Source organism: Pristis pectinata, chromosome 1, assembly GCF_009764475.1.
Source record: "Pristis pectinata isolate sPriPec2 chromosome 1, sPriPec2.1.pri, whole genome shotgun sequence".
Taxonomy (NCBI): Eukaryota; Metazoa; Chordata; class Chondrichthyes; order Rhinopristiformes; family Pristidae; genus Pristis; species Pristis pectinata.
The window spans coordinates 101,104,116-101,248,294 of NC_067405.1; the positions used below are offsets into that span (position 1 = coordinate 101,104,116).

General features: G+C 40.0%; 2 protein-coding genes across 6 annotated transcripts in view; one reads left to right on the forward strand and one right to left on the reverse strand.

Annotated features, from left to right (window-relative positions):
* The first annotated feature begins 12,376 nt into the window (after positions 1-12,376).
* meis2a (Meis homeobox 2a) lies at positions 12,377-118,147 on the forward strand. 5 transcript variants are annotated; one of them, XM_052024936.1, is made up of 13 exons: positions 12,377-12,968; positions 13,258-13,487; positions 14,116-14,257; positions 14,584-14,634; positions 15,315-15,365; positions 16,300-16,449; positions 26,645-26,762; positions 52,349-52,494; positions 79,530-79,606; positions 112,999-113,138; positions 115,109-115,219; positions 115,523-115,618; positions 117,861-117,996. In XM_052024936.1, exons 1-12 carry the CDS (start codon positions 12,957-12,959, stop codon positions 115,579-115,581), a joined length of 1,287 nt encoding a protein of 428 aa, XP_051880896.1. In that variant the 5' UTR covers positions 12,377-12,956; the 3' UTR covers positions 115,582-115,618; positions 117,861-117,996. The 5 variants fall into 5 exon arrangements, with proteins under 5 accessions (XP_051880896.1, XP_051880905.1, XP_051880872.1 ...); XM_052024945.1 differs by having other exon boundaries at positions 115,130-115,219; XM_052024912.1 differs by lacking the exon at positions 115,523-115,618 and having other exon boundaries at positions 117,861-118,147.
* Positions 118,148-143,568: 25,421 nt separating this feature from the next.
* cdin1 (CDAN1 interacting nuclease 1) overlaps positions 143,569-144,179 on the reverse strand; it is a 142,368-nt gene continuing 141,757 nt past the window's right edge. The window contains exon 11 of the mRNA XM_052018255.1: positions 143,569-144,179. This exon is cut by the window's right edge and continues 2,465 nt beyond it. The gene's annotated coding sequence lies outside the window, so the exon portion shown is untranslated.

Sequence of the window (144,179 nt, forward strand, 5' to 3'; positions counted from 1 at the left end):
ACCTAAAATGCATAGGTTTATCCATGCAAAAAAAAACCTTCACTGTCAAATCCATCCTTAATAATTGGCTTAACTGGTACCTCAGTCAACTCAGACTAACCAATGATAGCTAGGTTATGTCACATAGAATATGTAATAATTACTTTCACTATTAAATTCCCATTATGATAGGATGATGAAATAGCATTAAAACATAAACCAAGAAATATAGCTCCCAAATGGACCACTTTTAATGTTTTCCCATCCATGGTCTGTATCCCTAAATCCAATATTTTGAAAAAGTGATGGGGTGGGTAGGTTGTCGACCCTTAACAACTTTATATTGCAAAATGTGACCAAGATTGATTTCAAAACCTATAACATCTTTATCTGAATATGATCCTGACATTTTCTCAACTCATTTTATTAACAGCAAAAATGCTAATCAGATGTTTGTGCGTCTTTAAATCTGATCTACTCATTACCTCCAAAAATTGTTACATTGTGCTTGGAATAGACATGCTGTGGCTATCAATACTGTTTGCAGAGAAAACTATATGGCAAATTGCTACTACATTGATATTTTGCATTTGCTTTAGACTGAAACTTCTCATTATACATTAATGTATGTAAGAGTAATTATCTATATATGCTATCTTATACATACAACACTTCTAAAGATCTAGCTCAAAATTAACAACAACCATTATAAAAACCCTAGTTATGAGAGAAAATTAGTACACTTTATGGTACAATATATCCTGAAAAATTATTGCGTAATTCAAATTGTCTATTGTGAATCATCTAATATGAGGCTATTCTTATGATATTTACCCATTATCATCCAGCCCCAAACTCAATCCTCATTTGATTTGCAGAATACATGGGGAGCTGGCTGCAATTTTATTTCCTTAATGGCATATCCTAGCTGATATTACACATTTTAGTAGACTTGAGTTTATGAAATTAGAAGGAGCAACTAAGAGGCGACTTTCCAAAATTGATATAGAGGTTAATAGTCAGTTCAAGCTGAACAGATTAAAGTTTCCATCCTCTCACTCTCTTTCTTGCAATGCCAGGTGCAGGTCTTCTTTGTGACATATACCTAGCTTATAATAGAAATACAATTGAATCACAAAATGTCTCTTAACTCAGTGCATAATTGAGAATCTCACTTGCAAGGTGCCATAGGAAGCTAGTGCAAAAATCAAAGGAGGCATACTAGTGCAGTCATGAACATTATTCTGATGTGAGGCAAGATGAAAGCATAGGGGTGTTACTGCATTTAATTTTATTGTATTATGTGCTGGGTAAAAGGTACTGAAGATTGAGAAACCATTGTACCCTTCAGCACAGATACCCTTTAGCTGATTGCTACAAATAATTCTTTAATATTGCCACTTTAAAAACACAGGCTGCAATACAATCCTTCCTTTTCAGAACATTTCACATTTATTCCAGCCATTATTTGGATAATGCAGCGACAAAATTTTTTGATGTTAGTTTTTCCATAAATTCCAATATCCCCAATATCCAAGGTTACATGAATCTTCCAAAGATGAATACAAACACGATTTTCAGTATTTTTACTATTTTCATTTCAAACACCATTAATTTGGTATCCCATCCAGTTTTACCACTATAAATTGACAAAAATAAACCATATTTCTCCAATAACAGGATAAGGGGATCATAGTTAGACATTAACTCATTTAGGCAATTAAACACTGTTTCTACAGCAATGCAGAGCTTACTGTACATTGAAAGAAGTTTACCTTAAACAAAATACAAGTTAAATCTGTGCAAGTTACTTTATTTTCCTATAAATGAACAACTGATATTTCTCGTGGTTTATTGATATCCTGTGAATTAATTCTGTGTCTTTTCATATTCTTATCAAATATTGGTTTTGATCTGAAGATGCCTACAAGTTGTTGACAATACAGTACCTTAGTCTGAGCTTTCAGAAAACATTGATTGGAACAGCACCATCTTCTTGCCAGAGGACTTTGCAGGAATTACTAAAATAGATGTGAAAACCACGGACAAGATTTACTAAATGGGGAGAGATGTCATATTATCATCTAACAATGAAAAATCTTTAATTATCAAAGATGCAGCATGGAATCTTCACAACATAAAAAGTCTTTGAAACAGGGACGAGCAAGCTACCACCATTCAATGATGATTGAATAGCTCCACTATGTTGTAGACCAACAGTCACCAATAACTTTAATGTCTAACAAACTAAAGCAATACACAGATACCTTATATTTTTCTTTTAATTATTGCTGCAGCTTTAGCAAAAATACACAAGCACAGAGACATGCACTGTAAATACATTTACCTTAAGAACCACACCCATCCCCATTTAAATTTACTTCATGTTTAGATAGCTGAACTATAGTGCTGGCTCCACCCAAGCCCATTCTAAGTTTAAATGGCTGTAGAAATTTCATAGTGTCATGTGTGGAATGGTGTTAGAACTTTTCTGAAAGGAGCAGTTGGATATATTTTGACCAACTATAATTTTTTTTCTTAAGGTGTAACAGCCATCTTTGGTTAACTTATTTTGGGTTTCTCAGTAAGTTGCAGCTCTACCTTTTGTAGAGCAGAGCAAGGCTACAGTCTTACCTGTGTTGAAGACAGGGCCCCCCTTATTTGCACATGAAACCCCAAAATGTCTGGACTTCATCTGCTCCATCACTGGCATCAATCTGTGCGGACACATAAACTGCTTAGTTGCACCGCTGATGCTATTTTGTGAATGCACAATTGCGCTAAACTGACAGTGTGAATTTGGAATTGGTCTGATCCGAGTGTGAATGTAAGAAGGGCGAGCAGCACTCTGCTGAGGTTTGACACCACATAGAGTAAAGCTCCGGTCCAACGTCAAATCGTTGGATCCTACTGAAGAATATATTAACATCTAGTTGAAATTCTGCGATGTGGTTAGTAAGAACAATTTCTCTCGTACCAGTCTCTGGAAACAGTTATTTTGTAAGCCACAGGCAGCTTTGCGTATGCATGTGACCATGTCGTTCTCAAGAAAATCGGACACTATCAAAATGGTAATACTTGGTTGCCACCGATAACCGCAGCAAAATAAAAACATGGGTAGTAACTAAGTCAGGTGTTAAGGAAAGGCTCACACAACACATCGGATCTCCCTCCAGCATCCGCTCATGTAAAGATGCAGCACTGGAATACCCGGTGGCATCGCATATCATGGCCCCTTGCCTTGGACCCATCCCAAGCCTTGCTAATCCATCATAAACCCAGTGTACGGCAACGCGCCCATGCGGTGCAAAACACCTGCTTCATTGCCCCGGTTGCACGGGGACGTCCGCCCGCTCCATCGGCCGCGCGCCCCCCTCGCCGGCCCCTGCACGCGGCTCATTGAGCTCGCGGGGGCCGCGGCCCTTTGTCATTGGGCGCCCGGGCCGCGCGCGGACGCGTGACGTCCTGCACCGCCCTGGGCTACACGTGCGCTCGAGGTGTCCGCCTCGCCTGCGCTTGCGTGGCTGTTGCAGCCGCCGCTCTCGGCCCTTGCCTTTCTCCCTCATCGTCAGTGTGGGGGTGGTTCTTGTTTTTGCACTTGTGGATGCGCCAAGTGCTATTGGCTTTGGTAGGAAGAAACAGAACCAAGCACGGGACGGGGACATTGGGGGTGGGTGGAATGCTTTGCAAATTAGGATCAGATGGCAACACCTAACTCTCCCCCCACCCAGCCAAAAGTGACGGCATCCTCTGATAAGGATGGCTGTGGAGATGCATAAAATGCACCTGGGTGGATGTATATCGGCAGTGGCTTTCTATATTCCGAGCAGGTTAAACTCAAGTCCATTGCATCGCCTTCTGCTTTTCCCATGTGTGATGCGAACTCAACGCATATTCAGGTTGCAACCAGGTATTACCCATACACGATTGCCATTTATTTGACCGTACTTTATCGAACTAATGAAGCTTCTCCTCGATGTACGATGATCTTAATTTACGAACAACATTGTGGATACAAACAGTTGCTTCAAGGAGTGACCATTCAGAAAAGGAATGCATTTGCAAACAACCAGAGCTTAGATAAGAAGCCTGGTAAAATGGCCTCTCGATACGCAAAAGGCGAGGGAAAGGCAGACGCTCATTTGTGTAGATGGACGGAGCACTTACTCCGCCGCAGCACGTCGCAAGAGGCCATATTGTACCACACATCTCGTCAAAGTGGAAGCACACGATACCCTCCCTGCGCAAGTCTTAACGCTATGTTTAAACTCAAATTTACATAACGACTGGAAGGGCACAAATGGAAAAAACACAATTAGTTATAAACCTGCCGCTTTATCTTATTCTCAATAACTAATAAAATCAAAATAGTCTTGGTTTCTTTTCAATGAGCATTGTTATTTTTGCTATTAGATACCACGGGAAAATTATGTGAACAGCTTAAGTAATAACTTTCATATATAATTCCCTTTTCATTTATACTGTTGTGCACTGCATTCAAATCCTTAATTGTAGAATGAAAGGACAGAACCTTGTGTTTAATAATGTCTCATGTTTGATCAATTATGTGCACTGGACCACAATGGTTTCCTTGAATCTTTAAAACCTAATGAAGCCTATTGAACTTATGAAATGCAATTTAACCCTTGTATCCCTTTCCAATTGCACCAAAATACATTTTCGAAGCATGCAGATGCCGTTGTTCTGTTTTGTAATCCGCTTGGCGATATTTTTAAAAATATCTTTAACAACTGTAAAAGAAACATGCCAGAGTTCGCGGTGGGCAGATATTTCATGCTCGAACGAACTACACGTTAAAAAGATCGTCTTTTGACAAAATGTAATCAGATTTAATACACTGCTTTTCTTCGCAATTCATGAGCTCCCCCCCCCCTCCCGTTTACTTAACTCAATAAAAATGAGAAGGCAACATAAGTTTCGTGATGGCCAGCGCAGACACCAATTGATTGGCTAAGTTTTTTTATTCATTTAGTAATTAGATCGATATTCTATGTCAATCTGCATTTGGGAAAATGACACTCAGTTTATATTTCTCAAAGTACCATACAGGATTCGAATAGCAAGTACTTCACTCAGGAATGTTTTTATTTTAAATAGTTTAACTTAGTGTGTGTTGTAATGAAGTCCAATGCGCTTTGAAAACATGCATTGTAATTCAATGAATCAATATTATATTTACCGCTGAAGTACACGTTTATTTTGATTGATTCACAATGGAACTCAGATTAAATGTTATCTACTTTTCTTACATCACATTAAAGAGCAAACAAAAAATATGATGGGATTTCCCGCAATGCCATTACTGGGGTTGTCTCCTGAAATACCTCTGGAAAGCTAGAGTGGGAATTGCTTTCAAATCGGCCTGGCAACGATGAATAATGTTGGACAGGGCAGCCGCAAGAAGGTCATTGCTATTAACTTAAGTACAGGCATCCCAAGTCCACTTAAACTTACCCAATTACACCTAATGATCTGCGGGAGAAAAGCTCGCCCGTGACCTGACCTTCACGAAACAACAGATCATCCACCGCCTTGTTGCTTACTCAACAACCTGGCATTCCTTTGCTTTTTTAAAACGATTTTTTGCTTTTTTTTCTCAGTCGAGGAGTGATGGGTTGCATTCTCGCTTTAAGGCGAAGACTTTCGAAGTAGATCACGGACTATAGATCTGCCTCTGCTCTTAAGGTCTTCCCTTTGCACCAGGGAGTGGTAGTTATTATCCTCCTTTGGATCACCTAGGAAAATGTGAATATCAATTTTAAAGAGCCAATCTCCGCATACTTACGCACAAAAAACTTTTAAAAATACAGTGAAGTGGAAAAAAAGTATTTTTTACAATGCCACGTTGGCCTTGTAAAATTTATGACGGACCTAATTAAATGACATTATGATTTCGAACTGTATGGGCAAGTTGGAATAAACAAAATTACCAAATTGTACAAATTTTTTGTTATCATTCTCCTCGGTTTAGGTCAAAACCTCCACATGGTGTCTAAAACCTGCACATTTTTGCATGTTTTGTATACAATAACATAATCAAGTGATATTTCATTGCTCAAAGTCACATTAACAGCTAAATTGAAGTTAACAAGTGAATAATTATCATTAATGCAAAATTAATATTCATCACTGCTTCAAAAGATCAAGCACTTCCAATTGAAGTCATCCTTTTACGTTTAAATAATATAATCGCTGGATGTTCCAAATGTGCCAAAACATATTGTCCATATAAAAATGCCAAGATAATGCAAAAAGTGTACAGATAGGATTAGAAAATTTAGTGAATTGGCTTCCCCCGAAATGCCCCGATAGTGTTCCATGTAAACATTATTTTATTTTTTTCCGATAAATAATACGCGCGCTTTATATGAGTTGTTGTGCTGATCTTAATAATAAAAATTTAAAACTGCCCCATCAATTAAAGTCTTACCTCCTGGATGGCTGCGCAAAAGAGAAAGAAGGATTTCTGATTTTAATAACCGTCATTTGTAAGCAATTTTCAGCGCAACCCAAAAGAGCTTACAGACAAGAAGTTACATTTAATTAGGTCAAACCATCGAGAACAAAATCGGTTAAAATAGCTTTGTTGAAGATAAGAACATAAAACATGCACGTTCGTGCCACAGAAAGAGGGAAAATCACAAACCAGCTGCTGTAATATGTTAATGTTAAGCATTGTATGAAAGTAAATTAGCGTTCCTTTTTGTATGAGATTAAAAGGGCTATATGCACAAGATATCGAAAGGGCGGAATTTATCGCAAGACTATTACAAAAAGTCTATAAAGATTTGCCCGTTGCTTTGTTACAGTAGGCGCTAATTGCTTTTTTTTTCAAATTAACCTGGTTTGGTGGTTCTAATCCAGGGATAATTGCAATGGAAACACGCTTTAATGACACTCATTAAATGATCCCACTACTTATAAACACGACAAGCTTGTGTTTAAGAAGCAGAGAAGCATAGTCTATTAACATCCAAAATAACTACCTAAATCGGCCTGTTTTGTTTTTGCCATTATTTGGTTAATGTAAGACATTGCTAAAAAGAAATACTGCTTGCCCTGGGAATGATAAATAAACAACATGTAAACGGGAAAGGGCTTTATATCTCTCTGATTGAATGGTTGTAAACATTCTGCTAAGGGGAAAAAAATCCGGCAAACTGTCTCTAGTAAGGTCCATTCTCCAACCCCCTACCCCCGAAATTAACACCCTCTCGAAACAGGTAACAACTCTTTAAAATGCTTTCATGCGTAATTCGCGTGCGGAAGGTGCTCTGTGTGGGCGAGGTATTGTGGTATTATCATTTCCACAACAGCGCTAGCGATTAAAAAGTTCTCGGTATAGTGACCTCCAAATTTCCAGCCATGCATGCTTGATCTCCCTCGCAAGCAGTCAGGCATTGTGCGATCAAAATAATTAGTCTTATGTGTGGTATCTTTTAAAAATGCACTTAAGGAGGAAAGATAATGTCGGCAATCAGTTGTGACAATTTAGAATTACGGCCCTTAGCTCCCAAAACAAAAATGTATTAATTTTGAAATCAATTACATTGAGAGGCGAGGCGAAGATAAAAGTACGTGGAACAACGAATAGACGGCAATAGCAAAAGCACACGCATTTCGCCATTCCAGGCGGCATGGTATTATGGTCATTGAAAAGTTTACTCTCTTGATAATGAAAACGAAATGAGATCATTGGCGTGTTGGAAGCGACGTTATCAAATTGAGCTGTGTTTGAATTAGATTCAATGCGTACAATATAATCTGCTCATTTAAAAACAGATCACTGACCCAGTCTTGCTGGCAAATAAACTTTGTGCGGCTACAAGGTTTTCTGATATATTTCGGGAATACAGTTGAGTATTTATTAGCAACTGGATTACTACAGCTAGCCCCGCCAGATAGCGCTAAAGGGCTGTCTAAAAGAAGTGCCTTCGGATGAACTTCTCGCCCACCAAGGCAGAGCATTTTCCAAAAGTTCACATCGCTTGGTTTAGTTGATTGTGACGAGATTGGGGCAGAATAAGGGAATCCGATGAGTTTAATACGCGGCGGTTTTCAGGTAACGACTACACACCAGGTCCAGTGCGAAGGGCTTGCTTAAAGCCGAATTTGCATTGGGGTCAACAGAAGTTCAACGTAATCGCCCTCCATCTTCTCCTACCCCTGTTTTGGGTGGATTAGAATGAGGTTTATGATTCTTAAAACAACTAAGCAAGCTATAATTCTAATATTACAACGATTTAGAAAATACAGACGATTTAGAAAATACAGTTCTTGGACTAAAGTGGAATAGCCACAAAATGCAAACGGTTAGTTTTAATGCCGTTCCTACCTCTTTACCCACACAAGTGAAGACTCCAAAGTTTTGCTGAGAAGAAATGAAGAAATTTACACAATCCAGGGGCAAAACAATGTACGCCCGAAACGGTAATAAAGACACACTCACATAAGCTTAGAATGAAAGGCAATCAAAATTAAACAAAAGGAAGCGTTAACTCTGGTTAGTGTCGGGGACATTCAAACCTGTCCCTTTTGAGAACGAGATCACGAAAATAATTGCAGATCCGTAATGTTATCGTCTTCCTTTACGTTTCCCTTCCTTGTTATGAGTTTCTGTCATATATTGTACTTCTCAACACTCCATTGACGGTTCATGATACCTTAAGTTAAAACATATTTTATCGTTATTGGCGCATAACATATAAAGATCAAATTTAGTTTAGTCGATTTTATAAGGGATATATCTATGCACTTCTGTATTTAGGAATAAATAATTAAGCAAACGTCTACACACGGATATAAAATTAGTTTAGAAGAATGTTATTGCACTTTTTTCACCTCTTGATGATTTTCAAATAAATTTGGAAGTGCACCTCCTTTTTGCGACACAGGCAAATTGCTCAATAACGTACTGTGGACGTGTTCTGATCAATAACAAGATTTTGCATCAGTAAATCAGAATGTAGTCCCATCAATGTTTTAAACCACTGTTGGCTTAATAAGAGACAATGGAAGGAGGGGGTTGTTGGGGTTTGGGTGGGTGTGGGCAAAGCGCGTTTCTGGCCGCATTCGTGGGGAATTTAAGGAAGTTTTGATACATTTACCATTTCGTTCGGCGCACTTGTAGTTTTAACAACAGCGGGATCCTTCCCCCTCTGATTGTCTTAGTTCTGTTTTTCTTGAAACAGATACTGTACTCTTAATGAATCTCAACACAGCTGGACTACTCAGACTGAACAGTGATAGCTCTAACCCCAAGTTGACCCCAATGTGACACCAGAAGATGAAATTTTACCGGCTGTTAAAGCAATCTTCTTCTATCCCCTACTATCTGCTTGTTGATGGAGATGTACTCCATAACCGGACACAGATTTACATTATCTGAACGGTAGCTACTTAATTCCATCTCCTAATGAAATCACATACAAAATCCTTTTTTTCAGTATTAAATTCCCGTTGAGACATATCGATAAGCAAAACCTATAAAACTACAAAACATAGTTAATATATATTGCATTGGACATCTAAAAAATTTTCCTAAACAGAAACCAATCCAAAAGTTTTATTGGAGGAAAGACTCAAACAAGTTTTAATATATTCGGGAATAAATCGTCACAAAAACTAACTGGTAAACCAGGAATTGAGTTGGTGTCTTATTGAAACCCAACGAAGCAATTTACACAAACGTTCATCGCGATTTGATAGTCTGTAATTGAATTCTATTACTTATTAGTTGTCCGTTGTGAATCTTTAATAAACGTGAAGCCACAGTTTACGTTAAAGTCCTTCTGTTCTATACACAAGAAGAAATTTAACCATCATATAAATAGATTTCCATCGATAAAATGCCGGGTGAAAACCATTTATTACATGGAGGAACCCGCGCCTTGCTTATTGCCGCCCTGTATAAATGGTGCTTTGGAAGTCAATTGTTTCTTATAATACTGGTTAGAAATTAAGGAAATAATTTAAAACTTTTTTTTGATCACACAAATCCGAGTGTGTACCTTTGCTCATACTAGAAAATAAAACATTGTTATTTTGATAAATATCATATGCATTGCTAATTATTTGGGAGTTTTTAAAAGAAATTTCCGATGTTTGAAAGAAATGCCTATTTCTGAATATAGTTTATAGATCTGTGCGTGAGGACAGTTGGAATATTTAATCTACGAGTTACAACATATTCAACAGATATAAATGGTTACGGTACGTATGCCGCAGTCAAACCCTTTACAAAAATGAGTCGGAACAAATGCATTTTGCAATAGTCACCGATGACTGTCACACAACATTTACTTTTATTTATCACTTGAGAAGCCCCTACTCATCGCTGCTACCAGCTCATCGCTTTACTGCTTTATAAAGATTTCATAGTTTACAAACGGCTTGTACCCTGTTTCGGGTTCCGCTCAGAGACGCTTGCAACCGTTAGCAATGAGGTGAAAATTTGTGGCTGGTTGAATTAAAACCCGAGCGTTTCGCGGATTAGCCCACCGCTCTATCTACACCTATCTTCCACTACGTTGGCTTGCTACATTATACGCAGATTAAAACAGAGCAATTATAAATGTGTGGTTGCACGTTTAAGCAAAACCATGACAACGTTGTCATTTGTATCTAAGAATAAATGCTTATTAGTGAAACACTTACTAAAGACTCGGCTTGCACTTACCATGCTGTATAGAAGGACAAGTCGCTAGCACATTATACCAGAAGAGTACTATTTGACGAACGTCTCGGAAGGCAGCTGGATCTTCAGTAGCTGTACGTCTTTTTCTTTTAGGGGGAAAAAGAGGGGGAACAATGCGTAAAAGTATTTTGGGAGCGGATTTTCGACGGTGTCCTGCATTGTCAACACTCCCCGGTAAACTCAGGCAGAAGCGTGTTGGAATGCCCACTGGCGTTTGTCAACCGCTGCACTATCTTACTTTTTATATGAGGGGTGTTTTCACAAACATCATTGTTGTTATGATGCCTCGTTTAATCAAACTGCTTAATTGCAGTGGTTATCACTATCATCATCATCATCCTAATCATTCATCTTTTTTTTTGCTTTATTGACCTCTGAAGTTGCATTGTTATTATGCCCCGTGTCCGTAAAAATAAAGTGCACATATTCTGTCTTGACAAAGTCGTGATTCATGTTTAATTTTGGAAATCAAATATCCCGTAGACAATGTATTTTGCCATTTTTGTGAAACCGTCGATATGTGATGTCACATGCACAAAAGACAGCATGTCTATTGATGAAGCCAAATATTAAACGGAATAGTCCGCTTTGGCCTTTGTGCGCAGGGGACCGTGAACGAGAGGGAAAAAAGACAAAACTCCTGCAATCGATGGGTCGACCAATGCTCCGCCCCTTAACTTCTAGCATCTCCTGTGATTGATGATCAGATGAAGCTATGATAATTGACTGCCATGATGTACGGCTGGGTGCATGAATTTGGATTCAGCAAAAGGATTGGACGAGACGCACAAAATTACTTTCCCTGCAAAAGCTTTTTTTTTGGTTGGAAAAGTTCATTTGTGCTCAAGGGGGTGCGGGAGCACACTTAATTTTCTAAATAACACCACACAATTAGGCACACCATTATCAGGGATTACTGTGATAAATGTCTTAACCTACACTGCAAACCACAATAAAGCTCGGAAAAAGTAAACCGGGGGAAAACAAGCTCGCGCACAGAATGTCTGGGAGCAAAATAATTTTAAAGCCTGTTGAACTTCGCAACTAACCACTTACTCAAATAAAACCAATGCTGTCCTTCTGAAGCACCTCCGTCCCAACCTATACGCTCGCGTCCTGGTCATTCGTAAATGGGATGAGTTAACGGGTTCCCTACGTTATACTTGTAAGTGTGGCAAGTGTGGAAATTCTTTAATCGCTGGATCCCACTAGTGTCTGCGAATTACAAGAAGGTTGGTTTTAAGAAAGGATGCCGCAGTGTTGTAGTCATTAGCTTACTTTGGGAAGTTTTGAAATATTTTAACAAGCCAACAACTTTTTTTTGTTGTCACAAAGATCGTGCCTGATATGAAAAGAAAAGCCGGACAGTGAACCTTGTTAGGATAACATAATGCTGATTGATTTAGAGATCTTGTCTTTTAATCTTATTTGGGGGGGGGGGGTGAGGTGGGGGGGAGTGTGTGTGTGTGTGTGTTGGGGGGGGGGCGGGATGCGGTGAGCGATTTTTGTTTGGCTCCCCCCATGACTTGCAGCAGTCCGGATTGCATACTCTGCATATCAGAGACTGGTTGGCGTACGACTGGCTATGGCCACCACTACTTCCGGGTTCCGTCATTCTCCCGCTGCCGCCGCTCAGCGCTGCCAGCGCATTATTACTGACAACACACTCACTCTGTAACCAACCAACCTGCCACCTCCTCAATACTTACTGACAGCCACTTATTCAAACAAACAACAAAAAAAAAGCCACGAAAGAAGCCGAGGCTGCTTTTCACCCCATTCTCTCTCTTATTTTTTTGTTGTTAACTCCTCGTGAACGTTTTCATCGCCGTTTCTTCTTACAGTAAGATAGCGGTCCAAGGCAGCCGGAGTTGTTGCAACGGCAGATCATCATTCATTCAATACCTTGACAACCCTGCTTTGATTGACAGCTGGAGTGGCAAAAAGCCATGAGAGACGACAGTTTTGTTACAAGCGGGCTGTTGACGGGCCGATCGTAACCTTCAGTATTTTTTTTTGGCTTGACATTTTTTTTCGCCTCTTCTTCTGGAAAAGAAAACAAGGGGAGACAGAGAGAGAGAGAGAGAGAAAAAAAAGGCAAAGTTCCCTTTCCTGGGTCCGCTTTAAACTGCGGTAGTGGAGGATAAGCAGAAGTCGAAAACTGGATTGGGAAAATAAAGGGATCTCGTTCAATCACAACTAAGCCGGACTGGGGGATATTACAGAGACGGCACATCCACGAGTGTGGGAGCGCAGACTGATGGCGCAAAGGGTAGGTTCAATCTGCAACACTCACCTATCGGATATTCCTGTATCGGTGGGGCCTGTCCGATTCTTCTCATCTACTGATGATGGCGGCCCATGTACAACAACAACAAAAAAAAAGATCGGTTTAAATGCAAACTCTTATATGCACGAGCGGGTGTTATGCTTATCGTAGGTCTGCTGTTTTGCAAACAATTCTGTTACAATATTTCTCCCTTCTTCTCCCCTTTCCCGACCTCCCGACCATCCACCCACCCACCACCTTTCCTGATCCTATGTTGCTCTCTTCGATGCAGTACGATGAACTTCCTCATTACGGTGGGATGGATGGAGTTGGGGTCCCGGCGTCCATGTACGGAGACCCTCACGCCCCCCGGCCGATCCCTCCAGTTCACCACCTCAACCACGGACCACCGCTCCACAGCCAACACTACGGGCCACATACACCTCATCCTAATGTCATGCCCACGAGCATGGGCTCTGCTGTCAACGATGCCCTAAAGAGAGATAAAGATGCAATTTATGGGTAGGTAATAAAATATAAAAGAACATTGACACACTCCTCGGAGAGAGTAAAACAAAACAGTTCGTAAGCAACTCAATAGAAAGCAAAATAAAAAAGCAAGTTCAGGAGGGGAGAAAGTATCTAGTTGTTTTGAAAAGTTTTAGCATGCACGCACGGGGCACTGAACTTTGTGTCACTATTTTGCAGACACGTAGTGCAGTCGGATCCGCCGGAATATTGTTTTACATGCATGTGAAGGTTTTTTTTTGCCATTCACAAACGTTAATGATTATAGCTTTCTGAAATGACCGGAAGCTGCAAGTTTTTTTTTGCACTGTTTCTGTTCTGTTAAGTTATGTTTTACTTCAAAATGGCTGCTGCCTTGTTGCTTAACTTGGAGGGGGTGAATAACTATATAAAATTGTTAAAATACACTTCACAATATTAACCACTTCTTGTTAGCAGCAGTCCAGTTCCCCAATCGTAAATTTTCAGTTTGTGAGTCAGTTGCGGGATTTTTCTTAAATAAATACAGATAGCAGGGCAGGGTAACTATCTTCATTGCAAAAAAATAAATCATAAATACTTTTAAGGGGTTCATGTACCACAGGACCGAAAAGAATTGACCGAAATCCTCCTTGTCTTGCAGGCATCCTTTATTTCCTCTGTTAGCGTTGGTTTTTGAGAAATGCGAGTTAGCGACCTGCACTCCCCGGGAACCCGGCGTAGCAGGCGGTGACGTCTGCTCGTCTGACTCCTTCAACGAGGACATAGCCGTATTCGCAAAGCAGGTCTACAATTCATCTTCTTCCTTACAAATCGGGATTGACCATTCTAGCACTTAAGATAACCGTCTCGCAGCAGTTTTGTTTTCTTAAATGTTAACAGTAAATTGTTTAGGTGTCCACTCGTGGAACATTGAAATATTTTAATAAATGTCTCAAATTACAAGTAATTACATATCATTTATACACTAATTGTGTTTCACATTCTGTTTATTTAGTAAGTACACCTTGCCTTTTGAGACGCAAAGACTTTCATTGAGTGCTTAAAGATAAGTTTTCAAACTCTTAGTACATTGATTGCATTAAGCTAATTTATTTCCCCTATTGTTCAGGTTCGCGCAGAAAAGCCATTATTCTCTTCAAATCCAGAACTGGATAACTTGGTAAGACGTTCAATATTTTATTATCTTTATAACATAATTCAGATTTATATGTACAGTGCACGTGGATTGTTGTTTGTAGAGAAAACAACTGCCTCTTGTAACTATTAGAACTAGGATGATCCTTTTGCTGGATTTTAATCAGCGTGGCCCTAAAATAACTCCCATTTATTTCGGTAGCGTTTCACATGAGGTGAAATGTAACCCGGTGAAACACTTGCATTACAACTCCGCTCGCCAGCTGCAGGAGGTTGGGGGGTGTTCAGGAAACAACTGCTTAGCAAGAAAGAGCCACTTCAGCATTTCCCGCACTTTCGACACGATCGTTTTGCAAATTCCCAAAGATTTCGGTTTTAAACGACCCGAAAGCCGACTTCAAACACGCATTGAGATTTGTGGTCCCCGTCTGAGACAGCCTCTTAGTTCCAAGAGCATTTTTAAAGAAACCGGCTAACTTTTTTTTGGCCCGATCAAGATTACATTGGGAACACGAAAACATTTCATAACAGAACTGAAAGCTATAACGTCGATTTTTGAAACATTAAAAAAACTAATATAATCTGCATGGTTGAAACTGTTTGCTATGTTTAAAGTTTTACTTTCGCCACACAACCTTTTGCCAAAGAATTAAAGGCGATTAGTATTTCTGCTTGGCATGTCTAACATGTGTGATAAATTTGCAGATGATCCAAGCTATACAAGTATTAAGGTTCCATCTCTTGGAGTTAGAAAAGGTAAAGTCAGTGTACTTTTTTTGCACTTTTCGATCTCTTACATTTCCAAATGCTTTTGTGCAGTAGGATCGTGCACTGTTTAAAGTACTGCGCAAAACGTGCTTAATTGCAAATCAAACATATAAACCAAACATCTACTTTGTTGAATCGTTTGAAGAAACATTGCCAAAATACAAATTGACGACGTTGTTAAAGAAAGGGGTATTGGTTGTCTTTTACTGACGGCGCTTGATTTTTCTAAGATAAATAAAATCGAAACAAAATGTACGGGACAGGTTCATGGAGCTATCTTCTACTTTAAGACACTGGTCTTTTTAGTAAAAGAGGGCGTTTGGTTTATAAGTGCCCGGCTTCAAGTTGCAGATCGCTGTGTTTCTTTGATGTGGCTTTGAGTTTGAATGCAACATTCATTTTACAGTGTTGTAAAGTCATTTCCATAGTCGGAGCTGAAGTATTTAACTTACTGGGTCAAACAATACACAATGCTGTAGCTTCTTCACAATTATCACTGGTTACAATTAATAAATCAGTTTATTAATAAGTATTTTTTAGCAAAGTATCCGGTGAAACACTGTCAACAATTGTACGACATGCTAGGCCGTTACAATACCAGCGATAATGTAGAGATAGATGCCCCGTCTTAATACAACCCTCAGATATGAAAAAAAGATTTCATTTATAACGAGGGTATGAACGAGGAGTAAGATGATATGGGTCGTTTCATGCGGAGGGTTATTTGCTAATGTTAACTGCATATTTTTGTCCTGTTTCAAATACTTGTTGCTCCAGTCTCTGGAGAATAATAAGAGCACGAACAATTTCAGTATTGTTTCCTTGCCTTTAAATATAACGCCTGTAACCACAACCTCTCCACACGCACACCGGTTTCTGAAATCTCGCCATCTGATTATTTGTGTTTTTTTTTTGTTTTCAGGTCCACGAGCTGTGTGATAACTTCTGCCATCGGTACATTAGTTGTTTAAAAGGAAAAATGCCAATAGATTTAGTCATCGACGAACGGGATGGAAGTTCAAAATCTGACCACGAAGAGCTATCCGGATCGTCGACAAATTTAGCAGAACATGTAAGTGAAGTTTCCATTTGGTTACAGCAATGGGTTGCTCTCTGCTTATTTGTTAATTGTCGCGACTGTTTACCTGTGGCGGACCTTCTCCTGAGTTTTGCCTCGTCTCTTGACACAAGAGACTTGCGCAAGCGTTTCTGCTTGAATTTGACATTTTCGCGTCCGCCCCTGAAAAGTTCCACAGGGGCTGGTTGGCGGTCCCGGCTTTTTAAAGATGCATCTAATCCGAAGTTTTAAGGCCTGTTGGGTTGGAGTGAGCGCTGTTAACTTTTGCATTCCAAGTTTTCCAGATGTAGTGATTGCAGTGTTTATTACCGCCCCGAGAACCGTGGCGGGGTCAGAGTCTCAAACTGATGCAAGTCACAAGAGGGAATTCTTTATATTTTGTGCGGTTGTGCAAGCAGAGGGTTTGCATACTTAAAATAAAATCCGCAATTTGGCACCGAGCAATGTGGCAAATATCTGTTATTACGGAGACATTGCTAGCGTTACATCGTTTCTAATGCACTGGTTAAGGTTGTGTTCGGCTGCGGTTAGGGAGAACGGTCCTTTCAAGCATTTACACGTGCATTAAAATGCTTCATGTGTTCATTTATTCAAACCGATCGATACCTGGCCAATGTGTTTAGGACGCCCTGATTAAATTGACACAGTCGCCTTATAAGGATTTGTCAGTGATTCGCTTTAACGATACCGTGAAGTTAACTGTAGCAGAGACTTCGGTTTGACGTTTGTTTTGTTGCATAGTCTTTTCGGTGTTTTTTTGTTGGACGAAATGTGCTGGTGTTTAATGGGGCTCCGTGTCTGTGTGAACAGCCAGCAGGTGCGGTGAAGGCTGGGGTGAGGGGTGAAATGGGGAACACCGAAGTTTTCAGCTGGCCGACAGTCAGTAGAGTGCGCGAACAAATGCTGCAGATGTGTAAGAACATATTTAGAGCAAATACCTAGCGAGAGATTGCCAGCTGGACGCACAGAGGGACACCACTGATAGTCGCGTTCAACGCACTAAAGTGGAGACACACTCCCGAGAGAATCAGAAAAGTGCTGCAATTTCTAGAAATCTCACTGTCTCCCTGAAGCATTTGAAGGGTTACCTGGGGAAGGACTATAGGTGTGGAAATCGCATTATTGTACTTAGAAAACCCCCTCGGTCACAGGGGAGACCGCAATATAGGATCTGCTTCTCAAATTCACCAGTATCTTATAACTGAGGGGAACACATTGTGGTGTAGTTTTAAATAACCGCAGTAGGTATTTTTCCACTATAAAAGAAACAATAGATTTGTGAAGCCTTCTTGGCAGGGGAAGACAAAAACCAACAAGAAACTCTGCGGAACAATTGGATGACATTTTAATACATTTTATATTCTTTTATCAGGACCTCGTTTGCAAAACTTGATCAGATTATTAAACATTTTATCTTGCATTTCAATCACAATTGTAGTTTGATTTTAATGGAAAATGTTACCATATTTCCCGTGCAGAATAATTATGAGGGAGTTTATATTTGACTATCGATACAAAATGGAATTTGCTTTTTTAAAAAAAGGGAATGTACTTCAATTCGTATTGATGTGTAGAAATGTAGCACACTAGTGTTTATACTGAAGAGATTAGATAAACTAGCCTGTTTAAGTTACTGGCAGATGGCAGATGCTATAGCCAATTTACCGTGTTCCATTAAAAAATTCTAATTTACACACTATAATGGGAAGAGGTTGGGAGGTTAACATTTTGATAATATGATAACTGTAGTTTTAGTTACAGTAGTGCAACATTCTGAACACAAAACAGACCAAATATAACAACCCATTTATCTCGCACCCGTTAGGCTTTACCACTTCATTAAGTATTATAATTTAGAGCCTTTATTTCCTGGTGATTTCAACTATGAAAATTTTTACATCAAACCCCCTGCCATTTGTTTTCAAAGGGGCACTAATTTGAGCAACCAGAACACCAGCAGGGAGATGAAGAGCTGTATGAAAATTATTCACAACTAGTCTTGGTATCTTGTGAAATGGATTATAGTCATGCATTGCTCATTTCACTTGATGTTGTTAAATTCTGTTTGTGTGCATTTGCATCTTTAAGCATTTGGATTAAATACTTTTTATAATCTGGTATCAAAAAGATGTTTCGTTTGTTTGTAATTTGTATTTGCCTTTCTGGTGAGAGTATATTGTACATTAATTTCTGGTCAATCTCTGATAGATTGGAGGAGGGAGGGTAGAATAGGATCGGGAACCTGATAAAGGTAGAGATAATAACAAATAAAAGATGAGAATCTTTCTTTCATGCCTTTGTTACAATTACTTATGTCTTTTTGGATACAGGAAGGGTTACTGTATGTTCTAAGTGATAGTTGAATATCTTAGTTAATTTTGTTTGACTTCTTTTTCCTTTGATATGGATTTTCAGTAATAGGCCAAAGCTAGATCTCAGTTGGTGAAAGTTAGTGCATTGATAGTGATGAAGTATTTCAAAGGATCTGAAGCAGCTTGTAGTCTTCTCTGTTTACCTGGTGTGTAGCCATTCTCATCCATGCATGTACTGTATTGTTTTATTTGCACATGAAATGGCTAGAGTGTTTGAACTGATTTAGATCTTGAATAGCACCGATTGAAAGGAAATGTGTTTTAATTTGTTGTGAGCCAGGATTGCCTTCATTATAGAAGTGACAGATCTGTGACAGCTGCTTGACACCCCGAAAGCACACACCTCTCCTTGCCTATTCAGTGGTGACAATCTGCCACATGGGGAGAAAGATACAACTGCTTGATGACTACTAAATCCTTATGAAGATATTTTGTGTGGGGATAGGGATAGTTACGAGCAAGCATATGCATACAGTATTATCGTTCAGACGTAAAGCGGGGTATTGTGCAACCATGCCCTTTAGACTCTGCGAAGTTGTATTTATCATTCATTCATTCACAGTTTTTAGTGTCATGATTTGACTATCTTTTTTCATTATATTTTACTAGACTTGAAATATAAACCACATTCAGTTTGCTTTTAACTCATTTCAACTTTAACATCCTCATATGTCTTTGCTGTATCTTAGATGATGAAAAGATTTTCCTAAAGAGTTGTAGAAACTTTGGTGGATTTTTAATGCATTGGTTGTATTTTCCTTTCTGTTCTATTTAATTGGATTCTTTTTTTGAATTTTACTTTTTGGGTAGGAGTGTTGAAATTTAATCACAAAAGAAAACTTTGTATAGTGTACAGACTCAACAGTTTATAATCAATTCATTCTTGAGAATCCAACTTAGATATATTAGTGAAAATTGTAATTATTCACAAACTCCCAGGATGGTGAGTTTATGTCTTTTTTATATTGTGCAAGTGATATCTTCCGGCTGTATCACACTCAACACAAAATACACACACTCTAAGCTTTTACATTTGTACAAGCATGAGCAACATGGGTGGGACCTGATCAGCAAACCATTTTCTAAAAGTATTCTTAAAGTAACTGCTTGTAATTCTAATTCTCTGCTCCCACATTGTGCATAGACTCATCCACGAACTCCCTGACAAAAGGCACACAAGCTGGCATTTCTAAGTTAGAAATACTGACCTTCCCTCCCTTCTCAAGTATCCTTTCACAACATACTTCCATCAAATAAATAAGAATTTAAATTAAAACTCTGTTTTACAAGCACCTTGCTTAAATTTAATTTTGTTTACTGTTCCTTAAAACAATATCTGCTTCACAATTCCAGTCACATCATTTATGGTTAAGCAACCCTCCTCTTAAGTGTGGGAACATTAGCCATAGCTCAGTTGAAAAGTGCATGAGATTTGCAGGTTATAGTTTTGATACCAACAGTCATCACAGAATTTTTTTTAATAACTGTATGGATTGATATTGCATAGTACTACCTTAACTTCATTATTTTTACATGGGATGTTGTTCAGATGGTACACTAATGCATCTTACGCATATGCCGATTTATCTTTTAACAATTGGTTTGGTGGACTTAGCATTTTAAAGACCTAATTTTTAGTCTGCTGCCGCAGAATGGCAATTATTCATCAATGTGATTTGATATTATTCCACATTCAAAATTTTAAATGTATATGAATCTGTTCTATGGATTTCTGGGTTTTGATAGATTATTTATTGTTATAATGGCAATCTCTGTAGTTTTTCTCTTCTATTCTACTAATTACCTTCCTCCTCTCTCAACTGAAGATATTATATCCTTGTAAGGATATAGTTCCATTGACACAAGAACCCCTTGGCATCTCATGTAAATGATAGTTCTTGCTCAGACTGCTCAGATATTGTGAAATCGTATGCTTCCCAGTCATGGTAGACATCACAGCTGAGGTCAGTCCTGACCTTCTCCAGAGGTTTCCAGCAGAGGTCCCTGGTTCCAGATCAGGCTCTGGAACCTTAGCTGAATTTTCTTTTGTTGCCTACCTAGCGCAGCGATGTGGGGTAAATTTTATCAACCAGATTGACTGACTGCAAACAGCCAGTGATAGAACTTGTGGGAGAGGGGAGTTCTGAGCTGTACCACTCAGCCACTCACCTTTTGAGCCAAAGAAATAAATATCTTCAGTGCTAAGCGAAATATTAATTCTTTTATTGTTCTCACAAACAATGTTCTCCCATTGCTTTCCAATGCTTTCATTGTTCTATGTCTTGTAATAAGTTGCTTAGCAGGTGAGATTAATACTGACTCATCCAAAATGACTCTCAGTACTGCATTATGAATAGTGGGAGGGACGTGTTATTTGGGTGGACTGCATTAAGGTAGCTGCATGCTTTTCCCTTTGATGTAACCATTTACTGAATTATATAATACCCCATCTAGTGGTCTGGTTACAGAGTGACAAAAATCATCCAACAACGGGAGTTCAAATACTATGGAGCCTTTATAGTTGAGCTTACAACCTTTCAATTGGGTAGCAAATGCTTGTAGTGATGCGCTATTACTGAAATACAATTTATATTTCTCTATCAGGCCGCAATGTGGTTTAAAGTTGTACAGTGAATTACTTAAAAAGCATTACAATACATTTTAAATACTTGGAAATTGAAAAGTGAACTCAATTCAATATTTCCTAGAAACTCACTTAAGTAAAGAAGCCATAAGTCTTAAATCATTTTGAGAAATGCATTGGTACTCATTGTTATCAGTTTAAAATGACCAAAGAAAGGGAAATAGTAAAATGGTAGTTTCCTTACATCTTGTACACACATGCCATGTTAAACCAAAATTCTCAGAATGTAATAAGGTATTTGTTTATTTTACCATTAATGAAGAGCATTTGGAAAAATAAGTTCCAATAATTTCATCCTTTTGGCAAAACTGCTCATGGTTAACACTAGAAAATGTTTTCAACAGTGAAAAGTTGATGATCATTTCTTTGTGTTATATATGATGATTGCGCTTATGTCGACACGTTTAATTTGTTTTGCATGAAATCATTTGTTGCTTGGTAGCATTCCTTTGAACATTTGCCAGTGAATATTCTTCCTAAGTTAAATTGCCTTGCACTCTTGACAGGGATACTGTTGGCAGAGATAGAAATAGCAAACCTGCCCGGCTCTGCTGTTGCTCATGAAATGACAGAATGCTAGAAAAATAGTTGCAGAGCCATTTTTAAGGAGACCATTTTGCTCTGCCTACTAGTGTAGCAGCTGTCTATATTGCAAAGGATTTTGAGTTAACACCAGTTTTAAGCGGTGGGAGTTCAGGATTGGCAATGCTTAAACTATTGCTGCTGTTTCACTCTGTAGACAAAGGAGAAGCAAATGTTTTTTATATATGCTTTTAAAGTGTGAAAATAATAGCATTCTTTGCCCAGTTTGATCATGAGTACAAACTATTCACTTGTGAGTACTGCTTAGCATAACTTTGATAAATAGGTGACAGCTAATGAATTACCCATAAAAGAAGGTTTATAACCTGATTATGGATGTGTGTTAATTGTAATGAAATGTAAAATAAAGGTGCAGGTAATGCATTTTGATGCTATGTTTTGAATTCCTGTGGTTGGTAAAGTATATTAATGTGAAGTATTTCAGGGCAAGTCATAGAATAGATATTCCAAAGCAGAATTTATAATAATGTAGTTTAACTTCCTTTTGCAAGCTATGAAGTCCAAGCCAATCAGGTTGTGCTTCAGATTTGTTGCTATAGTTTTGGGTAAGGTAAAACAGGTTTGCATTCAAGGGCTAGGGCAGAAATATTTAGCAGTCAGCAAATAGTACTCTGTAGGAGGGGCAGCTGCATGTTCTGGAGACCATTTTTAAGTACAGCTGTGAATCTACCTACTTCGCAGAAATCCCCATTTTATGCTTTAGTACTTCATTGTGGGTGTTGGGGGAAGGTAGGTATTGTAATGTATATGCCAAAAAGGTAAATAACTGCATTAACATTTTTAGTTGGTAGTTTGAGAGGTTAGATTACATATACACTTTTGCTTTATACCTTTTTTAAAACCCTTGATACTAACAACTGCCAAAGTAATTATTTATTGGCCAAAAGGAATGTTGCTATTTTCATTGTATGTTTTTAAAATTAGAATTGATTTCACATTAAACCTTATACCTGCCTTGTTCTTGAACTATTAAAATTGCCAGTTAGTTAAATTTGCAAAAACAAACAGTAGAACACAGTTTCAAAGGGATATAGATTTGTAAACTAGAAATTCCAGTATTGTGATTTTTGCCACACTATTAATTTTGATTGTATTTTAGGAAAGGAAAGCACATGAAAAATCAGAACTGTTATTTACTAATTACAATTTCACCCATCCCCCAAAACAAAATAAAGACAGGATAGTAAATTGCTGGCGCAGAGATATAAAGCAGTAATTCTATCACACAGTTATGATGATGTCATAAACACAAGAGCAAAGCTTGAGCAGTTCACGAGTATTAGGAACCCAGGATTGAATTACTACCTTAAAGTCATTGCCAGCAAATCATTCTTTGTAATTGTGCATACCCACATTCAGTTTTAACTTTCTTTACTATTATTAATGGATTCATTAGCTACTGTCCAGGCATTGCATTTTAAATGATACAGGGATATAGTAAAAATAGTACTGTAGTAGAAATGTTTGTATTGCTGCATTGAACTATTAATGTTTTATTGACAGGACATTACAATTATAAATATCTACTTCTAACAATAATATAGCTATTTTTAATTCAAATAAGGACTATCTGTATTGCAAAGATTCATTATTAAGAAGCTCACATGAGATTGAGTGATTTAGAGATAGATGTCTTTTTTTTAACGATTGGTTTCTATACATTTATTATTATTTCCCATTTAAACACTTGATGGCATATGCAAAGTGATAAATGGTTGTGTTATATACTTTTGGAGCTAATTTCTTTTTTTATGCTGGTTTGAAATTGATATTGTTAGCAGTTAGTGAAAAAATATCACAACACTTCAATGATAGAGTCCAAAATAAATTACGTGGTACGCTTAAACACGTGGAGGTTAATTATTTTACCTAATGCAGACTGATATCTTTAAATTGTATAGTAGCTAGATAAAAATTGTATGCCTTACAAACAGCATGCCAAGTAAGAATTTGTCAAATATGGAACATAAATTATCAAAGAAAATTCTTTAAGGTACTATATAAATATTAGAAAGCAAAGTTCACAAACTTAAATGACACAATAAACAAGGTTTGAAAAAATGTGGATGAGACTATTGTGTCCCATAACAGAGGTTGACAAATGATATATCATTTTATTGTCAAAAATAGCTTTCTTTCAGAAAGTCTGGCAGGTAAAGATATTTACATTGCTTACTATGATGAATGCACCACACTGACAAAAGGCAAACATGTTAGAGTATCTTTTAATTTGTGACTAGGTTCTCTCTCTCTCTCTCTCCCCTCCCTCCCTCTGTACCTCACTCAATCTTTATGATCTTCTCTTCTTTCTCTTATTCTCTCTCTCACACACACTCACCAAGTCCCTTTGATATCCGCTCTTTCTGTCTGTCTTATTCTCATCTTTTTTAACATTTTCCATCAGCAAAATTAAGTGCCTGTGCTAAATCTGTTTTGGGCATCTAAGAGAGAAAACAGTGGCAGAATTTTGTTTGCTACGGAAGATAGCATGTGTAAATGAGAGGGACTGTATAGTGGTAAAGTGTTCTCCTGTGGCCCAGCCAGTACAAGCTTTGCCCATATTGTCTCCTGCTTTTATATTAATTACAACTTGCATTATCAGCTGTGAGTCTGTAGACCAGCAAATAGAAAATACTGCCCCTGGAGACTTAGCTTCTTGTATCTATTTTCGTGCTCCTATTATTGTGCTACATTCACTCTTCGGCAAGGTTTTCTCTCTTTAACTCTTTTTAACTCAATTAGGAATGAGTTGGGGGGTGTGATGGGGAAGGAGGGGAGTCTATTGGTAGTGGAGTGAACCATTCTAGTGTATTTTTTGCTAATGCTGGGTATCATTACACGTGTGGTGTACTCCTTTAGATTGTATATTGGGCAGAGTAGCAAGGGGGCAGGATGCACATTCATGATACGACTACCATTCAAACTAGTGTGTGAAGTTATCCATTCTGAAATCAGTATTTACAGTTACAAGAAATAATATTCTTTATGATTATTTAACTTGCATCCATTAAACTAACAAAAGAATAAGGCTGTGTTAATGACAACAAAATATTAATATGGTTTTGCTGAAATTTAGTATGGGATATAGAAGAGACGTTATCCAGTTGCAAATATAATTTTTGTGTTGGTGTTAAGGAGTGATAGCAGTGGGTAATTTAAGGGAGCTTGCAGTGCATAAAATTAACTGCACTTTGTATGTCCCTTTAAACCATCATCTAGGTGAACTCACTGCATTTGTCTTGTTTCTACATCAAGGTTCTAGCTTTGTGTTGTTACTGAACCAAATTCACGCAGAGCTATTGTTTCTCCTTTTTCATTTCATTCTCTTAGCTCTTTATCTGATTACCATCCGGCAAACAGCTGACGCTAAGAGGCTTCAGTGGGCTGAAGAGTCCCTGCCTACTGTTTGCCTTCAGCTCAAAGCTGTTTGAGTGGTTTCCTAGCTTAGAGATAAAAAGGGACACTCTTAGGCATCAGCCTTCCAGAATCCAGGCAGAGGTTGCTGCATTTCCAAATTTCGCAACAGTATTGCTTTTATTTTACGGTCTTCACTGATTTGTTGTTGTGGTATAACTGCTCTGTGTCTAGTCAACAGTCATCCTTTGCAGATTCATCTGGTTTTTATTTCCACCATCATCTGCACAATGGTAAAATTATTGATTTGAAATTTACACTTTTTTGTGCTTGGTTTGGAGCTGTTGGTATCACTCTGTGTCTTGCTTTTTTGTTTTAAAAATGAATATTTTTATTTTTATGATTTGAACTGTTATATCTATTTATTTATTCATTTTCAACCCCAATATTGTGGGATAACTGATCGACTTGTGTATATTGGGCAGTCTCACAAGTCAGACTGCCTATTGGCAATGATGATAATGTGCAGGTGTCGAGTTTTACAGATCGAGCCCAAAGGCTGATCTGTTTCACGTGTCCTTTTTCTTTTTTTTGGTCTGTGAGAGGAAATTCCATCTTTTCCCTGCCTTCATGTGGTGCTGATAAAGCTCTTCCTGTACAGTAGAAATCCTGTTTTCCTTTAAGTAGAGGCATGGCATTATGAACAGCCAGGAAAGGGGAGGGGGCCAGGAGGAGCTTACATTCTTCAGTGCAGCAGTAAGCTGTGACTTTCTGTCTTAAACATTGGGTCTGATAGCAAACTTTATATCTCTCTGTCAAAAAAGAGAAAAGAAGAGCATTAAAACAAGTAAAAGTGAATGCCTGTATGTTTTTAATATCAGACGTGCCTTTTAATGCAGCAGTAAAGACTTCATGACTTACAGTTAACTTTTATAACAAAATATTGTTATGTATAATAAGATAATACTTATCAACAATTGGCCTTAAAAAATTTGTCTAATTTTCATCTTGGTATATTGTTAATCTTCTCTGAAAAAAACTGTTGCTCAGAATCTAGGAGGATATCATTAAGAAAATGAGTTCTATTTGGAAATGATCATTCTACTTATGTTTTTGTGTTGTTAATTTATTTCCTTTCTTTGTTTTCTGTGTTCTTCACTTGCTTTGGGAATACTTACTGGAAAAATCCTTTGGTGGGTGCGGGTTCTCGTATCAGAACCCATCATCATGGAATAGAGACCACGATGATGCAACGTCAACGCACTCTGCTGGCACACCTGGACCCTCCAGTGGGGGTCACGCTTCCCAAAGTGGGGACAACAGCAGCGAGCAAGGTAAGAGGTTAATTCTCTCCTTGCTCAACAGAGGCATGACTAAACAAACCACAGGTTCCCACGATATGGCTGCATGCATCATAAAACAAACATCAGTATCAGAGGGTGGGTACATAAGAGCAGAAAAGCTGTCAGTGAAAACAATTTTTTTAAACTACTGACATAACTTGCATGAAGGAAATGATATGGCAGTTAATATGGATATAGCGGTAACAGGTTAAGTAACAAGTGTTGCTGCAGCCTTTTGTCTTTTAATATGAATAATGTTTTTTCTGGATCGTATAAATAAACCCAATCCATTCAGGAGCCAAAGGTCACAGTGTACTATATATTTTGTGACATTATCCACTTTCTAGAGAAGCACAGTTGTTTGAGTTTGCTCTGTCAGTAGTGACGGTAGTTGGTTATATGAATTATTGCGGTATTAGGGTAATGCCACTGTGATGTGGAAACTAATAAGTGCTGTATGACTGTAGCACCATTATAAAAGAAAACTGTGGTTTTAAATGAATTCAGTCTACAAGCTGGAACAAAAAAATCCTATCTAGTTGGTATTTATGGGTGCCATACATTTGTTTTCTCTGTCATTTCTGAAGATCCTGAAAACCTAATCTTTGAGAAGTATTGATTATTTTACATGCATAAGTTCAAGTGACCTGCAATCTGCTGAGCACTTATTGACTGTCTTCTGGGTTGAGTGCAGTGTTTTTCATATATGCCACAGATCATATTTTAACATGGAAAGCTAGTGAATGTCACTTATTGAAGACAGAGTGCATTTTTTTAAGTTAATTGCAATTTTTTTAATAGGTTAAAAAAATTATGGAGACAACAGAGCATGAGGCTGATTAAATGGTAAAATGAGGCCATCTTCCACAGAGCAGTGTTGTGAGAGGCTCGGGTTTGACCTTTTGCTTTGCTCAGGAGCTTGATGCTTCATTTTTCACATTCTTGCAATTACGTTAACGCTTGAAGCGTTTTGACTCCAAGTCTGCTTGCAACACAGGCATAACTCAACACTGTAGGTTTTTACCCTTATGCAGTTTCATTAACAGGTCGCTCAGGTCCCAGCTGAAATTCAAAACTGTCTGGTTGCAGTGGGTTTGCTGAGTTATGGTGGTAAGATGCAGGCTGGAGCATGAAGGAGATGGCCCTGGGGTGTGTGTGCGTGTGTGTGTATTTGTGTGTGTGTGTGTGTGTGTGTGTGTGTGTGTGTGTGTGTGTGTGTGTGTGTGTGTGTGTGTGTGTGTGTGTGTGTGAGAGGGCTCTCATGTCTGCCTGGCTGACTCAAGGGTGTGTGCATTGTGCATGTGTGCGGGCATGTGCGTAATGATTGCTCATGTTCAGGGGAATACAGCTTTAAAAGTTAAAGGCATTTCCTCAAAACTATGTCCTTCAATCAGTCAAGATTTGTTGCAAAAGTTTATTATGTGAATCACATCAGAGAATTCTGCCTGTATGAAGAATACTTCTCATATGCGCTACCACTATTGTGCCTGAGTTCAAAACAGAATTGTGGTAGCTTACAAGGAATAGATTTAAAGAGCATTTCATGTGTTTCTCATTTGAGAATCAATGAGAAATCAAAAGTTTTGGACTAATATTGGTACAGTGGTTACAAGTTATTTTAAGTCATTCTAATTGTGCTGGACTCAAATGTAAGCAAGTCTTATGAAAGCTTGTCAAGTTCTATGAAATATGTACGCAGCAGTAATCATTTGGATTTCCATGACTCTTATTTCACAGAACATTGTTTGCATATTATGTCCTGAGGGCAAGAAGTGATATACAGATTGAATGATAAACTGATATTAAGTTCAAGACAAACTTAAAAAGTCAAAAAACAACAATTTTAAGCATAAAATATTACACATTCAGTGCTGGCTTTATACTTCTTCATTCATGTGGGGGGTTTCTGTAGTCAGATGTGTGGAATAATACATGGGCTACTGTTTCATATTTATTTCAAAATATTTTTTTTAATGCAAGACATAAATCATATAGCTCCCACAAGGCATTTGTAGTGTCATGGGATTCCAGCAGCGAGCACCTTCATTCAAAGTTAAATATAGTGTGAAATTCATGAGACCCACAAAAGTATTGAACATGCATAACATTACAACATTATAGAACAACGATATAACTTCTGTGTACATGATTCACACCTGCTTATTCTATCATTCCTCTTTTCTGAGACATTTAGAGCCATAGAACTCTGTGTGTGTAAAATGGCAAAAAAATAGTAGTGAGTTCACAGGGAAGCAAAACTGGTAATAAGGGTGTAAGCAAAACAAAATTAAAATGTAAAATTGAATGTGAAAATTCTCCCAAGTACTGATAGCCAATCCATTCCCACCATCGTACTGCATGTGCCAGGTAAATCCTGACTAGTTATTTTAAATATCAACAGGCTGTGTAATTTAGAGTCTCTTGTTATCTCACAATTGAGAAATGTAATATAAAAAAAAGTGAGGATAGGATTTGAGTTTTTTCAACAGGCTAATTCATTCACAGAATTGTTCCAGTGTTGCTAACCCTCACCTCTGACCTTGTTTCACAAATACAGTATTCTATTATAAGCATATCCCTCTGTTCACATGCATCTACCCTCCTCCCTCAGAGATGCAGTTGCTTGGAAATTCATCTCTAGTGAGTTGTGGTAAACCTATTAGGGGCAATAGCACATTGTACTCTGCTACCAAAGTTCTGTTGCAGACTTTGGATGTAGAATACTACGCAGTGCTAGGACTCCAGAGCATGCCACTGATGGAGGATGGACATCTAGGCAGCCTTCTTCAGGCTGTCAGAAACCATCCCTCCTTCCACTCATCCCCAAGGTTTTCTCAATGCTATTCTATCTTCCTGCTGTTACACAGCACTGCCATTTTACCCCTGTGACACCAGGTGTGGGGTGGAAATGAAATTCATAACACCATGGATGATGGAAATCTGAAATAAAAACAGAAAATGCTGGAAACACTCAGCAGGTCAGGTAGCATCTGTGGAAAGAGAAAAAGTTAATATTTCACATCTGGGAGCCTTCATCAGGACTGGGAAAGGAAGAAAACAAGTGGGATGGAAATCACTGACTGTCTGTAAAGCCAGCAAAATTGATGGCCCCTCCAAAATTGACATCACAGAGTTTCTCATGGTGCAAAGCAGGAAACAAGGTAAGGTGCGAGCTATGAGTGAGCGGACAACTGGTGACCTGGTGTCCAATGACCTGGCAACCAGCAGAACAGCTGTTGAAGCAGAATCCTGCAGTCCATTGGCTGATCTGCTGCCCAGCAGGATCTGCAGTTATGCAAAGACCTGCCTTGCCATTGACTGTCGGAAAGCAGATTCATTGCTTTCTCCTGTTTACTCCACTTTGAGGCTTGCTCCCATGCTAAAACGCATTTTTACCCAAATGAGGCGAAGCATTTCTTCGTCACCCTGAACAAATGGCTTAATTGCCAGGAGCTGGGAAGAGAGAACATGAATAGTACTGCAACTGTTGGATTTTATCTCAGTGTTTTTAGGGGAAAACACAGTGGCAGCAAGATGATTTTTTTAGAACAACACCAACATAGCATTGAAGGTCCACTTGCCCCAATTTCCAACCAGTCCTTTACCTAGGCGTACACTGTTGATGCCCAAAGCATGCGCATCCATACTGGTGCCACCAACCCACAGAGGGCTGGTTCAACTTTTGCATCCCTCGAGGACACCACAAACTCCATGGGCAACAGCCAAAATACCAATACCACATGCCAGAAGCCCACGCAAGTTGGTGGCAGACTCCTCCATGCTCTCCAAAATGCTGTAGAAGCTCCTGGGCAGATGACCCAATCTATTGAGCACCTCCTGGTGCTTAGAGTTCATCCTTCCTTTACAGGTTGCAGTACTGGTGCCTCTACGCTCCGAGGAGCTGTTTCTGGGTCATTAATTTTCTGCTTGCACTGGTGCTCACTGAATTACCTAGTGCAGATCTGTCTGACTCTGCCGACCATATGGTGCTGATTTGCACGCTGGTTCTTGGGAAGGTAAGAGCGAACAACAATGACTCCTGAGGTGGACCCAAGATGTCTGATGGGTTCCGAAAAGGGGGGATGCAACATGATTAGCAGGCAGCAGAAAAAGAAGGCAGTAACAGATGAGTGGCAGTGTTGTGCACCAGGTTTTCATGCTGAGCAAGTAATTGAGAAAGGAGCGACTTCTGTGAGAGACCTCCAACCTTGCCATCTCCAATACTTCCTCTGCAAGCTATTAGATAAGAATGGAACAATCGTCACAATTAATGCCTTTGACCGGAACAGTACTTTTGCCAAAAACATGTGATCATGTCTTTGACAGGACTGGCTAAATTTTAATAGCTGGTTCTCTTCTTTCTAGTGTCAGAAAGGAGTATTGATAACTGCAGTGTGCAACCATCGGTGACAAATAGCTATCTGAAATAGACTGAATGGAACTCTGCAACTACTTTTTAACATAGCAGTAATTTCAGGCCCAGCTGGACGTTTGACCAGTATCACTGCCTCAGGGTCTTGTGATGTATAGTCTGTGTCCATCAGAGAAGAAGGAGTCAAAGAGTCAAACAGTATGGAAATAGAATCTTCAGCCCATCGAGTTCATGCCAACCATCAGGCATCCAATCCATCACTTAGCCCACATTACTCTCCCCACATTTCCATCAACTCCTCCCATATCTTGCCACTCACTCACCTACACCAGGAGCAATTTACAATGGCCAATAAACCTACTTCCCCACACATCTTTGGGATGTGGGAGCAAACCAGAGTTCAGGGAGGAAATCCACACAGTCACAGGGAGAATGTGCGAACTCCACACAAACAGCACTGGAGGTCAGGATTGAATTTAAATCACTGAGGATTAATTCAATGAGAAAATGTAACTCCACACTAAAAGTGTATTTTTTCCATCTTTGTTTACCACACCAAATACTAGGGTATTCCCATTATCATCCATGCAATTGATCCATTGTGTGGAAAGGCTAGTTGTCCTAATCTGTGTGGTAACCACTATTCTTTGGAAATAGGTAGTTCACTCTGAGCACAGAGTCCACATCCTGTATAGTTTAATCCTCCACCTTACACTCAGGACCAGAACAATTTGTAAATAGCTGATAGTCATATCTGAAACAAATTCCACATAAACAGGGAACTGTTTAGCAGAGATTAAAAAGTCAATGTTATTCATAATCTCATTCCATTTTTTCATCCCTTTTCTAGAGACGGGAGTGTTGTTAATGAATTCAGCATCTATCATATTCTTTACTAAAATAACAAATGTTCATTATCTCCAATTAAGAATTATTTCCCAAAAATTTGCATAATCTACTATGTGTTTTTTCTGTTTGATTACTTCATCATATGCAGAGAATATAGTGTAGAAAGAGCAAGACATTGGAAGATATGGTCCTAATGCAGGCAAATGGGATTAGTGTAGTGTAGGTGGGCTATAAGGTTGGCATGGATGTGGTGGGCTGAAGGGCCATTTTTGTGCTGTACGATTCTATGACTGAGCATAAATCATTAAGGCCTAGGTAAAGTGCATATTGTCATCTGCCTTTTTGAAATATTGAATATAGTACCTGAACTGCTGTCACATTTAGTGACAGATGCAGAATGGCTCTAAAACACTCTATGTCTCTGAGTTTTCTTCTGTACAAAATTACAGTTATACTCCATATAACCTCAAGTTGTGTTTGTTAAGTGCAGGCTACTTTCAATGCATTTTTTTTTACTTTAATCTTTTTCTTCTTTTGTGTAGTTAGGGCAAGTGGTGGCAGGAGGTTTGCCTGTTAAAGTTGTGTGTTGAGGTTTGATAGCCAGTTGATAAAAGCAGGGTGGCTAAGTGAACCGCTTCAATCCCTCTGTTATATCCAAATTTAAAGAAGTTTGTAGTGTGGCTCATCAATATCAAATCAGCGAGTCCATGATGTCTCATTTGTTCAATTAATAGACACACCCTTCATGTTCTATGTGAATGCACTTCAGTGCAGTCCAATATTGACACTGCAGGCAAAAACAAGAAAATTTGGTAATTGCACCTTCAACCAAATTTTTGTTGGGTACTTATGTTGTGGACCAGATTTCACATCTTCAGATCTCAGCGTCCAGATTATTTAAGGAAATATCATTGTGTGTGACCAGGAGTTCCTTGACTTAAACCTACATCTTGCTAGGTGGGTAATATTCTCATGCAGTGCAAATAATTTTTGCCTTCTCAAAGTACAGCTGAATCCTCTCTCATCGTGCAAGGAACAATATTCGAGAATACTGGCAGCTGCAGAAGCAATGTATATTTTAGAACACCACTTACCACTTGTAGACCCCACTTTAATAGCAGAGTATTACACTTTAAATTTCACGGTGAGGTTGTCTTGACCTTTTAAATATTTCTATTATTCAATACAATTTGAGTATGCTTCGGGAGATCTGTTACTCTTTTTAAAAATTAGTGGCATGATTATTTTTGCCCTGCTACCATTATCCAGATCACTTATAAAACATTCAGTGTCATATTTTGAGCCATCAATTTTACATGCTACGTTAACAGAGGAAGGACTTTTTAAATATATCAGATCCTACTGTTTCCTAACACACAGAATGGACAGGCTCGCTATAATTTCAGTGTTTCGCAGTATTGTTTGTGGTTCTATTTTCTGTACTTCACGTTGCTTTGTTGCAAATGAGCTGAAGGCTGGTGAAAGAAATAAAATGTCTTTATAAATATATTGAATTAAGGTAAAATACGATAGTTGCAATTATTAAAGTATCATAAGTAATTTAAGATGTGGTTCAATTTGATTTTGAATGTTAAAAATGTATATCACCTTGCGACTTCTAATCTTCTTCTTCTAATCAGGCTGCAGAGATTAGTTTATTCTTAACAGGTTAAAGATTCCAACACTGTTGATCAGTTCATGGTAAACTCATGACAATCACAGCTGTACATTTGAAGTTATTAAACAACTATTATATGTGCATCACTGGGTCTGTCAAGTTTTCTGTGATTGACAAGTGTTGCCTGAGGAACATCTTCTCTATAAACTGGGAAGACTAGAAATACCTTTTCATAACACAGAACCTTGTGGATAAATGAGTGCTTTCTTCAGGAAGCTCTTAAATTAAATCTTTTCTGCATTTTGCTACCAAATTATGCCAATTATCTTTCAGTCTTGATGCTTAAGAAGTGTTAAAAAGAATTACTATGGGTGCATTCCAATAGATTTTCTTCTAGACTTGTAGTGTATTAATAATGCAAAGTATTGCCTACCAATCTGATGTAGAGTTGTTAAGGGCAATTAAGTAAATGAACATTTCAAGTTATAAAAAGAAAAAGTCTGACAAGTAACGTTGATATTGATTTAGGCAAATTTTTAAAGTAAGGAAAACTCTCAGGATCCAAATGTTTTATCACTTAGAGAAAGAATATTAAGAATATCTCCCTTTTTTAAGTTGAGTTTTTATGAGCAGTAGTGTTTTATATCTACTTAAATGCCACAGTATATACATAATTGTATGCACACATCTAAGAATTTAATCAAATGGTGTCTGGAGAATCACTGCAGAGATATTTTGGATGGTGTAGTCTGGCTTAGTAAAATCACTTCATTTTTACTTTAGTTAGCCAACACGCTACAGTGGCAGAAAAAGGTTAAATAATTATGTCAGAGTCTGGTTAGATGTCAATGTGGCATCCCAGTTCAGTATACTAATTTAGAGATGAGGTACTTAGTCAAAATGTAAGATAAAAAGAGCTAGATAATCATTAGCTATGCATCAAAGAACAATTGATGTTGACAGAATTGGTGTATGATTGTTGTAAAGGGACATTTTGTTTCAACTCATTTTTGTTAGGCCATTTTGTACACAGCAATTGAGTAATCCTCCTACTGAGAATTGGCAGAAATTGCTGTAAAGCAGAATCTGTCATGCGAAGGATTGATAATCCAGTTTATCAACTAACACATATTAAAACAACCCATTCCTTAAAAGGTTTAGTTTGAATGCATTCAGCATCAGGCAAGAAGATTTTCCATAGTTCAAGCAGAGCTGTAATTAATCCTAAATGCTACCACCTTAGGGGAACAGAAAAAAAACATTTCACATTTGTTACTTTTTTTGTAAGTTTCTTTCCCCACCATGTATTATTGATCAAACTCACAAGTGAATAAGATGGTGTTTCTTTGATGCCATCAGTTCTCTTGGGATAATGAGCTAGTTTGAGAGCATCCTTTCTTTACTCTTTTCCACTCCTCTTCCTCTTAATCTCCTCCTGGTATTCAACTCACACTAGCGCTAAATTATGCTTCCCCCAACACCCATGCCCCTTCTGCAGTTATTTTGTCTGTGAATCTCACCTGCCTCCTTGATTCTCCTCCCCATTCACTTTCGGACTACTTGACTCCTTCTTTTGTCTCCTTTGAAAACTGGCACTCTCATTTTCCCCAGGCTCAATTCAGAGCACAATCTTTGGATCTTGGCGTTGCCTGGTGTGTTCATCCACCCTCCAATAAGGATAACGTTTTGAATATTCAGGCTAGACAAATGTACTGGGCATTTGTAGAACAAAATTTGCTAAGAGTAGTTTCAGGGCATCAATGAAATTAAGTTTTAACGCATTATTTGTCAAATGTTGAGTATTAGACAATTGGCCTCTGATAGTGAAGAAGGCAAATTCCCAGGGGCTGTAATACCCAGTAATATTTCTTGCTGGGTGTTAGTATTCTTCCCCTGGTGTCTGCTAACAAAAGGCTGGATGGGATTGAAACTTCCTGAGCTCTCCTAACCTGCAGAGCCCACCCCCTTCAACACTCTGCAGAGCATGGCAGAACAGAACTCAAGTCCATATGCTGATCTTCACTGCAATCACAGCCTTGTGAGCAGCTGGCTGTGACGGCAACCATACTTGATGTACCCAGCACATTATGTAATGCATCTCCCTGCATTGCAGGGACAGGAACTCTGTAGGAAACTCTGTCAATAACAGCTGTATGTACATGGTGCCTTTAATTTAGCAAAACTTTGGAAGGTGATTCACAAGAGCATTATTAAACAACATTTGACACTGAACCACACAATGTGATGTTAAGGTAGATGACAGGAAGCTTGTACAGAATAGAGCTCAAGAAATATCTTAAAGGTAGGATGGTAGATGGGAGGAGGGTGGGGGTGGTGGTGGGAGGTGGTAGCATAGTGGTCATGTCACTAGTCTGATAGCCAGAAATTTAGATAAATAATCTGCAGACATTAATCCAAATCGCATCATGGCAGCTAGAGTTCAGTTCATTAAATAACCCTACAACAAAAAGCTAGCATCCCTAACTCTAACCATGAAATGATCAGGTTGTTGTTAAAAATGCATCTTGCCCAACAAATGTCCTTCAGAAAAGGAAATCTGCTGTTGTTACCTGGACTATAAGTGACTCAACCATACAACAAAGTGGTTGACTCATAACTGTCTTTGGAAGTAACCTAGTAAGCCACTCACTACAGATAATAAATGCTGACAGAGTCAGTGACACCCACATCGCAGGAGGACATAAATTAAAAACAAATCACAAGAAGGGGCAAGGGGTGATAGAGAATCAAATGGAAAATCAGGATTCTTATGCTGAGTCACATGGATGTGCAGTTTACATTTGTAAGCTGACTCTTCTGTAATTACTTTGAACATTGAAAGCCACAGTTACATCTTGAAATGTTTAAGTCACGTGTACTTTGGGTTGTGATAATACAAAATGAATCCAGTCTTCCAACTACCAGAGTAAGAGTTTCCCCTGCTCAGTACTATAGCAGATGTTTAGTTTTTAGCAGTTTCCTCCCTTCCCATCTGTAGACATTGACTTTAATTGGGCTCCACATTGGATATTCTTGTCTAAAGTTAGACTGTCAGTTTCAACTGGCTATTCCGTCATAGAGGGCATCATGAGTGCCCTCACTGAGAGTCCACTGTACTGCCAATATTTTTATCTATTAACCAAAATCACCTAACAAATATCAATTGCTGTTTGTGCCACTGTGCTCTGCACAAATCGCTTTCTAAATTAAAATGCTGACATTCATCAGCTAAATATAGTTCCTTGGCTACCAGATGTTTTGGGACGTTGTGAGGTTGTGAAAGATAGTACATAAAAGCAAGTTTTTATTTTTGCTTTTGAACACGTGCTAAATATATAGGAGATTGCCAACCAGGTGAACTGTCTTGTAGTCCAAAGCAAAAGGAACAGAGCTCAAACTTTTCTCTCCTGAAACCCGATCTGAGTAAACCACTGTCCATTATTCGTACTGCCTCACTCACTACAATTCTGCTGGGAAACTGCAAAAGAAAAGTGCCTATGTTCAGAATGAGCAAGCTATAGGTTTGCTAGGTTGAACTTTACTGCAGAGTGTCTCTGATACCATATCATGGGCATTTCCTAATCATAAACCTGTATTTTATTAATATATTTCACATAAAAAGGAGTTCCACTTTGTGTCCTTCTCAAAAGACAAGTGGTTCGGGGGTGGGGCAGTTGGGGGGGGGGTGGTGTTCTGGTGAAAGCCGAGAGTAGTGACTCTGAAGAGAAGGATACTTTCATGATCCAATTAGCATAAGAGAAGTTAAATTATTCATGACATGATCCTATGGGGAGAAATAAAGTTAATGCATATAGTTTTTAACTTTCTTCCTCTCTGCTATGAGAATGAACTGCTGCATTCTGTGCTCAGCCATTTATTGAAAGCTCCAGTGGCATGTTAGAAACCAGTGGTCCTGTAAACACTGAGATTCATCTTGCTAGTGCAGCTCTCAACAGAGAGCATCTGGACGAGTTCCAAAAGGTGATTAAACAAATTGATCAGCATTAGTTGCCATGTCACATGCCCAAAACTCTGGATTAAAAGAAAAGCACATCTGACTTTGGGCCAAGATGCTAACGTCATCCTTTTTTGCAGTATTCAGATGGTCCACGACCCTCTATGTCATCTTTGTGTTCGAATGGCCCCTAATTATCAGCAAGTTGTGGAAATGGTCCTCTCAGTAGCACTGTCTGTGCACGTAGAACAGCCTATGCAGTTCACATTAACTGGGCCAACATCACACAGAGGGAAAAATGACCAAAATTAGTCCCACAACAGGCTCAGTGAATCTTTAGTACAAGATAAGTGTGGGTAGAAATTGTTGCTCAGAAAAGACTGACACATTAAATGATTTTGTTACAACAGATAGATTGAATGTATAGACAAATTAATTTGACCGAAGGTAAAATATAGAGCCCTCCCTTTTGCTGAGGGGGATGAAAAGCAAGTGAAATCAAGTCAACTATGTAGCTCATATATAAAGACTGATCATGTAATGGAGAACTTGGTTAATATCATACCCAAATATACATATTTTAGAGATGTTTAGCTGAGTATGAGATTTGTTGAAATTAGAAAAAGCTACTTTGGCTTCTGGAGACAAATACTTTTCACTGGAAGCAATTTTTAGGAAGTAGGGTTGATACCACATTATCAGAGAAATAGATTTAATGGAACTTTTGATGCTGTTAAATAACAGAAAATACTTCGCAATTACACGCTAATTATGGGCAACCCACCTTCCAGTGTCCTGGTGGGGTATCATTGGTCCCCATTAGAGATGAGAAGGCCAAATCATTCAAGGAAAGACCTGCAGGCAGACGTTAAGACCAGCCTGGCCAATCCACAACAGGCTTTGTATTTGGGAATTATCACTGGCAGCAAAGCCCCGTGTGCCTTTTAGTGTTATTGTACTAAATAATGCAAAGTGGCAGTAAGTCATAGCATAGTAAAATTCTGAGGAAATCAACTGAGGTTTTTTAACAACAAGAATGATCAGGCGAATTATTTATATTGCAAGAAAATTAACAAGTAGGCTGAGTTCCAATACAATCTTTCTTTTTGGTTACTTGATAGATAAATTCGGTCTTCTGCAAAGGAAAAGCCATCTTTGTCATCTTCTACTAGGTCAGTTATTTTATACCCAACAGTGTGATAATAATGCATGTAACAAGCAAAGATAAATGTGTAGCATATTCGTAGTTATTAAAGGTATATATAAATATTTGTGAAAACATTGATTGCTTTTTAAGTAAAACAAATGTCTACTGCATGCTCTTTCTAATGATCCTTTTCAGTTGACTTTTAGCTATACTTTTGTCAAAAATCTGTAAATATGTTTACTTCAAAATGTGCTTAGTTTTTGTGTAGCAACTTGTTTGCATGTGTTCATAGTGAGCGAAATGCATGCATCAAACAAGAGTAAATCAGGGTCATGATAAAACAATCAATGGCCTCATTTTTACTGATCTAAATCTTTGTAATGTGTGAACCATTTTAAATCTTTAGAGATGTACTGTATATTTAACCTTGGACGCAATGCTGATTCTAATGCATCCAATTTTCACAAATGGACAAAGTGAGAGGGAATCCTTATATTAGATCAGAAGCAGAATTTAAAATGTGATTTCTGTTTGATTTTCCTCTATCTCTACTGGTCCTTTTTTGCTCAGAATTTCTTCTGGTAAACACTTATAACCTCTTATGGATCTTCAGCTATAATATAATTTGTGTATTTTTCTCTCACTTTCATGTTATCTCCTTTCCTGGGTTCCCTGTTACTGTATCTTAATGAATGACATGAAAGCATGGTTTTTCAGCTCAAGATTACAGTTATTAGAGTCTGATTCCTACCTGGAAGCTAAATGTTTCTGATTCCCAGCTTGCAGCAGAATTTGAAAGCAGTGCTAAAATGAGGCAGCCTAATTGCTTATTTTACCCAATTGCTGTCCCCTCCCCTTCTCATTCAGAATACAGTGCAGAGCTGATGTGAATCCATCCCTATGGCACAACCACAACATAAACACATTTGACTTCAGTCCAGTTAATATGCCCAAAACAATTTCTGGTTCAATAATTTTTATGACTATGCATTACAAGTATTTCAACAGCCTGAATAGCAGCAGATCACACCCCTACTCTTTATTCTGCCTAACCCTCCATGCCTTTTCAAAGGACAGGCTTTCGTCTTGAGCCTTTCTTCTTGAGTGTACAGAGGAATTCCAAGTCTAGATTGTTACCACTAATGTAATTGCCAACCAGAATAGTAATATGACAATTGCATTATCTACATTGGAAAAATATTGCACTGAGATAATGTTTTCTTCTTAAAGAACTTATTTAATAAATTAACTTTATTATAAGATTGTTTGCTCTAAATGCTATATTTGCAGATAAATTTCCCAGATAGGAATAAATACAAAAGGCATCCGGCAAAGGCACTTAGTCTAATTTTATAGAATGGATACAGTTTGGTGTCCCTCAAAATTCCAACTTTCAGTGCACCAGTCCAAGAAATTGCACTGAAACTAAATTGGATTTGCAGCTACTGTTGACAGAGAAAAGTCTAAGTGTATGCTAACAGCAGTCATTTGGCCATTTCTTTGCGTATAATCAGCTTTTTAATAACCTAAGAATAAATACTGCATAATGTTAATGTTTTCACCTTATAGAAAATAATTGATTTGGTCATTCACTTTACATAAAAGTAAAATTGGATTATTTAGAATAAAGTGCCTCCACTGAAGAATCTGTTCCTCAATAAAATAATATGAATAAAAACATTGCATTCTTTTTGAAGCATAATATATTTATTACTAAAAATATGAGCCCAAACTTTCCTGTATTATAAGAGCTACTTTAGAGAAAAGAGTGTTGGGAGTTGTATTGTTCAGTATTTGCTAATGGTGCTAACCAATACAATTCAAGTGAATAAAATGGAAGTGTTGTGTTTGTTACAGGAGTGTTGCATTAATTAGCACTCTATGTATTTTTACCTTGTCTTTGAATGAATGTTTAGTCATACTTCATATTGCAATGGATGGTCTGTGTTCTCTACTTGTTAAATCATCTTGGATTACATTTCTTCTCATGAAAAATTAAAATAATACAAATAAGTATATTTATTTGCTTCTCAAAAGATACCACAGTTGAAAAAGAAGGTATTTTTCATGAGTTGGTAAAGTATTAGGATTACCACTACTTGTTGCAAATTCTTATTCTCTGTCAGCACCAGTTAAGCCTGAGGTTAAAATACCTTTCACATTAGTGTGGGCACTCCGTGTAAAACTACACACAACATCTGCATAAATTTAGTTGTTAGTAATGGTTAATTTTAAATAATATCAAACTTCTTGATTATGACTTACCATGAATTACCGATTACATGCGTGAAGTCACCCTCCAGCATTGGTTGTACATTGAGACACTCCATTAATAAATCAATAGTTATCTGTTACAAGTATTCTGAATCAAGCCTGCACATTTTCTAACAATGTTGTAACGGTGCTGGATATTGAAACAATGACCATGCAGCTTTTATTGCAAAATTTAAAATATTTTCCAGATCTTTGATGCCAGCCAGATTCAAACCTAGCTAAAGAAAATAGCTTGCAAAGTCACATTTCAGATTATCAAGATTTAATTGGCATTAATTTTCTATTTTTATAACCACAACCACTATCTGCTTCAACTCTGAAAGAACAGTACACTAATCCCTAGAGATTCTAACAAAAGGTATTTGAAAGATGTGATTAATTGCTGCACAACATTTATGAGTACCAATGTTTGCATTTTGGCTATAGAAACTATGAAATATTTTACTTAAAGACACATGCAAGAGAACTATGAATAGAATTTTCTCTTTATTCATGATGCACTGGGGCAAAATTCCAGACATTCAGTCGTTGTGGTTAACCATTTGGTGTTGAAAAGGTATCAAAGAATCACAAAATGCGGTTGAATTTACAAATGTTGGGGCTCAGTTCTTTTCAAAAATTTATACTATGTAAAGTTACAATTGAAATAGCAGTTGATCAAAACTGGTAGTAATTGTTTCTATAACCAAATGGTTAACTTACAGCAAAATTTAAAGATTAAGCTCTTAAACAGTTACACCTGATTAATAGGCGATTACAATAATTGAAGTTCAACAGTTCTTTTAGAGATGATTGTAGAATGTGGTTTGTAAAAATGATGTTATTTTTCAGTAGCGTATTTAAAGAGAGGGTATTCCATGAGCAACAGAAGTTTGCATATTATCCGGGGTACAGTCTGTAGAACAATTGGGTGCCTGGTGGAGACATCTGTGAATGTTGACCTTTTGACCTGCAAAGAATGCTCTGGAGGTGGGGGAATGTAACTGCTCTTTATGGCCTTGTGGAGATTGAAAAATGTACAGGAGGAAACAACCAAAATTCTCCAACAACCTAAAACTGAATAAATCAGGCAACAAGTTTAATAAATAGGGCATCTGTGTACCTTGTTCTGAGATGATTTCCAAGCTAATCTTGTCTCTGTGAATTGAAAGTTGTCTTTAAGTGAAAGGTTAAAGCTCAGAAAATGGCTAGGGTGAGAGGTGAACATGTGACGAGGATTACTGCAAATTTGGGCACCTGCTTTTTTTTGTCTGAAACGTTCTCTTTTGGCCAAATGTGCAGCATTTTCAGTATATTATTATGGGGCATACACAAGTTAAAACATGCACGCATTTGCACTAAATAGTTCCTGTTCTTTTGGGAATTTACATTCCTACCATACATTACTAAGTCATTACCAGCCATGTTCAAGGTTATTTTCTTGTAGCTGCTGGGAGTATTACCTCTGTGAACTCTGACATGTAAGGTCCTTTGGCTCAGATTCTGAACATTCAGGGAAGGTAGCTGGCTGCCAGCCAGCAATGTGCAGCACTTGACCTGCTATTTGATGCTGCCTTGAGATGGTGATGTGGAAGAGGTGAGCAGCAAATCAACTCTGCCCGATTGATATTTTAAGTTACAAGCTGGACTCGAGAAGCTATAGGGGCATCAGGTATTGGCCATGACAGGTTGAGGGCATGGGGATAAGGGGAGGTGGAATGATAGGTGAAGGGCCTTAACAAGGCCCCTGCAACTCTTGCATGCTTGTGTACCGATTCCAGTGCTCACTGAGTCCCCTGAGGTCTGGTTCAGTTCCAAGTTTGATCAGGGGTGGGAGTGGCAGGGGGGTGGGGGGGTCTGGGCTGGTGGTGAGGCAGTGGTGGGGGGGGGGGGTGTCAGAGTGGAGGGGGTGCAGAATGCAGCTGTGTAAAATAAAATGTAGTTTGAACGAAACACTCTTCATGTCGGTTCCGACTCAGAGAAGCAGCTGCACACTGACTTTTTATCTGACAGCACAAAGGACAGTGAAACAGAAAAGCAAGTAGGCAAAGCAAAGAGACAAAAGCAGTGATCAGCTAACACAGCTCCACACAGCCTGACTAATTTATGAGAAAAAAACTGTGCAGTTCACTCGATCAGGACTCTAAGGAGGCGGGTAGAATAGGAGGAAGTTTTCATTGACTCTTCCGAGCAACTGGGGAAACCACTGGAGATACTTCGCAGTTTGAACTTTATCAGGGTCTACGCTTAATCAATACGCTATTGGAAAAAGAATTAATTACTAAAGCAGAATAAAACAGCTGCATTTTAAACCAAGGAGCCATCAATTCTGTAATCTTTCAGTTACAGCTTAGGTGCAGCGAGGATCATTTTGGCTTCACGTAATGAGGAACTGAGGGAGTCTCCTCATGAATGGTTTGGGAATTTGCATTAGTCGGTTTCAATCTGTTTACCATCACTGCGTGTGGTTTTAACCTTTCTTCATTCTCCAGTTTTATCTGATAAATTATCAATTCGGTGCCATTTCCACACAATTTCACCATCCACTGCAGGGGAGAGAATGAGGGCTACAATCATCAGTGCCATGAGAAAGAGTCTTAACCTCCTTCCATTCCCTTTTCAGTGGGCTTAGGACTGATTGGTTTCAAGCCGGACAAACCTCTATTGTACAATTCCAGGGTCAGGGACCTGCCTGTTAAAGAAACAGTAATTTGAACACAGTCTGTAAACGTTTCATCTGTAATTTCCATAATGGTGAATTTCAAGGAGGGTTGTGGGGGTTATGGGAGATGAATTAGGTTTTTAGTGAGCTCATTAGGAAGCCAAACAGAGTTTAGACAGCAAGGCAGTGAACATAGCTGTAATCAGTTCTGCTCGCTTTGTTCCCTGCCTTCAGGACATTTTTGGAAACTTCATGGCAGGGACTGATGAGAATATGCTGAGAGAGGCTGGAATCTGGAATCTGATGGTTGACTTGTTGATTTGTAAACCCTTAATTCATTATTGCTCCAATGTAATCCCTTATTTCTTCAAGGAAATTACACGATTAATAAGCCTTAATACCAATTTACACCAATACGCTGTAAATCTACTCTGGAGTGATTTTGGTCATTTGGATGTGATATCTTGCTCACAGAAACTGAAGAGAGGGCCATTATTAACTAAAACTGAACTTGATAATTCCCATCACTGATTGGCATTTAACTGCCCAGTTACAGTTGAAACTGCATGCTGATTCAGAGCTGGCATCACAGATTGAGCCCAATTTAAGCTGACAATGTGTTTTTTTTTAATGTTTCTTGGAATGCCTACCTTTTTTGTGGTTTTCAAGAACCAAGAGCTGTTTCCAGAAAATTGATGCATTTGCTGTATTAATCTTCACGCTCACTTAAATTAATTTAACATGACCCAGATTTCCTTCCTTTGGCTTAGTTTGACTAATTAGGGCAGTAACACCTAGAATCACCTATTTTTTTTAGAAAAGCTGGCTAAATGTAGATCTAAGGGAGCTGTAAACTAAAGCAGGGTATCAAGTGACAAAACCAATATTAGACGGAAGTGCTCCATGCCGCAGCTATCTGCAAAGAGACTACCTGCTTTTAAGAGACGTGAGGCCAATTTGGAATATTGCAGTTCTAGCTGAATGCATTAGAAACAATGGTATCTTTGAGACATGGCACCTAGATAACCTCTGGGGCCAATTAGTGTAATTTCTGTTGAATTGGCAGGATTGTTCATTGCCCTCTTGGAGTGAAATGGGGTGGGGTTGTTAAACTGCAAAATCCCAGTTTTGGACTGAGGTCTTTATCAAGTGTGTACTGAGAATTTTAGACATGAGATCTATTATTCTTGGGAAACCCCCTTCTCTGTAATTTTGAACTAACACAATGCGCACACAGCTTTGCCCTTCACAAGGTGAAGAACAATATTTGTATTGTAAACAAACCTGCAGCACAGTGGCACAGCTATAGAGCTGTTGCCTCACAGTTTGAGTCACCCAGGTTCAATCCTGACCTCACATGCTGCCTGTGTGGAGTTTGCACATTCTCCCTGCGACTGCGTGCGTTTCCCCTCACATCCCAATGAACATGCAGGTTGGTAGAATAACTTGAGACTGGGTGAATTGCCCCCAGTGTGTGGGTGAGTGGTAGAATGTGGGGGGGGGGGCAGTTGATAGGAATCTGGGGTGAATAAATTGGGATTAGTGCAAATGGGCTGGTGTGACTTGGTGGGTTAAATGAGCTGTTTCTGCGCTATATGACTCTCTAAAACAGAAATGATGCCAAGCCGTTTATACCTGTGGCACTGCAGAATATTGTCTGTAATTCCTGTCCAAAAATTTAGGCGCAGTTAAGGTTTCCACTTCTTAGATAAGATATCTTTATTAGACACATGTACATCGAAACACACAGTATAATGCATCTTTGCATCGAGTGTTCTGGGGGCAGCCCGCAAGTGTAACCACGCTTCCGGCGCCAACATAGCATGCCCACAACTTCCTAACCCGTACGTCTTTGGAATGTGGGAGGAAACCGGAGAACCCAGAGGAAACCCACACAGACACATGGGGAGAACGTACAAACTCCTTACAGACAGCGGTGGGAATTGAACCCGGGTCACTGACGCTGTAATAGCATTATGCTAACTGCTACACTACCGTGGCATAAGTCACGATTTGCAAGTACCTGAGTTCCTGATGAGCTTCATGTGTATAACCAGGTAACAGATAATGTGTCTGCATGGGTTTCCTCTGGATGTTCCGGTTTCCTCCCACATTCCAGAACACTCTACGCAAAAGATGCATTTTACTGTGTGTTTCAATGTACGTGTGACTAATAAAGATATCTTAAAAAGCCTCAGCCTCCAACTTTGAGAGCACCATGGTTGTGCAGGCACACATACATGTTGAACACCTGATGGCTACTCAAATGGGGAGTGCAAGCAGATAGCAGCAATATGTCATTTCCAGCAATCAGGGGGTATTCAATTTACTGCGTGAAGCTGAGTAATACCCACTTCTTGTGTCTAATCTACACCAGTCTTGTTCGTCTGGTGAATAATATTGTTAGTAACATTGAATCATGTCATAATGTTATAAAATGGCTTCAGGAGCATTCAGTTCTGATTAAGGTGCAGTGGTGATTACTTACTGAGAACTAGGTGTCACATTGATGATGATTGCACTGTGAGTGCAACAATAAAGTCAAAATTGCCAAATTTAACCCAGGGTGCCTGGTGCGCATGGAGTAGGTGAAGTGGGCTTAAAGTGGTGGCTGGCCAGAGGTCACCACGCTCCTACAGTGCTTCTGCCAAACGCTCCCCCAGCACCACCTCCTGATACTTTCACTGGCGGGATTTCCGCATTGGACTGTGAGCAGGTGGGGGCCTAATTAAAACTTGCAAGTTATCAGTTGGTGATGTCCGTGGCATCACAACATAACTGTAACTGCACCGGCTAAAGCTGACAACAGGGTCCTGGTGCCAGTCAGCAGAGAGGACAGAATGGCCAAAGTACATACCTTTGATCTTTTCTGCACTTCTCTTTTGGTCCATGAAGAACTCTTCCCCGGGAGCCCAAATGAATCCCCATCAACATTCCTTCCAGCCCCAATGCCTCTCCCTCCCAACATCAGCATCTCTTCTGCACCCCACCACCCTCACCACCCTCCCCCCTTGCTCTCCCCAACACTAACCTTGCCAAAGGCTTCTAGGCCTCTGGTTTTTTTGGCTACCCCATACCAACTTCTGCTCATTTGCTGGCCCTGATATCCCTCTGAACGGGTTGGGTGGAAAGAGTTGCAGAAATTAAGGGAAGCCTAGAAGTTAAAAAGGGTGCAAGTGAAAATTTCCAAGTCCTTGTACCCTGTCTTACCTGAGGTTAAAGTTGCCCTGAAGTAAGGGGCTATTGATAAACTGAAACTAAGTACAGCGTCCATGTAGCTAACCAATGGGAGAGGTTGGAATAAAGAATGCAATGCTAATTTCAAAACTGAGATTGATATATTGCGTTAGGTGTGGTTGTTAAGGATATGGCGGGTAAATGGAGTTCATTTATGATCAGAAAGGGTGCAGAGGAGATTTACCAGGATACTACCTGGATTGGAGAGCATGTCTTATGTTGATCGGTTGGGTGAGCTGGGGCTTTTCTCTTTAGAGCGAAGGAGGATGAGAGGTGACCTGATGGAGGTGTACAAGGTGATAAGAGGCATAGATCGAGTGGACAGGCAGAGACTTTTTCCCAGGGCGGAAATGGCTAACACGAGGGGGCATAATTTTAAGGTGATTAGAGGAAAGTACAGGGGGGGGATAAGTTTTTTACACAGAGAGTGGTGGGTCCGTGGAATGCGCTGTCAGGGGTGCTAGTAGGGGCAGATACATTAGGGACATTTAAGAGACTCTAGATAGGCACAGGGACAATAGAAAAATGGAGGGGTAAGTGGGAGGGAATGGTTAGATTGATCTTAGAGTAGGCTAAAAGGTCAGCACAACATCGTGGGCCAAGGGGCCTATACTGTGCTGTAATGTTCAGACGTGACCTGATTAAATGGTCAAACAACTCACTCCTGGTCTTGTGTTCCAAAAGCACAGGGGCTTCTTCCAATAGAGACAAATGGAGTCGAGGAAATGAATAGCTTGTGAATTCTGAACGATTCTGTTAACAAAATAAAAATAATTCCTGCAGACAATAGGTTGACAGCAATTTTACATTGTACTGTATTTTTAATATGAAAAATGCAACAGGGTACAGATACATTGATGGAAGCTAGAGGAAAAGTCGTTGAGGGGAAGATTAAAATGGAGCACTAAAACCCTGGTGGAAACGGCGAACTGTGAGGAGGTATTTAAAGGAGAAGAAGGAGATGTGAGGAGATGCTTGGATTTAGGAGGATGATTCCAGAGATGGTGGCTGGATTTGCCACCATAAGTGGATTATGGTAGGACACTTCAAAAGACCAGAATCCTAAGAATGATATCGTTGGACAGGATCTAAGACCAGATGAGGTTACATGGACAGAGTGAACTAAACCTAGACAGTATTTTAAATATCTTAAACAATGCATTGAGCGAAGTGAAATTCAGAAAGATGATAGGTAGGTATGGGATGGGATGTAGACCGCTGTGCTTTTGATAAATTCCAAAAAAGAGGCATCATCTAGAAATAAGAAAAACAGGAGAAGAGGTTCATCAAGAACGGCAGGTCAGATTGAGGGTCCGAGTGGCCTACTGCTACTCCTGTTTTCCTATGTTCTAAGAAGTTGTGAAATCGATGGATGTGGCTGTTGGTGTAGGGGTGAAAGTGGTAGACTTGGTGATGGGATTGAAGTTCTGTACTGACATCACAAATTTTTGCTTGGCCTGCTCCAGTCTAAAAATGTTGTCAAGGGATGGGATGGAGATGAGGGCAAGGCTTTGATTTTTCCCAATGTTCATTTGGAGGAAGTTGGGACTCAACCACGACTTGGTGTCACTTGCATTCTGAGGTGGTCAAGAGGATTTGACCCCAGTGTCATCAGGATTCATATGAAAATTTTCTTGATGAGTGCTATTGATCAATTTGTATTACTTTTCCAACATAGTTTATAAAAATGAATGTTCCTCCATTAAAATACTAGTCTTTTTTCTCGTACTGATTATAATGGGAACTGAGGTCTGTTCTGTGTCTGACTTCTAATTAGTTAATACAGTTGAGTTCTTAACTCACGTCTATTGGAACTAGTAGTGACATTTTAACAGTGAAATGAAAAAAAAGCACACTAAAAGTACTCGTATTCATGATTCAAATATAAATGTGTTGGGCAACCATTGCATGCAGAAAAATATTTAGTACCAAACAGGTACAACTCACTCCCAGCTTTTTGCTTCCAGGTCACATTATTGATTGTATCTATTGCTTGTCTTGATTTCTTTTGCTGGACAAGTGAAAAGGTTCGCTGTATTTTCAAGGACAGCTTTAATATAACGGACTTTTTCTGTGTCTTTGAGTCCACAATTCTGACTCTTTCTAGATATAAATATACCCTGTGAAGAGAATCAGAAAGGAATTTGCATAAGTAAGTAGGTGAGGTATATTGCATTGCTTCATTGGAAGCTGAAGGTGAAGCTTAAAGACGGATCTAATACCTTAATCTACTTTTTTAGCCCTTGCATGTTTATATTATGATCTATCTCTGCCTAATTTGGTTTTAAGTAGCAGCCGGTACATTTTGTTTACCATTTAGCAAGAGTCTTTAGGCTCAGTGTTACTGGAGTCTTAATCCTGCCTAAGCACAGAGCAGCAATGGCTACAGCCCCATTGCCTGATGTGTTGTGAATGAAGCCGCTTTCTGTCAGTAACATGTGGTCTCTTCACTGGAGAGCCCTGTGCAAATCCTGTGTAAATAGAGGGAGGCTAACAAAAGATGAGCCCCTGCAGCTCAGAGCATTTGGAGCCATTTGGGGGTTGAATGTGCTAAATGCTGCTTATACCGCCTGAAAAGTTGAGGAGAAAGGAGCATAAAATCCCTTCTCTCTCTCTCTCTCTCTGTCTCTCTCTCTCTCTCTTTCTCTCTCTCTGTCTCTCTCGCTCTCTCGCCCTCTCGCCCCCCCCCCCCGCCCCCACCCCCTGCTGTTAGCCGGAGGGGTGGAGGAGTGTAGCAAGGGGTGGGTGGGTGTTGGTGGGAGGTTGTTCTGGGCCAGGGAAGCCTGAGGAAAGCCTATGAGGAGTGATTTTTAGTGCTCCTTTGAGTGTAAAGAAGGTGGCATGGGTCACTGTCTCCTCTTTAACATAGGAAAACCCACACAGTTCGTAAATGTTGCATGCAACAAAAGAAAGTGCAGCTGTTACACTGAACTCCAGAGCAGTAGGCCATACCGTGCTGAATATCTGGTCACTTCAAAATAAATCTTATACAAAACTTCAATTTTAACACACTGGAGTAGGCAGCACAGCAGGATAGAAAGAGAGCTTAATAATTAAGGGTTCAGGTACTGGCCATTTCAGGCAAATTAAGAGAAAAGTTAAATATTTTATGCAGAAAGAAAAAGAATATTAAACCTACAAATGAAGCAAGCCAAGAAAGTAATACCTCTTTAGAAAAAAGCACGTAACTAAATAAACAGTACACTATCTCTTCGTACCTTATGTTTGGCATGGTATTAAAATTTGAAATTTGATATATTTCCAATTATATTAAATTAATACTGTGTTACATGTATTACTTGAGGTATAGCTAATAATAATGGCAAGTATTAAATCCTGAAAATCTTTATTTTTATCAGCTCATTTTCCTTTCTTCCCCATCTCATTTTCTAATATGTGCACATACCTACTTCTGATGCCAGCTTTTTTTTTAGGCATAGAATTTTCCTCTCCCCAGGCACAGCTTTCCAAAACCGCCGTAGGCTACAGCACAGCACCTCAGATCCCTGAGGCCCAGTGCCCGACTCCTAATAGCCACTCTCCATCTGTGTCACATGGACAGATGATAAGACATTTCCACTTTCTGTTTTGGAGTATACATACGCACAGGTTAAAATGCCATAGTTGCCAAGGAACAGTCAGAAGCCATTAGCATTTGGGAAAATTTGCCCTGCAGCATTCCTTCCTGGCATCGTGGAAGAGGGTGTAAATCACCAGCACTCTGTGCTCGGCAATTGTAATGAGGCTCTGTGAATGTTTCTGGTCCAGCATCATTTTTATGATTATTTCCACCTTTTTGGCTCGCCGTCATGATTCACGTTCATGGAGAGGTAGCAAAAGTTAGTGGTAGATGAAGGGTTGTGCACTGACATTTGTGCAGATGGAGGGAGCTGCACTGCCTTGGGGCTGGGTGGCTGTAATGAAGTGGCTTGTCAGTCTGTAAATACTGGGGGTCGCCTCTCCGACGTGATGGAGGGTATCACATTGCAGTGAAAATGGAAATGTCAATAAAATTAATCTGCCAACTCTTTGCTGTGGCTTTTTTCAGCTTTTGTGGCCGCAGAGGTAAAACAAAATTGTTAACTTGCACAAAAGTTGACGTGGAAAGGATCCTTGTTTAATGTGAGTGCTCAGTGCCACCAACCCTGGTGATCACATAACTAAAAGACAGTAGTAGAATTAGCTGCTGCATTTGTAGCATTCCTTAGGAAGCTATGTGGTTCTGGCTACTCTGGGTCCTAAGTTTATTGTTTTAGGCTTTCCTGAACAAGGTTTTTACTTAGCATGGGATTTATGGCATTTACTGCTAATGAATGTCTATTCTTAAATTACAAAACCCACAGTCTCAGCGCAATTTCCAGATGTCCTTCCAGGACCTCAGCTTCTTAAACATCAGCAGGGAGCATAAACTCTACGCTTCTCTGTTTTCTTCTTTCGTGTGGCTTTAGGCTAATGATGTGCAAGAGAAAACATAGCCGTCGAATAAAAAAAATCCAATGCTGTTTCAGTATCCTTCATTTATTTTGCATTTGATTATACTTTGGGTCCCTTCTTTCTTCTTTCTTTTTAATGTTATTGGTTCAAATATTAATGGGGAAATATGATATATATAGGTGCTCTGATTGATGCCTCTCAAAAACAGGAGGACAAGCACGTATGAATTTTAAGAAAGTACGAGACCAGGATTGCCTTGGTGCAGAGTTTTTTAGATACATAATTTAGATGCCCTCTAGGCAGGCTTTCAAGGCATTTTTGCCTGAGGGTAAAGAAAAATAACTATGACTGTTAAAAGTAAATGATTTTTGCTAATGCACAATTAATGCAAGGAACGGCAGAACAGTGGTGAGAGTGGATAGAGGTAACTCCTGATTTAAAGAATGCACCCTGCCTTGATACATGTACCTAATGTACCTTATTCTCTTAAATATGAGAGTGGAAAGCAGTGATGCAGGGAGACAGAGGGTGTCATCCCATGCAAATGCAATGGGGGGAGGGTGCGATGATGAACTGTGGTCTGTTCTGTGCAGTGAACCATGACATAGTTACTTACACCTTATGCAAAATCCCTGTAATGCACAGAGCTTTTTTTTTGCTTTTAAGTCATTATATAGTTTCACTTGGAAAACCTGTGTCTAACTCATCCCATATATTTAGGAAGCAAAGTCAGATCAAAATAAAATTGTTATGGAAGCTTTAAAACTACACATAAATATATTTGACAGAGGGTTACTTCTCTCCATCAGAGGCATAGCAATAATTGAATTAATGATACATGTGTGTTCATGTGAAGTTTATCAAAACAGGATTGGGAGACATGGTGCCTTGCATTGAATATTATTTGCATAACACCCCCATATTTTAATGAGAAATGTTATCAGCTTGCCTTATCCTAAATCAGTGTGAGTCAGATTTGATTACTTTTACATGTTATCTGTAGAATGCTCATAATATGTAATTTTTTTTCCTTTTGTCCTGTGATTTCAGGTGATGGGTTAGACAACAGCGTGGCCTCACCAGGAACAGGTGATGATGACGATCCAGACAAAGATAAAAAGCGACAGAAAAAGCGAGGCATTTTCCCCAAAGTAGCTACAAATATTATGAGAGCATGGCTGTTCCAGCACCTCACGGTATGTGCAGTGTGAAGAAATTGTACAGAGGTTAATAGTACTTCCTTGACGCTGATTTAAATAGAGTTTAAAGTTCAAGAGAAAACATTTCTGTAATCTGTGAACATTGCGCTCCATTTTCTTCAGATGTTCAACTCATTAAAGTATAGCTCTGCAAAAGATTATCTGGGCCTTGCGAAACATTCTCGCTCAGATGACAAACTTCACAAGAACATTAGATAGTGAACCGTTTTTTTATATCATTCAACATTATTTCTAGTCTTGTACTTTAAAGAAATATTTTTTGAAGACTGCTTTTTGGGAGAGCATGTTTCTAAACAAGAGGGTTAGAAGTGTCATTATCTGTCAAATTTCCAATCCATTGCTTTTATTGTTGGCTTAGATGTACAGTCCCATTGTGAATGCTGCTAATTTCTGTTTCATTTTTGTTAACCCATTAAACACAGACTTTCTGGGCATCTTATCACACAGTTACTGGATAACTAACTGTGCACATTGTGGTTGGGCAATCTTAGATGTTAAGTTACATCATTGAGCCAATAGGAAAGTGCAGCTATTACCCAGCTGGGCCAGATTAATATTACGATTTGATTTTACAAGGAGTGGATCACATCAGTGATCACTTCCAGGTTAAATCGTACCAATCACAAAACTGGACTTGGCACTTAATGCACGAATGACCTTAGAGCACCTTTTGTTATCAGATACTGCAGTTGCACCCTAATCACATCATTTTTCTGTAATGCCCATTTTTGCCCAGAGTGACATAAACTGAAGCTCAAAGCCTCACATTACAACAGTTATGGGACAGTCTCACCCAACTAGGAGCGCATTGGGTTCATTTGTTGCTTTTCTTACTATTTTAAGGGAGACTTTGCCCATATCAGGAAACCTAAGCGGGCAGGTTCAAAACTGACTAAACTGGTCAGACACCTTAGAAACTCCACAGAGTGAGCTTAGACTGACAGGGTGTTTCCTCCAGCATTTAGCTACTGAGGTACTCATGCAATGAGTGACTCAGTGGTAACACTGCTAGCAACACTCTGTTGCTGGAAGCAGTGCTATGGCCATGTCTGCCCACTCGGTTGGCTGTGGGACCTCAGAGCAGGAGGCAAAGCTTCGTCCCACAGAGGCTTCAGAGACACCATTCCTACAGGAACTTTCCCATGAATGACTGGTTTTCCAAGGCTTTCACCGTGGAGATTCATAACGTTCTGCAGGATGACATTCTGCCATGCTCTTGGATCACTTCTCTCCACGGAAGTCAGGGTCGCATTGACTGAGAACTTCTTCATCATAGGATCTTTCCAAGCAGCTACAGTAGATGGCTTCCACATCCCTTGATTTGCGGCTCCCCGCTGCATTGAAGGGGTTACCCAGGCACTGCACTTGCGAAGAAATGATTTTGTTAACTTTGTTTTCAGCGAGGGACAGGCAGTATGTCAGACACTGGCACTTGCCGCATGTGTGTGCAGACTTTGCCCATGTGGGTGCCCCTGAGGGACCCAGATCTTTCATCAACAGGAAAGGTTCCCACTCCTAGTCTGCAGGTAGTCGTGAATCGAGAAGTATTTCCTGATGGGGGATGTCATATTCCTGGGAGTCACATGTGACTCTTTCATCCTGAGCAGTTTGCAATGCTCCATGTTTTCAGCAGCCAACTCTCCCCGGAGGAATGGTTTCTGGGGACAAGGATTATCCTCCACTTCTAGTGCCCTCTCTAACCACAGCAGTTGAGTGCAGAACAACAAGAGTCATGCAAGTGCCAAGGACACAGTGGAAAACAACATAGCTCTCTTGAAGATGAGACTTAGTTGCATTCATCAGTCCAGGGATGCTTTACGGTCAGAGCAAGCAGGTGTGAAGACTTCATCGTTGTGTGCTGCGTGCCGCACGACCTTGTCAATCAAAGACAGCAGCTCCACTGGAGGAAGAGGAGCAGCATGACCCAGGAGCTGAGGCCATGAGACAGAGCTTGGAGAGCAGTAGGAACAAGAGGAGCAGGAGGAAGAAGGCAAAGAGCCTCACCCTCCCCACACTCCACTCCATACCGGTTATAACACATGACTGAATTAATCCGTGACCCAGTCTCATCAAAGGCTTGCTATAACATTTCTGTCTGAGTGGCACCTCATGTAACCAACTCATCCCCCCACATAAAATAACCTTCTAACTTTCTGTATATGGAAATGGTGGTGTGCACGTCACCCTGATGTCACTTGGAAGGACATGCAATTTCTTTACTCATTACCTTACAGTGTGGAAATTCTCACTCCTGAAGGTGACTGTTGTATTCCTGTTTTGCTTGTCCCTTGTGAGTGAATGTAGGAGGACTCGACCATTCTCCCACAGCCTCTGACTCTCCTATGGCGGGCAAGTATGTAATGCGGCTTTGTGCCTGCCACAGGAAGTGTCTTTAAGGTGCGTAGTACTTCTTTGCTCTGCAGCAAATGTCTTGGAAGGTGCTCTGTATTAAGAAGAACCTGTCAGGAAAGCGATATCCTATTTAGTGCTTGTCCTTGGATGCAAACTACCCCAACAGAATTTCACACCAGGCATTGACCAATTTTGCTGTGATTTTTCTGAGAACACAACTTAGTACTTGCGTTAAACACAACAATGCTTTAGCACACCAAAAATAGGTGCAGCCCACTTCTTGGGCACAGGATCCCAAGGCATAACAAAGATAAGCATAATTTTTTTTTGAAAAAAAAGCAGAGGATTGTTTCATGTGAAATTCAACACATGTCAAATTATTATATTGATAAATCCAGCAGCAAAAAGGGTGCCATTTAACCTGGATTTGCCAGTCCCTGGTCTAACTCACCAAACTGTGCCCCAAGCAAGGCCCCCCATATTACTGAGCAAGGTTGTGGTAGGAAGGAGGATGTAAAGTGCTCTGCTGTTGCAGATATCAGCTGCTTTAATTAAGGATATTTGCCCCCATCCCATATGGTCCAATGAGACCAGCATCAAAATTTCCTTGGAGGTGCATTCTCACCCTTAATGTCAGAATTTGACTTCTGAATTTTCCTTTAGTTATTTGGTTTTTGTTGTCAATGCATTCAAAAAGGTATTGATCCCTGAGCACCTGCAAGGTGAGTTTTGACAATCACATATTAATTTTATTAAATGTACTGTTGGCTTCCTCCAAAGAGTTAACAAAAAGAACATAGAGCATAGAACAGTACAGCACAGGAACAGGCCCTTCGGCCCACGATGTCTGTGCCGAACATGATGCCAAATTAAACTAATTCTCTTTTGCTTGCACATGATCCATGTCCCTTCATTCCCTGCATATTCATTTGTCTATCTAGCAGCCTCTCAAACACCACTCTCGTATCTACTTCCACCATTACCCTGGGCAGCCCGTTCCAGGCACCTACCACTGTCTGTGTAAAAAAACTTGCCCCACACATCTCCTTTAAACTTCTCCCCTCACCTTAAATGCACGTCCTCTAGTATTTAAAAGATTATTCCAATCTGAAACCCAAAGTTTCAACTCATTTGTTTAGTCATATAGGCTTTAATGTAAACCAAGATGCAGTTGTTGAGTCACGGCAGTTTCTTTGCATATACTTAAAGATCAGAGATGCCTTGTGCTGTATATAGCTCTACAGCTGTGAAGCAGCTGCTTCCTTTGTAACAGCATGTGCGCTGAAGTGTGCAGCTCCTGTCATCACCTGAATACCTTTAATCAAAATGTATTATTTTATTCCTTCAGCAACCAAACTATGCCAACAGTATTTTCCACCTGCAAAATCAAATGTTTGGTTGGTAAACAACCTTTTATGCAAAGTTATAATTGCAATATCAAATGTTAATAAACCATTACAGATAATAAGGTGGAGAATGCAACATTAACTTGATGGGTTTGCTGAAGCATATATAAATGTAGATTCTTGGAAGTAAGCTGCTAAAAATATAAGATTTAGTCTTTGATTTGATTGTTTCCCACTAAATGACATTTAACATGGTGTCTTTGGATTTGAACAATTGCACTGAATAATTCATGGTACGTGTACAAATATTTGTGTGGTTGCCAAGGATTGATAAAATGCAAAATCGTAATAGCCAGCTGGATTAATACACCAAGTGGATATGGCAAAGAGGAGCAGTGAGCAAGTCCCAGGTTTAACCTGCAGCTGCGGTGGTTTGGTATTCAGACAGTGCAGTCAACTTCAGCATCCTAATACTGCAGGGGAGGGAGAAAAATGCCAAGGATCTCCCTCCTGATTTACTGATCTGGTAATCCCTGCTGGATAGTGCACTGTGAGGACAGAGGAAGCTTAAAGTTCCCTCACTTTCCCTCCCCCACCCATCCAGTAAAAGATCTATGTAGTGCACACAGAGTCACAAAGCATGGAAACAGCTCCTTCGACTCACTGAATCCACACTGACCATCAAGAAGCACCCATTTACATTTATCCTACACCAATCCCATTTTCTTCTCCTTCTTCTTTATCTTTATTAGTTACATGTATAGTGAAACATGCATAGCGTGTTCTGGGGGCAGCCCACAAGTGTCGCCACACTTCCGGCGCTAACATGGCATGCATACAATTTCCTAACCCGTACGTCTTTGGAACCCATACGTCTCCCCACATTCCCACCAATTCCCTCCAGATTCTACCACTCCCCTATATATTAATATTATATATTACAGTCACCAGTTAACCTGCCAACCCAGATGCTTTGAGATGTGGGAGGAAACTGGAGCATCTGGGGAAAACCCTCGTGGTCATAAGGAGAACATGCAAACTCCATACAGCCAGCACTGGAAATCAGGATTGAACCCAGCTCTGAGGCAGCAGCTCTAACTTGCTATGCCACTGTGCAGTCCTATCTGAAGAAAAGTCAGTTTGGATGAGGTACTGGAGTAATGGCCAGTGGCATTGACATCAAACTCTTATCAAGGAGACATGGCTTCAGGACAGGGTAAAAGTGACAGACGTAAAAAAAAAGCTTTTGTGCATTATTCAGTCTTTTGCACAAAATTTTGCAATTAGTGTTTCAAGAATAACCATACATGAGGTTAATGCTATCACATGGTACCTTTAGTCCATATCAATCCTCCCTGGCAAGATTTTACTATTACGCAGTTATTGTAAGGTTTGATACTTCTATTGAGATGATTGGATTGCTTAAGCAGAAGCCTGCAATGTTTTAGCAACAACTGCGACTCTTTATCCCGGGCTCCCTCAATGTGACTCGTCTTTTTAAACACCCAATACATTTTTTTTAGTACTTTATATAAGAGGTTTTACGAAGGATTCATAGATTTATCATGAGAAGTTATAGGATCAGAACTGTAAACAAAATTGGTTCTAATAACAGGTTGGAGACATGGATTTTCACTGATATTCCATGTAATTTTTATTTTTTATTGAAAATGCACACTTATTATTAATTTTATTTCTTATTATGATTGTAAATGCCCAATGACTTAATAGAGGGAGAAAGGACCTGCTGTCAGACTGGGGTAGATAGGATAAATCAGGGTAAGAGGAGACAACCTGATTTACATTGAACTCAAAGGAAATGAACAGTAGGAGAGTTCTAAAACAGCCAGCCTTCTCCCCGCCATCCATTTCACACCTTCACACAAAAACAAAATCTACTTGGGATAGTGAAATCTGACTGGGACGTGCTTAAGTTCCACCTGTTTTATTATCCCGAAATGCCACATTGGGGCCTTGCAGAGTTATGCTTCCTTACATCAACCTAGCTGCTGAGAAAAAGAAACAAATAGAAGTTCCCACAAAGCGAGCCAATGTGAAAATAAATTTGCAGTAGACATTGGCCATGCAACCTGATACTGGCAAAGCTAAGCCCAAACCGGAAGACCAGAAGCTCAGCCGAAATTTGCTCTTTGACTACCTCTTGATGATTTGGATGGGGCACTCGCCCATGGTGATTGGATTGATTTTGGGCAGCTTACCTCACCAGCAGCAAACCTCAGTCAGGTCCCTCAGAGAGACAAAAGCAAGAAAACTGACTGTAGATTGGCTATGGCTCTTGGAGTGCTATGGGGCTGCTCTTTGATTCTACAAAAGGCTCAGAAGTGTCTTCAGCTGTTTGGTGTAACCTGTACTCTATATCTGGGCAAAGCAAATCTGTCACCTGTTTCACTTGGGACACCTATTTGCCTGAGGGCTTCAGAAATGGGAATTTGGCACCTCATGCCCAAGCCAATATCAGATTGAACATGCTTCAGACATCCATCACCACTGCGATAGGATCCAATTTTTATTCCCTTTGGTACTTGTACACGCCTCCAGTGATTGGTGTAACAGCTGAGGTTGGCAGAGGCCAGTGGACAGATGAAAACCTGAGGTGGGGTGTGGTGCAAGGAGGCTGTAACAGGGAAAAGGAAGTAACAAAGTGGCTGAGGAATTTCTGACGTCTATATTACACATAAATACATTATTACAGGAATGTTGATGAGCGTTGTCATTGAGCCCCCACAATGGATGGGAAGGAGACGGGTGTGTTAAAGGAGATAAAAAAAAGACCGCACTCACTCCCCTGATAACCTGCAGTTGATGGTTTTACAGCAGTAAGTGTGAACCAGGTAGAGATGGGACAACTCACTATTGGATAAATCAGTCTCCTCCAGCACAGGTAGGAAAGTGAAACAAAAGATTTGGATTTATTTCGTGCATTTCTTGACCACAGGATATCCCAAGATGCTTTGCCATGTACAGAATACTTTCAAAGTGGAGTCTCTGTGTAATGTGGGAAACAAGGCAGATGGTTTGTGCACAGCAAGCTCCCAGCCAGAGTAATGTGATAGCTGAACGACCAGCTGTCTTGCTGTTATTGATTGTTGATAAATATTGGCCAAGAGACCAAGATAATTCCTCTCTTCTTGAAAATTGGTATTGGTATTGGTTTATTATTGTCACTTGTACCGAGGTACAGTGAAAAACTTGTCTTGCATACCGATTGTACAGGTCAATTCACTACACAGTGCAGTTACATTGAGTTAGTACAGAGTCCATTGATGTAGTACAGGTAAGAACAATAACAGTACAGAGTAAAGTGTCACAGCTACAGAGAAAGTGCAGTGCAATAAGGTGTAAGGTCACAACAAGGTAGATTGTGAGGTCATAGTCCATCTCATTGTATAAGGGAGCTGTTCAATAGTCTTATCACAGTGGGGTAGAAGCTGTCCTTAAGCCTGGTGGTACGTGCCCTCAGGCTCCTATATCTGCTACCCTATGGAAGAGGAGAGAAGAGAGAATGACCCGGGTGGGTGGGGTCTTTGATTATGCTGGCTGCTTGAATAGCTTAAATCCACCTCGGAGGGTAGGCAGCACCTGGATTTAAAGTCTCATCCTCAATACAGCTTCTTCAACAGTGCTGCATTCACTCAAGTTATCATCAATTTGTTCACTGGAGCAAATGAGAGGATGACCCAACAAGGGCCTTCTACCAACTTGCTGCCACGATACAACACAACCCTCCGAACAGCAGAGACCCATGACAAGTGTCTGGAAAACGGGAACCACCTCGGATCTCAGGACCCATCCCTCAGCATGGAAATTAATCCTCACCTTCAGAGTCCTAGCACAGCCTTAGGCGGTCTGAGGAAGAAGTTTAAATGTCAAGAGCTCAAACCTGGTGCAAAGCTAATAGTCTAATGGGCAGCAGTGATCCCTGACCTCTTGTAAGCATCTGAGACATGGACTACCTACAGCAGGCACCTCAAAGCACAGTAGAGATGCCACCAACGCTGTTTAAGCAAAATCCTCCAAAGTCACTGGAAGGATAAGAAAACCAAAGGCCTACTGGCTCTGCCAGGCTAACGTCCCCAACATTAAGCCGTCATCAGCTCCAGTGGCGAGCTAGCTCATTCTCATCTTCGATTCTAGATTCCCAAACAGACACTCTATTCTGAGCTCTGTCACAGCAAGAAGTTCCCAGGTGGACAGTGAAGGAGATTCGAGAATTTCTCAAAGCCTCCTCGGAAAAGTGTGCTGTTCCTATGACTCTTGAATCCCTGGCCCATGAGCACTCAAAATGAAGAAGGAGCACAAGAACATAAGAAATAGAAGAAGGAGGAGGCCAATCAGCCCCTCATTCCCGCTCTGCCTTTTAATCAGATCAATCCCCTTTCCTGCACTAACTTGCATCTTAAAATCTATTGATCTCTGTCTCCACAACTGAGCCTTTATAGCTCTGTTAGGTAATGAATTCCAAAGGTTCACCACACTCTCGGTGAAGAACTTTTAGTTCTGTCCTGAATAGGTGAAAATCAAAAAAAAACTGCAGATGCTGGAAATCTAAAATTAAAAAAAAACAGAAAAAAGCTAGAAGTACTTAGCAGGTCAGACATCTGTGGGAAGAGAAACAGAATTAAAGCTTTAGGTCAAAGACTGCTTATTAGAACTGGGAAGGAGGCAAAAGAAACGTGAACTGGAAGGGAGGGTGGGGAAAGATCTGAATAGGTGAGCACTTATTTTGAGACTGTCCCCCCAGTTCCAGACACCCCAGCCAGGGTAAACATCAAGTCCCAATCTAACTTGTTAAACCCTTTAAGAATTTGTGCGTGATGTTTTATAGAGAGCCTTGATCCATGCAGCGGGAGCACACATAAGCGCAGCATAAATATACAAAGGATTGCACCACCTCACAAATGAGCCGTCTGCCTGTTCTGTCAAGCACCTCATCTCCACCTATGGCATAGCTTGTGGGTCTTCACATTGGCCTCATCAGCCACCTCAGAATGCACAGAATGTAAGTGGAAGCAAGTTGCCCTCAACTGCTGAGAAGGAGACTCCCTCAGGACTCACTAGAATGTCACTGTTGAGCTTTGTGCTCAGGTGTCTGGAGTGGGACTTGAATCCTGAACTTTATGACTCAGAGGCAAGACTGCTACCCACAGAGAGCCCCATGGAACCTGACTAAGTTTGCTAGGTGCTGCTTAGGAAACTCAAGAATAAAAAAAGAGGCAGGTAGTACGGGCTGAAGAAGTTAGGTGTCGTTTACAGCATTGCCCTCGTGGACAAGAAGTCCACCTGGTCTGTCTGGCAGGACTTCAGCCAGTTGCAGTCACTCTCTTCCCCGTTGCTCCAGGCTCAGACTCCCCCACCCCCAACAAAATCCCCCACATCCTCCCTCCCAATCACTGATCTCTGACCATCTCTGATCAAGGCCACCCACCACCACCCCCCCCCCCCCCCCCCCCCCCCAGTCTCGGCCTTTCCCTCTCTCAGTTGATTCTCTCTTCCCCTCTCGTCCCTCCACAGCAGGTCCTGATTTCTTGCCATCTTCACAATTCCTATCTCTTCCCATCTCCCCAACCCATGAATCTTCCGCAATCTCTCTCCTGATTGCTTTGTTTTCCAACGCCATGTGCGATATTTGTCCTTCTCAGCCTGGTGGCCTCTTTCTCCACTTCCCTGCCAATAACACCCTCTGCCTCCCATTTATCCTGGCCCCTTTCTTATATCCCAGCCCCCCCCCCCCCTCCAGATTGCCAGGAATTTCCCAAAGCCTCCCTGACTGTGGTTTCCTCTGGCTGCATTCTCTGCCTAGAAGCCAGTTGGCCTGTCAACTCAATGACCTGCCAACCCCGGGTAAGAAGAAATGAACCAGAATGAAGAATCTGCTGTTAAATTCATCTCCACCTATGCAGAACTAGCGTATTCACTTTCCCCTGCACTTACCCCAGAAATATTGGGATTGTTATCTCTTTAGTACACACTCTCGAACTTTTATCCAGTTTCTGATTTCACAGCTACTTAAGTAGGCTCTGGTTTTACTGCAGAGCTAAGCCAGGTCCTGTGCGTGTGCATGTGCGTGTGTGTATGTGTGGACACACAGATGTGCATCAGTGTTGAATTTAATTCCTTCTTGGGCGTTAATTTCCCCACTAATTGTCTTGCATACAAACCTTAATCATCTGTATTTTCCACTAATTGCCTTTAGTGATTGAAAGGGTGGTAACTTCTCGTTACCTTGTGTTATGGTGTGGCATTGCTGCATGGAAACTGTCTTGGAATAAACATTGTTTGGAACTCTTCCTGGCATCATGTGAGGTGGACACACTCTTGTAGCATCATGCATTTGATTAGATTGGATTAATGACAGTATTCTTCATTCATTTTGCCACTGGAGTGGATAGTCATAACATCACATGAGGCACAGGTATACATTAAAAGGCATCCCTCTGAGCTGCCTCTAATCAGAGTACTAAACCAGGCTAATAGGGTTGGCCTCCAGATATTTTCCTTGTTAATGCAGGACTGTGTAAGTGTTCGGCCCTTGTATGAATGTTTGTTCTTATTGGAGAACTTTTGAAAGGAGGGAACAAGAAACACACAGGGTTGTTTACCAACCTTTCAGCTGTAAGGTTCTGAGTTTAATCCCATTTCAATGCACATGCCAACCAAGGCTGAATCACAACTCTTTAAAAGGGCAAAATGCTTTCCAGTTTCAATGATGGTTGCAATTTTACTCAGTCCATTTAAAAGTATTATCGGTACTCAAAACTTCTAAAACTTAAATCGAGAAAGATTGCGAAAGAAAAGGTGAATATTGGATCCCCGTTTCTTATCTGTCACTTTGATGTGAAGACATTATTAGTAAATGAAGGTATATTGATTGTGGCTCAGGGGTCAGGATTAACCAGAATGGTCACTGCTCTGTTGAAGCAGTGGGTATTCTGCCTTGCAGCTATGGCCTTTTTGGAGGTCAGGTGCCCTGTGCCCGTTTGCACAGAGGAATTAGACAGAACATGCGTCTGTAGGCTGATTACTTAACCAAAGACAAAATAATGAGTCCTAAGCAAATACTGACTAATTGAAAGGGCTGTAAATCCATTACATATTGGTCAGGGATAATCAGGAGTATTTAATCACTTTTATCTATTCAGGAGCACTGAAGCTGCAACAGCAAAGCCCTGAACCTTGCCATGTGCTTATTATTCTCATCATTATCAAAATTACTTCACAGCTGTTCTTTGCTACATCACCTCAGCTGGAGATTTAGTAACCTGTAAAATGTTTTTAATTTGGAATGGAGCGAGCATTGCTGAGGAAGCTGCTGGGAGGTTCCCCTCCCTGTCCTGAAGGGCATGGCTGCCTTTTAGTGTAAAAACCTTGGCAGGAATACCGAACAGAGCACTCCTTCCACACGCAAGTCAAAAGTTTTACTTTGCTTGGCTCTCGCTCAGCCTTGACATTTCCCAGTTTATTGATGAACGATTTTGTTTCTCCGCAACTGGAGTAATGTGAGAATTTTCCCATCTGGCTGTGCTAATGCAAACAAGTGTACAATTAAAGCCACCGTAGAATTCAGAGCAAGCTCACTTCAATGTCTTCCCGGTTTTAATGCATTGTTTTAAAGTGTTTTAATGTTCACCTCTTTGTAGAGGCCAAACTATTCCTGTACTACAGTAATCCTTTCCTTAAGCAGTATTGTTTTTCACATCAAAAAGACTAATTGAATTATCTCATTAATTTAATTTGTTAAGCAAATGTATTTCACCGACGCAGGATGTGCTCTTACAGGGAGGGTCCTAAGACTTTCCTTCTGAATGGGCCATTGCTGCATTCTAACATTCATGCATTCATTAGCTTTGTCGAAAGAAAGGAACATTGGTTGTTTTTTTTCAAACAACCAAGCAGCATGGAGCAACTTTTCCGTAAGCCACAGGGGTCTTTCTACATATGTTCTCAACTCTGAGCCATTGTCACCTCCTCTGAACAACTCTAAGGGACAAAAACAACAAAGGCCAGCCACAACAATTCCAAGCAGTTAGTTTAATGCAGCATAGAGGGGAAAAAAGTAGCTTGTATTCATTTTTACAGCATTTTTTTTGCTGCTTCAGAACATTTTTCAGTGTTGCATCTTATAATTGGTGAAGGGAAATGAGCGCTAATGATATATATAGGTAATTATTTAATGTGCAGATATGCAGTTTACTGAATTCTAAACATTTAAATGCATGTGATTTAAGTTTTGTTCCATTTTGTGAATGGAGTGTATCATGTAGCAATCCTTAACAAACATGCTACTTGCGGGACACTTGGAGATGCTGTTATTTTACATTTACAGCCCCTCTCAGCAATGCCATGCAAGCAAAATAAGAATGAAACATAATTGAAGCTGGTGCATTCTTTTATCCACTTTGCCCAGCAACGTTGCTGGTGAGTTAATCAGCAAACTCGTCCTGCTTTGACTCAGCTTAAACTACATTCAAATCCGAGCAGAAGAGATATCTTACCAAGGCTGATTTTTATTGGCTGGAAGGAAGAGATTCTTAAATTAGATACATTGAGAAGCCCTCAGACCACTCAATTAGCCCTTAGCTCCTTTTGCCTTTACTCTCAAGTACTCTCCTGTATGATTTGCAAAGAACATATTTGATCACAGAATGGAAACAGGAAGTGCTCAGGCACAAAGGCCTTCGTCTATAAACACTCTCATCAATTTTCAAAGGTGTCCTTACCTTTGTTACAACACACATTGAGGTGACTTTTATTTCAAGCTTTTGGGCTTCCTTAGGAAGTGTGTGATGTTATTGGAATAAAATTGTTCCCTTTTCAGGATTTTTAAAAAAATCTGCTCAAATGCCTCAATGAGTTCCTTGAAAGCAATCCTTTGAGCAAAGCTAGAAGTTTAAATTCAAATTGTTTCAAATTCAAACCCAGCCAGAATAAAATTGAAGGATCAGAGGTAAGTTGGAAGATCACCAAGATGTAAAATATAATTCAGAAAGAGAAAAGCAATTGATAGTCTGTGAACATAAATTATAACCAATTTTAGTCATGGGCACAGTTCTATTTCTGTTGCCATGGCAGTACTCTGGTGATGAAAATTATCATTAAATTTGATGCAACACACATGGCCTTTGAGCTGTTAGGCTAACAGTTAACCATGTTACACATGGCTACAGGCAGTCTTATCCAAGGAGAGGATGTTTGCTTGACACAAAGACTAGTCCACCCATTATAGCCTGGACACAGGCTTTAGCACACCCTAGTTGACAAGCTGCTCTTTTGCAGCAGTGGTTCAGTAAGGCCTCTTTTACATCCTGCCATGTTGCATTAGAATGGACAGCAGTTCGACTGGCAAGGCTGCTGCAGCCTCTGCAGCTGGAACACATCTGCTTATTGTTTGCATCAATAATTGCCAGAGTGAGGTTTTTGTACTGTTATCAGGCTTTGCCACGAAGGGAAAAAAAAGTAAATAAAAGCAGCATTGTTGACTGGGTGTTGCATTCTGCCAGGACTGTAAAAAGCAGCTGTACCTTGAGTTATTATAAATGTCTGCTTTGTTTTAACATATGCAAATTTAAATTTGGAATCAGTAGTCTCCATTTAACCCATTGATGCCCATTGGATGGTTTATAATTTAGAGGGGTGGTAGTCCCTGAGATTCAAAATGGATTGAGGCTGCTAGCCTCATTTGTCACGTACTTGTTTGCTGAAGGGACTCGATGTCAGCACTTTGGTCACCCATAGCAACCTAGGGACAGTTCACTTGTCACAGGCCGTGTCTATAGAAAACTAAATGTTCCAGAGCTCATCAGTCACAGAGCTATCAGATAATTATGGCCAAGGCCACCAAAGCCTCTGCTTTTATCAAACAAGGTTCTCTGCAGCCTTTTCAGTACAATGGAAAGGACAGAAGTCAACACTGTCTGCCATCTGTTGTCTTTGTCCTGTTCTCTCACATGAAGTAATGAAGCTATGAGATGGGGCTATTAACCCTTCCAAGAATGCAATAGTTAACCTTTTCTTCAAAAAAAAGATGCGATATAAAAAAGAACTCTGCAGTGAGTTTACAGATCTATTCGCTTTGAATCTATATGTTTCGACTGCTCCAGGGTAGCCCAGCTACGTATTTTATAGGCCCAGCAGTCATTAGGTATTTAAACTCTCTTAGCTCCAAGTTGCAGGAAATAATTTCTTGGCAATTGTGAAGACTTAGGTGACGGTAGAAGAACGTTTCCAGAAAGCTGTTATGCCAGAACTATCATTTATTTTGCACAGCAGTGCTTGGAGGACCAGTTCATCCAAAGTGTTGGTGATTACAAATGGTACTTCCCATCCCCCAGTCCATACAGCCCTCATTCTCACTCCCCAGTGTCTTTCTTTTAAACAATTGGGTTAACTTAGCCTGAAAAAACTAACAAAACTCTGAGCTTAAGTTGTCAAAGACCATTATTATTCGCTATTTTTTCAATGCATTTAGATATCAGAACTGATTCTAGTTTGCCACTGGACCGACAAAGTGCTCAGTTACGTGCCGATGACACCAATAGTGCGCACCTTTTTCCTCTTTAATTGGTGTGAAATATCTTTAGCCAGAAGAGTGAAAAAAAATTGGCCCTTATGTTGCATTTTCTCAGTATTACTTCTTAGTTTAATCCTTGTGTTCAGCTGGATGCCACAATAAAAGTATAAATATGCATTCTTGGAGAAGAGGCTGGTTTATTGCAGGTTTAGTGACAAATTTGAAATGGCTAAAGCTTTACCTTGGATTCTAATATATGATTCATTTGTACAGTGACTAGTAGAGAAGATTGGCAGAGGCTTGAATTATAATACTGCAGGAATTATTACCATGTCTTGAGCACTTCTTTCTCATCTAATAGCAAGATGTTTTTTTCATGCTTTACAGATCACTTTCTTTATAAAGTGCTACCCTAGGTAAATCCCAAATCTAGCTTAGCTACACTTCAAAGAGCATAAATATTTTTGAACTACCAGAAGTCAAACACTGTGCTTATTGATGACTTTATCTATGAAACACAAAGAGTAGACAGAAAAAGAACTGCTGAGCATTGCACGCAATTGGTTTTTCTTCAGAGAGGTTTTTGAAACTAAGGCTTGCAGTTCCCTTTACTGCAGTGAAGTACTTAAAAAGTGAGAAGTGTAATCTGTTCTTTTTGTGTCAGTCTCAAAGAGACTGGTGAATGCCTAAAAATAGAGAGTGCAGATTTATTAAAATCTCAGTTTTCCACTTATGTAATTTTCTAACCATCTGTTTGAATCATCGGTAGTTCCTGTAGGTTTCATTTTAAAGGCAGCTAAAAATTTTAAGAGATAGAATTTCAGAAGATCTTTCTAAGTTTGAATGTAAGAATATTTCTGTACAATTTAAGTAGTTTGACAGGAATACATTTTCACTTAGCACCCAAATGTGCTCTTTAATTAAGCTATCTTCACCTTCCTGCCAGTGCCTGCCACTTAATATTCCAACAATGCAAGATAAAAATGTAACAGATCGAGAAAAAGAACTCACCAACCCTCACATGAATAGCCAGAAAATCACCGTACCATGATGACCTTCCATTTTCTGGCATTGAAAACCCAGATTGTTTTGACTATACTCATTTCTCAATCACGTGTTTCCTATTGATCATTTGGAATATAATGAGCAGCTATAGTGATAGGATCCAGAGTTGGCACAGTCTGCTAGGAATGGTAGTTTAGCTCAGGAATGATCTTATGTGGTGTTTTGTGTCAGTCATCCACACGATCTGGGTCCTTTGGCAGCGCCAACCTTAGCAGAGAAGGGTTGCATACTCCTTTGCAGCCCTGCTGGAGGGCGTTGTTGACGGGCTGCTGCTTTCAATGTAGTTGCCATTAATCATTGGCTGCCATGTTGTGACGCAGGTTCTAAAAACGTACCATTGAGATGTTGTTATGCGCTGGAGGCCTACAAACAGCACAGGTCTTTGATATTCGTCTCACACCAGGATAAAGAAAATCCAGAGCAAAAGTGCAAATAGACAAAGAAGAATTCCGTGGGTTGGGGGGCAGGTTGGGAATCGAATGAAGGGGAGGAAAGTAGTAAAATCAAAAACAGACACAGGGACTTTTAATGTTTGGTTTTCCAGTGCTGCTATAAATCTTCACTGATTAACTTGAAAATTAAACACTGCCCTGTTGCATTGAGATATTTTTTGATTTGGGTGCACTCCACATCAGTTGTGATATGTCACGCGAAGCTATCGAAATAAAAGTATCCTTAAACTTAGACCTTTTTTTTCCATGGTAATATAATTTTGGATGCCTAACCATGTAACACTCCTTTTGTACATTACATATTTGTGAGCTGCTTTGCTTTACCAAATAAAATAGAAAGCAAGACAGCAACAGAGGTGGCTGGCTTATGAATATTCATTAGCACCATTGCTCCTCCTTTCTTAAGGGCTCTTGAGATTTCCTGATGTCAAAGCAAGCTTGCACAGGCTGCTTTGACACCGTTCACAGCCACCTCAGCAACCCTTCGCCAGCGAAAAGAAAAAAAGCCTGTAATTATCCACACTTTTCTGAAATTCCCCCCCCCCCCCCTTAATGTTCATTATTTAAACCAGCAGCAATTACAAGTTCAAAGGGGTTTAGGAGGCTAGCAACCTGCATAATCACTGCCAAATTAAGCAGGACTCATTCGTCACAGAACAGTTCACTCTGAGCAGTGAATCATGCATGCAGTGACAGGCACTGATTTACATGAAGACAGAAAGCCATGGCCTGCCGAGGTAGGGTTGAGCAATTCTCCATCCTCCAGTGTCCTGGTGTGTACCATATTCAGTTTACTTTTGGGGGGTGGGGAGGGTGGAAGTGACAAATATCACTCATGCACAGGTAAACGTGTGTGTTTGTATGAGAACGTGTGTGCTTGTGCACACATGTAGGTGCATGTGCTTGTGTGTTCCTATGTGACACGTGTGTATGAGCACATGTATGCATGTGTGAGAATGTGTGTGTGTGTGAGTATATGTGTGTGGCTGTGCATTTTCGTGTGCCTGTGAGCTTGTGACTGTGTGTGCACACACCTGTGCGAGCATGTGTGTGTGCATGCATATTGTGTGCATGTGCATATATATTTTTGTGTGAATGTGCAAGAGAGAGAGTGCCCTTAGCTTCCTCAGCTACTGAAATTCTGCACAGTGTCAACAGAATTGCTTTCCAGGTGGTGATTGAGAATTCCAGGGGAGAATCTCTATGATATCCTATTACAGCAGCAAGTGACCAGGGTCACACAAAGGAACTTGACACAGTGAAAAGCAGAAAAGGCGGCTCTGGCTTTTATCAGGCCTAGGTGCTTCTTTTCTTCAGCCTAAATCTGATAACTTACATAAAGCAGCTTTTTTTCTGTGATGCATGGTGGAAATCTTTCTACCAGACTTCACCTGAATCTCCCCCTGTTCTTTAACAAACTGTATGATTTGTGAAGAATATGGTATGTTTTGATGCAGAAATAATCCTTCAATTTATTTTTCGAAACAAAAGAAAGATCTTTTCTCCCTCCTCCTCACCCTCTATATCAGCAGGGAGGATAAAATGCAGCAAACAGATGCTGTCAGTTTCTCTCCTTGGTTGATTTACCTGGAGGCACCCTTGAGCGATGCGAGAAAGGAGCTAATGCCATGCCCAAGCAGTTTTACCTCCCTTCTGCAGACTGCTGGCCAAGACTTGGAAAACTTACCCCTGAGGGAAAGCCCAAGTTCAAATGTCAACCAGGACTGAGAATCAAACTCAGTTGCCAACTCAACACTCCAAATTTGCAGCTCTGCAGCTGCTTTGTTCCATTCCTGGCCCACCTGAAGATTTTCTTTGATACACACCAGTCCACTTAGCTCAGCTTTAGCTTTGGCGCACAAAAAAAACTATTACTGACCTCAACAATTAACAGCACTGTCTTGCACAAAGGAAGTCTTAGTATCCCTTGGCCAGGAACCATTGTTTCTGAAGATTTATAAATCAGATTAGCATCAGATTTTGACTATATTTAGATATTAAAGGATGCTATTAAAGGATGCATTAGAAAATATGTTTAGCATACAGATTTTAAACCGTTACGTAAATAGCGCTGACAGAATGTGCAGATTTGAATAACAAATGTGTTTATGTTAATTAGGGAGAGGAAGATTATATGTAGCTTTCTGGGACAGCGAGACAGGACTATTAGTAACAGCCAGGTCAGACTATGGCTCGAGCAAGAGGAGCAGATGTAAGAATGCTGAAAATCCTGTCGTGTGGCCTCACAACTACACCATACAGTAATCCTTCACTATTATGAGTGTAATAAATGCTGTTCAACACAGCAGACAGACAGTAAAGGAAACGGGGGTAACAGTTTGAGACAACTGAGTTTCCTTTACTCTCTAATATCAAAAAAAAGGGGCATGATTCTCCCGAGGAGCTGTTACAACTTGTGCCTAGTTTGAAGGGATTAGTTAAACTAGTGCCTGCTGGTCAAAGCCTGCAGTTGATAGCTTGATTACTTCATTAATTATTCTGATGTCAAGTGAAAACCAACAGCTGCCTTCCACTTTTAGTCGGCTGCAATTCAGCATATGCCTTCTAAGTTATTTGGGCTGCTTCAGTTAGTGCTTCCCCCTCCATTCCTCTTATATGATTCTGAAAGTTGTTGAAAAGAGTGAAGACACTTGTCAACAAGAAAGAACTTGAGGTTTATCAAATCTGTTTCAGACCTATTATATATCCAGCTCAAAGGCTAATGACCTGCTGGTGTGCGCAACAATTTAGTCAGCATTACTGGAGTTGGTAATGATCACAATGGTTGAACATCAGTATTGTCATGCTAATAACAAAGAGACATAAAAGATCAGTAGCCTCAGCCACGATATGGTAGAACAGTTGCTCTTTTATTATCTTTTGTAATAAAAGATAATTTGATATAGAAACCAATGCATTCGGAGCTCTTGCACATTACCCAATTTTTTATTGCTGTAAGCTGAGCTAGCTGATGAACAGCCTCCAGGGAGGAGTCAGGATCACTTTAGACTTCCTGTTAGGCCAGACTGGGAAAACCACTAATGAAAGAAAAGAAGCAAATGCTGTTTAGCATCAGGTCAGCGGTAATAGGTAAGAACTCAAATATATGTTATGCATGCATGTTCAAAAATATTTTGTTTATACCCCCTTTAATGTCTTTTATTTTATGTCGTTGGAATGACAGTTTGTGAGCTGTTTCTTTAATACTGAAGTGCACTTAAGATATAAATTGAGTTTGTACAAAATTACATTTGTTTAGCTGGCTAACCCTTGCCCAAATCACCATTTGCATTTATAGATCCACAGAGACTGCAGTAAGTTAGGTTCATCCAGATCTAAACTAAATGCAGTTTCCCAAGGGTTTATCAAAGAATTGCTCCAAGTCAGTAGGGTGCTAAGCAGCTTGTCCGGTGTGTGTGCTGACTTTCTGCATTAGATGTAGAAAGGCTCCTCAGCTTTATAGCCTACACAGCTATGATGAATGGTTGATCATTCTAGGCTTTTAAACCTTGATATTTCCCCAATAGAAACATAATCTTCTGAAATTTAATCCTTCTGGTATCTAAGGACTTTGGCTTATGTGCATCCCCTTCATGAGTCTCCCAAGGATCAGATGTACCATGCCCAGGAATACAAATTTTCATTGCTTAATACCACTTAATTCCAACTCCCACCCTCCACTGACATTAAGTGGTTCCTATTTAGCACAAGGACAACCATTGCATTTCCATCAGAGAAAACGATATCAGGCATTCAGACATAAACCCTTCAATTTTGTGAGGATAGAATTTTACCAATAGTGATCAGGTCCACTTTCTTCAGTCCTTTCCCTAAATCAGTTACAAAATAAAGCCAGTATAATAGCATACTGTGACATCATACAAATGATGCTGTTATCATGGCACCCAGAATAACATCATATTTGGTTTGCAATCCCAAATTCCTGTTGTGATTATAAAAATTCAGGATTAAATTTTGCAAATCCTGCTGATTACTGGGATTATTATTTGCCATTACCTAGATGCTTTTTTCTGACTTCTGCTTTGCTGTTGACAAGCTTTGGGATTCATTACTAGAGACAAGTGTCACAAGTTCGAAGCTTCTGAACCAGGATAATCTGACGAGGATTTAAAACTGTTTCGGCAATAATTTGTATCTGGAATTCCTGAAGCATGTGGTGAGCATTGCATTGCCTAAAGCTCCTCATCACAATCACCGGCAGTCTCCTCCACCAGCTCTAAGGCCTTCTCTTAACTCTGCCTCTCTCACAACATCTCTACGCTCTGGCCTCTCTCTATCTCGGCCTCTCTGATCCAGGTTTTTCTTGCATGCTGCTTCCTTCTACGGTGCCTCCATTCTCACTGACCAGCACCTCTCTCCTGCGTTAGCTTCTGGTTCTGGCTGCTCATCAACCAGTGAACCTATGTACATAAGGCAGCACCATCCCCAGCAACTGGATAAACCTCATCCTTACCATTTTGCCATTTCTGAAATTGTGGGATGTTTTAGTCTGTACATTTCAGCATTGTTGCTTTGTTGCCAAGGCTACGCTTATAGAATAAGGGTTTTCAAATCCTTCTGCCAAGAACAAATTTGTACATTTTCAAGCGCGTGCCAGATATCATTGAGTTCACATGATAGTTAAAGACTGGAATGGTCTATATTTGGCTAAATCTTGTTGAATGTAGGTTCACTGCTGATCCCCCCCTCTTCTATTTAAACATGATCACTTGCTACACTTTGTTGCCAACTTCAGCTCAATGATGCCTGTTTGCCAACATTTATGTCAAAAGTACTAGAGTGAACTTTTATAATTTTTCAGCCAAGTTTTTAAATATCATTGCAGTTACCACACACTCTTGTAATGCACAGATTCAAGTTAGACTCTGTCAATCCCAGAACTCCAAACATACAACATAGAAACAGGTCTTTCAGCTCAAATGCCCCATATCAATATTTCTGCTGTATACTACACACATTATAGCATTGTTGTCATCACCACTACCACCAGCATTTACATAGCACCTCTCATGTTAAAGAATTACCCAAGGTACATCACATTTATCTCTTTGGTTTCTCTCTGCACCTCTCCCCCACCCATCAGTCCTGAACCTATGATTTGTTCAGTTGCACTTCATGCATTTCTTCAATCGATAGGATGGACTTGTTCATGAAATGGAGACACAAGAGGCTTCATACCTTGCCTCTATCCTGTCCAGCTTTGACTAGTACCTTCCCACCTACATCCAATACCTCTCATGCCCTCCCATTATTCTGACAACTTCCAATTCTCTGATCCCAACTGCTTCATCTTCACCATGGACATCCAGTCTCCATACACCTCCATTCCCTCCTGCTTCTTTCTGGAACAAAGACCCAACCAGTTCTCCTCCAGTAACACTCATATCTGCCTGGCGGAACTTGTTCTTAACCGTAACAACTTCTCTTTCTACAAGTCAAAGGTGTAGCCATGGGCACTCGCATGGCCTCATGGAACAGCCCTTGTTCCAAACTTACTCTGGCACTCCTCCCCAACTTTTTCTTCACTACATCAACAACATTGATGCTGCTTCCTGCAATCGTGCAGAGTTCATCAGTTTTTCCACCTTTGCCACCAACTTCCTCCCTGCCCTCAAATTCACTTGGACTATTTCTGACACTTCTCTTCCTTTTCTGGATCTCTCTGACTCTAGCTCAGGAGATAAAATATCCACCAATATCTACCATAAACAGACGGACTCCCATGGTCTAATTTGACTACACCTAGCTCCCACCCTGCCTCTTGTAAGGACCTATTCCTGTCTCTCAGTTTCTCTCTCTACACTGCATCTGTTCTCAAGATGAGGCTTTCTACTCTAGGACTTCTGAAATGTCCTCCATCTTCAGGAAATGTGGCTTCCCCTCTGCCATAATTGATGGAACCCTCACACACATTTCCTCCATTTCCCACATGTCTGCTCTCACACCACGCCGCCCCCCCACCCCCGGTCCACAGAACAGAGTATTTCCAGCATCTTCTGTTTTTGCTTTAGACTCCCAACATCTGCAGTTGTTTTGATTTTCACTGGATAAACAAAGGACTGCAGATGCTTGAACCTAGATGAAAAACACAATGATGCTGGAGGAACTCAGCAGGCCAGGCAGCATCCGTGGAGAAAAGCAGGTGGTCAACGTTTTGGGTCAGGACCCTGATTTTCACTTATTTGTTGAATTCACTGCCACTTCTGTTTTGGGAATGCCTGACCTGAAGCAGTTCTACTCTGCTCTCTGACGGGACCTCCGTGGTGTCCCTTTCCCTTCTTGACTTTGATAAGGGGTTGACCAAAACTAGAGATGTGGCCTGACCAGTAGAGTGTTCGTTTTCTGTTTTTGTTTTAGATTCCCAGCACTTGAAAGACATTTGAATGACTACATGGATAGGAGGGGTTTGGAGGGATATGGGCTAAGCCTGGGCAAATAGGACTAGCTTGGTGGGCACCATGGTCGGCATGGATGAGTTGGGCCTAAGGGCCTGTTTCCGTGCTGTATTACTCTATGACTTCTATCCGCAGTTTTTTGATTCTCACAGAACAGAAGTAGAGGTACTCACCTTTCTCCCCACTAGGCTCCACATCTAGCATATCATCATTCGCCACTTCTGCCAGCTCCAACAGGATCCCATCGTCAGTCATATCTTTCCCTCTCCACACCTCCCCCCCCTTCTGCTTTCTGCGGTAACCACTCTCTCTCATGACTCCCCTGGTCCACTCGTCTGTCTCCCAGGCGGCTTCCCCTGCAACCGTAGGAGGTGCGACAACTTGTCCCTTCACCTCCTCCCTCACCACCATCCAGGTGAGGCAGAGACTCAGCGTGCACCTCCTCCAAACCCCAGCTATTGCATTCAGTGCTTGCGATGTGGCCTCCCCTACATCAGCGAGACGTTTGGCGGAACACCTGTGCTCTTGTCCGCAGCGGCCGTTTCGAGCTTGCACTTCAACTCCCTTTTCATTCCCACAGCCACCTGTCTGTCCTCGGCCTTCTCTATTGCCACGGTGAGGCAAATTGCAAAGGAGAAGAACAGCACCTCACACTCCACGTGGGTGGCCTGCAGCCAGTGGCATCAACATTGAATTTTCCAACTTCAGGTTACACACACCCCCTGTTGTTCCTTTCCCATTGCCACCACTGCACCCAGGTTCTCCCTCCGTTTGGTCACCTTTTCCATCCCTCCTCCCATCATTACCAAGGCTCATTAACCCTTCCCCATCTTCCATCACCCACAGACCTACCTACCTTGGTTTCTTCTCCTTGATCCACCTTTCTGTCCCTTCCCCCACCAGGCTCACCATCCCTCCCTTATCTGGTTTCACCTATCACCTACCAGCCTCTGCCTCACTCCTCCCTCTCACCTCTTTATACTTGCTGTCTTCCCTCTGTACTCTCAGCCCTAATATAGGGCCTTGACCATCCCTTTGCCTCCACAGATGCTGCTTGACTTTCTTCACAAACTGTTGGGCTTGTCCCTCACATGAGAGGGATGCCTTGTTACGGGCAAACATTGCGGGTTTTCATTATGTCGAAGCTCCAATTATGTCGCAGACCGAGATCATAAAACAAATCTAAGCTATCAAGTCTGCAGTGCAATCCCATGATCACCTTGTATAGATGGACAGTCCACTTCTTTTATTAGTTTATTATTGGTTAAGCAGCTGAATGGGTGAAACATTACATCTGTGGGCCATTTGTTACCTGTGAAGGAACTTTTGGTCTTATTTTAATAAGTAAAAGTTGCGAACAGACTTATTGGGAGTATTCTATTGTTAGGACTATGACATTTTTCACTGAAGCAGGCTTGGTGGTGATATTTCGATCCTTTTTGTTGACAGTCCATTGTTCTGTGTTCTTTATTTGCTGGGCTGAATACAAAGATTTCTGATGGAACGCCTTGTAACCACTGACTTGAGACAATTCATGTGGAAACCACTCATCTATTTGTGGTTTCTGCAGGCTTTTCTATGAAATTAAGATAAGTGGATTCCTTATGTTGCATGACTTGTAAACAAAAATAATGAACCCTCTTTCTAGGAAAGAGTTTGATCTACAATTAGTACAGAAACAAATCAAGCTCTAACTCAGGAGCATAACAACCATCTCCAGATAAAGTTTGCTGTGTGAGTATTTATCCTGTTTTACAGTCCATAGACATGCTGAACTCACAGCTCCAGAACTCATGGCCAGGATACTGGTGTTTGCTGTGTTCTGCTGGCATGTAATAACTCGATCTGCTTCGTGCAGACAAAATATATTAAAAGTATGGAAGAGTGAAGTTTGTGCCCCAGGGAGAAGGAGAGATAATGCATTGAAATTGTTCAGAAGGTAGTTAGATGCCTAATGGTTCTAATATGTGAGCTATGTGAGGTCCACTGTCTGACTCTCATAAATTCTGGCTACACTGACCAGTAATTTAGGGGACAGGATGGAACTGTCATCTCTGGTCATCAGTGCTTGGGATCTATTATGCTGATTCCTTCTACTGAGTGTTTTTTCTCAGTTTTGTTTAAAGTGAGGAGCAGTAGGTGGTTTAAACTGGTCTGTATTTTTTTTCTCCTGTGGATAATCTTTCCCTTGCACCTTTTTTATTCCAACTGCTAGAGAGAAAGGCATTTAATGTGAGGTTTGTTAGAAGCCACAGAGTGTCCCTGTTAAACTGCATCCACAAAGTGGATTTTAAGCGTGGTTGTAAGGGACGGTTACGGTTACACCCTCCACTCGTTCTGTTGTTGCCCCAGTGAGTTTGGTACTTATACTGAATTAGCAGTATCTGCAAAATTGGCAGAGTTCCACCACATATTTAGTATTAGTGTGGTGTGAAAGATCATACCACATGAACATCAAACATGCAGCGTAACTGGGACACAAGGTATTTGGTTGTAATCAATTTTGCACACAGTATTTTAATCTTCATCTGAGTTTGGGTCCAAGTGTGCTAACAAACTATTTTGTCATGCATAGCAAAATGCATTTCAAGTGTGATTAGTTGTTAAGATTGTAAGTGGAAAGTTTCAGCTTTGAGTAAATCTAATTCTGACAATGTTTTCATGTGATGCATTTTTTTTCAAATCCTTACACTAAAAAGTTGTGGTTATTTTGTGGAGTAAAAAACCATGTTATAAGGCCAATTCCTTCTTGCCTGTGTGAGGTAGAGTTTGCTTGATTTATCTGGATTCGCCTCTGCAGAGGCTCTCTGGTTTACAATGTGTGCACAAGCCATTAAATTGGTGTTGATGTTTATTCAGAGGGCTTGCTGATTGCATGTACTATACATTTCCATGAATTTATGACAGAGCAGCAATTTGTAGAATATCACATATTCAGTAAAAATTTCACTTTTGTGAGAGGTGCATGCTCTGGCAATAAGTGGCTATTTGAGTCTCCCCACATTATACATGGATTAGCACATTGGGAAATGACAAAAACTTACCTTAACTTCACTGATCGCATTCAGTATAATGCTGTCAACATATCAGCTCAAAATTTGGCAGGCCACAAGCTGAACTTGGAAGGCAAATTGATGAAAAACATTGCAATAGACTTGCACCAACTCAGTGAACATAAATTAATGGTGTACCAAACCAGCATCTGGCTGGAAGCCAGAGGAAAACAGCAGCGAAGCCAGCTATTGTTGAGGGGGCAGCAACTGTTTTCTGTGGGGGAACCCTGTTCACAGTAACATTGCACAGCTACCGGCTTATGATCCCAGCCTTTGAAGTGTAAGAAATGATAACTGTTTTATTTCTCTAGACACACCATCACGATGGCCTTTCACTGGAGCTTCCATAATTGTTATTGTGCAGCCTGTAAGCCCTGGTGAAGTAGCAAGCAAGTAAAGCTATTTGCTGCAATTTGAATGCCTGTGCTTTGCTCTCTCTCCATGTTTAGTAGTACACGTCTGTGAGCCCAAGTGAGTCATGCAGCATTCCTGCCTGTTTTGGCTGCTGTCAGGAAGTAGTAACACTTAGATCCACATCCAGTGCAGCTTAAATTGACTACACAATTAATCTTGTGCAAAAAATTTCCAATGTGGAATCCAATAGAAAGTATTTAGTGTAAAATCATTTTCAGCTATTGCTAGCAAGAAGACCAAGGCGTAGAAGTTTGAATTTGTAAAACGAAAGATGAAAATTAGTATCTGGTTAAAATACATACTCTTTTGTAGCTACCAGTTCACACCCCTGTGAAAGCTTCATCAATGCAGAGTGGTTTCAGGACAGCCAAACCTATGACCTGTGTCCTTAATTCACCACAGTCTGGTTCCACAGTGATGAAGTGATCCATCATCATTGTTACTATATTCTAGCATGTATTCCACTGGGAAACCTCAATTGCTACAGGATGGCTATGCCAGAAATGACTGAATTAGAGATTTCAAATGGCCATATACATTGTATAACTGCATTACCTCAAGATGCCTTGCTTCTCCTACAATAGTTAGTCTTGGTTTTATACTGACACTTCATTGTCATCTGTACTGGCTTCAATGCAGAGAGAGGTAATATTGATGGATTAGATGGAAAAGAGAAATGCATATTTTGACAACGCATAATAACTAGCATGTTTGTGGCTGCAGTCTTGAGCCACTAGAGGTTTACTAAGAAATGATTCCAAAACATGCATTTCACCCATTCAAAATTATCATGTAAGCCTTTTGATTTCACTCCGTACCCTTACTGCAAAACACCCTTGTTGTTTTTATGAACCATTAATTATCTTCATTACTGAGTGTAAAATAAAGGACAATCACATTGTTTGGATGAATTCTGGTGTTAGGAAGCATATTTATCACTGTGGCATAGTGCAGCACCTGACAGCCAAGGATTGATGACCAAGAGCAGTCCAAGAGGCTAAGGCAGCCTTATACAATGCAAATTACCAACTGTGAATTTAGATTCATCCTATTCATTTCATTCGCCTCTGCTGAAAACTATTAGTGGTTTAGTAGTAGCAAGGGGTCATTACTAATATGGACAAGGTAAGATGAGGAAAGCCTCCTGCAATTACATGGCTTTCAAAAGGGCTGGAGGCTGATCCAAAAAAGTGTCAACACCCAGCAATCAAAATAATTTATTTCATTTAAAAAAAATCCATATTAGATGAGCATTACTTTCTTTCCTTGCAGAGATATGTTTTAATGAAACACTGTCCTTCTGTAGTTAGAGTGAATTTAATCAGTGCCAGCTTTTGTTTTGTGGTTCCAAGCTTCTCATGACTGATGCTTATTATTTTGTGCAGCATCCGTACCCATCAGAGGAACAGAAGAAACAGTTAGCCCAAGACACGGGACTCACGATCCTACAAGTGAACAACTGGTGAGTGACTTATCCTGGCTTTTTTTTCTCTCTGAAGGGGTGCTTTGCTTTGTAACTAACCCCCTTTTTTGGAGATTCAAAACTATTTAGCACACAAACATGCAACTTTGGTTGTGGTATGCTGGATGGAAGGTTTCGCATTGTCCCGTCTCAAAATTGTATTTAGAATAGGATATTGATTTTCCTTTTTGATCATGTTTTTAAAAGTATACATTTTTTCCCATTTTACATGTGATATGATGGATTACTGCCACAGCAGTAATACTAGTTGTCCCTTTGTAGATGGCTTAACACATAACTTTGAATGGTAGTGGGGGAGATGTGGGGAGGTTGGATTAAATGAAATGATCACAGTACCAAAGAAATGATACAGGAATTACTTATCAAAATACTGGCCCAGGCTTTATCTGCAGCTTAATTTTGTTCAGTACATTCTCGGGTGATGTTCAGATTAATTGAACTGACAGTTTCCTTTCAAAATTCAGGGAAGGTATTTGCACGGATTTCAGGTCTTATACAAACTTAATTACATGGAACCCCATTTTATCATTATAATTCCATGTAGCAGAGGTTGTATTTACAAATGAGAAGACTTTCCTTTTATTCGCAGCTTTCCTTAATATATTATCAAAGCAGGTTCATTTACAAAGTGCTCTATCTGTGGGATACAGGCAGGCAGACATTAACGAAGCTTTAGGTTTATCGGACTCCGTGCCTGATGAGCAACCTGAGGGTCAATTGATTTTGTGGTTCTGTGATTCATTTTTTTCTCATTTTTCTAGGATCACAATGAGAGACATGCCTGGAGAATTAGCCAGTTTGTCTGCCTTATCTGTCAGGCAATTTTTTTTTCCTAGGGAAGTCAAGCTACTTAAATTGGCCACAGGAACTGCTGTTATCTGACTTTAATGCACCCTATAGTGTGGATAGCATTTCAATTACACCAGTAACCAAAGCTTAGCCACGGCCTTTTCATGCTAGCACTATGCAAAAGGCAATGTGCCTAGCTACAGAGCAGAAAATTGAGTTGCTTATATTCTGTCAGGCTGACTTACGCAGAAATAAACTGCTGTATTGAAAATCAAAAAAAATTACTGAATTGTTTTAAATAAAAAATAACACATTTCATAGAATTCAGTAATTGTATCTCTCTTTGTAATGGTATCATGAAACCAGTGAGTTAGATAACATTTAAAGCAATTGAGTATTTTAATTTTGCCAGTTTATGTTATGCTAGATATGGTACATTTTGTACCAAATTAATAATTTAATATTTCCTAAAGAACTGACAATGTTAAGAGCTCAGCCACTCAAACATCAAAAGCTTCACAGCGATCAGCTGACATTGTCATTTTTGAAACAAGGGTTAGATGTACAGTCTAGATTGCCAAGCAGAAAGTCAAAGGTGATGCAAGGGTTTACATTTGTAAACACTGGACATGTGGTACCAAGTGCTAGATCATGGTCCCATTAGACATCATAAAGTATAGGGATTGCACGCTTCTTTTAAATATGGAAAGAGGCTCCTAAATAGCTAAAAAAAACATTCAAATTAAGTTCTTGTTTCCCAAGCTGAAGAGTGTTTTGCAGAAGTGCTCCGCTCAATTTGAAGAGCTTTCATATTTGATATCAGGAAATTAATGGTCAGTGCCAGTGGACTGATGCAGTCGTTTTTAGTTTCAAGCAGCCACATGAAAGGGGATGCTGAATCATTCCTTTGTCTCAGCAGCACAATCAAGGCTTGGAGAGGTCAGAAGGAAGCTCTGTTTTGATATCACAAGTGGCGCATCATTCTCAGACAGCTGAAACCGTGTTTGCGATCCCTTAGCATTTACTTAATTTTCAATTGTAAGAGGCAATAAAAAGGAATATCGGGCAACGTTCAGGATAAAGCGGTTACAAACGTTGCAAAGGCTTCTAAGCAATATTAAAGAGCAAGATAAAAGACTACTTTATGTATAATGAGCTGCATTTTTACGTTTGTCTTTTGTTTCAGTTCTAAATTTAGAAAGAAAGATTTACTTAATTCTCTGGGGTGTGCTCACTTAGGGGAATCTTAGTACTATATGGGATTTTAAATCACATGATACCTGAAGACTGAGGTTTTCTTCTGTAGTGTCAAATTACTGTTTCTTTTTAAGTTTATCTGATTGTTGTGAAAACATCTTTGGATTCAGTTGTGACTCATGGGAAAATATTGTGGTGGCTTTTGGCAAGAATCAGTGTTTAATGGCATATGGTGTGAAATTTATCTTATCCTTCTATATGATGAATGATGACAGACACCAAATTTTGCATTAATGTACAGATTCAGTTTATCTTTCTGGGTTATGTATTGAAGACAACAGAGTATAAACTGCATATTGTGCAATTGAAATTTTTAAAATGCTGGCAATTTTATTTCTCTCTCTTAATGCTAGCAGAATTGATAATGCTCTAAAATGGGTTTGTGCATGAAACAAAGAGATAGGAGGTTTTATTTATTAATTCATTGTGTGTTTGCCCAACCCTAACTGCCCTTGAAAATGTGATAGTAACCACTTTCCTGAACCACTGCAGTCTTTATGGCGAGGGTGCTCCCAGAGAGCTGTTGGGAAGGGACTTACAGAATTTTGATGGAAGTGATGTCAGTCAAGGTGCTGTGTGACTTGTTGAGCAAGCTAGAGATGGTGGGTTTTCATGTACCTGTTGTCCTCGTCCTTCGAGGTGGTTGATGTTGTTGATTTGAGCGGTGCCATTAAATAAGTTGGGATGAGTTACTCCTGTGCATCTTATTGATGATGTGCATTCATCCATGGTGCACCAGTGATGGGGGAAGTGAATGTTGGATAGTGTGCCAATCAAATGGGCTGTTTTGTCCTGGAGGATGTTGAGTTTCTTGAATGTAGTTAGAGCTATATTCATCAGACATGTGGGGAATATCCATCACATTCCTGACTTGTGGATAGGAGATGGTGGAAAGGCTTTGTGCAGTCAAGAGTTGATACATTCACTGCAGAACACCAATCTTCTGACCTGTTCACATAGTCGTAATATTTACCTGCCTCATCCTACACACACACACACACACACACACACACACACACACACACACACACACACACACTTATGGCTGATAATTTAACTTATGGTTACCTTTCACTGCTATATGATTTTTAATTAATACTTGATCGACGTTTAAATTTGGCATGTGAAGAAACTGAAGATATTTATCATAAAACATTACTTTAAAACGTAATGTTGTATTTAATAGTTTTTTGCAATCACCTATAAGGATGTGATATTGCATTGGCAATTTGAAATCACTTTATTTCATTATAAAGGTAAAAAGTCCCATTTTATCCTCACGACATATAATAGAGAGTAGAAATTAATAGCCAAATTTTTCGAGATTTTTTTTATTCTGCCCCAACAGTAGAATCTTCCCATTTCTTCAGTAGAATTACATTATCAATTATATAAAAATGAACAATGATTGTTATTACCCAATCATTGTTAAAATATGGCTACCACTTCAATATTAATAGATGGTTACCGAAAGGATATATCAAATAATTAGCATTGAAAGACGGTAATAAGTAGCTTATTAAAATCCATGTGAAGGATTTCTGACCTTAGTGCTCTGAAGAATACATATCACATGACAGCGAAGTCATCTTGCAATATAAGCACCCTCCTTGTGCTCCCTGTTGGATCACCTGCCTATGACATTTAATAAGCTATATGTATGATTTATTGTGTGCCCTTTTGACAAGATCTGAAAACTGAAATGTTATAGTCCTTGCTGGCATCCAGTACTGCTTTCATTATACACTCATCTAATGGAAGTGTTACATTTAGTCAAATGGATTATATGTAGAGCTGTGCAGATCTTGCACATTCCCTGTAGTCATTGTTCAGAGCATAATAAAATTATGCTATCAATTTGCTATGAGAGGAACACTAGAGTTCAGTGACTTATACCCCAGCGTGTTTATACTGCAATCTGCTACATCTCCAACTTGTGATGATGCAAACAGCACATGGATTCCATTTACTGACTTCTGAACAGCAACTACAGAATTAGCCAAGTAGGAAGCCAATATATAGTGAGACATGTCACAAAAGGTTATAATAACTGCCTTAATTCTACACTAGTGTCTTGTGTGACCTGAAGGCACTGGGTAAAATTGAAACATTGTGCTGATGATATGATTGGCCTCATTTTAATAATGCTAATTGACAGCTAAATAGGGGCTTGCATTGTTGTTGGGTTGTTGTGCTGAGTCCAAGGGTTAACCCTGACTTCTTACGAGGATATTGTAGCAACAAGTAACTATTACTTCTCTTTTAAATAACACTTCCGATATCATGGTAATCACTACTTTGAGAATAGCAATCCTAATGGTGATCTGAAGGAAAAAAGGTAAAAAGTCAGTTGTCGGTTCCCGTTCCAATTTTCCCTTGAACTGACATAATTAAATATGTTTTCTTTCAGAACTTGTAACACTTGAACTTAGCCAGTCAGATGACTATCATGTTCCATTGCTTCTCCTGAGCATTGCCACTTTTGAAATCTTTGCTGCATCCTGTCAACTAACTGCTCATGTGTGCTGAGATTTGATCCATACCTCATCAAAGCTATAGCTCTCCATCCGTGAAACTCAGACCTTGTCTACATTTGAATATGTTAGGGAAATGTGGCTGTCAATTTGAAGGAAAGAACAATGACATAACTGACCAGATAATTGGGTGTATTAGTTGAGGGATAAATTTTGGCTAGTTTACCAAAAGAAGTCTTACTGCATGTTTTGTATAATCCTTGATCATGTAATTTTATCAATTCCACCTGAGATATGCTCAAATCCATAGTGTTCTGACTGAAAGGCAAGAATATTATATTGAGCCCAAGATCAACGGCTTGTAAGGAAATAGCCAATTATTCTCATTGTTATTGTCTTTACTTCTATGGTTTATTTCTGTCTTTGCTGTTGAGTTATGACCCTTAATGATGATCTCCAGAAGTCTAAGATCAGGTACCAATCTAACATTCACCTTTATCTTTCACCCTCTTTTTCCAAACCCCAGGCTGTTCCTTCAACTGCTTGTCTGAAGGGAAGCCTTAAATGAGCCAAACGTTTTATCCAAGATCATGCAACATCAGCAAAGCTCAGTCTGTTGTCTTTGGATGTTGCTGGTGCTTGCATACAATTGGCTGTTGGTCTCCCCATCTCAACTGACTCCAGCAACACGAGGCCATGCACACGGTTCAAACCCAAATGTCTGATAAAGGATCATCATCCTGAAACATTAACTCTTCTTCCCTCTCTGCTGATGCTCTCTGCCTTTATATAGCACCTTTTCCAACGTCAGGGCATCTGGAAAATAAAGCCACAGTCAGTTAAGTGCTCCTCGTCACTGTTGTTGTGAAGGACATGTCACAGTTTAACCTGCATTCAGCAAGCTCCACAAACTGCAATGTGAATATCACCAGAAATCTGTTTTTAGTAAAGTCCATTTAGGATAAATATTAGCCAGGACACCAGGGAAGGTTTGCCCCCTAGTCTTTTTGAATTAAAGCTGTGGCAATTTTCCAGTTCAGTAGGCATCAAGGGGAAAGCACTCCAGTGGTTGGAGTCATATGTTACACAAAGGGAAATGGTTGTGGTTGTCAGAGGTCAATCATCCCAGCACAATGGAGTTCCTCATGGCTGTGTCCTAGCCCCAACCATCTTCAGCTGCTTCATCTGTGATCTTCCTCCCAATAAAAGGCCAGAAGTGGGGATGTTCACTGATGACTGCATGATGCTCCGTTCCACAGCAAATTAAGCAATCCATGACTGCATGTGGTAAGACATAGACAAAATTCAACACTCAGGCAGTTCGGTGGAAACATCACATCCTGCCCCAACTATCCCCTCTGCACCTCCAGTGTCTATTTGCACTTTGGCTCCTGTTCTCCCAATTCCACCATTGGTTGTCTTTTCTTCAACCACTACATCCATAAGATTTGGAACTCCCTTCCCATATTGCCTTTTCATGTCGTCTCCCTGCCTGGTTTAAAATAAACTTACAAAACCCTTTTCTTCAGTCATGTACCTACCCACCTCCCCCGTCCCCACACTGACCATTTACCTCTTGCCGCATGCCTGCTGTGTATCACTCCGTCGTAAAGCTCTTGTGAGAAGTTCCTTCTACACATTGAGGAGAACTGTTCCAAACCAAGCCACTGCTTTAAGAAAGTCAAAAGGCTTGTTTTGGGAAACAGAAAAAAAGCTCAAATTACTCATAGAGTTCCTTACGTTATAGCAATAAAAATGTTGGCTGCTTATAATTAGAATTACCCACCTGTTACATAGCTGTTTGGTTATTTCACTCTTGTCCATCAACAGTAAATCAGGGGGAGGTTGTGGCCTCCAGAAATGGTAACCAAGAAGTTTTAGAAATGGGCACTCGTTATGAAAAACAGGTGGCAGCAAAGCAGCTTTGTAGGTATGCGTACATCTTGCATTAATAAAATCTTCAAATAGCCCAAGCGAGAAGGCAAACTGATATTTAAAGGAGCAGTGTCATCTTGTGGAATAAGGGGAGGTGATATGATGCTGGGGGCAGTTCAGACGGCCTCTTCCATTACCAAACAATAGTGTTTATTTAACATTCTCTGGAGGGCTTCAGCCATAATGCATTTACATTAACTTTTTCCTTTAAAGAAAATTGTCAAGGCATCTTTTCTGTAAACTACGCAGTACATTTCTATTTATCGTAGGCATATTAAATGCAACCACACCATTTCCTGCCAAGCAGTAGCATTGTTAATGTGATGACATCAATGGCACAAATCAATGTTCTGTAAACAAAAATTGATGAAGTCTCTTCTGACACAGGCCCTTTAATACTTGTGAGCAAGATATTATGATATCGTAAAAAATGAGACTGGAAACATTATATATTTGCTTAGAGGCAGGTCAAAATTATCTGCTTATATTGAGATAAATCTAAAAAGAGAATTGTAAATTAACACTTTTTTCCCCTTTGTTTGAGGGGCCATGTTTCTTTATGAATATCTATAGTACCAGTCATGTGATGTAGCATACTTGGAGTCAATGTGGTACAGGTTACATGCATAAATCAACTTTAATTTTAAGGTGGGTGGCAGCAAGGAAACAGTATTGAATATAGACAGAGAAAAATAGACTAAAACAGAGTGAAGGATGCAGTGTACACAAATAAGCAGCTTAATGCATCTTGGCACACAGTGTAAGCCTTGTAGGAGCTCGAAGAGCCTCGGGCAATCTGTGAGTTGAATAGCAATTTTATTACTTTGTCATTAAACCAATTTCACAGCAGTATTGTTTGTTAATGAGCAGCAGCAAACGAGTGAAGATGTCACACAGTGGAATAGCAGTGAGATTTGTGACCAAGGACTGCATCATTCAGATGAAAAGGCCATCGAAGGCTATAAAAAGGAACAATTGGGGGTGGGGGGGGTGTGTGGTTGAGGAGGGGGTTGGGGTGAGCAGTCAGTCTGATATTTCAGAGCAAACGACTGTAGAAATGATATCAAAATAAAACTCGCTAAAGCAGATATGAAAAGCAGTGTAGCAGGTTGTGCTTTTAAACAGCTAAATGAGGGGAAAGAGTATTTTTACCTGCGAACATTCTGCATTTCATTTTGTAAAATAATATGTTCCTTTTGTTGATAGCAGCTTTATCAAAAGTCTTTATGTCCTTTGCACTTAAGCTTGGGAACTACCTTACTGTGTAGCCAAATGGGACACTACTTCCACTAGCTGTTACCCTTGTATATGCAGAATACAGAAGTCTTCACAGCAACACCAACCCATCCTGTGAGATTTGTAGTTTAAGCCAGCCAGTTAGCTTCAGTGCAAACAGGGTTTAACTTCGTCTCAACATAAAATACAGTCTATAATTTCAAGGTGCAATCAAATCCATTCTACTCTGTGATGTATGCCCACTTCCAGGATTCAAGCACTCATCATTTAGCCTCACATCCACTGCAGTATAACTGCAGTTTAAGATGAAACTTTATGCAGAGGATGCCCCTGCTCAAGACAATATCATACTGTATTGAATGCATTCAACTCGAATTTTAACATAAATCTCAAATAGACTTGCGTAAAGAAGCACTGTAACTTTACAGTCAAATTTGCATTAGTTAGGATTTATTTTCTGTGGAAGTCTTTCTTTCAAAAGAAATTCCACCAAATGAGTACCCGTGATTTCAATGGGCTTGTGGGCAATTGAGGTGTTCAAAATATTGGAAGGAGATGACAGACATGATACAGGAAAACTATTTTTGTTGATGGGGGTATTGAAAATGATGGAACCTAGAATTAAAGTATAGAATTGGGAAACATTGTTTAACTCAAAGGGACATAGAAATCTGGAATTCTCTCTCTCAAAGGGGTGGATATGAACCAATTAAAGTTTTGGAAACTGAGATTGATAGAACTTTGAAAGGGAAGAGTATTGAGTAAAATTGAGCCAAGTCAGATAAATGGGATTGAAGTGAAGACCAGCGGGGATCTAACTGAAGGGCAATGCAGGAGTGAGGGGATGCTGAATTGGCCTACTCCTGTTGTTAATGTTCTTTTTCCAAAACATGACGGGATTGAGAGAAAACCTCACTGATGCTATTGTGAGTTTTTCTGTTGTAGAGATCTGATTTTCCTGTTTAATCTGCCCTTGGTACAATATGGTTAAACTCTCTTTCGACCCAGTGCTCATCTTCACAGTCCTGGGAGTTTAGCAAGACTTTTTTACACCTGGCAGAGCAGAAACCTCTGGCTGACCTGTTCTAGTTGGCAACTTTTCAAGTTTATCCTGCTCCTGGGGTACAATTGGATAGAATTGCCAGACTGATCAATTCACTTGTAGATTCCTTCCATTATGCACGGCACATTATATATTTTCACTGTTCTTTGATACAGATAATGCAAAAAAGCTATATTTTCAGAGGAAAGTAATTAGCACTGCTCACGTCAAAAAGAAAGGAGAGCAAGTGGTCTAAAGGGATTTCAAATGATTATATTTGTTTACCAATCAGAATACCGGCTGGCTTCACTAGTGAGAGTGCATTTCATAGAGGCTATCAGTAACACTAAAACCAGTGATAGTCAGCTTGTGGCAAACAGACATTTAAGGTAGAACACCATGTTTGGTAGAAGGTGAAGATAAATTGAATTAAAGAGGATTCCACAGAAGGGCTGATGTTATCAAACCTGATTGGACCATTTGATTTGTGAATGTGTCAATTAAACTTCTAACGGTTGAGTGCTGCTCTACAATTTCTAATAGTCAGGACTATGTTCATTGGCTGCTTACAGGTGCTTTTACCTTTGCTTCAGACTGTTAAGTTACTAAAATAAATTTTTTGTTTCACTGAAAATTAATCTGTGCAGTACAATTGTGATGGCTAAAGCTGGCACCTTTTGTAAATTGACTGGAGTTTAGAAAAAATTTTCCAGATATTAATGCAGACCAGACAGATAGTTAAGAGGCAGTCACCACAGGGACTAGGACTAATAGTCACCTGTCTTAAGTGGTTAGGTCTAGACATCAGTTTCTGATCCCTTGTGTGTGAAACCTTGGTCTCTATTGGTCAAACCATTATCAGTCTGCAAAGGGGAATGAAACAGCTTAATATTCACATAAATATGTCCCAACTGTTCACATTATATTCCAATTTTGTTGCACTCCTAATTATTAACTACATTTTAGAATTTGCTTTAAGAAGTACTAATTAGTCCTCTCATTATGCCCAAGTCCCCTTTTTTAACAAAAAAATAACATCATTAAATATTGAGAAATTTGGGAACTTTAGCACTTCAAGGTTATCCATTATCTTTTATCTTTTGCTTGGTTATGAAAGTTTTATCAAAGTAGGTCGACTCCTTCTGTCTCTCTGTAAATGCTGAAAGATAAGTCACTTGTTTGATAGTCATAGCCATGATGGTGATGAAGCAAGTTGAAAAATCCAGTGGGGAAGATTGACAAGTTTAAAATAGCACCCCCTTTAGGTTAGTTCAGATATCATCGTTTAACCTTGCCGAAACATGCACAAATTATTCATGTCTTTTTGTGGAAAGCTAATGTATTGACATAGTTTAATGACATTGATATTGAATGTGCACATTAATTATGTTGATATTTGGCAGTGTTATGTAAATCCACTGTATGTGACTTCAGCAAGTGGAGAAGAAGCTAATTTGAAAAATGCACATCAGTCATAAAGATGTTAGGAAACCAGTGATGGCTCATTATATCACATTTATTCATCTGCTCTGAGACTGGAACATTTGGGCAAATCATTCAGGCTAACAACATGGATTTTTTTTAAATTGATGAACTTAGGTTTTAGTGACAAGAGGTTAGAGAGTACAAGTCAGAAAATACCAATTTTTTTAAAATTAGGTTTGATGCAGATCGTCCAAGAGTTTGGCGATTTTCGATTTATAAATGCCTCACAAATTGGGCATATAAAAAATGCTGTCTAAAGATATTTTTAAGTGGACTTTTGTCTGTTCTTTTAATTCCATTATATATTAAAACAAATAGTTGAAGGAGAGTGTCTTTCGCACAAACATACTTGAGGTTTAACGTGAGTGTAAAGTAGAGAAAGCACTATGCACTATTAATGTCATATGACTCAAAACACGATTCAGTGGCCTCAGGGATGAACCTGACACACCACTCTACAACCAGTATCTTCTTTCATTTGCGTTTTCTTGACAGTTAGGCTTTGTGGGTTTTGCCTTGGGATCTGGGAGAAGTCTGGCTGGTCTGTTGTTTTAATCCAGTGCTCCACCAGTAGGTACAGATTTAGCTCTGATCCGAGTCCCTTGTTGAGTGTTTGCATTTCGTTTGTGTATTATCCTAAAATATATTTTGTAGTGTTCGTATAAAAAAATGAAGTCTAAATCCAATGAAGCCTTTGGTTGCACTTTTTGATTTGATTGCTAAAGATCATTGCTTGCAGATATGTCCTTATGTAAATAGTTCAGAAGCTAAGGCAAAATGAAATTGGTATTTTGTATTATGTCTGAGTAGGGGCTGTTGAATGTAGGAATGATGTTGGACAATATTGATTAAATAATTATCACTTTATCCTTGCATAGAATTGCCCTGCTGTTGTTCCTCTGCAAATAATTTTAAACTCTGCTGATACACAATGCAGGCTGCTCACTGTCTACTGTAATGACAGAGCAACAACTCTCTGTGGAGTCAATCAGTCCCATAATTGAGATATTTTCCACTCTGTTCCTGATTCACTGCTCTTATTCTAAATGACACTTGCAGGAGTAGTTGGAGGTCAGGCACTTCAGTTTATTGACCTGAACTAGTGGTTTCAAAGATTTGTAAGGTAGGCCGAGCAGCTGACTACAAGATGAAAACAAATGTGTGGTTTACTTTTCTGTAATATAAAAAAACATGTTCAAAATAATAAGCTAGTTTCCAGTTGCTTCTATTGTGCCCAATGTTTTTTAAAACTATAATTATCTCCAGATTGCACTGTATTTATTACAAGAATTGAGACTCATCCCTCTACATGTTGAGTTCAGGATTTATTAAATCCATTAATATAATCTCTAATCCAATCAAGTAATCTAACACGGCTGCATAAAAGTGGGGTATTGATTATGTTTAGAGTTTATCATCACGGGTGATTAATAGCAAAGCATCTTAACCACATTAGATTTATCTACACAGAGAAACGTTCACTGGACCTTCCAAAAATCTTTTCACAGAACCATCTACCCTGCACTCTGTAAATGACAATCCAGCCTAATGCTACACCTGGAGTGAAAGCTTTATGATGGTGACATAGTGAAGAGCAGGCACGGTAGTGTAGTGGTTAACGTAACGCTATTGCAGCGCCAGCGACCTGGGTTCAATTCCAGCCACTGTCTGTAAGGAGTTTATACATCCTCCCCGTGTCTGCGTGGGTTTCCTCCGGGTGCTCTGGTTTCCTCCCACATTCCAAAGACATACAGGTTAGGAAGTTGTGGGCATGCTATGTTGGTACCAGAAGCGTGGTAATACTTGCAGGCTGCCCCCAGAACACTCTACGCAAAAGGTGCATTTCACTGTGTGTTTCGATGTATACGTGACTAATAAAGATATCTTATCTTATCCTTTCTTATCTTATATGTGGAGGGTGAAGAGCTGATTTTACTTAAGCAATATACATGTCAAGATAGCATTTTTGGGTCTGGGTTAATGGAGCTAATCCCAGTAAGGAATCTTCATTCTGATTTGCTCTATGGATCCTGAGAGAATTTTTTATTTTGTGACTGACAGAGAGCCAAATATAAAGTTACCTCTCTAATCCCCATTCTTTAGGTCTTATAGCCTTAATAAATAAAAAAGGGAAAATGCTCTTGACTGTGGATAAGGCTTTAGAGGTCAGCAGAAATATGAAGTACACTTCAGGCAAGATTTGCCATAGGGGAGGATGGGGCATTCTTTCTTAGTATGGAAATGGGTAGTATGTATGCAGTTTGGACGAGATGGTTGCCACAATAAGGCTCCTTTCATACAGGTGTGTTTATGCCCCAGGCGTGTTGGCCACAGTCCATTCAATGTACAGAAGTTAAATTGAACAATAACAACTGAATCTCGAAAGGTGAGCATCAGAAGAGATGCCTGAGAGCTGTCTCGGAGCCAACGAAAGCCTGTTGCAGTTGTCAGAGCTTGTTGATGTTGCAATGAACAATGCAGTTTTCCACCAGATTTCATGGTTCTGCCTTAGGAAAGAAAGTAAAATAGAACAGAAGAACAAAGTCCTAGTACATAAATCAGCAGCTGCTCTTTGCCAGATCAAAGGAATGACATTCTTGCTCCTGCTCTGCTTGTCCACTTCAGGTGGTTGATAGACAGCTAACAGCTGGCCTACTGCTGACGATAACTGGACCATATTATATTTTGGAGGATCAATAATAAAATTTATTATGACTTTAATTGAAATAACAAAAGGAAAATTGGAAGTATTAAATTATGTGAACCCTTTTACTGAACAACCAAATGTAGGAAGAGCTCATTTTCTCCTCTCGAAACTTGGTCTGCTGATAGGTGATTCTTGTCTTATTGACCCATCATGTAACCATTGTCACATCGAGTTTACCTCTGGAATGAACAAAGGTGTTCAATTGCTAAGGTTCAAATTATTTTATTTTTATTCACTTGTCAAGTAACTCCCACGCCTTCACAGTCAAGGCATTATTTAATTTGTTGTATTCCCTACAACTGTAATTACTCTGTCTCGCCCTTCCTACTTGATGGCAAGACTTTAAAAATATATACTTGCCCACGCAAAAGGTTACACTTAAATGTTAATAAGGGATAGACGCATAGTCTATTCTGTAACCATTTTTATCAAATATATTCCATTTCAACTCTAGGGTAAGGTTTGCTGGATCAAATTACGAGTTGCATTAAATGCTGTATTTGAAGTTTTGAAACACATTGTTTATTTTGAAAACTTATAAATAATTAACACCAAAACCCTTGATAACAGTTTAATTAACTTTACTGCAATACTGTTGTATGTGATTTTTTTTCATTACATTAGTTCAAGTAGTTTTTAGAGCACAAAATGTTTATTAAAACAAGACTAATCAGTGCATTAGAACTGTAATTATATACCAATTAAAAGACAACTAATTTGAAGAATTCTAAGTATTGATAAATCTAAAAAGATATAAATATTAACACATTTAATTAAAAGATCAATTAAATAATAGTCTTCCAAAATTATTTTCTTTACACAAGGCAAATTGTTCTGGTTAATTTATGATTAGTACTTTAGGGAGGTTGAAAATTACTTTATGAATGAAAGAGACTTACATACAAAAATGACAATAATATGCAGATAAGCCAGAGTTGATAAAATTGAACATGCCTGTTCACAACCTTTCACTCAAACCTGGTGTTACAGTTGTGCTTTTTCAACATCTCATCAATGAAAATTATAACATATCAGGAGATAAACCTATCAAATTAGTACAGGCACAAGGCTGAGAATTCCATGAAGGGAACAATCCATAAAAAATGCTCGGGGGTAAAACAATGAACAACCCACCAATCAGCTGTCATCTTCATCCCATCCCAAACCCTTGCAAAAGGGTTATTTAACGAATAGCAAATGGAAACCAAAGTGTATTACGGTGAAGCAGCTGCTCCTTGTGGGAGTCAAATTTGGCTGAAGATTAAGGTCCACAAGGAAGGCATTAGAATCATCTTTCATTAGATTCTGTTGTGTTGCAACCTGCATAGAACCCTAAACAAAACCTAGACCAGCTCTCAGCAGGTCTCAGCATATGAAGGTCTGATGGCATTATCAGAGGTCTCGACCCGAAACGTCGACTGTTTATTTCCCTCCATGGATGCTGCCTGCCCTGCTGGGTTCCTCCAACATTTTGTGTGTGTTGCTCCAGATTCCAGCATCTGCAGAATCTCCTGTGTCAGAGGTAAATGGGGCAGGACGTAGGCAGCAGCCAACCCTATTCAGCTGCCTCCATAAAGCCCCAGGGGGTTGTTAATGGGAGATAACAGATGAAATGTGTGCCAACCAATGACCACCATGAAAATTGCTTTTTAAGATGATCAGTGGGTTTACTGAGGTACCTCAAGTTCAGGTGTAATCAATGGGTTACTTAAGGTGAAGGGTGATCACTGGGTTCACTGAGGTGATTCGAGGTGAAGGGTGATCATTGGGTTCACTCAGGTACCTCAAGGTGATCAGTGGCTTCACTTTGGTACTTCAAGGTGAAGGAGGATCAATGGGATTGGGTTCAGCTTCATTTTTTCCTAAGTAACCATTCTTAAAATAAGAGCTTATTTAACATAAAGGGTAACATTATTGAACCTAATCCCTTTTTACCCTTGGAGCACAGCCTGAAACAGAAAACTTGGCTAACTTCCTGCATCCTTAACCCAAGGGTGTCAAGTCTAGTTTAAGCAGACTGCAGTCTGCTGAACTACAGTCAGTAGTAGCTCCAGCTGAGGTTTGAAAGTGGCACCTTGCTGATGAAGTAGTCCTATTCTAATCACCAACTGAGATATCAGGAATAAAAACAGAAAATGCTGGAAAGACTTAGGCAGACAGGCAACATCTGTGGAAAGAGAAACAGTTAACATAGAACATTACAGCACAGTACAGGACCTTTGGCCCACGATGTTGTGCCGACATTTTATCCTGCTCTAAGATCTATCTAACCCTTCCCTCCCACATAGCCCTCCATTTCTCTATCATTCATGTGTCTATCTAAGAGTATCTTAAATGTCCCTAGTGTATCTGCCCCCACAACCTCTGCCAGCAGTGCGTTCCACACACCCACCACTCTCTGTGTAAAACAACTTACCCCTGACATCCCCCTTATACCTTTCTCCAATCACCTTAAAATTATGCCCCCTTGTGTTAGCCATTGTCGCCCTGGGAAAAAGTCTCTGACTGTCCACTCGATCTATGCCCTTTATCATCTTGTACACCTCTATCAAGTCAGGTTAACATTTCAGGTTGAGGACCCTTCATCGTCAGCTGTCTTTGAGCACAATATTATTTTGCTACAGATGTACAGTGTGCACAGCTGAATGTTCAAACCACGACATCTTTATGTTCAACCTTAGGATTTGTATACTTAAGGCCTTGGACTAAGGCTGCCTCGTGCTGATGTTTTGGCATCGTGGGGGGGCAGCTGCCTTTGCATTTTGAAATCCAGTCACGACCACACAGTGTTGGTGCAATTCATGCAAGTGGATAAGTAGGACAATGTGATAGTGCCTTCACATTGGCCATTACATCAGGGAGATGCAGAATCGACAGCTGGTGACACCAGTCCTAGTGCACCACTAATCTGACACCAGCCCTGCCGTGTTGGCCCGCAATGAGCCTGATGATGCATTTATGTTTGCAACATTACAGAAAGTCTAGCCTTTGCAGCAGGAAAAGCCAACTGACACCAACCCCACCAACCCAAATCCCACCTGCACCCTACTTGTGTTGTCTAAAGAGATCCGCAATGACTTGGATGCTTGTCGGGGATTGAATCGAAGATTGTTAGGTTTGAGAGAATTGTGAGGCGTGAGTGTTTTTGTGACAGATGTAATATCTGTGTCTAACGCTGTGGTGCAAAGGATTCCTTACAGTGGAATTAATGGGCACTTTGATGGTGTGTGTTTGCCTGGACTTCTTGCATTAAACACTGACATTGATCCTATCTGACGTGTGCTGTTTAGTACACTCACTTCATTCTTACCCAATCCTAGCATTTCTTGTAAATTCACATCATTCATAGTAGATATTGGTTATTTAATTTTTATCTAATATTGGGGTGATTTAAATATTCCATATTCCCACACAAGATTAGTATAATTTGTACATTTGCACCATGTTACCCAATGTAGCTTCATTTGTGCACCCATACTCCTCCCCAAGATTGATGCTGTTTCTGCAGGCACATCACTATTTGGACACACACGGCGAGAAATTGGATCTCACCCCATCCAATTTTCATTTTACCCAGAGTAAATCTTGACAGTGATCATTTTCATGTGAGATTGCCTCAATCACAAAATTGACTTGGGTCCTTATGGTTGCAGTCCACATCTGTGCATCTGAAGAGAATGCACCAAGTGAGCTCACTCTCCATGCAATACCCATTGCTGCCCATATCGCCATAAATCAGAGCTCCGCACTACAGGTACTGTGACACAGCCTCACTCAAGCCTGCAGCATGACAGGCTCATGTGCAGCTTCTCTTGAGATCTCAAGGGACACTGTGCTGACATCAGGAGACCTGACTGGGGCAGTCTCAGAACTCACTGCAGGCTGCTCACGCACTACCCGAAGTCCACAGGGAGTGTTAACTCTAACAGGGAGTTCTTTTTTGTGGCCAGAATTTTACACTCTTTCTATGGGTGCTTCAGTGGTGTCACTGCTGGCACCACCATTACTGGCGTGGTATGGCTGGCCACTCAGGGTGAGTGCCTTGGTGCAGGAAGCACGGATGTGCCCATCTGCAAAATGTCTACTTCCACAATAACTTTAGAAACATCTTGCTTGGACCCTCTGATGAACATCACATTCACTGAGACACAAGAGATTCTGCAGATGCTGTAGGCTGGAGCAACACACACAAAATGCTGGAGGAACCCAGCAGGTCAGGTAGCATCCATGGAGGGAAATGAACAGTCGACGTCTCAGGTCGAGACCCTTCATCAGGGCTGGAAAGGAAGAGGGCAGAAGCCAGAATAAGAGGACCTTCCTTTCCCCCTACCTTCTTATTCTGGCTTCTGTCCTCTTCTTTTTCAGTCCTGATGAAGGGTCTCAACCCGAAACGTTGATCATATTCACTAGTTAAGGTTTCCCAAGACTGACATCACTAAGATCACTGGGACTATCCTGCAGACCACCAGGCTAGTGGGATATTGATGAGCAAAGTTGCAGGCAAGCTGCAGAGAAGCACAAAAGCCACACTGGAGTGAAGATGGAAGGACATAAGCCATCTGAATTAACAGTAACATAAGGAACAAAGTGAGGGAGGAAACATGATAAGATATCGTTATTAGTCACATGTACATTGAAACACACAGTGAAATGCATCTTTTGCGTAGCGTGTTCTGAGGGCAGCCCGCAAATGTCGCCACACTTCCAGCGCCAACGTAGCATGAGAAAGAAAATGAGAGAGCATGAGAAAAGATTGGCCGCAAACATGAAAGGGAATCCAAAGATATTATAGTAATGTGTTATATATTAGAAGTAAACAAAAAAGGCTTGTAAAATAGGAGGTGGGGCTGATCAGAGATCAGGAAGGAAATTGATTAATGGAGGCAAAGGACATGGCTAAGGTACTAAATTACGACTTTATGTCATTAGTCAGGGAAGAAAATGCTGCTGGAGTCTCTGCCAAGGAAACTGTAATTGAGACTCTTGATGAGCTCCGAGTTGATAAAGAGAAGGTGGGAAGCCCAGGTGGGAAGCTTGCAGAGGGAAGGGAAGAAATTGCAGAGGCCCTGGGCATTCTCCTCTGAACAAATAATGCCTGAGAACTGGCACATTGCAAATGTCACAGCCTTGTCTAAAAAAGAGCACGGGGATAACCCTAGTAACTGCAACCAGGCAGCTGAACCTTTGTTGAGGGGAAAGCTCTGAAAAGAATAATCAGAGACAGAATTAGCAATCACCTGTTCAGGTGTGGATTGAGTAGTGAAAGCCACATGGATTTATTAAATGCAAATCATGTCTAATTTACTGTCTGCCTTCTTTGCTGGCTTCCCCCCCTTGACTACTTCCAGTGCCCATTAGGCCTCCCCTTCATAATCATAAGTCATAGAATCAGACAGCACAGAAATGGGCCCTTCGGCCCAACTCACTTATGCCAACCAAGGTTACTATCTACACTAATCTTTTTGTACGTTCTCCCCGTGTCTGCGTGGGTTCCTCTGGGTGCTCTGGTTTCCTCCCACATTCCAAAGACATACAGGTTAGGAAGTTGTGGGCATGCTATGTTGGTGCCGGAAGCGTGGCGACACTTGCAGGCTGCCCCCAGAACACTCTACATAAAAGATGCATTTCACTGTATGTTTTGATGTAGACTTGACTAATAAAGATATCCATCTTGCCTTAATCCCATTTGCCCTCGTCCCTCTACTCCTTGCTTATCCAAGTATCTATTCAAAATTCCTTTTTAACGTTGTAATTGCAACTGCCTCTACAACCTCCTCTGGCAGCTCATTTGCATATACCCACTACCCTCTGTGTGAAAACTGTGCCCCTTAGATCTCTTACTTGCCCCTCAGATCCCTTATCTGGAACTTATGCTGAACAAGAGAAGTTTCCACTTGCTTCACAGGAAGAATTTCTTAACGTTGAATGCCATGTTTTTGGGGAAGCAATTCAGGACTCGTCCACCGCGGGGAAGTCCGCATTGCCAGAATTTTCAGTGGTAGCCGGTGCTGGAAGGCTGGGGCACCAGGGCGATCCTCCACTTCCTTGGCTGCTCGTACCAGGACAGCCTCTGACCGCAGCAGCTGAGCTCAGGTACCACTGCCCCCCACCAGCCTACCTGCACTGTGGGGAAAACTGCCCAGGGGCGAGATTTTGTTGCCTCCATCAGTACTTCATGCTGCACAGCCGAGTTGATTGAAGATGGCAGCCAGCACTGGAGGAAGGAGCCTCAGAATCTGAGGGCCACTAGGGGACCAGGACCAGGAGGAAGAAGGGTGCTCCTGGGGGATGACCCTGCTCGGCATCCACAGCCCCATCTCCCACCAGTGCGGAGGAGGAAGAGATGCAGGTGGCTCCCCGACAGAGACGATTTTCATAAGGAAGCTCCTCAGTGCAAGCCAAGTCACCCTTGCTTATATCGTTACCACCAACACAGTACACCAAAATCAGCCAGGAGAGTCCGATGATGCAGGAACATCCCTCCTGTCCTGCTGTTGTAGCTCCACATCACTGGTTCCAGGACCTTTCGAAGAGATGCACTGACCTTCGATGAGCTGCTTTCTCAGCTCCACTTATGGGCTGCCCCCAGAGCACTAAAGATGCATTTCACTGTGTGTTTCGATGTACATGTGATTAATAAAGATATCTTAAGATGAAAATGATGGTGGTTGCTGCATCTTTCAGGCTGTGGCTCTGCACTGAGGGTGGCTAGGCTGCAGTGTAGCCACAGCGGCCGAGAGTAATGCACATAACTTGTTGACCAGTGGGCCGGGCGATCCACCTGGAGCCTACATTTCAAGCCAGTGAAGACCACAATGAAACAGCAATGAATTAAAAACCCCTCATGAGATTCTATTCAAGGTTCATTCAAGCCATAGCACCAGCTGAGCATTTCAAGCAACGGCAGTGGAGGCAGGCCTGGTGAAGCACTGGTCAGATACGCACCACGTCACGCAACTTTCACCAAATGAACGGGGTTACTGTCACGTCATTGTCCTGCACAGACCATCTCTTTTCCCAAATTCCCTCCCCCCCAGTCAGAAGGCTGACCCATTCCCTTATAGATGTGTATGGACAGCTGTGATGGCCCACAAGAGGCTCTTGCCCCAGATGGGACAGCCTCAGATTGTTGCCTACAGCCAATTACAGGAGCGGTTCTGGGATGACCGGCAATGAGCATAGGAGCGCGTGCTGCCTGGGACGCCATGGCGGAAGGTCATCTGGTGAGGGGGAGTATTGATGGCCTGCAGTCGCTCTCAGGAGACTGGGCAGACAATGAGACAACGTGCTGTTGGCACACAAACCAACTGCCATTCATTGTTTCAACCTCCAGAGCCGGAATTGAGCTGGCTGACAACCTCCGAATCACTGGCTTCTGTTCCCTCCCTGCCTCAGAGTCAGTCCTCTGTGCAACCTGAGCAGGACTCAGCGGACAACGAGGAGGGCTGTGGGTGTGAGCAGGGCCTGTCCCTGCTCCCAGTCAGAAGGGAGGCAGGCTCCCATCCTGGCTCCAGAAGGAGAACAAGCCTCTGACGGACAGCATCACCCCGCCCATGTAGGAGAGCGTTCTCCTGCGGTGGAGGAATTCCCTGCTTGTGGAGAACAGGCAGGTGATCACAAGAAGAATGCCATTGCTCCTGTAGAACCACAGGTTGCTCCCCTACATCCACTGGGAGCACCAGTCTGCTGGTGAGTGGCATCTCTCTGCTCATTGAGGACATTGAGTTGCTCCCATGCATCAGGTCCCAGATCTTGATCTTGCTCAATCTGAGACTTTCAAGGCAGAAGGACATTGTGTGGGCTCAATCTGTGTCCTGTAGCAGCCACGGGACAAAGAAGTGCGCACAGGGCTCCAGAGGGAGTTTGTGCAGAGGATGGAGGCAACAACAACAGTGGAAGGCCTCCTTCCTCTGCACAACCTCCTGAGGAAATTTGCAGATGGATTCCATTGTCTCGTGCCGTACCATGCATTGAGCCAAGCAGAGCTGACAACTCACCCGCCATCCCATTACACATCCACACCAGCCTTGTCATAAAGTCATCCCAGTCATGGTCTTCATCTGAGCCCTCAGAAGCAGTACGGATACGTGGAGCAATGCACACAAAAATGCTGGAGGAATTCAGCAGGTCAGGTGACCCTCCCTCTGATGAGCTCCTACAGACGATCTCCCCGCGATACATGAACTTTGGGGCTCATCTCTCCTGGTGCCGGTCTCTGAGGTGATGCCTCTGGGGTGTCAGGTACACCAGTGCATACTCATCCGCACCCTCCCTCTCTCCAGTCGTTGATTCACAGTACGCAAAGGATGCCAAGCTCCAGGCCAGCAATGGCTCCTTCGTGCTAGCACAGTGGAGGATGGGCCTTACACCAAACATTCAGAAGACAAACATCCACCACCATTCTTCTCCTGCCACCAAACGCCGCTCCTGACAGTGAGGATCCATGGGGAGACCCTGGAAAACGTGGATCACCGTCCATATCTCAGAAGCCACCCTCAGTGGAAAAAGATATCGTTGCTGAAATCAACTTCTGCTGCCTTTAGAAAAGAGTGTTACAAGGCCAAGGTCTCAGACCCAGCACCCAGCTCATGGTCTACCAGGCAGCAGTGAGTCTCCTTGCTTCAGAGACAGAGGCAACACGTTGTGGACCCCTCCAAGCACTGGAGAAGAAGCGGCAACATTGCCTGTGCAAAGTCCTCCAGTGAATAGCAAGTTAGAACAACATCCCCAAGCAACAAGGCTCATATCACATTCAACCATCTCTGCTGGGAGCTCATATTGTCCGTATGCCTGACACTACATTCCCCAAAATAGCACAATAGTCTAAGCTCTGTCACGGCAAGGGTTTTCCAGAGGGACAGAGGATATTCTTGAAAATAGTGAAATGTCCTCTCCTTTGCCTGCGACCGTTCAAAACAGAGAGGTGCGTCCAGGAAGGCACTGAGCACCTTGTCTCTGTGATGGAAGCAGACCCAAATCCAAACAGTAGGAGTGGTCGCCATCCCTCTCTGGCCACCCACCTGCCCCGTCAGGTATTAGCTGCCCACCCTGGCAGAGTCTGCAGATCTTGCACAGGATTCTCCCTGAACACCTCCCCCCACCCCCACAACTGGGGTGGAAGTGAGCAATCCCCGACCCCGAGGGAAAGTCTGAGACAAAGAAGAATTCATGTTGTTTGTACATTCATTTATACAATTCCAGGCAACAGCAGAGTTTTTTTTACACTGACATTGTTCTTACCCCTATAGTATACAAAATTATGAGCACACAGATAGGGTAGATTGTAGAAACTTTTCCCCATGGCAAAGGTGCCTATGTCTAGAGGGCATAGATTTAGGGTAAAGTGTAGGAGGTTTACAGGGGATCTTTTTTCACCCAGAGAATGGTTCGAATCTGGATCACACTGCTTGAGGGAGCAGTGGAGGTTGAGACTTTCACAGCATTTAAGAAGAATCTAGATGAGTGCATGAATTGCCAAGGCAAAGAAGCCATGGACTAAGTGCTGGGAAATGGGATTAGAATAGATGGGTTCCTGATGGCTGGTATGGACATGGTGCTGTTTCTGTCCTGTATGACTCTCCAATTTTATGAGTATTTTTCAAATTTAAACAGAAATTTAAACGAGTTTACAGCTGTAACATAATAAAATGATCTTTAATCAATCACCAATATCTTCTCAACAAACTTGTATTTCACTGGAGCTTTATATCTTCATGGTAGGAATATTGGTAATTTGTTAAAACATTGAATCTGGCTGATTTCCTTTCATTCTGTTTATATTTACCTTTTATATTTGGGTGTAATCCTATAGTGTGAGCTTAGTGAGTGGATTATTAGAGCTGGTCATAATGAAAAGGCAGAGTTAATTCTACAGCACAACTTGTTAGGTTCTGAAGTTAGTTCTTTAAATATTTATCTGCAAATTCTTCCCATTTTTCAGGCGTTCAGTTGACTTTTCTAATGTGATCACAGGTTAACTTTGATGTAAAAGTTCAAATACCCACAATGAGTTAAAGAATTTGCTGACACACACTAGGTTCATCTTCCATTCCATGAGGAGGACAGACAAGAACATTGCTCATACCCAGATTTGCACAAAACAGGAAAGGCCGTACCAGAATGAATCAAGAACAAGTTGGGACCTGATCAAAATATGCTAGTCATCTTGATTTCTTGCTTGATATATATCATGAGCAAAAGATAAAAAGAATTTGCATTTATATAGCACCTCATCTCATCTCTCAGGATATATGATGGATTACTGTGGGGTGCCTTCACTGTTGCTGCATTGACAAATATAGAAGAAGTTGTCGGTAGCATTTGGGCTGTTGACAGGTTCTCATTCTGGCATTCTGCTTTTAAGAACTCGTGGTGCAATTTCTCATATTTCCTTTATGTCTTGCTGATGATGCACTCAGAGTTGGAGTGAGCTTCACAGACAACTTTTATTAAGAAGATGCAAGCTCAAGGTAGTTAATAGCCTCTGACTCTAATTCTCTGTGCCTGTTATGTGAAACACTATCTTAGGGATTCAATAAACGTATCTTCCTTCTAAAGGTATACTTAGATATTGTTACCTTTAGTACTGTGGTCACCCTCCCACTATGTTTACCAAGGGAAATGCATAATGATACAGTCATGATGTAGAGAATAGTATCCACCATTCCTGGGGTCAGCCTTTAGAACCATGACTGAATAATAGAGTTCGTGTTTTGCTATCCAATGGACCTGCTGAAGACAGGTCTGAAATTGTTCCAAGTGTTTTATACTTGGCTTTGTCTATTGATAACTGCCCTTCAGTACTCAATAGTGTGAACTATACAGTAAGTCCTTTGAGAAAAGGCCACAGTACAGACTGAGTCCTGGGCACTTTGCAGGGATGATGTGAGTAGAGGCAGAAAAAGCCTTGCATAAGGTATTTGTCTCTGGAGATGTTGCTAGCATTGTGGTAACCTATGTCAATGAGTTCATGGCCACATAAAATTATAAAATAAGCAACACCACCAAAATTAAATCACTTTTTTGCAGCCTTCGTGAGCCAGTTTTTACTTTTGACAAAATACATCTAAATTTCAAAACTGCTTTGGCTTAGAAGTGACTCCTGGGATTCCTGCTCTGTGGGTGGACATTCCTCTTTGTGATTTGGCATCAAGTGTTAGAGCAAATTAGATTGCAGTTTGTTTAAATGTACATCTGGCATTCTGTGAAAACATGCTATTGGTGCTGACCTATTATTAGTGTCAGAACTGAATGTATCCCAGCAACTAACAGGAGCACAGAACATCCTAACTTTGGACCAAGAAATATGATACACCCTTAATACTGAGCAGTCCATCAAAAAGTTGCGGCAAAATGAATAGGAGTACTCAGCAAGGCGCCTGTTTGGTGCAAGATCGCTGCTTAACTACAGCAGAAAGGGAGATGAAAACATCAAAGCTGTGCCTTGTCAGTCTCCTGGCAGAGAACATTGCAGCATGCATACTATTCTTTGGTTTAACCACCAATCTTGTTTCCTGAGGAGAAAATTGTTATGGTCTGAGTTATTTCATTCTGATTGGTTCATTGCATGGTTCCGAGACCCCCGTCCAGTCATTCAACAGCACCCGCTAAGGGGGACCAAACAGTCAAACTGCAGTAGTCCCAATGAATGTTTTGCTGGAGAGCCTATCACTGCAAAATTCGCTATGCAAAAGACCAAGGTGCCATGTGCAACTAAATGGGCCTCACACACTGAAATGTCTTTCCTCCCCATGGATGATCTGAGGAGTGACTGCCTTGGTTGTGCTCATCTATGCTAGACAGGGATTGGAATGATGGCAGTACCATTTTCTTCTGGGGCTCCTCCAATCCCTATTGCCCACCTCCTGGCCCCAATCCCACAATCTCCTGATTGCCAATTCCCTGATTCCCTAGAACTCATAACTGCCAACTCCAAAATCCCCCAAGCACCCCAATGTCTCTCACGAACACCTTAACCTGTTAGATTGTGGACTGTCTCTAACTTTGTTACCTCCAAGGCCCCATTCTTTACCAACCACCCAATAACCAGATACTGATCTCTGGCCAGCTAAACTCACACTTACCCGCACACCAAGGTCCTGATGGAGCTTGGATGCACCAACCAGTCCCCCTCCATAAGCGGCTCAGTTGGGCCTCTAATCCTTTAAACCCTTCCCCTTGTGTTCTCCAATTGTCCCATCCCATGCCACCCCTCACACTGATTTGGACACTGGATGCTACTGGTGTGCAGTGGTGGGGCCACGACTGAGATGGTCCGTGGTGCAGTGTGCAACAAGCACATAGCACTTTATTTATAGTGCACAACCACTTTCTGTCCAGCGCCAGAGAGGGTTGTGAAGAAGTGTATTAATCACACAATAGATTTACCTCAGCAAACCAGAGGAAAGAATTCTTCATCCTCAGATTTCAGTCCCTGTTGGATAACACAAAAACAACACCATTAAATGAAAGCCCATTCTATACAACTGTAGAATTACAGTGATGAGCTTGATACTAGTTTACTCCCGGGCAAAATTAATATTAAGCATTTTAGTGTGATTGTCTCAAAGAGCACAGATAAGTTTTAAAGTAACAGTCACAACCTTCCCCCAACTCTTTCCCACTTGAGGTGTTGGGTATAAATCCTACTTGGATATGCTTTATGGAGGGAACAGGCTGGACTGAATGGACATCACCCAAACTGTACTATATATGGTCTTTGAGTTCCGAAACATAAGGACTGTTAGTTTGTCACAGATCCTACTTAAACAGGTCTTTTCTTAAGATGGGTGGTAAAAGTCTTATGTAGGGAAGGTAAAATTTACAAAAGAAATCAGTCACTTTGCAAAGAATTAATGTTTTCTTCAGAGACACAAGAAATTCTGCAGATGCTGGAATCTGGAGCAATACACAAAGAGTGCTGATTCCTCCAGCACTTTTATTGTTTTCTTCAGTTTACCACATAATCTGAAGATGAGGGTTTAAGGGAATAGATTATTTGATTATTTTATTGCTATTTATTATGTTAATAAGTATGAATTTAAATTTTATGCACAAACTACCATTCATTTTCTGACATAAGGAAAAGGGCAGGAGGAGGCCATTCAATGCCTCAACCCTCACACAACATTTTCTTGTCCTATCCCCATATCTCTTGATTCTTTTAATGTCCTCAGTTTTAAACACAATCAGTCACTGAGCCTCCACAGCCCTCTCAGATAAGCTATCTTTATTCGTCACATGTACATCAAAACACAGAGTGAAATACATCTTTTTGCACAGAGTGTTCTGGGGGCAGCCTGCAAGTGTCGCCACGCTTCCAGCACTAACATAGCATGCCCACAACTTCCTAACCTGTACGTCTTTTGGAATGTTGGAGGAAACCAAAGCACTTGGAGGAAACCCACGTAGACACGGGGAGAACGTACAAACTCCTTACAGACAGTGGCCGGATTTGAACCCGGGTCGCTGCTGCTGTAAAGCATTGCGCTAACTGCTATACTCCCGTGCCTGCGGGTCAAGAATTCTGGAGGTTCACTGGCCTCTGAGTGAGGATATTTCTTCTCATTTCAGTCCCAAATGGCCTATTCCTTCATTTGAGACTGTGACCCCTGGTTCTAGAATCATATGTACATTTTAAAGAAGTCACATCTTATTCTTCTAACCTCGAGAGAATAGAAGCTCAGCCTACCGTCTCTCCTCATATGACAGACCTGCTAGCCCAGGAACCAGTCTAGTAAATCTTTGCTCCATTCACTCTATAGCAAGATATCCTTTTATTACATAAGGAAACCAAAACTGTACTAAATACACCAGGTGTGGTCTCCCCAAGACTATATAATTGTAGTAAGATATCTTTCCTCTTGTACTCAAATGTAATGTGACAGTTTGGCATATTGTTTCTTTTTTTCTTAGTAAAGAGAGAAAATGGAATCCATATTTTAGATTTGATTGTGCTACCTTGTCAAAGTGACTGAAGGCAATCTCATGAGGTTGCTTGGCCATGGGAGAAAGAAGTTAAATAGTGGCGGCCAAAAGACTGCCTTCAGGGAAGAAGCGACCCTTGAGGTTTTCCCATTGGATAATCTACGAGGTGTACAAATCTTAAAGATTTAACTAACTGTCAACAGCCATACAAGTTTTCTACAGAGAAGAATTTAAGAGGTAGGACTAGGAGAAGGCCAGATGGGTCCTCAAGTCTGGTGCAGAATTTGGTAAGATCATGGCTGATATGATCTATGGTCCTACATCTTGCCTGGCCTCTACGACCCTTGATCCCAACATAAACCAAAAATCTCTCAGTAATCTTACAAACCTTGATCAGTTCACCCCTAAACTGATGGCTCTTCAACATGCTGAGCCCCAATCCTTTTAGCTAGTCTTGCTAAGTAGGATGTTTAGTTCAGCAGCCAACCTGTCCAAATTACAGGAAAATTGCAAGGAGAGTTTGTGATGGTTATTGGAATTACTGGATGACTGGGATGTACCAAATTCAGCAAATTTGGAGCACTCACCCTCAATGGAATCCCCCAGGTTTCTGTGAAGTAATTTACAAGGATATTGGGAAGTATTTATGAGTCTGGGTGTCACTAATTCTCCAAGAAGCAGCAAAAAGAAGTAAGTTTACGGGTGTTAATATCTCTGGTAGCTAATATCTCATAAGTATTCCCAAGCATAAGTAATATTTGCATCTTATTTTGGTTTGAACTGTATTCAGTAAAAAAGTCACCAAAGGTCAATAATTTTTGCACCTTGAGCTTCAAACATTTCCATTTCAGTAAAGCAAAAAATCAGATCGCATTCTATCCTGCAGGCAAATTAAAAAATCAGATCGCATTCTATCCTGCAGGCAAATTAAAATTTTGTTTACCATACCAGTGAACTGTTTAAAATATCAAAGCTCATCAGTGTAAGCTTTTCATTCTGTGACAGAACTTAATTCACATAGTGTTTGTAGGCTGGATTCCAGCTATCAGCTACAAGATTTTACAAACCGGTTAAACAACTAGTTTTGGAAGAGAGTTTGTTCAAGGAGAAGTGACTATCTAATTTGGGCTCTGTTCCAGATAAATAAGGTTTGGCATCAAGTTTTCTCATGGCAAGATTGCTGAAAATAAGAGCAAGCTGCCAGGTGTGGTGTTCAGTCAGTGAAGTGGAAAACAGGGTGGTATGAGTAAAGGAGGTTTAAGTTCAATAAAAGTTGGGCACAGATGTAGGGGAATGTTAACCCTACATACAGAGGCACCATACAGATTTGTGTGTTCTTTTTTAATGGTAATGGCAGAGGAACTACCAGTGTTGTCGAGATCATTTGGTGAATACATTAAACATGAGGAAATGGAAACTTTTCAGGATTATGTATTTGGAAGTTGGTGTTACAAATTTTGCCTAGCATTTTAAATTGCTGCTTTTGCAATTGTACGACAGTAGAAGCATTTTTAAAATCTCTGCATGTTAAATGAACCTCTGTTGGTACTAATGTAAACATTCTGATGAGTATCCAAAGATATGACCTCTGTGTGACCCCTTAACCTTGCCTGTAATTATTTGTTTGAAGACAGTATGAAGTTCCCATGCTGAGAGGGACTATAATGGTTTGCAGCTCTGTGTGCAATTGTGTACAAGGGGAGCAAGAGAGACTTTATAATAAGGAGACTACCAGATGTAAATAATAAAAATGGTTGGGGGTAAAAAGAAAAACCTAGTAATTTAGTCCAGCCCATTACTTGGAGTACGCCAGGGAGAAATGAATGGGGGAAGGGTAAGAGGAGGGTGCATTACTCAGTGATGTGATATAGGAGCACATGAATCTCTCCTCATCTGGAGTTTTTTTTGTGTGTCATGTGCACACACCATTAGTGGCTCTTGGGAGGAGAGAAAACAGTCTTATCTGCTTGGTCTGATAATCTCAATTGGCCGTATTCTGATTGATAAAAGGGAGTGTAGCTACAGAGCTTTGAATCAACTCCCAAAGGAACACAACACATTAGCCTGCCAGTGAGTCTAGTATGGAGAAGGTTACTATGCTCAAAATGAACAAGTATGGACACCAAAACATCTGAGGTGTAATTCACACTATACCTACAACCCTTTGAGCACTGGGCACACCTCTCCTTCCTGCTGAAGAAGTGAACCACTGTTTCTCAACATTACAGTATAAGGTATAATTTAAAAAAAACTAAAGTCCTTCAAACGCAAGAGACCTATTGAATATTACAGCAAAGGTCTGTGTTCCATGTTCACACGTGGATGTGCTTTACTTTTCCGGTTGTTTCAAATCAAAATGTCGAGCATGACTTGTGTTAATCAATGCAATAACAACAACTTGCATTTACATGGCAGCTATCACAAAACAAAATTTTCAATTCACTTACCTGGAGCATTATCAAACAAATTTTGCAACAAACAACTTAGAGAGATACTAGGGCAGGTGACCAGAAGCTTTTGTTCAGACAAGGAAGGTCTTAAAAGATGAAGAACTTTTGAGAAGGCTTTCCATAACTTAGGGCATTGGCAGCTAAAGGAATGGCTACCATTGGTGGAGCGATTAAGTTTGGGAATGATCAATAGGCTAAAATTGAAGGAGCGCAAATATCTCATGGGATGAACAGATTGGAGGAGATTACAGACCTAGGGAGGATTGAGGATGGTGAAGAAGTTGAGCATAAGGATGAGAATTTTCAATCAAGGCATTGCATAGCCAGCAGCAATGCATGAACAGAGATATTGAGCAAACAGACGTGTGTAGCAGAACTTTGGATGAGCTGAGTTTTGGAGGATAGAACAAGGAACACCCGATAAGAATGTGCAGCCCGAAACTCATCTTGGGGTGAAAAATGACTTCACGGTTGCAAACAGTTGCCAAAGAGATCAATGGAGGTAGTGCCTAAAGTAGAGGGTTTCTGACAGGAGTCAAAGATGGGCTTCATAATTGCTAAAAATGAGGTGGAGGAAGTTTCTGCTGATGCAGGACTGGCTATCAGACAAACACTCTGATGACTGAGAGGTGGGAGAGATAGTGCTGAGGTGGAGCTGGTTGTCATCAGTGAATGCATGAAAATGGACACTGTGCTTTCAGATGATGGCACCAGGGGACAACAAGAAATAGGAGAAGACCAAAAGTAGGTACTTGGGATACAGAGGTAACAGTCTGGGCACAGAACCTGTTATAGGTGATCCTCTGGTTACAAATAGATGGATAGAAATGGAATTGGGTGGGTTTTATCCCACCCCATTGAACACTGGTGGAGGAAAATGACGTGGTCTGTTGTGTCAAAGGTCAAGAAAAAGGAGACTGGATAGATCATCTTTGTCCCAATCACATAGAATATCATTAATGACTGTGTTACTTGAATATTAGACCAGAGTGCAAATATACACCTCTTAATATCAGTTTAGGCTCAGTTTACAAGGAGGGTGGGTGGTAGCCTTCTCTTGATAACAGGTTTGCTCAGCCCGGAAAGGTAGCATTATCTATAACGATATGATGTGTGCTGAATAAATCAAAGGGCTGTGATAATGCTTTGGTATCACATGTTGCACCAGCGCTATTTGGTGTCACTGAATATTAATGGGACAGGTTTAATCCCCTTGTACTAACGTCACTGGTGGCCAAGGAGAAGATTGTTCTCCCTTCTCTCTCTTGGACACGTTGCTTAGATTTAATTGCAAAGGAAAAATTGGGGAGGGCGGTCCAGGGAAAGGAGTGCCCTGGACAGATATAGATCTTAGAACAACAAAGGGAGATAACTGCTGCCATTTACTATCAAGAGTTATTTATGTTTTTTTTGTATAAGAAGTCAGTGAAACATTGCAGTAGAGGAGGCAAACAAGAGCAACCTGGCTGTGGCCGCACTGTGATAGTCCCACTCCCCCTTCTCTTTCCCTGTATTCCTGCAGTTCTTTCCTTCTTAAGAAATATGCAATTCTCCTTTGAAAGTCACCGTTGAATCTTCTTCTACTCCAGTATTATCATTGCCCATCTGTAAAGAGCTGGACCAATCTCAGTCCTCTTCTCCCATACCCTTTCACCCCAACCACCACCCCCCAGCCTCCTCCACCCAAAGGACATTGGAGCTCCCGTCCGGTGTTGCACAGTTCCAGAGAGGAGAATTGAGCTCACAATTAACCTGTCATATGGCATTGAACATTAGTCACTGGCTGTCATCTGCCTTTTCGTCTGTCACTATTTGCAAATTTTGCAACACCTTCTCTGATGGTCAAGCGTTCAGGCCATCAACCCTGCTGTGTGACCGGTCAAAATGTAATGGATTGGTCTTGTTCTCCAGCTCGTCTGCCCACATGCATGATAATACCCTGCTTTTGCAAAATACTCCACCTACTGGCCTCAGTGAGAACGAACAACCACTTCAACTTCACTTGAAAGGCAGCATTTGGACTTGGAACTTTTGGTTGGAAATCCAGCAACTGTCAATGATTCAGATCCAATCAAAACAAAAGCTAATGCCGCATCTAAAAGTTTTCATTAGAATATTCCAGTTGCAAAACTTCCTATAAAATCTGCACCTAAAATCTGCAGTGGGTGTTTGTTTTGACCTGTCTGTTTCTTTGCACATGACCTCCATTTAGATGTGCCTTCAAAGTCCATTGATTCCAGTCAAAAATATATCTGCAGCTACCCAGGTTGCACACAAACTTAATATTACCATGTTCTGTACTATGATTCAGTTCGATGGCAAGTGTGAACATGGGGTAAACTGAATTCCGTTTGGATCTGGTAATCGTAACTGAATTGCTCTCATTCTGCACAGGGTCACTTTGTGCATTCTGACTGTGGAACAGATGTTTGTTTACTGATGATTTGATTTAATGATATCTGCACTGCTTGTTAAAAGGACCCTCGCCATTTCCCTGAAGAACATCTCTTTCTTCAGTTGCTTAGCTAGTTTTAATGCCTGAAGCAGCTTTTCAACTAGAGCTTAGGCAAGACAAGTAATTGTGTTGGGTGACATTTTTTGACAACAAGATAAAATGCAAATCTTTAGAGGATTCTTCCCTTCAATAATCAGTATATAGATAGAAAATATTTTATAACACACTTGCTAAAACATTGGCAAGATTATTACAATTCAGTTAGAAGGTCCATCCTGAAATAAGAATGCTTACTTCAGAATAATAATAAGGTATTTGGCAATGACTATTTTGCATCAGAAATCTGTCATGGAATTGTATGTTTTTTCTGGGCTCCTGGTTCATTCTTGTTTTTTTTCTCCCCATCCCCCAATTTCACAGCCATGAGACATTTGTTACATGCCATTCGCATGAGTTGTATTTCTTGCTCTAAGTTGGACATAAAAGACAGTGGAGTAAGTTTGGCACCATTTCAAATGCAAACATTTGGCCCCTGCATGGAGATTGCTAACATTTTAGATAGTAAGAAATATGAGGGTTTTTTTCAGGGTGGGGGGGGTGGGGGGTGAGTTCGGGTTGGGAGGCATGGCTGCTAAATTAAAGCCAGACCTGTGATGATTAATTTCAAATAGCTCTTATGAAGTGATTTTTATCTGGCTTTTTGGGAAGAACAAGAAAGTGGCAATTTTCTGGCAACAGTGACAGACCGTCAAGCTGTATCATAATTTGTCAAATCAGAAGCAGAATCCAAGGTTGTCACAGTTTTTCCTTAACTGCAGCACTTTGGTGGTGCACAGGATGCACAATGATTGTCAAACTTTTTTGCATAAGAATCTGCAACAATAGGTTCTCGAGAAAAGTGTTAATTTTTAAAGCCCTTAATGGATTGGACTGGCGTCCCGTTACCATTTTAGGTCCTTTTCCACCTCTTTATTTCCCAGAACAACAAAATATATAAGTGCAGATGTACCTTTCATCACAAAATCAAAAGTGTATGTGGAAAGAAGTTGTCTGCCTACCTTCACTCATGTCATTTTGTACCCCCATCCCTGATGGGCATTTGCCTTTTTTTCCATGCCCTGGGTGTGGAAATCTCAGTTGAAAAGGTCACTGTTGCCAGTCGCTAACCTCCAAATGACCCCTTGACTTTACAGTCTAAAACTGCAGGAGCTGCGAAGGAGCAGGAGCCTTTCTGTACCAGCACTTATTTGCTGCTGTGGTGATAAAACTTCAGACAGCCTAATTGATGGGCTTGCTGACATAACAATACCTTGTGAAAGCAGAGTGGCAAAGCCTGGTCTTCATTTATGGACAGCTGGAAGGGGTGTTACAACCCCTTTCAGAAGAAAGCAAGCTAGTTGAAGCAATGAACTTTTACCATGTTTGTGCCTCTTACCCAGACATTCCATTTTAAACACTAAATATATTAAAATGGTTGACTGTAAGAGGACTTTAAATCAACAGATGACATAGTGGGCAGCTGATTCTTCTGTGCCTTTAACAAATTAAAATGAGGGAAAAGCAACTGTGTTTTCAAATTAAGGAGTAAAATCTACCCTTTTCCTGTTTGTCTTAGGTTCATTAATGCCAGGAGAAGAATAGTACAACCCATGATCGACCAGTCAAATCGAGCAGGCAAGTCTCAAGTAGTAACTGTATTCAAGTCCCGCAGGCACAAATCTTCATCAAGTTATTCATCAGGAGTTCCTTCACCTGGTAAATAAACCCAGCAGCCAGGCATTCCGGGAGAGCTAACAATCCAGAATTCCAGTGCAGGGAGAAACCTCACTAACTGATGCCAACTGGAATTCCCACCCTCACTTTCCCAAAGCTGCTTTTATTTCTTTTTAATAATGGTAATTGGGCAAATATCCTTGCACCACAAATAGCTTGCTGAGTGGGTGCTATTGCTGCAAAATCACTGGTTGTCTCTCAGCCACTGATGCCTTTCCTTACTGCTCACAACTCCTGGGTGAATGCACTGTTATTATGCCATTGCTGCTGTTTTTTTACTGTTAATGATAGGTATGGATCCCTTAAAATGATTACGGTTAAAGTCAACCGAAACCTAATGCTCCAGTCAGTAATTCTAAAGTAAAATGTAAGCTTCAGTATCAAGTAGTGTTCCCCACCATACATCTCGTTACTCTATTGTCACATTTGATGAGGGGAAGAAAATATACTCCCTAATTAACCCATGTAAATTTTTCTTTATTTCATTTTATTAATTCTTGTGATAAAAACGTTTAATTTCAGTCTGATCATTTTTGTTTTAATTTGGCTTATACACAAAATTGAATCTGCAAGCATGTTGTGCAGACCATGGAGTTGTGTGCTTCTGCATTGGTTTGCCAGAAGCTTTATTGAAGTCTTTAATTGTCACTCACACTGCTTTGATTTGATGTTGATTTGCACCCGCTGCTTTACTTCAATATGTAAAGTGCTTCTTATTTCTGTGAATTGTGTGCAACTTGTCAAATGTGCTTCTCGGGGATCAGAAATGGTATTGTGGTGTGAACAGAACAGGATGGGCAGGAGCTGTAGTCCGAATTTCTGTGACAGCTAGAGAGAAATTTGGTTTTACTTGTCTGGGGAGTAAGAGTTAACCTCAATGCTGCATGACAAAACTCAGTAAATTCAAGATAGTGTGAGAAAGTTTTCCTCTCTCACTCTGTGGAGGGCACTGACTCTAACTGGGATTTGGATCCACAGGTGCCTTCTGAGTACCTTGCCCAAGTGGGTTTCTTCATGCGTGAGAGGCATCGCAGTCAAACCCCATGCTTTCATTACCCAAAATCAACACACACATACACTCAAGAACAGATTATTGGAAAGAAGCTAGGACTGGTAGGCTTGGCTGATTTTTTGTTTCAATTTTCCCCGTTTCCAAGCTCAGGAAAATTATTTTTAGTGCTCCTTCCTTTGGCCGAGGTGAGTGACCTCACCGCAAGCCACAGTTTTGAAAAGGAAAAGACTGAAAAGGTGTAGGGGTAGGGAGCTGCCATAGCATAATGGGCTGAATGGCCTTCCCTTTTCGCTGTGGAATTCCCTGATCCTATCAATCTGGGCTGTAAAGGTCAGACCCATACTACAGCATGCATTTAATAAGTTAAGGATTTAAGGAACTGCCTGTGTAATTCATTTTTAATCATCATAAATTGCATTCTATTCATAACACTATTCTTAGTTTTATGTAATTTGATAGTATTGATTGAATAAATCCATTAAATGTTAGGCTGGATGTCTTCGTACTTAGAGTGCAATTAAAGAAGGTGTAGACAATAGTCACAGTTAATTATCAAGGGACAATCAGGGCACAATGCCCAACTAAGTAATCTTTAATTTAAGAGACACTGACTGCACAAGCAGAGGAAATACCTTATTTTTGGACAAAATAAGTTTACGGATCTTCCAGGCACTGGGGAGAGGAGCTGCCCTTTGGAGCACTCCATTGTTTACACTTTTGCGATATAAAGTTGCACCTTTGATATGCTTGTAGCTGCTGGGAATGTTCAAATCTGGGGAGATGGTGGGTTGTGGGGGTGATGGTTGATGGCTTAATTTATTTAATTCCGTTCAAGTTTCTTTTGTTCAACAACATATTGTGTTTGCTGTTTCAGGAGTAACTGCTGATTGTTTGGTATGTCTTTTCTTTCTCCTCTGTGTCTACGTTTGACTACAATCAGGTTTTCTTCTTGATCCTTCAGTAAGCCAAGGAGCAGCGTACAGTCCAGAGGGCCAACCAATGGGGAGCTTTGTATTGGATGGTCAGCAACATATGGGAATTCGGCCTGCTGGTAAGCCAAATGCAGTTGGCCCACACCCTAGATGTAGCGTCATCACCTCCTCTCTCCTTCCCATCCACGTCACCTGCCATGCCCTACCATCACAGGGTTTTCCTCCTTGCCTGCTGCCTGCCTTGCCTGTCTTCTTTGCACCCAAGGGGGAAACAAATCTTGCAGACAAGAGATTTGTGAGGAATTTGTCCACCCCACGGATCCTAAAATACAAAAAAAAAATTAAAAAGGGGTCTTTTTCACTATCTACTAGTCGACCTTGCTGATTTTCTGGCATCTTCTTGGATTTTATCTCCCTTCTAGGACCTATGAGTGGAATGGGCATGAATATGGGCATGGATGGGCAATGGCACTACATGTAACCTTCATCTAGTTAACCAATCGCAAAGCACGGGGGAAGTAAGTACGACCGGGCTGTTTATTCCGTCTATTACTGTAGTGCATTTTTTAAAAATTCCCACCCACCCATTCCTCCAATTTTTTTTTTGCCTTGCCCGTATTTGCATGCTGTTCCAATGAAGGGCCAGTTGTAATTATTTATCTCATGACATTTGACACCATCCCACAAATTGCAAAAGGTCAGCTAACTAATTTACAGTATCCAGTGCAAATTAGGTCTGAAGTCATTCGGTTTAATTATCAAGCCCAGAGAATCAAACTCAAGCAGTGAATGAACAATTGGGACATTTAAGGGAAAAGAAACATCTTCAGGGCACCCAATTGACTTGAGAGAAATTAACCAGGCTTCATGAAACGATAAAAGCAAGAAGTGAGACTGTCCTTTGAGTGACATAAATCTGTCAGGAAACGATTGACTCACGAATTATCTTATGCAAAGATGAAATGTTGCAGTTTGCAATCTACAGTCTGGATGTATGGCACTGGTAATACAACACCTTCCTCATTGGGGTTTTCTCCCCCCTGTGTAGGCATATCCATCACCTCCTGTGTGAGATTAAAAAAAGACAGGAAAATGTAAAAAGAAGCAGTGGCAGATATTAAGAGATGACTGCAAGTGAAGGAATGGATTTGCCAGTGAAGCTGATTGGCTGCACTCTAAATAATCCATCAGTTGGAGTGTGTCCAATGTATGTGATGTTTGAGGAATTCAGATACAGCAAACACCAATACATCACATCATTGAGGCATCAGACCATGAGGTTTTATTTAATAACTGAAACTCTTTGCGAACATCGAGCTGAATGCTTACATCTAAAAAGAGTGGCAGACTATTTCATTATTAAATCGCCTTCAGTCCTCTTGTACTGAAAGTTGTATATTCTACCGTCATTAAAATGACCTTCCCTGCAGTCAGCTGACTGGATTGTTTCAGATCATGTAAAATAGTGCTTATAGCTTCATGTAAGGTCTTTGAGGGGGTTACCATAATACACCAGTGATGGAGTCAATTTCCTTCCTTCCTTCCTTCTCTAATGCAGTCAACAAGAAATGTTAAAAGCAATGTTCCCTAAAACAGTCATTGAAACAACATTTTCTCAGCTTGGATAATTCTTAATATAGGCCATATAATTTCTGGCCTATTTAATTACATAACATATTTTATGCTTCATAACCAATTACATTACTGGCTTAATACAAACAATATTATCCTCCCTTTATTTGATTATGCAGCCAGACAATATGGTATATTTGGTACTTAATTATCATCATCCAGTGAGCATGCTGCTGTGCTAGAATAAACAGAACTGAGTTGGACTTATTACACAGTGCAGACTGTATTATTGTCTCAGTATGGATGTACCAGTGTGGTTACTAATACTCTGCAGAACTACTTAACACAATGACAACAGCTTATAGGTCTTTAGATTACCAGCTTATGGTATCAAAAAAAAATCTGTGCAATTCTGTTGGTAAATTCTAGTGGATGAAGAGAGGTAAAGTTGATATCCTATGATTTAGACATTGCGTTGATATATTGAAATTAATTCCAGCAAGATGGATGGACTCTACAATCTGATTGACATTTACTGACAGATCCTTCTCAATATGCCCACATCCCACGCTCTGAGAGCACCAGGTATGACCACCCCCCCCCCCCCCCCCCCCCCAGCTTCCTTCTGTGACTCAAATCTAGTTCCGTAAAAGGAGTCCGGTCAAAATGCACGACTCAACATAAAAAATATTCAAAAAATGCACCAAGAAACAATTTCACCAATTTTCCTGAAAAGATATTTTTAAAAAAAAATTGGATACACAGCATGTATGAAAGAGAGGGATACGAAGTGCAAGAGATTTTCTGCACATAGATGCCTTCCTGATTACATGCCATGTTTCCTTTAATAATACCTTCTCTGATTCTGCCTAATTTTCAGTTTTTTCTGTCATTCCCTGTATTCTTTCTGCCCGAAACTTGATCTTTCTTTCTTTCATGAACCTGTGACCCATGAGTAAGATTGAACACATGGTGATTAAATTAATCATTTTGACTTGTCCAGTGTGATTTATTTTTAGAAAATACATGTGATTATGTAATATGTCAATATAACTGCAATCCAATATGTATAGAGATGTATGTGTCCTGACCACATACAAATAACTAGTGATGAGACATAGCATAAGTTTCTGTAGAATTTTTTTTAAAATGTTAACACATTGTATTTGTTTGTTTTTGTCTTTTCAGGTTTACAAGGCATGCCAGGGGACTATGTATCTCAGGGTGGTCCTATGGGTATGAGTATGGCACAGCCAAGTTACACTCCTCCCCAGATGACCCCACACCCTGCCCAGTTAAGACATGGACCCCCAATGCATTCCTATCTCCCAAGTCACCCACATCACCCGGCCATGATGATGCATGGAGGACCCCCGCCTCACCCTGGAATGCCAATGTCAGCACAGAGCCCCACAATGTTAAATCCTGTAGACCCCAGTGTGGGGGGACAGGTTATGGACATCCACGCCCAATAGTATAAGGGAAAAAAAGAGAACCACAAATGTAAGACTTTAACCTTTGAACAGATGTTGACACTTAATGGAATTCCAGACGAGCTGTGATTTTGTTTTCTCTCAACGTCAACAGAGGACCAATGACAGGCCAAGGCTAATGTGAAGCCAAAGGCCTTCTTCACCTGAACTTATCTCCAATGTAAAGTTCCTCTGGAAAAGACTGAAAGATTTATTACTACTGTAGCATAAATATAGGAACTAAGTTAACTTGTACATTTCTGTTGATCACTCTATTTCTGTTGCTTCCAATAGTTTTTAGAAAGAAAGTTATCCTTTTTCCACACTATGTGTGTTGTTCCCAAAATGGTTGTCCTCGTACAGCAAATGGAGTCATGTTTCCGACCAGATTGCCCAAGTCCAGCCAAGCTGCCATAGAGGAAGAAGCTAAAGTGAAGATCTGTAAGACTTTTTTTGGATGTGGCACTAGGTGAAAAGTTTTAAGAATGCACTCACATACCTGATTTTACTGGATCGAATAGGACCTGCTCAATCCAAGTGAAGGGCCTGTGTCCGATTATGTTCTGGACTGACTCTTCTTCAAAGAGCTTGTTGATGGAACACTGAAGATGAAGTAGCAGCTTCCTTCTATGGCTGTGGGTCACAGCATTGAGAAAATGTTGTCACACAAACTATTCAGAATGCTCTTGGGTAGAATTTTCTTAATGAAATATCCTTTAGCTGGTCTTGCACCAAAAGGAAGACCTTTTTAAATGAACTCAAACTGCTTGGAACAAGCAATGGCAACAAAAAATACTGTAACATACTTGGTACAGAGAGTTCAGTATATTAATTGTTACATGTTAGATATCTATGTGTTTACCTCAATGAGAAATAACGAATGTTTTGCTAGTATCAAATCTGCTGTGGAATTGGTATTGTATGTCAATGAATTCCTTACTTTTATCAGCACGTGTCACTAGAAGAAAATGCTGTTTCCCTTGCGAGCTTTGTCAGATTACATAAATACTTGTATGAGGACTGTGACGTATGTTTAAAAGGTGTTCAGTCACAAATGCCGTAATAAATATTTCATTTTTAGATTTTTTTTCTGTTTGGTAACACACCTGTAATGACTTCAGCTTTCTTGAGACTTTCCAATGGACTCCACCAGAAGTGTCTGCAGCTACAGGACCTTTTTCTGTTTTGTTTTAATTATTATTGTTGGGTTAGTTCAGTCCTGTATGGTTCACATTGTTTGCTGCTGTAAACAAGCAGTTAATGTGAAGTTTTATGTTTGATCCCAGAAGCTGGTCATATTTGAAAGATATGTTTGCCACTTGTTCAGACGTGGCCACTATTCGATTCAAAAGCAGGAAGAATTTATTTTCTTTCTGGAGAACAGCAACTGGGAAACCTAGGTTCACTTGAAAGAAACCTGTGGAGTATTTAAGAGGGTTTATATAATATATATAAACAGGGTATCTTATGTACAAAAAAATTTCTAAGTGTTATACAGCGTTTTGTACACAACATTCACCAAGAGACTAAGAATCCCAGTAAATTTATCAATATCTTGGTCACAGGTATGGGGTTTAATAATAAAAAAGTTCGAAAATGATACCAGCTGCCATATCCAACTTTCCAGAATTTTGTGTCTCTGCGTGTTAACATGATTTCATCCGTCAGGAATCCCAGAATTTGCTTTCACTGGTTAACGTCATGGAAGTTCATTTCAGTCGCACACCTCCCAGTTCCAACTCTCCCCATCTACTTCCCAGTGTGAGGATGGGAAGTATCAGTTAATTTCAAACCGAATCTCCCTCTCTCTCTATCTTCCCCCCTTTCCTCTTTGGCCATGAAACCAAACGGACCGAATTATTCCAGAACTTTTGCAAAGTCAATATGGTGGCGGGTTGGGGAACAATGGTATTTATGGAAATATGGAAAATCAGATTGGCCAGCATTTGAAGTGAGTTATATTGTATCTAAAACCCTGGAGGTTTCTCCTTTTTGTTTACAGAGCTTCTTAATAAAAGTTTATTTAAAAAAAATCAGAGCCTGGGTTGATACCATGAAAATGTGTTACGCACAGAGTAATGGGTGAATGTTTAGACATTTTACAATGTGCTGAGTATCTTGGGTTGTGGGAACGATGTCGCAGTGTGGCAATTCCAGTCTGCAAGCTGCAGGAACCAAGCTCACCGTCTGGTGTGTTTAGCCAGAACGTTTTGGAAACTCTCCTGTTTAGAACTTCATTCATGATCATTTCATTTCCCTATCCATATTTTTCCTCCGCAGTTCAGGCACAATCCGAAACTTCGGAGAGGTCGCAATTGCGAAGTTGCGGTAGAGGCGCTCACTGCGTTTTCTGCAGTAACCTGGGTTGCAAATGATCAAACTGATCCGCGGGTTCAGACTTATTGTTCGCTTTTTCATCTTTGCTGGACCCTCCCAAAGAGTCCCTAGAACGTCCTTTCGCTCATTTACTCGAGAAAGGGGAGCTTGTTTTTTTTAACAACCCCTTTGCAAAGTGGTCTTTCTGGAGAACCCAGGCCAAATTCGCATGTTCATATCCACACTGCCCCTCACCAACCCCTGCGTTTAGTTCCATTCTGAATGGTCCCACTGTTTATCTTCTGTTGCTCCTTCTGAAGAGCAGCGAGACCCTCTGAAAGTGCTTATCCCGAAACAACGGTGCTTGCGCCCAATTAGGAAAGATATTTCTTCTCTAACTTTATTGCTTAGGAACTTTAAAAAAAAACGACGGGCGGGGGAGATACTTTGCGTTTTCCTGCCGTTGCACCAGGGTTTGGGATTAAATCTGTTCTTCAGTTACAACGAACGGTTTTAACCTGAAATCTAAGGTTGAATTGTTTTATTTTCAGTTTTGTGCTTGCTAATAAATTTAAACAATAGTTTTCTCTTTGATTCTTGTGCGGAGTGCAGTCCGACTGATTCAATGACATGCTGCTTGGGTTACTGATTTCAATGAATGATGCAAAATGAGCAACTGGATTGTCGTTCAAATTGAAGGGTCCCTTGACCTATTTGCTCTTAACTTTAAAATCACAAAGGATGACGAAAAAATCTGGTAAGTTTATAATATTCTGTTGCATCTTCCCATGCGCTTTAAACCTGCTTCTTAGATGTTCTTATTTTCACCTGATTTAAAAAAGCTATTTGGCAATCTTTTACTGGAGGCTTATTTGTTTTAAGTAGAATGTGCATGAAGGAGATTGAAGACTCCACTTTTTAGCAAATGCAAAGTTGATATATTTGTCCAGGAAAAATAAAACGGGGGTTTTGTGCTGACGGAAATGATGCCGTTCTCCGGATTGTCTGGTAGGATCTGAGAAAGCGGAAAGTTTGATAAAGATTTGGTATCGACTGCACGGCTAAATGTATTCTTGGGGAAATTGATTAAAATGAAACAAGCAGTTCCACTAAAGTAATTTAAGGGAGGAAATCTATAAAAATCAAAGTCCAACAAAAATACCATTTACATAATTGACAACTGCAAATGCAAAACTATATTTTTTCACAATAAAAAAACAAGAAAAGTCATCACATTTCTTAAGAATTGATTGCCAGACTCAGACCCAAATAAATTACTACTGAAATAAATGACCAAGCAATAGCGTTTAATTTCTTTTGCTGCAGACTCGTTTACACTTAAGAATGTGTTAAAACCAGCGAAGGGAAAAAGAGCTGTAAATTTGAATAGCCTGTATAAAGACTTTTCTGCATTTTGGAATTTTTAACCAACCATTTTAGCTGTAAACATGTTACTATGGAGACTCCTTGTATCCCAACCCCTAGAGCCCAGAGTGGGTCAGAGAAAACGCCGCTATTTCTGGAGATCATTTATCACTGTCACCAGATAATGATCCCCGCAGCAACCTCCTATTGATGTTTATAATTGCATTATCTCATATGGAATGATCAATGAAAACGGGAGCCAGGCATGGGATAATCGGCAAACGCCTCCAACAAAACAAAACTTCTTTGCTCTTTTCAAAAGATAAGCAAAAAAAAATATCTCTTTACAAACTCGATTCACGTTTGGGCTCAGCCTCAGTTTCAGAAATCCAAGAAGGTTACTGTTCCGACGTCTGAAAAGTCCGCAGATAACCAATATGAACAGGAGAAAAGGAATCAATTCGGATTGTGTTACCGCCTCTCACGGAAGTTATGACAAATTACCTGTGAACGCTTTCTCTGAGGATACTTGGCTATTATCTCAGGGCCCAACTAAATCAATGCAAATAAATGCTCGGACTGCACTTGTGTGACCCTCGCCGTGCGTATCACGATTGTCTAAAATACAGTTTGTTTTGCTCTAAAATCTGTCAGTCTTGATTCCAAACTATAAGTATTTATGCATATTCTTTAATTATTTTAAGGAAGGTTTCTTTTTCAGCCTCAGGGGTACTTCTTTGATAAATTTCCATTAAATATTTACCAGTTGAAAACGAATGCGAATTTTTTTTCCAAAATAATTGATACTAATCGACAAGTTTGACTTTGTGACAAGTTACACTTGAAAACACATCCTAATTAGAACGTTGGTCCAAAGCACAGACTAACTTGGATTAATATTAAGTTTTGGAACGTTTTACTATCTGCAGAATAAAATCCTACTGAAAACAAAAAGCTGCGCTGCATATTTATCACAGGTTAGTTGAACTCTGAGTCCATATATTACCATTCAATGTCGCTTTCCTTAAGCGAAATCGATGTCATGCAGAAAAAAATGACTACCTTTCGCCCTTTTTATAAGTTTTGCATCTGTTGTGCGGTCACATTTAACACTGAATTGCATTCAGTCAGAAGCCGTTAGAGCAAGAATTGGCAATGGGAGAACTGAGGTTTACATTAAGTTTGTGTCAAATCCAAATTTCTGCTTCACTGCTGATGTGCTTTAAAAAATCTTTATATATCCGTTGGTATGGTAAATTATGATTCCTATTTACCCAAGCTGCACGTGGTAGACTTATTGGTATTTTTTTTCTTAGTGCAACGAAGCTTATTTAATAGTTTTTGATTGTTCCCGGAAATGTCAGACCGTCTTTAAGACCAGGTTTTGCTTTGCTTCCAGCTCATTTCTTCTTCAACCTGCACATAATACATCGGTTTCAAATTCAGTCTGCACCGTATCTCCCTACAAGTTGGACTCCCATCATTTTACTGCGAACACAATGGATTATCTCCCGGTGCGTAACTATAGGAATAATGTATATCGTTACATTTCGGGTACCAGGGCAGTTTATTACGGAGTAAGGAGAAAAGGTGCATATTGAAACTGATAGGATTCTGTATTGGTCATAAAATATGTAACTGCAAGTGACGTCAATCTATATTTGTCTCTGCATAGGCGTCACAGTATGTATCATACCAAACCGTACCGAAAAACATTGAAACCAGTGCAAAAGGCAACTTATATCATGTAAACCATTCAACTGAGGCTCCCAGGGAATAGAACTGACTTGAGTCACGTTTTTATCTCCTTTATCTGTTTAAGAAGGCTGGATGAGCTTTTATCCAACAGATTATATATGAAGACATTTTGCAATACATTACCTTGCAATGTGGATGTAAACAATATGATTCGGGATGTCGGAGTTTGTAATGTTACTGCGTTATCATAATTGAAACCGTTAGGTTAAAGATAAGAGACAAATGGCAGGAATGCTGAAAGAGCCCTGTATTCCTTGTATACAATCATTGCTTCATCAGTAAATGTGGATTTCCTGGCGGCATAAATCAGATTACTGTATCTCCGTTCTTATTTTGAACAAGTTATTTTTTAAAAATAAAAATAAGCGTCAACAGATTATTCCCCACAGGAAGCTCCGAAATATTTTGCATAATTATCCCTAGTGCGTAAATGCCAACTCTTATTTGCTTTTGATGACCAAGGCCGGAGGAGGGAGGGGGAGGTATGAAAGAAACCTAGATATTATTTGTAGTATTTTCCATCTTTACAGGTAACATTTCCGGCTCTGCGGAGACTCCGATTTCAAACAAACATGGACAAGAAATGCAGAGAAACGAATATCATTAAAACACTTCCGTTGCATTGACTCAGTAAACACACTCGTTATTCAAAAGTGTCTCTACAGCGGTTTTTAAAAAAAAATCTATAGTTGGAAATAATTTTACAAATAAATGCAAATAAAGTTAAAACGTGCATCATTTTTCCATTAGCAATTTGATGTATAAACTCGCATTGCCAATCAAAAGTGTATGCCGGTTTATGTGAAGAATACTCACTATCAATATTACACAAAATATTAAAGTCTGCTGTAACAAGCAAAGCGCCGAGCTATTAGAAGTACTGATTAATAACTAGCAGGATAATGTTCACAGCCTTTTCTGCCCGACTGCCTTTTTGAATTAGAGACGGTTGCACACTCTCCAGTGTGTCTACCTTCTAGAAGAATGAGTGACGGATATTTTTCCTCGCTCTCCTCGACTTAATGATGTAAATATTCTAATTAGTAAATCACACTTGCTCAAGGCAAGACCGAGAGATCGAATCGCCCGCTCCGCAAAAGACGCTGCTGTTTGCTTTACTGATGGAAAAATGCCTTTAAAAAACACACACAAAAAAGGAGCAACATATAAAACTTGAGATAAAGTTGCGTGTGCAGCTTTCGGCTGAGCAATCTTGGCTATTTCCAATCTGCTAAGGTTTAATTAGAAGCCGCAGGCGCGAGGTTTGGAATGAAGACCCTCTTTTTCCTCATTAGTTTCTCATCACTAATCTTGGGTGTTATGTTGTCTTAAAGGTTGTCAACATTTGACCAATTCCGTGGAAAAAAAAACACACTATAGCTCCGGGAGTCGCAGGGCACGGCAAATAAATCGTGTTCGAACCAGCGGAACTAACAGGCGCAAAAATGTTGATAATTTATCGTTTCAAATCGTTGTTATTTCCTACCAAGCATTCAATTTTTTCCCCTCAATGCAGAATAAAAAGGTTATAAATATCCCGCGGGTAGTTGGTGGCTAATGCGTGTATTAATTGCATAAAGATCTCATGATAAGTGTAAGTAACAATCTTGGATCGAGAGCTGGGCTTTGCTCGGGACCTGGATGGGGGGAATATTTGCCAGCAATGAAGTGGTGACCGCAGGACACAGCAAGAGAGGAGGGAGCGGCCTCCGAGCGCCCCCTACTGACGGGCGCGGCACGACCGAGCGGAGCCATGAAACTGACCCGGAGCCCAGCACGTGGGGCAGAGCAGTGGACAACAATCGCTGCGCTGACTAATGCTTGTGATCACTACAGCTTTACTCCTCAATTATCTGCACACACACACGGCAGGAATATGCACACACAACCGATCACACAATGCATGCTAGAATTTGTTCAAATGCAGATGCAGGTCTTAGAAACCTACCAATTTTGTTTCAGGAATAGTCTTAATAGTTCTAGCATTTGGTTTCTCCCACTGCAATAAAACTAGCGTGTATTGCGACTTATCAAAGGTGCAATCGCGACTTTGCTTGCCATCAGATGGAAATCCTCCGATGATTTGGAAGCTTCGGCTTGAGAAGGGGGGTGGGTGGGAAGGAGGGAATGGCTGCAGATCGCACGTTCGGGAAACGACCGGATTGCTTCAGTGCAAAAGTTACTGACATTGTACCTGAAAGCAGCCCGTGGCATCATAGCTGAAAGTTAATATTCTGGAACATCAGCGAACCATAGTGCCGCCGAATCTCGGGGGAAGGCGTGTTTACCTGTGCAATTAGTCCAAATATAGTTTATCAATAAAATGCCTATCTGGCCGAGTAATGTTTTATACTGAATGCTGTCCTGAAGAGGACGTTTTTGAAATGATGGGCGCTCAGTTTCACTGTAAATTTAAACACCCTGTTATTTGCAAAGTGCGAATTCTAACAACACCGCCGTGAACATAAATCAACAAATCGCACGAAACACTGCGTTTGGTTTAAATAATAAAAAACCCACACAGGGCTGACCCAATTCTAAGCCACGATAAAAAAAATCCATGCAAGATCTGTTTGAATACAATCTTAATAATGGATTCAAGTGTTTAAAAGTACATTCATATTACCCATCAAGAAGAGGACGACTGTCATTTTCCCAACGTATAGGCAAAATTAGTCACGCAGTTGTCTTAAAATATTAAACAAATAATGAGGGCGTTATCAGCCTTCTGAGTTTAAATATTAGTCCAGGCACTTCTCTACGACTATCCAAATCACTTAAAAGCATCTTCGCCAGACTAAAACCGGGTGGATCACAACACTGCTCACACTCATTCCATATGGTTGGTACATTCTATTGTTAACGTTCACATTCTAGTGATTGTAGAGGTTTGTAGGATAACACACTATTTGTGAAAGAAACCGCATTAAGTAGGTTGCAGCAAATAAGTCGATTGCTATGTATTTAACAGTTAAGGTGCAGCATGTTTTACCCTTGAACGACCGAAGAAATAATTTACAGCGTTATCTCCCCCAGTCACGGAAAATAAACAATTTCTGGTAATGTTAAACATTATTCTGTAAAATATAATGTAACATGCGATTTTACTCCTGAAACGTTCCACTAAATCCAACTCAACTCATTCTCAACCATTTTAAAAATCCGATTTTCTCATAACTGTTCTAACACAAATGTATCAGTACATTTCTAATTCGAGGGAGAGCAGAACAAAATAACATAAAGCAGAAAATAACCAGCCAAAGGAAGAATTAAAAACTCAGTAAATTAAAGGAATGACTGACTTTGTAGATCTGGTAATGCAACAAGAGTCAGAAGAACTGAAATTATTGGACAAAAATGCTTTTGGAAAAATCAGATAATGTACAAAATGTTACCATGATGCTAATAATATTGCAAATAATTATTGCCTGTATCAGTCATGTTGTAAGCTATTTGCAACATTGATATTAATCAATTACAAATAGCATTTCATTAGAAGTTACAGCCCGTGTTGATGTAAAAGGATATGCCTTTAATTCAAAAATCTTTCCGTGGAAAATGTGATCCATAGTAACTTTATTAGTAGCTTTGCGTAATTGAATTCCAGGGTCATGATTACTCTGTTTGAACAATTTAAGTAAGCAATTTAAAGGTTGGATGAAACACATAACATAGGCAGAGAATTTTTAAAAAATATGTTGGGAGACTTGTTAGTCCTTTATCCATCCATGCAATCGGAAGTGACAGAATGAAAGATCAGAGTACTTCATTCACACACAAAAAAACAAGTTTTTCTTTAATTATGCAAAATAACCCCCTGTATTTTGAGAAAAATAAAGAGGCATTTATCATCAAATCAAATGTTTAAATGGCAACAACATCTAAACAATTGATTTAATGCTAAAAAAGTATTTTAAAACAAAAATGTATCAGGTAACAATATTAAGTACCAAACCCGTAGTAACAATGGCAGGAGATATTAATCCACTGAAAATGGATGCTAGAGGAAATTTTACAGGGAAGCGACATTTAGCAATGAGGAGATCTAGTTAGCAGCTGGAAGCATTGGTGCTGAAAAGCAATAGCTAGTGTCAAGAACTTTTTTAAGCTTTGAAGACTGCAGCTGACAGCAATATATAGTTTTCTAATAACAGTTAGTGGCAGGGGATAGTTTACCCTTCATGAAAAGTAGCACTGTACATAGCTCCTTCAATTTTGATACCACAGTGAATTAGTCTTAAATGACTATTTCATAAATGAATCTAGTAACTGATTGAGTTGGAAAATAGGCACAGAAGAAGATTAAAGCATTTGCCAGCATAGCCAGCTAAATGAACACAGGTTCTCAATAATTTATTTCTACCTCTTCAATGTTTACTCATGTAATATCCCATCTATCTACTCCACTTTAGACTTGTCTTCAGAGTTTTAGACATCTGGAATTATTTAATTTCTTTGAAAATCATAGGCAGCATACTATTCATGTATATTGATGCCTTGCACAAATGTTTGCCAAATCATTTTCCTAAGAGAGAAAAAAATTGAATCAGCATTAAAGTAAAACTTTGAAGATTGGTTTGCACTCTCAAATATTTACTGTTTTGTTTCAATACCACACCCCTCCAAATGCAAGGCGAGGTCGGGCAAAAGCCACAGGTTCTTCCTGGCTGTGGTGCTATGCAAATTGCAGCCGCCACAAAACAAATTGAGCAGAATGAGATAAACAGTCCTTCTCTAACCTCCCTACAACACTCAGTGCCTGCATGGAGCTCTTGCAATCATGTGCAAAGGAGATGGGGCCTGCAAAGCATGAGTTCACCATTCACTCTGTCTCGTGCAGCACCCATCCCAGTCACCAATGGAAAGGAAAAGGCCCAGAGAAAAGTCATCTGGTGGTCAGGCAGAAAGCAGAACAGAGCCAGTTCCTGAAGTGAGCGACAGTGACTGACAGGCTGGCTGTGACTTGAACTTTTGACTCTCTTTTTGGGACTAAAATGCCCAGCTGCTTGAACAACTGGTTAAACCCTGCCTGCTCTCCTTCACCTACCACTGCCTCCCACAGTGGTCGGTGATTTGTTCAAATAACTTACCTAAACAACAAGCAAGGGAAGCAAAACAAAAACCACGTCAAATGGTTAATCAAAAGGCAGAATACGTTCACATTCATAGCTTTCATTGAAACTACTACACCCATATCATCTGCCTTTCCCACTCTCTTATGTAATAAGCGGCAAAAGGGTTAATCATATTAGTTAAAGTGAAATTCAGTTCTGATTGGGAAGCCACCCCTGAAACCACCAGGTTTCTAACATCATAATTTTACATGCTGCTTCCCTGGTTGCATATTTCTTTCCCAATAATTGCTTTTCATTTTACTAACTTATGTAGTTAAACTTGTCTCTCAAGAATCTTGTGCTACATTTTGAGCACCATCTTGTACTGACATGAAGTCAACAGAAAATGTAAGGAGGAATGTTGAAAAACCAGCTCAGGCCTTACCTTTTCCCTCAAGGTCACCTGCCAATCTGTGAATGACCTTTTAGTTTCCCAAATATAATCCACAACAGCCAGCTTGATCCATGTTGACGAACCGTTCTTGCCCACTGCAACTTAATCTGCTCACTACAAAACTGACTGGTATTCAGGAAGTACGGGTATGTTTTCCTCACTCCATTTTCTAGTTCGGCTCACTGTCATCACTTCATAGTCACTCATCACCTTCCTGTTTGCTTGCTCTTCTCTCTTTGATCCAGCCTCTCTTGTCATCTGAAGGCATATAATTAACAATATTGCTAATACCTTTTCATATTTCCTTCCCAAAACAGAACTACACATGATTTCAACCAAACTATTTGCAATTGTTTCCTCATTCCAGTCCATTAACAGGCAGGTGTTAACCAACTTCATATTTAGACATATTTATCTGGATTAGACCTACCATTGTATAGAAACGGTACCAAATAATTCAAACATCGGTTTAACTAATGCATGATACGAACAAAGATAGGTTTGTGCAATGGAAATTTCAACATTTTTTTAATCCCATTATCAGTTAAACCCTAATTTTCGTCTGAGACCTTCATTTTGGCAGTTTGTCATTGGCATTCTTCTAACCTTTAGTTTGTTGACCTTGCCTCAATCTCCAGGGTCAGCCTAATTTACACACTGTAGTCAAGCTTCTCAATGTCAATAATGCTTCTCTTTGGTAGCCTGCCATTTAGAAGGAATTCCACCATCTGCCATCTGCTAAGCATATATTGATATTAGAGTTACGGGATTATACAACCTTAAGTGGTTCTCCTGACTAGCTGTTGTGGAGAAGGGTGCATTGGAAAACAAATATCCCTTGTACATGTCCCTTCCCTTGGATTCTTAAATGCTTTCCTCTCTGACAGGTTCAGTCCATTTACTCTACTGCATGATCCATTCATGTAATCACTCGTACCTTTGTTAATTGACAGGCAGCCCAGTAGAAGAGAGAAAACATAAACTAAGCTATCATCTTCTTACTCACTTTGAGCAAGGTGGTGGACAGAACCCTGGCCCCAGTTCACTATTGCTCTCATATCTATTTTTTCTTGAACCTATTCACTATTGGCACCAAACTGTCCAGTGAAGCTTAAATCCATGATGCTAAAAGCTACAGCTGAAGAGATCTCAACAAGCTAGCACTGTGACACAGATTCTCTGCTGCTCTTATCTTTGGCATGACCAATCACAATTATCATCTGTTTTCATCTTTTAAAGGGCTTTTCAATGTACACCAGTGGACCTCAGATCTTTTTAGTACCTCTTGGTGCAACACTTGGTTGAATGCTACCTTGATTCTAAGGGTGGTCCTTTTCTCTCCTTTGCATTTAGCTTTTATGTTTAAATGTGAACCAAAGGTATGAAAACTCCTGGCAAGCCCAACCCAAGAGCAGCAAGTAGGTTGGGGAGGAACAAATGTTAGAGGAAACCCTAATATCAATATATGCCTAGCAGATGGCAGATGGTGGAATTCCTTCTAAATGGCAGGCTACCAAAGAGAAGCATTATTGACACTGAGAAGCTTGACTACAGTGTGTAAATTAGACTGACGCTGGAGATCGAGACAAGGTCGACAAACTAAAGGTTAGAAGAATGCCAATGACAAGCTGCCAAAATGAAGGTCTCAGACGAAAATTAGGGCTAAACTGATAATGGGATGAAAATAACTTGTTGAGAACTCCTTCCATCACGATGCTCATTGTAGTAATTGGCTATGAAGTGGGCAGGAACAGTCGAGTTAAGGTGATGCTGCAGGTGGAGACACAGAGCATCTCAGATAGACTAGTTGCACACAGTGACTAAGAGGAAATAAACAATTGTCATACACACAGATCACATGCACAGGAAGGACATTTACTTGCTTTTAAGTGGCACCACCTCCAGAGAGGTTTCTTGTCATGGAGCTGGACTTTGCCAAGGCCTGTTACCTTTGGCAGCACAGTTGTTGGTCAAGTCAGTGTAGGTGAAGACATATTACACAGGATTTGGCAAAATTGGGAGCATTGCTCCTTACTGAGCAGACAGGTACTGAGAATGTGGTACCTCACTAAGCACCTATAAAATAAAAAAGGTCTGACAGTTGACCGGTAAGCTTCAGTAGCAATTAATTCAATGTAATCCTTCTCTTTCAGGTCACCTGTTTGCTGATCATTGCCTGCTACTTCCAGTTGTATAACATTCTCATCTCACCAAAATCTGTTTTGCAATACTGTGTTGCAGGAAGACATCCGATTCTCTGTCTTTACCAAACTATAACACACCTGATGATAATTTTGGTGTATGTGCAGACATCATTTTACCTGGGCACGGTTGCTATGGAAGCTTGTGAGTTTGAGCTGTAAGGCATAGAATTAATCTCCTGGGAAGCAATTTTGCACGTTCCTTTCTGGGTGGCATTAAAACAAAGGGATGAGAAATGCTGCTTAAGTTGCAGATGTTTACCTGCACGCTTGTGTGCAGATGGTGGCACATTAATAGTGGGGTAATCCTTTGCAGTCATGAATGAACAATTATTGTACACAGAAGCACCAGGGCCATTTGGGTACCATCAATAACACACTGGACCTTGGGTAACCTTGCTACTTGAAAAATGCAGTGGCCTCTTGTGCTGTTGTCAGTTGTCCATGGGGAAAGTTAAGTGCTACCTCTGGCAAACAATGCATCAGTCACCTGCTCTATACATCTGTGCACTGCAGATTTACTGATGTCTCTCGGGCAGCCCGGATTGAGCCTGAAACATAAAACACTATGGCACAAGTGGACTACAACATATCCTGGAGATTGGTTACCATTCAGATTGAAACATATAAAGCATAGCTATGTCATAGTCTTCTGGGTGAATCTTTATGCCTATAGAACACCCCAGGCAAGTCCAAGTGCCTGCTTATGTAAAATGGATTTGGAGGGTAAAAGTGGGGGGGGGGGGGGGGGTGTATTGCAACTACAATGCGTCTTGTATCTTCATATTCCTCCTCTGAATGACTTAAAAACAAAGGAATTTCATAGGCCCACTCGTGTCCAATGCTGTAGGTACCATATGCACAAAGAAAACCAGTAGCTTATCACACAAGTGTCAATTTTGTTTTGGAAACTGAGTTGAAGCTATCAGCGCTTGATAATTATTACAGTGATATTGACACAGTCTAGAGGACATATATTTTGCAGTCTTCTCCAGCAAAAAAATGGAAAATCAGTGCTTGATGAGGGGTTGTGTTTACAAACTATTTTGTAAACTATCTTTGAAAATGGTAGGCAATATGTCTGGGGTATTGGTGAGATTTTAAATTGTATTCTAAGCCAGAGTTACTGTTGTGAAACTGCCTGGAGATAAATTTACATGTGTGGAATTTAATTCGCTGATAAACAAAAAATAATGCATTTTACAATTTTTTTTGTCTATTTATGCTATTTTGTTTCTACCTTAAAGACTGGAACATACACACATGGCTATTTTCCATGCTGGAGTTTATCAAGAAGTAGCCAGAAATGTACCCCTTACTTGTAGGTTTGTGGTCTAACAGAATATGTCAATGTGATTGGCTGCTGAATGAGCTTGATGACACCACTGTTGCTCTTCACCAGGGATCCCCTTGATTGACGCTTGACAGCAGATGATGTCAGGCTCAGTGATGGCCAGATCTTTGTGGGCAGCTGTCTTCAAAGTCAGTGGAGAGCAGAGTTGCTGCACCACTGATTGCAAAACCCAGGCCAATAAGGAGCACCAAAAACCTATTGAATGACGAATTTTATACTTTCACGTTGAAGCGTTAAAATGTAAGATGCAGCAAATTAGCATGGAAATTTCGTTGTGCAGAACTAACGATGTACACTTGACACATGGGTCAGAAAATGGTACAACTTCCATCATGCTGTAATAAAGCTCTCACCCATTTCTGGTAGGAGATTCCAGTAGTCAAACTGAGTGCAAACACACAACATTGGTTAACACTGAGCAGCAGGGATATCTGCCCACATTTGCTTACTGCTCATTAGGTCTTGATTTAATTTAGGCACAGGGGTGGGGGGTTGATGGAGCCAAATTTGCCTACTTAGCCGTTCTTTATAACATGCCAATTATAGTACAAATTGTGATTTATTCTCACAAACATATTTAATTTCTTCAAGGTGATGAACACTCACGACAACATTTCCAGAAAACTAAAACATATTTTTAATACTATATCTTTACTATTGAAGTACCTAAATATGTAGAGCTCAATTTGCATTACATATACTGAAACCTGACTGACTGCATTCCACAGATGACACTTTGTAGGACAAACAACAATGAGATTTTTAGGCTCCATATACTGTGTTTTTGATATGCTTACATTTATCCTTGTAAGCTTCTATTCCATTATTAAATATATTCAATTCATTTCCCAAGGAAATAATTCATGAACCATGTTTGACACAAGACCATTATACTATCTGGTAAACAAATTTCTTCCAATTTCTAGTCTTTTGCAGAGCTTACCAATTTAACAGTCATGTTTCTCAGTTCCATTATTACAGCTTCAATCTGATGATTTACTAGGATTTCAGACTTGGGAGACTAACAATCAAACTTGTTCTCCCAGAAGTCCCTGATTTACCCTCCTTCTGGGAGAACAAGTTCGATTGTTAGTCTCCCAAGTCTGGAATCCTAGCAAGTCTTTTTGTTTGGCTGTGGATAATCTGAGAAATATCAATATGTCCATGAAGGTGGGTGGTTAAAATAGAACATAATATAACAAAGGTTATATTATATTCTAGTTTAATCTATAGGGATTTTAGGCAGGTTGGTGTGGCGTAATAAGTGATTTCTTTGCCTATCTGGTTAGAGAGGAGAAATTTTCTGTTTTGATTTATTTCCAGCAACTCAAATGGAAAAAAAAAGGATCAATTGGAATGATCCTGGATTTAGCTCATTTCTGGGAAGTTCCAGTGAAGCACTTTGGGACTATGATAATGGTGCTTTGTGACTACAGGCAAGGAAGAAGCCCAAATAATGACCATTAGGATAAGAGGCTGTAGATTACTTGGTGCTGCAGAACATCTGCAACAAGTAATGAAATTCAGCGTGGTTCATGCACTAACATATACAGGATTGATGTAACCTGCTCTGAAAATCAGTTCTTTTCTGTAATGATGATGTTGTGGAACAGATTTCCCAACACACAACAGTAAGGAATCCTGTACACAGACAAGGGATACTACCCCTGGTTTTGGTTCGCTGAAACCATTGTAGGAATTGGGTGTCGTGATGGGCATGGCTTCTCACTGCAAGTATAGCCCTGTTGGAGGCAAACATGGAAATCTGTTCTATTCTCCAAAACATCATCATTTAATTAGCAAACAAGGAATCAAGATATATTTTTGTATTTGTTGAGGAAAGTACTGTTTTGACTTTCTAATTTGATTGAATTAACTGTTGTAACCAAATAGATAAGCATGAATTTCTGTCCTGGGACAAATGTGTATTTATCAACACTATGTTAGACATATCATCTAATTTGCAAATTCCTGGAATAACCTCTACAGACGTCACTTCCTCACAAAGTTTGTTGTCATCGACAAATTATCAGAAGCACTTGAATCCATGACATCATGAATATTCTAATTTGTGGGGCAGCCCCAGAACAACTTAAACTCTGAATGTAGCCTTTACAAAATTTGAACTAATTGTAACCATCCACTGCAATTACCATGACCATTTTAATCCAACCAACCAGTTTGCTATAACTGCCATCTGTTTATCTTCATAAAAACCTCTCAATAGAATAAAAGAGCATTGAGCAGAAGCAAATGAATAGCTTGATGGACTGAATACTTTCCTTTGGTGTTGTACAATTTAATAAGAATATGTTCACTCACCTTTAGTACCTATTCAGGTTGAAAATTGTATTTATCCCTTCAAAGTAAAGAGATATTGGTTTTCATTGTTGGGTAATTAAATCCATGGGGATGTCACTGAACAATGACACTGATGATATGATGCAAAAGAATGTCATGGTTATCTCAATCCAGTGAAATGCAGATAGTTTTCAGTTGTGTTTGTGACACACCTAGCTCTCTAATATTCTCAGTGAGTGTACTGGAGAACAACATTTAGGCCCCATGTCACAGTTATCTCCTCTCAGTGTTTTCAGCAAACAAGACCTGAATGGGCATAAGCTGCAGAGTTGGATGGGTTTTCTAATGTTTATGTTGGAAGATGATATATTACCTGCTGTAGTGGGCGGTCCTTACCTGTGCAGTGTAATGAAAAGTACAAAAGGCATTAGATATTGGACTGGCTCCTGTTGGAGGAAGGTGGGATAATTTTCTGCTTTAAATTCTACTGTTTTATGAATAAAAAGTAACTGTACCTGAAAAAACACATATTTAAGACGTGTTTAAGACATATTTAAGCAATTTAAGGGGGGTGGGGAAAATGTCAGAGTTAAGTTTTTTTTCCACACAGAGAGTGGTGGGTGCATGGAATGCATTGCCGGCAGAGGTGGTGGAGGAAGATACATTAGAGACATTTAAGAGACTCTTAGATAGGTACATGAATGATAGAAAAATGGAGGGCTATGTGGGAAGGAAGGGTTAGATAGATCTTAGAGCAGAATAAAATGCTGGCACAACATCGTGGACCAAAGGGCCTGTAATGTGCTGTAATGTTCTATGTTTAAGATGTTTTAGATCCATACAGACAATTGAAACTGCTCTACAGATTGTATTTATATACATAAGATCTCTTGCATTTCTGGTTACTTTGAAGAATACATAATGATTACTATACAGATATTTTCTGGTTACTTCTAGAGGCCTGTGAACTGTTCTGGAGTTACATGGCCCAAACAACTTCAGATTCAGGATTGAATCATAAAAGGTGCTTCAGATAAATACATGGGGCAGGCTTCAAGTTTCAATTTTTAAGCATCAAGCAATATATATCAAGTGAGCACCAGGTCCTATAACTAATTGGATCCTGATATTATTCAAAGGCTGAACCACTAGCAATACCGATCACTGTGTACTGACTGAACCTAGAGTCTAATTATATGTTCTGACTTTCTCCATTGTACAACTTCCATTGGGTATATTGCATGACTATGGGAGGTGACCACAGGGTTATTTAAGAATCAAACCAGGCAGTATGAATGGACACCCTTAAAAAACATTACAAGATGTATGCAAACAGGTACATACAAAATTCAATGTAATAAAGGCACATTAAATCAATATATTCCATGATGGATCAAAGGAAAAAACAAAGGAGGAAAGTGACTAAACCTGCAGGTAAAAACAAGAGTATAACCATTAAGTCAAATACAATATGAGAAAGAAGCAAGTTAAATAAAAGATAATGGATTCCAAGTTAAAATTTGAAAGGGACATTGCAGTAGATACATAATTCTTTCAAAATTGTAAAAGCAAAAGGGTAGGGGAAGTTAAAATTCTAGATTCATTAAACATTTGATTTCAATATTTAAAATCCTGAGTGACCATTACTTTGAGATTAATAAACAAGAAGACTGAAGTACAAGATGTACATTCTCTGCAATTTTACCTGAAGCAGAACCAGTCTGAAATCCCTATGGCATGGGAATTACATCGTACTTACCGAGAGCAAGGATTTGTTAAAAACTGAGAAAGGGTCTCAGTTAACATTGTGTGAGGTACATATGAATTTGGAAAAGTAGTGATCATATTCAAGTGACAGATCCATAAATGGTTCACAAGTAGAGATTATTTGCCTGATCTCAATATTAAATGCAACAGTTTGCATTGTTATATTGTGTCCTTAACTGAAAAATACTCTGCAGCAATTTACCAACAGGCAAAATGAGACTCAAGAGGAGACTGGAACCAACAGCCAGATGGAAGAGATGGAGAGGTACAGAGATGGAGAGGCTTCAACCTGTAGTTCTAAAAAGTAGGATAGAGAGTGTGAGAAATTTGTTTTTGCATAGAGGATTGTGAGATTGTAGAATGCACTAGCAAAATTAGTGATTTAAGCAGAGACAGGTCTCTGATTCTTCTCATGATTGAAACCGCCCCACTTTTGTACCTACCCTCTGTGAGCTATGCCACTATCCTCCATGTGGATCGTTTGAGCTCACTGAATGTCTGGTGATAAAATCCACTGAATCCATAGAAAGCATAATTATAACCACTGTACCCACCTACCTTTCATTTTTGACTGCTTCCCAAAAGTCATAACTGTATGCAAAGTGGAAATGAGGGATTGAGCAAGTAATGTTTAAACCTGTTTTGCTTCCTTCTGTAGAATAATTGACGAATACCTCAGAACAGAACCTTTAATTACAATATAGAGAGGTCCCATGGTTTTGATTTCCATGACTTAACTAAACAATGTAAAGGAAAGGTATTTCATGCATATCACACAAGAGTGCAGAATCTAACAGCTAAAAAGAACTAAAAATAATGTAAAGAAAAACAGCACCAAGATATTTTACTCAGGATAAAATAGCTACTAGCTACTGTGGCCTAATGTCAAATCACTATCAGATATCAACTAAAGCATGCTGACCATTAAACAGATTAGGGGGTCATAAATTACATGCAATTGCAGTTTGGTACATTGGAATTCTCTGCTTGGACATATTTGTCTTAAGTCAAGAGGACTTAACAGGTTTCTGCAATTACGTTTGTTCCCATTTATGGGGGATAATTAGTTTAAAAAACTCACAAATGTGTGAAAAATGGAGACTCTGATTTTATACACCACCTAGTGACAGTTTACAAAGTTATTGCACTTTAATTATTACTGATTTGATCTAACTTTTTTTGTTTTAAGGGAATATATTTTGTGTCACATCAAGTAATTTTACAAACTGAATTTCTCCAATGAGCGTGTGTCATGATGTGATTTATATATCTAAACACTCGCTTAAGAAACAAGATACGTATAAATTTCTAATCTGCAATAGAAATGACAATAAACTACAGATTCCACATATTTCAGCAATACTGAAAATTCTGCATATGCATGAGACCCAGACAAGGAATGATTCAGAACTATATTCATCTTGCCCTAGTCCTGGAAAAGTCAACAGTTGTTAATCTGCACTTTTAAATTGGGATAATCATATAACAACTTTGCATGAATACATAGGAATAAAACAGGATGTATCAAATTTGACAGCTCCAAATCAAAAGGCTTGCTCAGCAAGATATTTAGAGCTAGGCGATGTTACACCTTTATGCATTGAAGAAGCTTGTATGAACCCATTCTTCCTCTGTAAGGGCAGTCAGGTAAATATTTCGAGCCTTTATCCACGTCACTCTATAATATAATTTCAATCAGGGATGTTGTCTTCTTTCATGTCTTTCCTCCTTTCACCCTGGCCCAACAAGAAAAGATGAAACCCAGAACACACAAGGTATGAAGATAAAGTACCCAAATGGAATGGTGGATAATAACAAAAACAAGTCCATGCTAAGAAATCCAATCTTAAAAATCATTCACACTGCATTTGCCATGCAAACGTTTCTTAGCATGCCATCATTACTTGGACCTGACTATATCCTTTTTGTTAGGAATATTAATGCTGTGAAATGAAAACTCAAACAACTTCTCTGTGTTGACTCCTTTCTGGCAGCACAACAGCACAGATCTTTTGCTGGAATGGGACATCTCATGGCCTGTTCCATCAGTTTCCCCTTCACCCTTCAGCTTGAAGATGTTTTGCAATGCAAATAGCTGGAGGAGCATGCTGATTTTGGCACACTAGTGACAGTGCGATTATTGGCACATTAGGGCAAGGGCAAGACCAACAGTCTAATCCAACAGGGATTTAAGGATGGAATAAAAACAGAGCAACTCAGAGAAGAAAGTAGCACTGATTAAAATCAAAGTATGAACAGAAATTGAAAGAGAAGGAGAAAAGAAAGAAAAGCAAAAACTTTTTCCAATTTTGAAAAGTTCCAACAATTTAATGACTGCAAGAATAAGACCCCACAATTTTGACTTTCTTTTCTCCGCAGGGTAGATGGAGCAGCATTACAAGAAGATAAATCTCATGAAAATAAAACACTTAAGCTATCAAATAACAGATCTGCTATTCATTGTGCTTCATATTTTGCGAGTGGACAGCTCCTAGACATTACAACGTTAGTACAGTTTGATTATAAACGTAGCATTTTCATGAAACTTGTAGGAGCATGAGGGAGAGTCGACATTTTTGCAAGGCAGTGCGATTCAAATTGGCCAACAATTGTGCAATATCACTTCCTTTCCACAGAAAACTGGGAGATCTATGTTTATCATGTGCATATTAACAAAATGCAACAAAACCTAGGCCAATACACTTCAACTCAACCCAATCTTCATTCTTATTTCTTTGAGTAAGCACAATTTGTGATGAATTAAGGCTCATTTTAAATTGTAGGTGTCCAATAGAAACTGAAATGAGTCAGCATGAATTCTTTTCAAGATAGAACCCTTCACTTCAAGAAGTTAAAATGCAAATATTGACTTTGTTTTCTGAAAAAAATGTACTCCTCTTTATAATCCTGATACCCTTCACACAAAAAAACAAAATCAATCCAGTGTGAGTAATGATAATGGTGAGATATTGAGGATAGTTAATTAATAACATATGCAAGCTTTCAGATTTCCAATATTACATTGAATTATTTTGTCTATTGCCACTGTTCTCAAACCATTAATCTTTGTTCCACATGGTAATAGCTATTAATTTTTTGAATACTAGGTTTATAAGCATTATACATGGAATTGTGAAATTGCTAAGGATTAAGGGACAGAACTTTGGCAAGTAAATTTCAATAATGTGTAATGCCATCCACTTTGTGGACTTGAAAGACAGAACAAATTACTTTCTTTGGGGAAAAACTGAAGTGAAGGGAAGGTTGAAACTAATGGAAACTGTAACATTGACTCATGCAGTAGGAATGTTAAAACACATTTATTGGACAGATGTACTAAATTTCTTTCAAAATAAGATTAAAATTCATATTCTATATTTACTGCTGGAAAGATCAAGGAATTAGGGGTTATGGGGAACTGGGCACGAGTTAAGGCCCGCATAGATCGGCTATGATCACAGTGAACGGCAGGACAGGCTTGAGGCGCTCGGTGGACTAGTCCTGCTCCTATTTTCTTGTGTCTTAGTGTTTGGGTCACCCTTTTAAAAGCACAGGAAGACCACAGAGAAGATCTTAATTCATTAGAATATCTTAGGCATGGAAGATAACTAAAGAGGCTAATGTAATTCTGATCTCTATATGTAGAAGACTAGCTTTTAAATTCTAACATCTAAAACTGCTTCACAAAATCCTTTAGTATCTGTACTCTCATATCTGGATTATTAATTAATTTCCAGAGGGTACACTTTAAATTACAGCTGAACAAAGCCCTGGTTAGACCACAGCCAGAGTATTGTGTTCGGTTCTAAGCACCACACCTAAGGAAGGATATACTGGATCTGAAGTGAGTGCAATGTGGATTTACAAGAAAGATTCCTTGCCTCCAAAGGCCAAATTGCAAGGAGTGATTACACAAACTAAGGTTGCAACTCCGGGAATTTAGAAGACTGGGGACTAATTTAATCGAAGTTTTCAAGATATTAAGAGAAACTGATAAGATAGATGGGGAGAAAATATTTCTGATGGTTAAGTTGCCTCAGATGGAGGACAGGAGTTTAAAAATTTGGATCTGGCTTTTCAGGAATAATGCAAGGAAACATTTCTACATGCAACGAGTTGGGAGAGGTAGATGCTCAGTCATTGGTCAAGTTTAATCTGACTTTGAAGGACTTCTGTATATATTAAGGAATGCAGGACAAAATGGTAAATGAAGTTGTCATAGATCAGTCACAATCTCACTGAATACCACAAGAAATTCAAGATACAAGTTCCTATGTTTTGAGTCCCAGAGCTGAAAGGTTCACGATGTCTAGTCCAGCAGCAGTTAGTTCCCCTCCCAAGTTATTCTTCAATAAATGTAGCCGACATTTATACCGGTACCATTTAAACTCAGAACTGCCCAAATGCACTACCTAATTCTTTTCCTTACTTAATTAATTTGTTAAAACATGCATCCAGTAGGAATGCATCAAGTAAAAATTTGTCAGACTTCATGCAGAATGCTTTATCCTCAATTCAAACTGATAGATTTTAATAGTTTAGATATACATAACATAAACCATAGAATAGAAATAAGGAAAAGGCTGGTCCTAAAGAAAGCAGGAACCCTGGTTCATCCGATGTTAGAATGTGAAACTGCAGACATCTATTGAAGAGATGCACTAGATCTATTTCCAAAATAAAACTAGAATTTGTATTCTATATTTGTTACTGGATTTTAGGCAACCTTTCACAATTATGTTATCTAAGCACAAGAGAATGCACTGCAAAGAAAATGATCATAAATGGAACTGCTTGTACTTACTCAGGCATGTAACAGATGGCACCTTTTGGGGTTAGTATTCAATTTGCAATATTTTGGTCATTTTTGGCCTTCACATTTCACAGGTTTGCTTGTTATTCCTGCTCTGTAGTATTACTCTCTTCTTAAAATTATTTTTCAATAAGGTTGTTTTTTGGGTCTACAATAATTTAATATGAGTATCTAATGAGTGACTAAGTTCAGCAAAACTGAGGCCCAAGGAATAAAGGGGTCAGCAACAGTCTGGATAAGAATCTGGCTAGGTCAGATAGACAGGAGGCAGAATCGTGGTAAGTAGTTTTCACACCGTTGGATGGTAGAACTGTGATGTTCCCTTGGGACAACTCCAGGAACACTTTAATGTATATTAATTTCTTGGTTATGGGTATGCAGGGAAGATGTCAAAATATGCAGATGAGTAGTAGTAGTAAACAAAGAGGAGACCAATAGAGGACCATAAAAAATAAGCTGCTGGAGGAACTCAGCAGGTCAGGCAGCATCTGTTGAAGGAAATGGACAGTTGACGTTTCGGGTCTAGACCTTCATCAGAACTAATCCACAGATACTGCCCCGCCTGCTGAGTTTCTCCAGCAGCTCTTTTTTTTTGATCCAGATTCCAGCATCGGCAATCTCTTGTGTTTCCATAATGGAGGACATACACAGGTTCACAGAACAGGAATAGATAGTTAACTGGAAGATGGAATTTAATACAAAGAAGTGCAAAATGATGCACTTTGGCAGAAGGAATAGACAATATAGGCTACAAATGGCATACTTTTAAAGGTTATGCAGGAACAGAGGGACCGGGGTGAATTTGTGCATAAATCTTTAAAAGTAGCAGAACATATTAATAGAGTGGTTTGGAAAGCATCTGGGATCCCGGGCTTCATAGAGGGATAAATGTACCAGAGCAGGGAAGTTATGCAGAATCATTATGTAACACTGGTTAGGTCACAAATATAACATTGCATCCAATTCTGGACACCTCACATTAGGAAAGACGTGAAGGTTCTACACAGGATGCAGAAAAAGTTTACTCAAATGGTTCTTGTGGCGAGGGATTTCAGCCACATTTAGACTGGAGAAGCTGGGGCTATTCTCTTCGCAGCAAAGAATGTTGAGTGGAGGAAAATCAGAAAACCGCGACTGTTAAAAATCTGAAATGAAAGCAGCAAATGGTGAAAACACTCAGCAGGTCAGGCAGCAATGGTGGAAAGAGAAACAGTTAATGTTTCAGGGCTAGGACCCTTCATCATTTCCGATGAGGAGTCCCTGACCTGAAACGTTAACTGCTTCTCTTTTCACAGATGCTGACTCACCTGCTTAAGGTTGAGTGGAGATTTGATAGGAGTGTACAAGATCATTACCGCTTTAGCTAAGAGAAATAGAGAGAAGCTGTTCCCACTAGCAGATGGTTCAATGACCAATATAAACAGATTTTAAGTTATGGAGAAAAGATGGAAGGGATGATGTAAAGAAAATCTATTTTTTAATTCAGTGGTTATGAGCTGAAATTCACTGTTGGCAAGGATGGTGGAAAGAGACTCAGTCAGGACTTTCAATAGGGAAATGAATAGGCAGTTGAGGAAACACAATCTGCAGGGTCAGAGGGAAAGAGCAGCAAATGGAATTGAATGGGTTGTGTTAAAAGGAGCCAGCACTCACTGGGATAAATGGCATCTTTCTGTGCTGAAACCACATTTGACAAACAGTGTAGGCCTGGAACCACCTGGTAATAGGGCATTCCTAGGTTGGAAGGAATGATGGATAGAGGTCAATCAGCCATGGTATTCACTGCTGAGCACCATCCTAGTGACCTCCTGCTGTGAGGTCAAGATTGGGTTTTGCTATAACCATGGTCCAATTGACTGCAATATACTGCTGAGGCTCAAAAGAGGAATAATCCATACTTAGGTCTGGTACTGGAGGGCACTGGCTTCCATGAAACCATACTCAAGGCCTTCAAAAGAAAAGGGAATGGGAGTAATCAGAGTCAAGTTAAGAAGTAAACAAACTGGGATGATTCATTACAGTGTTAAGTAAGGTTTAATGATCAATTGCTGAAACAGATGACCCGAGCTGCTGTTTATATTGAAGCCACATTTAAACAATAAGAGGAAAGGCAGACACCAAACAAACTGCACTTTTTTTCTTAAAATCCGTAACAATCCACAACCATTTGGAGTTACTGTTTAAAAGAGTACAGAATTAGGAGCATCTTCTCATTTGGCAGTTCGATTGGTCATATCCCCAACAGCTTTAAGAGGAAAACAGTAACTATATATCCAAAAGGGTTAAACTTTGGTGAATCCTGGGCTTGAAACAAACCAGTATCCAAAAACACGATACAGTTTCTTGTTACCTCATTCACGTTAAACACTTTCACAGCAAATGCACATATTCGTCAAAATTGAGATTTATTAGGAAGAAAAGTGATTTCTAGCAAAAAAAAAAGGACAATTTACAGAGCTACCCAGAAAGAGGTTAAAACATAGCAATTTCCAAATCAACTCTTTTGAAGCTTTCCTCCTCCATAATTGATAGTCATGGGATAGAAGAGAATTTTAACACAAGCCCTTCAATGCATCTGAGCTAAGTTTCAGAAGAAAGAACCAAATTAAGATCATATCTATTGAATAAACTGACACACATTTCTGTTTCTTT

What these genes read in the sequence shown, in the direction of transcription:
- meis2a (XM_052024912.1), top strand. An exon ending in GGACAACAGCAGCGAGCAAG is followed by an intron (nt 26,763 to 52,348) that starts GTAAGAGGTTAA and finishes CTGTGATTTCAG; the next exon opens with GTGATGGGTTAGACAACAGC. An exon ending in TATGGGAATTCGGCCTGCTG is followed by an intron (nt 115,220 to 117,860) that starts GTAAGCCAAATG and finishes TTGTCTTTTCAG; the next exon opens with GTTTACAAGGCATGCCAGGG.